The sequence below is a fragment of the Dendrobates tinctorius genome, unplaced genomic scaffold (genome assembly GCF_039654945.1).
Source record: "Dendrobates tinctorius isolate UK_male_01 unplaced genomic scaffold, ASM3965494v1 ptg000028l, whole genome shotgun sequence".
Classification (NCBI taxonomy): Eukaryota; Metazoa; Chordata; class Amphibia; order Anura; family Dendrobatidae; genus Dendrobates; species Dendrobates tinctorius.
The window spans coordinates 58,985,286-59,122,482 of record NW_027361696.1 but is presented as its reverse complement, the minus strand read 5'-3'; the positions used below and the strand labels follow the sequence as shown (position 1 = coordinate 59,122,482).

At 44.3% G+C, this 137,197-nt stretch overlaps 1 protein-coding gene across 1 annotated transcript; it reads right to left on the bottom strand.

Annotated features, from left to right (window-relative positions):
- Positions 1-21,706: 21,706 nt before the first annotated feature.
- Positions 21,707-91,571, bottom strand: BCL3 (BCL3 transcription coactivator). The gene is made up of 8 exons (XM_073570802.1): positions 90,260-91,571; positions 59,914-60,088; positions 52,185-52,293; positions 34,516-34,711; positions 32,911-32,999; positions 32,402-32,479; positions 30,371-30,538; positions 21,707-23,315 (listed from the first exon to the last, which is right to left on the bottom strand). The coding sequence occupies exons 1-8, from the start codon at positions 90,651-90,653 to the stop codon at positions 23,175-23,177; spliced, it is 1,350 nt and encodes a 449-aa protein (XP_073426903.1). The 5' UTR covers positions 90,654-91,571; the 3' UTR covers positions 21,707-23,174.
- Between the last annotated feature and the right edge of the window lie 45,626 nt (positions 91,572-137,197).

Genomic DNA, 137,197 nt, shown 5'->3' with positions numbered 1-137,197 from the left:
TGTGAAAAGAGCTCCATGGAGTAATCTGTAGTGTGGCCTGCCGCATCCTTCACTTTTGGTAGGGGTGAAGGACACCAGGAAAGGTGTTGTTCCTGACCAGGAGCCTCCACTGACGACTCAGTGCTTTTATTTTTTGAAACTTCAGAAGAGGAGGCGATAGAGCTGGAGGCTGTGTCATCAATGTAAGCCAAAACTTGTTCCTGAAGCTCCGGCTTTAAAAGCGGTTTATCTACTCCCAGAAAAGGGAGGCCTTGTGGAGCCAGATGATGACGCAGGCTCAACACCTCCTGCCTTAGGTGCTATTGTGCTTTTGCCACCACCAGCAGATGCACCACCACCCCCACCACCATCAGTACCAGCTGGCAACCCCCGCCCACTTCCACGGCCTCTTCCACCATACTTCCTCATTTTTGGAAAAATGTACCCAAAATACCACCAGCTATATGGTACTGTAAAACAAGGTACACGGTGTATATAGTATTGGGAAGAATTTGAATCTCCCTAGAGATTTTAGGAGGCTGAACTATTATCTCAGGCCCACTATAGATTACACCTCAATGTAACAGGCTGAAATAGGCAGGTGTATGACCAGGCACAAGGTGTGTATATAGTATTGGGGAGAATTGGAAGCTTCCTAGAGATTTTAGGAGGCTGAACTATTATCTCAGGCCCACTATAGATTACACCTCAATGTAACAGGCTGAAATTGGCTGGTGTATGACAAAGTACAAGGTGTGTATATAGTATTGGGGAGAATTGGAAGGTCCCTAGAGATTTTAGGAGGCTGAACTATTATCTCAGGCCCACTATAGATTACACCTCAATGTAACAGGCTGAAATTGGCTGGTGTATGACAAAGTACAAGGTGTGTATATAGTATTGGGGAGAATTGGAAGCTCCCTAAAGATTTTAGGAGGCAGAACTATTATCTCAGGCCCACTATAGATTACACCTCAATGTAACAGGCTGAAATTGGCTGGTGTATGACAAAGTACAAGGTGTGCATATAGTATTGGGGTGAATTGGAAGGTCCCTAGAGATTTTAGGAGGCTGAACTATTATCTCAGGCCCACTATAGATTACACCTCAATCTAACAGACTGAAATAGGCAGGTGTATGACCAGGCACAAGGTGTGTATATAGTATTGGGGAGAATTGGAAGCTTCCTAGAGATTTTAGGAGGCTGAACTATTATCTCAGGCCCACTATAGATTACACCTCAATGTAACAGGCTGAAATTGGCTGGTGTATGACAAAGTACAAGGTGTGTATATAGTATTGGGGAGAATTGGAAGGTCCCTAGAGATTTTAGGAGGCTGAACTATTATCTCAGGCCCACTATAGATTACACCTCAATGTAACAGGCTGAAATTGGCTGGTGTATGACAAAGTACAAGGTGTGTATATAGTATTGGGGAGAATTGGAAGCTCCCTAAAGATTTTAGGAGGCAGAACTATTATCTCAGGCCCACTATAGATTACACCTCAATGTAACAGGCTGAAATTGGCTGGTGTATGACAAAGTACAAGGTGTGCATATAGTATTGGGGTGAATTGGAAGGTCCCTAGAGATTTTAGGAGGCTGAACTATTATCTCAGGCCCACTATAGATTACACCTCAATCTAACAGACTGAAATTAGCTGGTGTATGACAAAGTACAAGGTGTGTATATAGTATTGGGGAGAATTGAAACGTCCCTAGAGATTTTAGGAGGCTGAACTATTATCTCAGGCCCACTATAGATTACACCTCAATGTAACAGGCTGAAATTGGCTGGTGTATGACAAAGTACAAGGTGTGTATATAGTATTGGGGAGAATTGGAAGCTCCCTAGAGATTTTAGGAGGATGAACTATTATCTCAGGCCCACTATAGATTACACCTCTGTTACAGAACCACTCAGGACCCAGAATATGTTGTGCAGTTATATGTATATATAATAGGTTCCATGTGAGATGCATGTCCCTAATGTATCAGCCTACAGACTGCACCACTGGGCAGAGGGGACATGATATTCTCCTTTTGTCTGCCCTCCCCCCACCTTTGCAATTCCTGCAGTAAACATCCACAGGCTCCGGCCACCTGCGGCTTTTCTAATGCATGTCTGACCTGACGCTTGTCTATCGGCCGCCCCTCTGTATCTGTGTGATATATTCTGTGTCCTGTGAGTAAAGTGTTGTCAGACTGGAAATACATGGAGAAGCAGTGATCTTTTATATGCGCCCATGAAAACAAGGAATTCCAGCCAGCGTCCTTCATTCAGTCTCCAGCCAACGCAGAGTGGACCTCCAAAAACACGGGGTGGTACTGAAAGAGGTACCCCAGCTTGGATGACCCCGTTACACTGGTGGCAGCGGTGGGATGATACATTAGGGACATGCATCTCACATGGAACCTATTACATGGAACCTATTATAAGTGAAGAGTCTCCGCGAGCTCAACGATCACTGGGTTTTGGCCGTTGCAGCTGAAAAGAGGAAATCGGAAAACCAGGGGAAGAGTCTTGAGGAGATCATTTGCATATTCCCAGTGCCTTCTGGGATAAGTGAAGAGTCTCCGCGAGCTCAACGATCACTGGGTTTTGGCCGTTGCAGCTGAAAAGAGGAAATCGGAAAACCAGGGGAAGAGTCTTGAGGAGATCATTTGCATATTCCCAGTGCCTTCTGGGATAAGTGAAGAGTCTCCGCGAGCTCAACGATCACTGGGTTTTGGCCGTTGCAGCTGAAAAGAGGAAATCGGAAAACCAGGGGAAGAGTCTTGAGGAGATCATTTGCATATTCCCAGTGCCTTCTGGGATAAGTGAAGAGTCTCCGCGAGCTCAGCGATCACTGGGTTTTGGCCGTTGCAGCTGAAAAGAGGAAATCGGAAAACCAGGGGAAGAGTCTTGAGGAGATCATTTGCATATTCCCAGTGCCTTCTGGGATAAGTGAAGAGTCTCCGCGAGCTCAACGATCACTGGGTTTTGGCCGTTGCAGCTGAAAAGAGGAAATCGGGAAAACCGCGCGCCTATCGGCGTGCGAATTTTGGCTCATCTTTCAACGTTTTTAAGAAATCTCAAGATGGAAGAGGCCAGGAGCCATTTGGTGAGCTGCATTTCTTGCTACATGTTCACAGATTTACCAGTTGGAAAGCCAAACTTCACATGCCACAAATGCAAGCTTGTGTCCCTGCTGGAGGAAAAGTTGCAAAATCTCGAAGAGAGGTTAACTACGTTGAAGATCATTAAGGAAGGTGAAGAGTTCTTGGACAGAGCAGAATTATCTCTTCATGTTACAGAAAGAGGAGAAATTCGAAGTGCACCTGAAGAAACAGAGGAATGGAGACATGTGACACAGAGAAGCAGGAGGATCAGGAGGCAGTCAGCACCCATACTGCTCAGAAACCAGTACCAGGCTCTCACGCAGGAAAACGATGAAGAAATACATCAGGATAAGACTTTGCCAACAAACAGCAACCTTGTACGCCTTCAGAGTCCTCCTGGATGGAGAAAGAAAAATGTTGTGAAGAAGAAACGGAGAGTGGTGGTCATGGGGGATTCCCTGTTGAGAGGAACAGAGGCCGCTATCTGCAGACCGGATATAACTTCAAGAGAAATGTGCTGTCTTCCAGGTGCAAAAATTAATGATGTGTCTGACAGGATATCAGGACTCTTCAGACCTACAGATGACTACCCATTCCTGCTACTACATGTGGTGGGGACAAATGACACCGCAAGAAACGACCTGGAAACCATCTGCAGAGACTTTGAAGACTTAGGCAAGAAAGTGAAAGAACTGGGAGCGCAGGTGGTCTTCTCTTCCATCCTCCCAGTGGATGGCCATGGAACAAGGAGGTGGAATAAGATTCTGCAGGTGAACAACTGGCTACGTCGATGGTGCCGTCAGCAACGATTTGGATTTCTGGATCACGGAGTGAACTACTTATACGATGGACTACTTGCTAGAGATGGGGTGCACCTTACGAAGACTGGAAAGCAGGTATTTGGAAGTCGCCTTGCTACACTTGTAAGGAGAGCTTTAAACTAGAACAACATGTGAAGGGAAGCAAAAGACCAGAAAAAGCCATACACCTGACAAATGCTATTGAGAACTCTGCTATTAGAAGTGGAAAGGAAGAACAAAGACGAAAGAATCTAATTAATAAAAATACTGGAGAAAGAGAAACCAATCACAAACTAAAATGTTTCTATACTAATGCACAAAGCATGGGCAACAAGCAAGGAGAATTGGAACTACTAACACAGGAAAAGAAATATGTCATTGGAATCACTGAAACTTGGTGGGACAATACACATGATTGGAATACAAGACTAGAAGGATACAACTTATTTGCAAGAAACAGACTTGATAAAAGAGGAGGGGGTGTCGTATTGTATGTTAGAAATGCGTATATCTGCACAGAGATTGAAGCTTTAGAGACTGGGAGTTCTGTGGAAACTGTTTGGGTAAAAATACAAGGACAGAACAATGGAAAGGACACCATTGTAGGCATTTACTACAGGCCGCCTGTGCAAGCTGAAGATATGGATGAACTCTTTATGCATCAAATGGCCAAGTTCTCCAAAAAATATGACATAGTTGTCATGGGAGATTTCAACTATCCAGACATTTGTTGGGAATCTCTCTCAGGCAAAACTAACAGGTCAAGGAAATTCTTATCCTCTCTTGCTGACAACTTTATCTTCCAAAAGGTAAAGGAGAAAACAAGGGGAACTGCTACCTTGGATCTAATCCTTATAAACAGGGAGGAAATGGTTGAGGAGGTAAAAGTGGCTGGGACCCTAGGAGGTAGCGACCATGCTATTTTAGAATTTTGGATAATTAGAGGCGGAAGACCTGTGAATACTCAGACGTCAAGGTTAGATTTCAGAAAGGCAGATTTTAAGGGATTCAGAAAGAGAATTGGAGGGATCCAATGGCTGGATATCCTTAAAGACAAAAATGTCCAGGAAGGATGGGAAATCTTGAAAAATGAAATTCTCAAAGCACAGTTGTTAACAATTCCGAAAAGAGGGAAGAATAGGAAGCATTTAAGGAAACCAGGATGGATGAACACAGAACTTAAGCACATGCTAAAAAGGAAGAACAAAATGTTTATAAAATGGAAAGAGGGAGGCATATCTAAAGAAGAATATAATGCTGTCTGCAGAACCTGCAGGGCACAAATCAGATTAGCTAAAGCTGAAAATGAATTGAGGCTTGCAAGAGATGTCAAAAGCAATAATAAAGGATTTTGGGGATATGTCAAAAGTAAAAGAAAAGTCAAAGATGCTATAGGATTTTTACAGGATGAAAATGATGAAATGGTAAGACAGGATGTTGAGAAGGCTGAACTTTTAAATTCCTATTTTGCATCTGTTTTCTCTCAGAAAGGAAATGTAACATCAACTGTTATTCACTGTCCTATTAAGGGAATAGAAGAATCCAGGATATCTATAAACAGAAAGATAGTGAGGAAACACTTAGCTAACCTAAATGAATTCAAGTCTCCAGGTCCAGATGAATTACACCCCAGAGTACTGAAGGAGATAGCAGAAGAAATTTTTGAACCCCTCTCCATAATCTTTGAAAATTCTTGGAGAACAGGAGAAGTGCCAGAAGACTGGAGAAGAGCAAATGTTGTTCCTATCTTCAAAAAGGGGAAGAAGGTGGACCCAGGCAACTATAGGCCGGTGAGTCTGACTTCTATACCAGGAAAGATCTTTGAACAAATTATTAAACAACATGTATGTCAATACCTGGATAAGAATGAAGTGATTAAACAGAGTCAGCATGGGTTTGTAACTAATAAGTCATGTCAGACTAATTTAATTTCCTTCTATGACGGTATTACTGATTGGGTGGATCAAGGAAATGCTGTAGATATAGTATATCTTGACTTCAGCAAAGCATTTGACAAAGTCTCTCATACAATCCTTATTGAAAAAATGACTAAGTATGGAATGGACAAGGCAACTGTTAGGTGGATTCATAACTGGCTTAGTGATCGGACCCAAAGAGTGGTCGTAAATGGCTGCACATCCAGTTGGAAGAATGTCTCAAGTGGGGTACCACAGGGCTCTGTCCTGGGCCCTGTATTGTTCAACATCTTTATCAACGATTTAGATGAAGGAATTGAGGGTAAACTGATTAAATTTGCTGATGACACAAAGCTAGGAGGGATAGCTAATACTAGAGAAGAGAGAGAGAGGATTCAAAAAGATTTAAATAAACTGGAGAAGTGGGCAGCAACTAACAGAATGGTTTTTAACAGGGAGAAATGCAAAGTACTACATCTGGGCAATAAAAATGAAAAAAGCATATATAGAATGGGAGGAATAGGGCTAAGTGACAGCACATGTGAAAAAGACTTGGGTATACTAATAGATCACAGACTGAATATGAGTCAACAGTGTGATGCAGCAGCAAAAAAGGCAAATACAATTCTAGGATGTATTAACAGAAGCATACAGTCTAGATCACGTGAAGTAATTATTTCCCTCTACTCCTCTTTGGTCAGACCTCATCTGGAATATTGTGTCCAATTTTGGGCACCACATTTTAATAAAGACATCAACAAACTGGAGCAAGTTCAGAAAAGAGCGACCAGAATGGTGACCGGTCTGCAAACCCTGTCTTATGAGGAAAGGTTGCAGGATTTGGGAATGTTTAGTTTGCAAAAGAGAAGACTGAGAGGAGACTTAATAGCTGTCTACAAATATCTAAAGGGCTGTCACATTGTAGAAGGATCAACTTTATTCTCATTTGCACAAGGAAAGACTAGAAGCAATGGGATGAAGCTGAATGGGAGGAGACACAGATTAGATATTAGAAAAAACTTTTTGACAGTTAGAGTGATCAATGAGTGGCACAGGCTGCCACGAGAAGTGGTGAGTTCTCCTTCAATGGAAGTCTTCAAACAGAGGCTGGACAGACATCTAACTGGGATGATTTAGCGAATCCTGCTTTGAGCAGGGGGTTGGACCAGATGGCCCAGGAGGTCCCTTCCAACTCTACGATTCTATGATTCTATGATTCTATATATACATATAACCGCACAACATATTCTGGGTGCTGAGTGGTTCTGTAACAACCTCAATTTGACAGGCTATTTAACAGGCTGAAATTGGCTGGTGTATGACAAAGTACAAGGTGTGTATATAGTATTGGAGAATTGGAAGCTCCCTAGAGATTTTAGGAGGCTGAACTATTATCTCAGGCCCACTATAGATTACACCTCAATGTAACAGGCTGAAATTGGCTGGTGTATGACAAAGTACAAGGTGTGTATATAGTATTGGGGAGAATTGGAAGCTCCCTAGAGATTTTAGGAGGCTGAACTATCATCTCAGGCCCACTATAGATTACACCTCAATGTAACAGGCTGAAATTGGCTGGTGTATGACAAAGTACAAGGTGTGTATATAGTATTGGGGAGAATTGGAAGCTCCCTAAAGATTTTAGGAGGCTGAACTATTATCTCAGGCCCACTGTAGATTACACCTCAATTTAACAGGCTGAAATAGGCAGGTGTATGACCAGGTACAAGGTGTGTATATAGTATTGGGGAGAATTGGAAGCTCCCTAGAGATTTTAGGAGGCTGAACTATTATCTCAGGCCCACTATAGATTACACCTCAATGTAACAGGCTGAAATTGGCTGGTGTATGACCAGGTACAAGGTGTGTATATAGTATTGGGGAGAATTGGAAGCTCCCTAGAGATTTTAGGAGGCTGACAATGATGCTCTCAGTCCAAGTATGGCAGCAGGCAGCCTAATAAGCAGGACTGCTGCACACAAAAGTGTGGAAAAATGAACGTTTGGTAACTGTGCAGAAAAGGGGAAGAAAAGGGTTTTTGCTTTTAAAAAAGCAGTTAGCACAGCAGTGTACAAACAGCAATGCAGCTATCAGGGAGTCTTATAAGGCAGCCTAATAACCAACAGAGCTGATGCACAAAAATATAGCCTCCCCTGTCACTGCACACAAACTGTTGTGTTGTACTGTGGAAATCGCTAACAGCAGATGCAGTTTTTGGTGTCTTCTTCCCTGCCTAACGCTCTCCCTACAGAATCAGCAGCAGCAGCAGCTCTCCCTAATGCTAATATCGGCAGAAGTATGATGGCGGTCGGCGTGCACGCTCTTTTATAGCCCCTGTGACGCCACACAAAGCAAGCCAGTCACTTGCATGCCCTTCTCAAAGATGGTGGTGACCGCTGCCTATGTCATCGCGTTGCCCACAGTGTGCGTCCTCCATCATTGGCTGAAAAAGGGCGCTGGAAGCATCATTTGAAACGCGACTTTGGCTCTCTGGTCACCGACCTCGTGGCTGACCTCACGCTATGGTCGGGTTTCGTTTCATGAAACCCGACTTCAGCGAAAGTCAGCAACTTATGAATTTGACCAACCCGTTTCAATCAACTCTAATTGTAATTTGTTTTTTTGCAATGTTTCCTATGTGTGTTAATGCAACGTGTGATGTCTCTTTTAGTCTGTAATGTATCACTGTTGAACTGTATTGTGTTGCCCTGTACATGTTAGAGGCAGGGACAGGAAAGGTTAACATGTGCTGGACTAGCAGCCAGAAAAAGCAGCAGGAAGCTCCTGCTTCCAGCCAGTAGCCCCGGAACATTTGCGCTGGGCAGGTGCTCTGGGCTGTGAGGAGGAAAAGGCTCCCCTGGAGGGGAGAGGAGTGCTGCCCTAGACCCATCTGCAGTGAAGAAGGCAACAGGACTGTGAGTGCTCCGTCGAAGGGACTATAAGCGTCCAGATACCGGCCACTGAAGCAACTCCACTTCTGCAGTTGTTGCTGACACTGCAATGACTAACAATAGGGACAGAGCAGGAAATTGTATAGGATTACTGCAACTACTTTTTCTACCCATTTCTACCTTGTTTGTTCACAAATAATTAATTTTCCTGTTGGATCATAGCTGTGCATCTGGATCCTGATTGCCTGGGTTACAGTGACCGAGGAGAAGAGTTAAATCCCCTGGGGTTGTATTATTCATGTGCAAGGTGCCAGGGTGTGTGCTGATTGTGCCTTAGTGACCTCACCTGTGACTACCACCCCGTGCCACCTTGCTAAACTTGGCGTAGTCGGCTGATGGACGGAATGTTTAAGATGTGTGGAATGTTGACCGCTGAAGAAATAGAGATGGCGGCTTACAGTGACTTTGAACCTGAGGATTGTGAATTGTTGCCTGCCGTAAAAGAAATGGAGATGACAGCCTACAGTGATTGCAAGATGGCGCCGGCCATTATCGAGGAGATGGTGGCCATTGGCGCGAAAACTGGAGATGGTGCCGCCTTTGGTGGGCATTATGCAGGAAATTTGGCGCCAGAGGAGAGAGGGTCGCACCCCGTTGTGATAGATGGCCGCCCGACATGGGTGCAGGCGAAGACAGTGCTCCCGCCACAGCAGCCGAACCTAGAGAAGTGGGTGGAGCCACAGGAAGTGACCCCACCCACAAATGGGTGAAACCCTGCCAAGATAGACTACCTGTTGATGAATGAGACGCCATTGCTGGACACGATGGAAAGGTGCAGCACATCGTACCACTGTGGCATCGGCTGCCAGGATTGGAGAAGGTCTGTGGCCCGGGCGGAGATGGGCCCGCACTTCAAAGCCTGGTGGTATGAAGAATTCATGGAGGGGCATCCGTTCCGGTGGTTGGACAATTGACCGATGGAGGATAAAAAGTCGGAACCGGGAGGAACGCCGAAGACCTTTGAGGCGGCCATGAGGGGGATCGTTGTGGCCGTGGTGACTGGTTTTCATGGACTGTAGGAGAACTGTCACCAGATGCCGCGGTGAGTAAGGAGTCTCCGCCAGACCTTCCTCTGCCCCCTGGCTCCGTGTGGGCCCGCCGTCATCAACGGAGGCGTCCCATCTTCTCACTCCACCATTGTCCCCGGCAGCGAGGGCACTTGTGTTCCCACAAGCCGCATCATCAAGGAATTGCAACGCCCCGGTGGGGGAGCTGCCACTAGCCGGATGACCATCGGTGTGGTCTGGTATCTCGACCGAACCAGAGGATACGGGTTCATATGGGAGATGGAGACTGGAATGAAAGTCTATGTGAATGCTGGGTCCCTGACTTTCAATGGTCCTTTGCAGATTGGGGACCGAGTTGCATTTGTTAAGGAACAGGGGCCCCGAGGGCCCTACGCGGTGGCTGTAAGAATGGCCTCTGATTGGGAGAAAAGCTCACTGCAGGGAGCTCAGTGTGTGAAACGGCTGGTTGCAGCGGCCACAGTTGCTGTGAATGTACAGGACAGAGTGGCGCCTCAGAGCAGTGAGGCGGCCACAAATGTGTTAGCAGAGTCAGAAGCTCTGGGGACTGTGGGACCAGCGCTGGAGGGGGTGTGGAGCCGGAGGAACAGCGGGGACTCCTCCTCGAGTTGGCCCTCGTCCCACACCTATATAGTAGTGCAGGGCCCTCATGCGGCCCATTACACAATCAGCGGCCATGCGTGGACTGAGGCGGCCCCTTTAAATTGTGTCGGCGCCGGTTGCACCAGTGGAAAAAAATGCCGGGAACTGTTCTGAAGGGGGCAAGAAGCCCTGTTATGGCGCCGAAGGACTGTGGCATCTAACGTGTCCACAAGATGAGGGCCATGTTTACTTGTTTTCCCCTCCTCCCAGTTTGTTTGCACCGTTTGTGCTCCCCTTGCTGGATCACAGGACCAAAACCCCACAGGGGTCAACTTTGGTGAGCTTTGGGTGCGGCTGCTACGGAACTGAACTGTATGTCCCTGGACTGTGCCCCATTTTACCCTTGGACAGGCCCCCAGTTAAGATGCAGCTCATCACCATTTAGAGGTTGCTGAAAGGAGGGAGGGGGAAATTTGGGGCCTGAATGGGACCCACCCATGCTAAAGGGCCATCGGGCCATTGCAAAAGACTTGTGTTCTATGGACTGAAAGTTTTAAGGACTGTATTTCTTTTAGGTCCTGACGGCCGAGGACGACCGTGTTTTAGGAAGGAGGGGTGTAAGAAGGTGGTGGAGAACCCCATTGCTTCCCCTCTCTCCTATGTGCTGAACCCGTGCACTTCATGATGGATGTGCTGTGTTTGCAATGTATAATGTCTGTTAGGGTGTGTGCAGACGCTGCAGAATCCGCTGCGGATTAATCTGCACGGATTTTGCAAAAACCGCAGATAAAACCGCAGGTCAAAAGATCTGCGGATAGGGATGGGCGAATCCTGAAATACTCGGAATCGCTAGACTCTAACGAGTCCGACTCGGAAACTCGCTACTCGTTGCGAGTCTAGCGAGTCCAATGTTAATGAATGGGGATGCGAGTATTGCAGCGATTCCTGTGCTGCCATTTTTTTTGTTCCACTTACTTCCCGCATGTGGCTGTGCACACCATGCAGAAAGTAAGCAGAACAATTGCGGATGGTACCCACGGTCCGGAGGAGAGGAGACTGTCCTCTGGGCTTTGGGTACCATATCCCTGTAAAAAATAGAATTTAAAAATAAAAAATATTGTTATTCTCACCCTCCAACGTCCCGCGCAGCCTTCCCGCCTCTCCACGCATCCGTTCCCAGTAGTCCTTTGCGAAAATGCCCGCGATGGCGTCCGTTCTCGTGGGATCGCGAAGTCTTGCGGTCATTCGCGCAACGTCATCGCGAATTACCGAGAGAACGGACGTCATCGCGGGCATTTTCGCAAAGGACTACTGGGAACGGATGCGTGGAGAGGCGGGAAGGCTGCGCGGGACGTCGGAGGGTAAGAATAACAATATTTTTTATTTTTTTTACATTCTATCTTTTACTACTGATGCCGCATAGGCGGCCTCAGTAGTAAAAAGTTGGTCACACTTGTCAAACACTATGTTGACCAACCTGTCAATCAGTTCTCCAAGCGATGCTACAGATCACTTGGAAAACGCTAGCATTTTGCAAGCTAAATACGCTTGCAAATCGCTAGTTTTCCGCGGGAAAATCACGGGAATTTAAAATGCGATTTTCCCGCGGAATGGAATTCCGGAATTCTCGCGGTAATTTCCGCGAGAGTTCCGGTACGTGTGCACTTAGCCTAAGGGCTCATTCACACAAGTTTAGAAATCAAATAAGTGCATAAGCCTTATTTGCATCGGACTCGTTACTGTGCGAGTAATCGCTTGGAAACTCGCAGAGTACCGACTCCTACGAGTCCCCTACTACTCGCAGAGTAACGAGTCCTAACGAGTAGATTCGCCCATCCCTACCTGCGGATTATCTGCGGTTTAGCCTGCGGTTTGGTCCTGCGGTTTCACCATCTCCACAATGGTGGAGATAGGAAACCGCTGCGGATTGCGCAGAAAGAATTGACATGTCAATTCTTTCTGCGGTTTCAAAACCACAGGAAAACCGCGTGGATTTATCCGCACCGTCTACACAGCGGTTTTTGTTTACCATTCATTTGAATGGTACTGTACACCGCAGCTAAAACTGCTGGGGGTCCGCATCGGCCAAAACTGCTGCGGAACCGCAGCGGAATCCGCAGCGTGTGCACATACCCTTATTGTATTAATGTGTTATTAATGCCATGATTGCTGTTTCTGTATCACATGTTTCTATCTACTATATAAAGCTCAAAGTGTGTATGTATGTATGTATGTGTGAATGTGTGTATGTCCGGGATAGGCATCCGCACCATCGCAGCTACAGCCGCAAAATTTGGCACAGTCACACGTCTGGACCCCGAGAGCGTCCTAAGCTATGTTGTGAGGCAAAATTTTAACCCCGCGCGTTCCAATTCACCAAACAATTTTGCCCCTATCTACATAATGGGGGAAAAAGTGTGTGTGCGTCAAGCCCCGCCCCTCATTATGATGTCATAATGCCCCTATCTACATAATGGGGAAAAAGTGTGTGCGTATCAAGCCCCGCCCCTCATTATGATGTCATAATGGTTGACTATGGAATGGAGGATGTGTGATGGGTATATGGGCACGGGACTATGGGATGGAGGATATGTATGACGCGTATATGGGCACGGGACTATGGGATGGCGGATATGTATGATGGGTATATGGGCATGGAACTATGGGATGGAGGATGTGTGATGGGTATATGGGCACTGGACTATGATATGTAGGATATGTATGATGGGTATATGGACACGGAACTATGGGATGGTGGATATGTATGATGGGTATATGGGCATGGAACTATGGGATGGAGGATGTGTGATGGGTATATGGGCACTCTACTATGGGATGGAGGATATGTATGATGGGTATATGGGCACGGGCCTATGGGATGGTGGATATGTATGATGGGTATATGGGCACGGGACTATGGGATGGAGGATATGTATTATGGGTTTATGGGCACGGGACTATGGGATGGAGGATAATTATAATTTGTTATAACTAACCACAGTTAGTTACTATGCCTGGGCAGCACTGGGCTCTTCAGCTAGTATGTTATACTGTATACTAGAGATAGGGATAGCAGGAGTTAACCGGGTGGGTGAGGTTAACAGCCCCAAGAAGGAGCAGGAAGTTCTTGCTCCTCAGTCAGTAGCCCTGGAACCTTTGCCCTGGGCAGGTGTGCAGCAACAGCTGGGGAATTGCCAGACCCCAGGAGGGGATATAATCTGTTGCCCCAGACTTAAGGACAGCAACACGGGCATTGCCAGTCCCCAGGAGGGGGATATAATCTGCTGCCCAGGACTAAGGACAGTAACACAGGCCCCAGGACTACTTAAGGGCCTCGCCGAATTGACTTCAAGCATCCGGATTCCGGCGTGGGGTACTGCTGCCTCTTTTGGCCGCCGTGGCTGTTGTGGGTGCGGCCGAGGACAAAGCTAGGGAAAGAGAGAGAAGCCAGTGTTTGTACTGCATTCAACTCTGTTATTAAAATTGTTCTCTATGTTGGACTTAAGCTGTGTCTGGGATGCGTTTGTCCTGCCGATTTGTGTACAAGGTACCAGGGTGTATACTGACTGTGGCTTAGTTGACTTGGCTGGGACTGCCACCCCGGGCCACCTTGTTACATGTGCGCTGTAGGGCCATCATGCTATGCGTAGGGAAAGCATCATACTTTGTGTTTTGGGGGTTTTGTGCAGGGCATCACACTATATATGGGTAATATGGGTAGCCATGGTGCATCATACTGTGTGGGGGACTGTGGGGTATCATTCAGTGTGTTGGAGACTGTGGGGCAAAATACTGTGTATGGGGAGCTGTGGGAGCATCATAATGTGTGATGACAGACTGTGCAGGCATCATACTGTGTAGGAGAGGACTCAGAGGCATCAAAGTTTGTGTGGTGGACTGGATAGGATTTCATGCTGTGTGAGGAGGGAATCTGGTGGACATGATACTACGTGTTGAGGACTGTGGGGGTATGATGATGATACTATGTACAATGATATGTGGGGCATTATACTTTGTAGGTTACAGTGGGGATGTGATGATGGGTGCAGATGACTGTGGGAGCTTCACATTATGTGTGAGGGGCTTTGGGGGCAACATACTACGTTGGGGACTTTAGGGGCATCTATACTGTGTGTGGGAGTCATACTGTGTGTGAGGAGTTGTGAGGCATCATAATGTGTTGGGGGACTGCGAAGGGGTCATAGTGTGTGCAGGAATCATACTATGTGTTGGGTTGGAAGGGTATCATAATGTGCCGGGGACTGTATTGGCATCATACTGTGTGTGGGAAACTGTAAGGGTGTGTGCACATGTTGCGGTTTTGGCTGCGGTTCCGCAGCGGTTTTGTTCCTGCAGATCCGCAGCAGTTTCCATGCAGTTTAGTTTTCCATGTAAACCTATGGAAAACCAAATCCGCTGTGCACATGCTGCGGAAAAATCCACGCAGATTTGCTGCGGCTTATTTTCCGCAGCATGTTATTTCTTTTTTGCGGTTCCGCTGATCCAGTTTGCCTTCCGGGACATAAACTCTCTCTCTCTCTCTATCTCGCTCTCTCCTTCAACAATCCACACAGCCCAAACCGCACAAAAATCTGCATCAATTCCACTGGACAAAGGATAGGAAACCGCAGGAAAACTGCATGCGTTTTACCCTGTGGTTTCTGCGAATGCGGATTTTGATGCAGAAAAAATCCGCAACATGTGCACACACCCTAAGGTTTCTTATTGTGTTGCAGAGACTGTGAGAGCATCATACTGTGTAGTGGCAAACTGTGAAGGTATCATACTGTGTGAGGGAAGACTGTGAGGTCATCAAACCGTGTGTGGGCATTCTAGGGGGCATAATACTGTGTTTGGTGGATTATGGAGGGCATCATACTGTTTGTGGGTGCATCATACAGTGATTGTGAAGGGACTGTGGTTAATTTCATTCTGTGTAATGTGGTTGTGGGGGACATCATAGTGTGTGAGGTTGTCACAAGGGTGTCACATCCCCCTGGAAAACCTGGAGTTAGAAGGTCATGTTGGGTAATGAATTGTAGGTTGTCTTTAGAGATGTTGTGATTTGCTTTCCATATTAAATGGATTTCGTTTCCTCTGGTGCTGAAGGTTTAATGACACTTTCTATGCTGGTCAGAAACATGCAGCTGCATTTCAGGTGCTTCTCATCTGGACATTACGTTCCTTAAAAACTGGTCAGACCTTCTTGTCCCCGCCAGTGAAATATTTATCTTCCTGTGCTGTGAGCTAAAGCTAAGTAGTTGGAGTAGAGTTGTTATAGTAGTGTTCTGTGATTTTCTGTAGTACGTATGTGTTTTAGTACGTGTACTCCTGGACCCTGTTCCCATTGTTTATTCCTCCCTTTCCCTACCATTCTCCCTGTTGTTGGTTAGTGCTTTTGTATGCTAGACATTTTTTGTTATACCGTTTTGTCTTTGTGCCTTGTTTACCTTAAATTCCTGTCCCATGCATCATGGGGGAGGGGACAGACCAGGGTTTAACAAAAGCACAGTAAGGCTGTGTGCCCACGTTCCGCTTTTTGTATGCGTTTCCGCCGAAGCGGAAACGCTTAAAAAACGCTAATAAAACGCATCCCCATGCAATCCTATAGCATTCCGCAGTTGCTGTGCCCATGCTGCATGGAATCGCATAGCGGCAAAATCCGCAGTATGTCCATATTTCTGCGGAATCGCGGCGATTCCGCCGCCGTAGGATTGCATTGAAATACTCACTTTACGCATGTGGATATGACCACCATGCGTAAAGTGAGTGCTTCATGTGCGGATGGTACCCAGGGTCTGGAGGAGCGGAGACTCTCCTCCATGCCCTGGGTACCATATTCCTGTAAAAAATAGAATTAAAATAAAAAATAGGGATATACTTACCCTCTGTCGGCCCTGGACTTCTCCTGCCTCTCAGCCACACTGCCAGCATCTTCCGTTCGCAGGGATGCATTGCGCGAATGACCTTTGATGACGTAGCGGTCTCACGTGATATGGGATTCCGCAGTTGCTGTGCCCATGCTGCGAATTTTACCACTGCAGAATCTCATAGCGGTAAAATCCGCAACATGCCCATTATTTCTGCGGAATCGTGGCTATTCCGCCGCCATAGGATTGCATTGAAACGCTCACTTTACGCATGTGGCTATGCCCACCATGCGTAAAGTGAGCGCTTCATGTGTGGATGGTACCCAGGGTCTGGAGGAGAGGAGACTATTCTCTATGCCCTTGGTACCATATTCCTGTAAAAAATAGAATTAAAATAAAAAATAGGGATATACTTACCCTCTGTCGGCCCCCGGAGTCCTCCTGCCTCTCAGCCACGCTGCCAGTATCTTCCATTCCAAGAGATGCATTGCGCAAATGACCTCTGATCATGACGTAGCGGTCTCGCGTGATGCTATGTCATCAGAAGTCATTGTCGCAAGGAATCCCTGGAAACGGAAGTTGCCAGCAGCGCCAATGAGGGCGGGACGTCTCCGGGGGCCGACGGAGGGTAAGTATATATCTATTTTTTTAAAATTATTTTTAACATTCTATCTTTTACTATTGATGCTGTGTTTTGCAGGAAACCGCATGCGAATTCCGCATGCGTTTTACCAGCAGCAGTGATTTGCGGAAATGCTGCGGACATTTCTGCAGCATTTCTGCAATGTGGGCACATAGCCTAAAAGCTGTCTACTTTAGAAGATGGTAGATTAGATGGACAGACAAGTGCGCAAGCACCGCAGCGCCTGTACCTGCGCCATAGGTGTGACATACTATCAAGTATAATGTAATAGTACAACACAAAACAGGAAAATGTTAAAAGTTTTAGTAATGTTACAGAAAATAAAATGTATTTGCAAAATGAAAAGTCGGTAGAGCTCCTGTTACATGCTCAATATATCATGCTATTGGAGCTGTGTCTCGTTCCAAGCAGGAGAGATTTTTCTATACAGAGAGAAATGAAGGATAGAAGGTTCTTATCAAATAAAGGCTCTTGCTAATTAGAGAAATTGATACAGACAGTATATTGGAAATATAGCTATTTTATATAATACAATGAAGGAGGCTGGAATACCCCTATAAGACTATTACTTCCTGTAGATAACAAGACTTTGAAGGCTTCTTGGGTGATGTTTGCATTGTGAGCCGTGACTTCTTGTGATGAGAGAGAACATGAAACACCAGTACTGTAAATGACTCGATAGGGTGATATGATTGTGAAACTCTCTGGAACATTTGTGTAGTAGGGATTCCCCTGATGAACTATACTGGAACACATAGTAATCGAGAGATAGAGCGGCACCTCCTGACTATATTCGGTGTAGGTGGATCCTTCTGCCTTTGTAGTAGTGTTTTCTGAAATGTTTCTAAATTGTAAAAACCCACACAGCAAAGTTTACAGCAAGAAACCACAAGACGCCACTTTATTCTAAATGTTCTACTATATGAAAGTCCTGAATTTATGGTCCAAGAGGAGCAGGAGCTGACAAAGAAAAGGGGCCAATGGCAAAGATTGAATTTGGCCTCCATTATGGTTATGGTTTTTGCCATCCAGAACCCTTCCCAAGACCCATGGTCCTGTTTGGTAACAATACAGTTATAGACAGGACCAGACTGGCCATCTGGAATTCTGGGCCGATTTGTCAGTAGGCCTAACAACTGTAGTGGAGCAGAGAGCCATCGGCTTCCCTGATCCGCCACTCTCTTAGGTAAGCCACAGTGTGCTTCCTGCCTGCAAGAGCCCAAGACCATGCTGGTGACATCAGGCATTGTAGGAACACTATTATAACTATAGAGAGGCACAATGTGGAGTATTAATAAATAAAAATAAATTAAAGGGGACACAACGAGGGGATTATTATTAGGAAGTACAATGACGGGAAGTGAGTGGCTTTATTAAAAGGAGACCCTTTTACAGAAGTGTGGAAAATACGAGGAGGGTGCTTTAACAGCGATAAACCAACGATGTCTGTTTGTTATAGTCTGCAGAGACGAGACAAGGATGGAAGAAGTGGTCATGGTGGTCGGGGCCGAACAAAAACAAAAAGGGAAAATGAATGATTATAATTAACTAGAGCATCACTGGTGAGTCACTATTACCATTATATTGTCCCTGTATGGTGGTAATATCAGTCTCAGTATAGTAGATTTGGTAGTGATCAGTAAGGCCTTATTACCACTACTATATTAACTTGTAATATGTGGTTATGGTTTGGTTATATTGGTGATTATGCCTAGTAATGATTAGTGATGATGAGCGATCATGCTCGGATAAGGTGTTGTCCACCATGCTAGTGTAGGGAAGGTGACCTGATGGACAGACGGACCTGTCAGTATAGAGAAGGAAAGGTTTGCACAGTTCAGATAGTTGTCAGTTACTACAGTGGGGAAACAGCTAGGAAAGTGTAGTGGAAGTGCAGTACCTGGGTTGACCATTAGAGGGCAGGAAGGAGTGTGAGCAAAGGAAGGACTTGACATCAGCTTAGGGCTTAGGAAACAGTTGGTCATGGGGGGCGGAGTTACAGGGAACCAGGAAAGGTATATATACTGAGGGAGGGTTCCAGAAAGTTCCAGTCCCCAGGGGGAGCTCAGGTGACAGGAGGACTATGACAGTTTGTGCACTCTGAGGAGGACTGAACCAGGGGGACTGAGGAGAGAGAAAGTCAGGGAGGTGGTCCTGACAGGAAAGTACCGCAGAAGAGACGAGACACCTGATGTGGGACACCGTATTTGACACGATGCCTGACCAGTAAAATTTCTGTTGGTTTACGGGCCTAAGGCGGCCACAGTGACAGACCTGTCAGGAGCGTCAAACAGTGAAGAAGGGACGGTACGTCCCTGTACGTCCCTAGTGTGAAGGTACGGTGTGTAAACGGGCCCTAGAAACTGAGGGCCGTGAGGTGAAGAGAAGTGGAATAAACTTGGACCTGTTGCACGCAGAACCTGCCTCCATCTTGTCTCTGTTACATCTCTGCGCGGTAAGAGAGGGACCACCCCCCAGTCCGGCAACCGACCCTACACTAGGGTGCTAACCGAGTGTGTTCGGATTGCTCGAAAAATATGTTCCAGTCCCCGCGCCTGCATTTCTCGTGGCTGTTCGACAGCTGCAACACAAACAGGGATTGCAGATGTGGCATTTTGCTTGTCTAGTTTTTAGAATTTTATACCTTTTTTTGGTATTTGCACCTAATTGTTTTTTTTTTACATTTGCCTCTTTTATTTTATTTCACGTCCACACGTTCCGTATTTGGCCAGTATTTTAAATCAGAATTTGTAAGAAAGAAAACAGGAGTGGGTGATAAATACAGAAGTGGTGACGTGTTTCTATTAATAATAATAATAATAATAATCTTTATTTATATAGCGCCAACATATTCCGCAGCGCTTTACAGTTTAACAGTTTCAAAACACAAGTCATAAGTAACAACGTTAACAATACAATAATTGAAGCAAAATAAGACGAAATGAGATGACCCTGCTCGTGAGAGCTTTGTATTATACTTTTCCTCTGATTGTTCCTCTCCTGGTTTTGGCTTATAAATACTTATGTAAAATACTGACCAAATACTGAACGTGTGAACGTGGTCTTAATGTCACACTTTTATGTGTTCTCCTTTGTAGTTTACCTTTGTGTGTTGGGTTCAGGCTTCCCTGATGTTTTTGCTTGGTTCTGAAATGTTTCTAATTTTTGGCTCGAATGTACTCCAGTCCTTTTCCTGTGGAGTAAGTTTATGTTCATCAGAGGTTTTTGCCAAATTCTTGCAAAAAGTGCAATTTTTGCGCTAAAAAGTCACAAATAATGTAAATGATAAAGAAAATTTTTGACTTTGCAAAATTCATACACCGAAATTCACGATTTTGAAGAATTAGATGCAAAACTCGGCAATGATTACTATAAGACAAAAAAACCCACAAATGATGAATCTCGGCTGAAGCCATAGGCAAGGTTCACATTGCGTTAGGGGCATCCATTTAATGGATTCGTTAAACGGATGCGCTAACGCTGATGTCAATTTTGACATCTTTTGTGCCCTATCGCTAATGTATGCATTAACGCATGGTAGCAGTTCGTTACCATGCGTTAGCCCATACATATCTATGCACAGCGAGCGCGTCCGTTTGCTGTGCGCTAGTCCCGACGCACCCAAAAACGCTGCAGACCGCGTTCGAGGGTGCGTCATGAAGTAACGCATCATCGATTTTGGCATGCGTTAGGATGTGCTACTGTCATTGTGGGCAATGGGTGCGATAACGCATCCGTTACATAGCGCTAGTGCCGCTATGTAACGGATCCCGTCAGCGCATTGCCCTTAAATGCAATGTGAACCCAGCCTTAGGGTGCATTACCTGTTATGGAGCAACCAATGTAATAAATCAGTTCACGGCATATTTTTCCCTACTAAATCTTCCAAATCACCTGTGAATAATACTGTAGAGAAGTGGAAGAAACTGCAGCAAATCAGCAACAAAATGGAGACCCCCATAATGTTACAGAGCGGGGGAGCAAGTGCTAAGGAGCAGAGGGCAGAAAAGTCACCACTGCTCTGCTAACACCATAACTACAGAGTCCAGACCTCCTCCATCAACACAGACACTGCGCCCCCACTGGGAGCTTCATGGCCGAGCAGCTGCATGCAGACTTACATCACCAAGCACAATGCCGAGCGTCGGATGTAGTGGTGTAAAGCCGCCACCACTGGACTCTGGAGGAGACCTGTTTTGTGCAGTGATGGATCACACTTCTCTATCTGACATCCGATGGAGGAGTCTGGGTTTGGTTATTGCCAGGAGAACGTTACTTGCCTGACTGCATTGCACTCGCTGTACAGTTTGGTGGAGGATGATAATAATATGGGCTTGTTATTCGGGCCCATGGCCGAGACTCCTTAGTTCCAGTGATGGGAAACCCTAATGCTTTAACAGAAGACAATTTGAGGAAGACTCTTTTCTGTTCCCCATAACTGTGGCCAGTGTGCAAGCTCCATACAGACACGGTTGGGGGAGTTTGGTGGAAGAACATGACCGGCCACAAAGAGCCAGGACTTCAACGCCATCCAACAATTTTGGGATGTCGTAGACCAGAGATTGTGAACCAGACCTTTCCCCAACATCAGACAACACAAATGCTCTCCTGGATGATGGGGCAAACATTCCTAAAGATGCTTCCAAAATCTTGTAGAAATCTTTCCAGAAGAGCGGGAGCCGTAATATCTGAAGAGGGACCAACTCCATATTAAGATTTATGGATGTAGAACGGGATGTCAGATCCTATATAGTATATGCAATTTATGTGCAATTTTCTAACGAATCATTAATTCTTCAAATTTTCCCACAGCAATATAATCGTTGCATGGATCTAAGAAATGCTGCTTTGGTTTAATAAAAAAATATTTATTGTAAAAAAAATTAAATAACTTACAGGAATGCAAAGCCGACACCGTATCACATTTCATCTGCCCTACAGCAAAACACACAAGTCAAACATAAAGGGAGTGCAAGGCGGGAGATATATCACAAACATTTCCTTTTCTACGTTCACGGTAGGTGCTGTGAAAACGGAGCAAGAATATGAACTGTACAAGAACGGCTTAAAAGTGGTTGTCTCATATCACTAAGATAGAAAAACACTGGACTGCACCGTTGGTTCCACTTGACTTTTTCAAAGGTGGTGAATAGACCGCCACTTATAGTCATTTTCTTTTACTTGAAGTCTCACATTTGAAGTTGTAGTCCCAGTTGCTGGACTGAGCCATGGAACTGTATAATGCTCTGGTTATATAATGTCTATGATCATAATAAGTGTTTAATCCCTCACGAGTCCTCGCATTCATCAGGTTCCCCAATGATCTTTTTCACTTTTCTCGATCCAATTGCTCCTCTTGAAAGATGACCTTGATGATATCACTTCATGGTCTTTAGTAGGCTAACAACCAAAGGGTACAGCATTGCTTTGAGATTGGGCATGCAGGCAGTGATGGGCATCCTGGATCTCCTGCATTGCTGCTGGATCTCTGTGCTTTTATTGGTGCCAATGTAATTCACAGTAAGAAAATTCCAGAGCCTTTCAAAAAGTGACGTTTCAGGCACAATTGTCCTTGTCAAGCCCAAAATAAAAATTTATTTAATATATTTTGGCTTGACAGATATGTTTTTGGAAGAATCTTCGTTTTTTTTTTATATATGCATGATTGATGTATATAATACAATTTTAGGAGCAGCTTTGATGCCTTTGAATTCCTTTACTATGGATGACATGACTCTTCGGTAAGAAGTCAAGCAAGATCACCTGAATCCTTTGGACTATGCAAATATCACTCAACGTCATATAAGATTTTGGTGGGAATGATAATGTTCTTCAAGAAAAATATAAGTTATGAAACCATGGTGTTGTTTGACCATCTTCTAGTGGCATGCTTACCAAAGAGGCAGAGTAGACCACTGACATAGGGGGCAGGCAGGAATGGCCAAAATACACCCATGGCGATAATCAATATTCAGAAGTGAGATTTGGGTTTCAGATTTCTCACCACCTACTACTTTCAAGAGTAGGCACTAAACTGCCCACTACTGTGCTCCTGGTCAATGGAGATGGAAGAGGTTCCAGATTATCCATTTGGTCTACCAAGTTGTTTCAAATCCAAGAGTAAACGTGGTGAAAATTTAACTGTTCAAAAGATTGGCTCTTTTGGTTGATTTGCTTTCTTTATAATGAGTTGAGGAACCATGAAGGTCGTAGTGGGCAGTGGTGTAGATTTCACTAAAAGTTACACATTTTTAGGGGCCATGGTAGACCTTTTGATGTAAGGAGAATAATGGATCCAACTTCCACTAAGGAGGAGGACTTACAGATAAGTTACTGGACATTACTTCTTGTGATGTTGGACTACATGACCGTCCTTTAATTGCTCCTCTAAGTCTTTCATATTGACTACGTGGAGAAGACGACTTGCCCCGTAGGATATCTGCAATCTGAAACAATGAAATGCAAGGATGAGTCGAAAAATCTGTATAGCTTTTAAAAACATCACGTTTCATCCCACTTGTGACTGAAACAAACCCGGTTTACCTTTCTTCAGGGCTGTAAACCATTTGATGTACTTGCCCAAAGAGATACCTGTATCATGGCGACTTGATAATGACCCTGATGATTGGGACACAACAGGGCACAGAGAAAGACCGTAATGGAACGCATTGAAGGTCTCACATAAAGGGGTTGTTTGAGATGAGAAAAAAAGTCTGCAATTTTCTGGAAATTGTGCCAATTGGTTTAACCCAAATCAAGTAAATCATTTTTTTCTAATCTGGAACAATCCCATTACGGGACCTTTCCCACAGTGACACATCTCTCATAGCCTGCAATCATGCTCAACTAGTCTCCGTCCAGGCAGTGAAAGATTTAACCATGAGAACAAGCAAATACAAATTTCATTCTTAGAATTATATTGATCTATTGCCATTGAGTTTCTGCCATATTAAATTGTATTATGGAGTTATTCTTGAATGTTCAGCTAAATGGAAGCTATCATTAGAAAATAATCTATTGTTTAAAACAGGTTTTTGTGTTTGAAATGTATTTTTTAAGCATTTTTAGCATTTTTGTTAACAATCTGTATTAAGAAATAAAAAATAGAAATCTTGTCATTTTCACATTGTACACTGAGGCTATTTTGGACTTTAACTTCCTGTTGTTTCCGGAAACAACATATGCACATAGCCGCAATGGTCAGATTGAAACCCTATCTTTTGTATTAAAGCATGTAATGAGCCTGTGCAAAAGTCACTGCGAAGGGAGGGGTAACTGTGACATCCAGTATTGGGATTGGTGGATCCTGTGTTATCAGCTGTGTATAGAAATGTTACCTGTCAGTGTAACCCTGCCTCTGATGATAATGAACCTGCTGAAAACTCTTTTTGAAACTACAGGAAGTATAAGTATAAAAAAGACCCAGTGGCCAGTGTGAAAATTGCAAGATTACTATTTTTATTCTTTTTAATTAAAAAAACTGCCAAATTTTATTATTTTTTTTAAATGTAACACAAAAAATCTAATTTAAAAAAACAGGTAATTTTTTTTAATGATAATTTTCTTTTTAAAATGGAACAAACCATGCACAAAATTAATTTAGAACATGTCTCCTATTTATCTTAATAGGGGATTTCCAGTCCCAGCTTGGTTGCATAATTTTTTGTTTCTGGATTCCTTTGATATTAAGATTAGCATAAAATACTACTCATACCCTGTGATTTATTCTGCACAGGCGCCAAGCAAAAGCTGAATATTCCAAGAATTCACAGTGGAACATGATCAATAGAATACGTCAGGTCTGAAGTGGCATGGCTGGTTTTGGCTTTTTAACTTATTTTTGACCTTTTTAATATATATGTGTTCATTTCATCCTGCCTTTTTCATGTTATAGTAGGTCACTACTAATTATTCTCATTCCGGAGGTTATTTTAGGATGAAAATCCCTATGTAATTTCACCCTAAAGGGAACCTGTCACTAGGTTTGTCCCATATGAGATAAGGCAGGTAGCTTTTAGCCCTGATATACAGACCCCAAACCGACCTGCAAGACGAGAAAAAAAAACTTTTATAATACTAACCTATGGGGCAGTTGGGTCCAATAGGCGTCACTGGTTTAGATCTGGTGCCTTCTCTCATCTTGAGATGCCATCTTCCTTCATACTTCATGTGGATGATGCGTCCTACATCATCCACGCAGTGTCCCCGGCATCGTGCCCTTGCGCAGGTGTACTTCTCTGTCCTGACCAAGGACACTGGGACTCTTTGACCTTGACCAGCGCATGCGCACGACAGTACTTTGCTGTGCCCTCAAGAGGACAGAGAAGTACGCCTGCATAGGAGTGCAATGCCGGGGACCTTGAGTGGATGATGTAGGAGGACAGCATCACAAGAAGAAGGGAGGCACCTGACAAACACAGTGACACCCATCGGACCCGACCACCCCGTAGGTGAGTATAAAAAGAAGATCTATAGGTCTTTTTGTTGTCCTGCAGACCGTATTAGGGGCAGATACACAGCATATTAGAATAATGTATGTCAAGGATTAAAGGTACTCATCTTATTTCATATGGGACCAAATTGGTGACAGATTCCCTTTAAGTAATAGAATAGAAAACATGGCGGCACTCGTGGGCACTAATAACTTTAGGCTGCATTCTATGATTAGCACGAGCAGTAAATGAAGTCCACACGTTGCCATATGTTTACATTTTGCATAAATATGAATAATTTCCTGTTTTTCACGTGACATTTTGGTAAAATCTAAAATAAAAAGCACCTGAAATATTCAACGTGTCTACAAAGAAATCAGGAAACGTCACCTTCTATCTGTGGCTTTGGTAAAACAGTAAAAAAAAACAATCTACTCATCATTATTACAAAATATAAATGACAATTTCTCTATAGACACCACATTATGCTGAGTATATCGATGTGGGACAATCACATGCCTCCATACTTTTAGTTTCCTCTTCCCCTCTCACAGCAAGGAGCTACATAGAAAAAGATGGAAACTGCAGCTACATCCCCCTCCTCCATGTCCGCCACCATTACTGTGCTACATACAATAAACAGTTTTTGGTAATGGAAGAGCAGAAACCTGTACTGATGAGACAAAATGTCCTACACAGGGGTAACAAGGACCCAAGAGGTAAGGAGGAAACTTCTACCTCCAGATAGGTGGAATTGTGCATTATGATGATAAACTATTGACCCATATATTGTTCTCGCACAGGGGCCCTCTTCTGTCTGTGTCTGCTCCTGCGGGTGAATAAATCATGTTTTTACCCTTGGTCATACACCCAATCATTCGGTTACCTATGTATAGTAACTATTATAGATTCACAAATTTATTCGAGTGGAATTGAATTCTTCTCAAATTTTACAAAAATGTGCATTCTCAAAAAAACTGATTTTTTTTTTGTAATCTGCTCAGCGCAAATTTAGCAAATTTGCTACCAGCTGCTGCCACCAGTTATAGAATTGTAGAGGACCAGGCAAATGGTTAAGATAAAAAGTACTCTCCTCATCGCTCACCTATCTTGCCACTCTGTAAACCACAGTCTGATCCTCCAAGCTTCCTATTTTCTCCTTCCCCCATCGCACACATCCTCATCGGCCTTTGCTCTCCAGGCCTTGGCTTCTGGTTCAACTGGGCCTCTGACATCATGGTGCATGGCAATGATGGCATGATGTCACGACACACGTCGTCTCAAGTGAGGTCTAGTTGAGCCGGAGGAGACTAACTAGAGTAAAGAAGCTGAAGAAGATCCACATGTATGGGAAAGGGGAAAAGAAAAGACATGGAAGAACAGATGATGGGCTGCAGGGATAGTGGTACAGTTGACTGGTCAGGTGAGTATCCATTTTTTTTCTTCATCCTACATTTTTTAAGCTCTAGGGTCTGAAGAAAACCCGGACCATAAAAAGGAACATTCAATTTGCATCGAACAGCAGATTTAGGAATATAAGAACACATAGGATGCCCGCCTTAGAATGCCCTCCTAATAGATAATGAACTAATGAAAAGAAGTCTACTGAGTATGATAAAACCCAGAGACAATTAAGCTCCCCACAATGTTCTCAAGGATTGTATAAACCCAACATTCCAGCTAAAAAGATGACTTTTGACACACTGATGAATTAAGCATCTAATAACCTTTGGGGCCACCCTCTTGTCAAGGAAGGGTTTCCTCTACTGACAGTAATAAATTCCATTCCAAGACACTTTCACAATGACTACCACAGTGGTGTCAGTAGGTGGGGACTGTTTATAAGTTCTTCTGAAAGTCAGACATAGGGTGAACGAAAAAGGTTTGCCTTGCTTTCTGGCCAAACTTAACTAAGAATGAAACCAGGTTTGTTGTGTATTGCGCTGCCTGTACACTATGGAGTGATGCCATAATTTACAATGCAAGTCATGATCAAATGAATTACGTGGAAGACAAAGTACAAGATCAATCATAAGGCTACCAAATAGTAAACGTTGAGGAAATGAAAGCTCCACCTAAACTTATCTTTCATTCTGACCTATGTGATAGGATAAAATTGGAAACCCCCAAGACAACTCCCAAGATTGAATGTCATTGATTTCATTGTTGTTTTAGGAAATGGTCAGGTGGTCTACTGGTCATTGACGTGTCCTTGTTTTGTAAACTTTTGGGTTCTCCAGTTCATTTATTATTACCAATGCCATCTTTTGGCAACTTGGCATGTCTTCTGCAGATAGTTTCTATTTGCCAGCTTTCTAACGATGTTTTGGCAGCATTGATGTCAGATTCTCCAGAACAAGAACCACTGTATGTAGAATCTCTTTGGTTTGGCTTATAGAGGTTAGCAGGGTCAAATTTTTCTACCGGAGTAATAGATGTTCCTCAGCAGTGAAACAATAATGGTCCTCAAAGGTCCAGCAGAAGACAACTTCATTTGGTCTTGAGTTTGGAGGCCATCACTTGCCACTAGGTCCAATTTATTATGGGTTTATTCACAAGCAACCTATAAGTGTCATGGGTGTGTCAGATGCTACAGACAGTCGCCCTGGATCTGGCTGCAGAAGGTCTCTGCGTTTGGCATTGCAAACGCTTTCTTAATTCTTCTGACTTTTGGACCCAGTGGCAACCTTCCCCATGCTCTAATTGACACATCTGGACCTGGGTGTTTATAGACCCCATTCTGCTTCAGAATTTCACATTTTCCTTTGTAAAGGCTTGGAGCGATAGCAGTCGGCTATCTTCCTCTTTGGTACTGTTGGAGGACATTTGGTGTTACCTCTCTGAGTCTGCTCAAGACAAGTTGCTTCCCCCTTGTTTGACTCCATTCTGGTCTTTAGTGTACAGTGAGGACTGACCAGTGCTCATCCCCCTTTCCTATTCAGGGCCTAGCTCTAGGCTCCTGCTCGGCTATTGGTGTGGAACCAATATAGGGACGGTAGGGGAGGCAGGGTGTTATTATATCTGCCTAAGGATCTCCACTCCGCCCTTCCCTAACGTTTGGGCTTCCTTCCCCTCTTCCCCTAGAATTGCACTTAGTCTTCCCACACTGTGCGTGACAATAAGTCCTTACTTGTGATATGTTCTATATGTTAAATGGACTTCTACACATTCTCTATGGTATTAGCTTATCTGATGAGGCCAAGACAGGTAAGATCCTCCTCTACTACCTGCATACAGTGGATCCTAATAGGACCTACAGATAGAAGTTCTGCAAAGATTAATACACTTTTTTAATTGAGAACATAATTTTGCAATATTGTAGCTACTGAAATGATTCTTGCCCCTGTGGAATTTGCATTGCCCAGGAAATTAATGTGCAATTGCCATTTACTTACTACAATAGAAAACGTAATGACTACCTGTTGAGTAGAATGGAAGCATGGCACCAGGTTGTCTCATGAGGAAAAACCTTGCCCAATTTCCATATTGGAAGGTCATAAGTGAGAACTTCCTCCAGCTCTGCTGCTACGATGCTGCAAAGACAGGAAGTCACTCTGGAGGACTCTCTGATGATTATTTACAGGAGCACCATGTACTACCACATTTCTCCTGTAGTGTCCACTGCCAGAATAATGAGCTGCTCCTTGTCCACCACTGACCTTCCATGCTTTCTTAAGAACAATTGGTGGAGGATAAGAGTAGTAGTCTGTGCTGCTGTGCTAGATTCAAGAAATCTGGAGGACCTGATGAGGGATAAGGTCATGCCAATTATCCTGAACTCGTTTCGCACCAACTGCTTCATCAGGATTGTCACAATGTTAAAATACTGTAGAACATACCATGAACCAGTGGGATTTTTCTGCATTTTTGCTTGTATTTTTGATGCATTTTAATAACTTGAACTCGATCCCCAATAACTTGAATGTTGCAAAAATGCTGAAAAAACTCACACTCTGCATATTTGATGGTTCAAATATGCAAGGAAAAAAAATAAGAAGCGTCTGCAGGAAATTCCAGAAGTCTCATTCACGTTGCTGGTACTGTAAAATGCTGGTTTTTTTCACAGCAAAAACGCAACGTGTGAACATAGCTCTAAGGGTCATATGCAGCTTTTTTTTTTCTGTAAATTACATTTGGTATAACACTTGGGTTTTTTGTACATTATATCGTCAAGCTTCTTGTATTTAAATGAGTTCTCATGTTTCATCTTCAGGATTGCACCGTTCCACCGAGTCCTGGCTTCCTGATTGGCAGCGGGGAAGGAAGTAGGGTGTTGCACTCCTGAACATTGACAGTTCTGACCAACGGCAAGGTAGTGGCACTGACCTGAACTGTGCCCTCTTCCATGCTACAAGCAGAGGCAACGTCAGAGGAGTGCAGTGGCAGTGAAGCAGGCCGGATCTAGAAATCCGGCCAACTTTACATCAGCGCTTACAAGCTCTATTAGAAAGAGCTTGGAAGCACTCTGAATGCTTGGCCACTACTGATAGATAGCTGGGGTGACTGGTAAACTAGACAATGAGGATTAAACAATAAAATTAAAAATCCCTCCGTCCTTCAAAACAGAGAAGGTTTTTACAAGCACTTTGCAATTTTAACCACTAGATCCTTAACGCAGGAGTGACCGATGTCCTACAGGGATTTTTTTTTTTAAGTATTATAATGATGTTTTCATACAAAATGAGAAAAAAATTGTTCCCGTTTAAGTTTTTTTATAACCAGTAAATAAATTATATCCATTCTCAGGGCACACAAGGGTCCATTTATTGCATTCATGACTCACGTAATGCTCCAAGAGGAACTTCAATTGTGTTCTTTATTGCGATGCCAATGGCAAACTGGCACGTAACCCCATTGTTGAATTCCCATAAAGTGTCACCGTCTCTGCACATACTCATACACACAATGGGTTTGTACAACCTCCGAGTTATAGGGTGATATAATAGGGCACATGGTCTCAGTTAATTGTAAAGAGCTATGGAATATGTTGGCGTTGTACAAATAGAATTATTATTATTTATTATCCGTGGGTTGGAGCCCACTTCAAACATTCCTTATTTCCAGCTCACCTTTTTATCTTTTGCTACTGTCATGGCAGTGTCATTGTGACAGTTCTTTATGCTACCATCTGCCCCACTTCTCAGTAGTAAACGTGTTATCTCATGAAGCCCCCGTCCACTCGCCACGTGCAGTGCTGTGCTCCCTGCATAGGTTGATCCATTGACTTCTGCTCCTTTCTATAACGATCAAGAAAATGTGTGTGAATAGTAAATACGGCGATAAAAATTAGATGTAAAAATGGCAAGTGCCATTATTCAGAAATGTGTCCCTTATGTGGACAGATCCAGTACCTACAGTCGATATTACAGTGTGAAACAGCATATTTAATCTACTGCACAGGATACTCCACGCTGATATATTGTAACGTATTCACAGCTGTCTAAAACTGAGTAAACCCGATAAAGTCCACCAATGCTACAATGGCACTTCCTTACCAATATACATAAACCAAGGAGGCAGTATTTAAACTAACTCCAAAAGAAGAGAACCATAGATAAATGACAAAATAAGTTTATTTGATCAATTAAAATACATAAAAATGCTACCTATATTCATATCAAACAAACATACCCTGAGGAACAGCACAGTGGGGATACAAAAAACCTTAGAGTATTTACTTTGGCACGCCATGTAAAGGAGAATGAATAAATACGTCAGTATCTTAATGGAAAGAGGCTCCAGAAAGTACAATTAGCCAAAGGCATTATTAGTTATAGTGCCCTCCTTCCATATAGTCGGACAGCACTGCAGGCCTTTTACACCTTTCTTTCTGATTAGTAAGTACACCTTCTTATATTATTGGCACTGTTGTTATCTTTAATATGTATTGGCGGTATAGTTGCATTCATAGTAGACTATATGGAAGGAGGGCACTATAACTAGTATGCCTTTGGCTAATTGTACTTTCTGGAGCCTCTTTCCATTAAGATACTGACGTATTTATTCATTCTCCTTTACATGGCGTGCCAAAGTAAATACTCTAAGGTTTTTTTGTATCCCCACTGTGCTGTTCCTCAGGGGTATGTTTGTTTGATATGAATATAGGTAGCATTTTTATGTATTTTAATTGATCAAATAAACTTATTTTGTCATTTATCTATGGTTCTCTTCTTTTGGAGTTAGTTTAAATACTGCCTCCTTGGTTTATGTAAAACTGAGTAAGTCATAGGTTTACTGGTCTAATTTGAGGACTAATTTCAAGAGCTCACTTGGAATTGATCCATACTTATTTTGATACTTTGGCTGGCAAATCTGCTATATGAGTTTCTATCATTCATGTTACACACCTGTCCCGGGTCTGGGCTCTGCTTCTTATATCTCCCAGCTGCCCTCTGGTTTCCAGTCCTTAAGTTGCCTGTCTGCGACTTTCAGTACCACTGCTACCTGTTTGCTGTTTCCAGGACATCTTCAGTACGCTTCCATGGTACATACTTTCTAGTTACTTCGAAGTTTTGTCTGCTATTTTTTCCGGTCTTCCAAAATCTCTTCTACATGTTCACCTGCGGCTTCCTAGATGTCTCCCATCTACCTGCAGTTTCCATGGTATTAAGAACTTTTAGTTGCTCCAGAGTTTTGACTGCACCCTGTCTGTGGGCTTTAGGACATCTAATTGCTTCCTGCAGCTTCCACTACCTCAGGTATCTGTGGCCTTCAGAACCTGTGCAACCTGTCTACCCTCTCCAGGACATCTCCTGTATGCCTGTAGCTTTCAGTACCTCAGCCATGTGTCCACCTGCTGCTTCTAGTACCTCTGCTACTTCTCTGCAGTGTCACAAAAGTCTCTGGGCTGCCTGTGGTATTTAGTATCTCTGCAACCGGTCTGCAGTCTCCAAGACATCTCCTGGTTGCCTGCAACTTCCAGTCCCTCAATTACCTATCTGCCTATAGCTTTAAGTACCTCTGCTAATGGCCTCCTGCCTGCTATCTGTATCCTTCCTGTCTCACCCGTCTGCTGCACTGACACCCATGGCCCATGTTTCCACTCGGACCTTGGGATTAGAGAATCCACCTCATCTAGTGAGCACCATGTGACAATTTACCTGAAGCAGAAGTGACACCAGCTCCTCAGATCCACTTTCCACTGCCTGGATTAAGGGTGTCTGCCCGCTTTTTAAATCCTGTAGTAGAGACTGAAATTACCAAAAAGGAATAGCACGAATTTCAAAATTACAAAGATATAGATCTTTCCTGTACCATTACAACTCAAAATGCTTTGATATTTTGTGCTCAAAAGCATCATGTTCCTCATGTAACACACTAAAATGTCAAGGATAGAATGTATACAATTTTATTGAAGTTATTTGTACAATGATGAATTTTCTGTAAACATGAATGTAACACATCGATCAAATAAAGTCAACAACATCCATGTGTACTAAGGGAGTTTAGTCAGCATTAAACAAACAGAAATGGAAAAAAGATGCAAGGTTGTCATTGATCTCCCTTCTAACTAACTCTTGACTATGATGTGAACTTAAATCTGTTTTATCAATGTCGACAATAAAAGAAAAGCAAATCCGAAAGAGTAAGACATGAAAGGGTATAGTACCACTGCATTCACGTCAGCTCCATGCTCCAGTAAACATATAGTGATATCCCTACGTTCTGACCTGATGGCCACATGCAATGCGGTCATACCTGAAGGAACAAAGAAAAAGGAATGATGAGTGACACGGAGCCGGCTATGATAGAATACAAAACAAACATTGCTTATATAGTAAACGTACTGTCCAGCCAAGTGAAACGGCACAACCAAATGCAAATACCTTATATAGGGATATTTTTACATATGGACAATGCATATTTAAAAAGAAAATACAATGATTTACTGTAGAAAGTCATTGTCAATTGGTTTAACAGTCTGTAGGACCTTGATGATTGATGATTGCATGAGTGGGCGAGGATGCTTGGCTACTTAAACTTCATGCAACCTGTTGTCATCTACTGTATATAGAAGGGGACTTCCTTTGTGACATCAGTTAAGTGAAAACTAAATTACTGTTAGAAATAATAGGTGAAAATTGCAGTTACTGAACACAACCAGTGGGGGGATTTAGCGTAAGTGCTTTGCTCAAACAACCACTATCTACATTGATGTTAGAAGTCATATTATAGAAGTGGCTTTGTTATGACGCTATTTGCTTGAGGGCTTATGTACATTTATTTAGTATTACAAATCCATATAATGTCCAAGATATACAGAGCTGTGATATGGCACTTATAGATGTCAATAGATACATAACTGTATATATCTCTAATTTTATCCAAATAGAGAAAACAAAAAAAAAGAGAAAAAAAACCTCATGGTATAGTTGGATATCATATCATAGAGATATAGTACCCCAGGATGGCACTACATGGTGACACAGTGCATAAAACCATTGGCTACGGGAATGTTTATTTTATTTAGTATCTATTATGCTTCCTTAAAGGCTTTACAGACATCATCATCACTGTCCCCCTGTAGGTTTCATGATCTATGTTCCCTATTACTATGTCTTTGGAGTGTGCGTGCAAACCATAGAACACACAACCATGAGGAGAACATGCAAGCTCTTCGCAGATGTCGTCCTTGGTGGAATTTGAACCCAGAACTACAAGCCAAAAGAAAGTCACCATGCTGTACGTGTTTGGAGACCATATCATAAAGATAATCTATATGGTGTTGTAGTTTGGAACTAGAAATGGTGCAAATCGATTAGCAAGACCTCGTCTTGAAACCAGGTCAGTCATCTGAGGTCATTGGAAGGGAGACACGTGAAACTGGCTCTTACTCAACGGCATCCCTGGCTCCTCTTCAAAAGAAGAGCCACAGATGATGGGAAGTAGGAGTCGGTTCTCAGCGCTTCCATCCCACAGTCAGAGATTACTGACCTGCCTTCTTTACTGGGTCTTGTACACTAATGTGCACCAGCACTAGTTGGCACTAGTCCCAGTTGATATTGTGGAACTGGAAGCAACTAAATCCTTGAATTGAAAAATTCAATGATGTACATCGAATTGTAATCACTTCATAATAATTTGACCTCCAGGTGGCAGTGTTCCAGTAGAAATAATCATGACAAGAACATCAATGTATAAATGACATGCATAATTGTATATTGCCACAGGCAAGAATATTGACATGACATAATTATATATTATAGTCTCACACCATGGTAGTTTGTGGTTTCCAAGTCCCGGATTCCAGCCCTCATCAGGACCTCCAGACTCCTGATACTTCCATATTCGCAGGCCAAGTGAACGCAAGTCTGTCCATTGCGGTCAGGGATTAGAGGGTTGGCTTTGTGTTGTAAGAGAAGAGCCACAAATTCTGGTTGATCGGTGATTACCGCAAGATGAAGTGGCGTCTGAAAGACAATGAAGGGTTATGAAGAGTCAATAAAAAAAGAAGGAGTGAAGACCCTCCCATGTTCCCATGGACTTTTATAGTGTTTTGACATTGAAAACATCAAGAAATTCAGAAGGTCTGGTAATTATGCACCCATCCTGGACTATCAGACGATTTTTTGCACATTGATGGATGATGCATGTGGGATAGTAAAATGTTTTTCTGGTTTAATCCCAGGACAGCAGAAGACATACCAATCTGGAAGTTACTTTGGAGCAAATCACTTGTTACTAAGGTCAAAATTTTAAGGGTTAATTCACAAGTAACCTACTGGATGTTTAAGGTGTTTCAAGTGGACTCCGAAAGCATTAAAACGCCCAAAATAACAAAAAACAGAAAGTTTCTCACTCTTCCCAGGTCCAACACAGCTGCTTGGGTCTCGGTGTTTTGGCTATGGTGGTGGACCCAGAAGGGTGAGCACCTACTATGTTTGTTATTTTAGGTATTTTATAGTGTTTGGGATCCACTTTCCTTTGCTTATTTTATTCCCGTTCCTTCCCTGAATAATCCATTTTTTATTTTATTCAAATCTGCTATATGGTTTGAAAGATATGGGTCTTTTTATTTAGTGCTAATTTTTATGGTCTTTACCAAGGTAATTATGCAGAGCAGCCTAAAGACACACCCACGAGGATCAAGTGAGCCACGCCCCTTTGAAAGAGCATAAAAATTTGCACTCAATTAAAATGCCCATATCTCTGGGACCGTGTGTTGGATTCTTAACAAACAAAAACCAGATTACTCAAGGGAATTATTGGAAAAAAAACTGGGAATTTTTGATTTGGTGACAGATACTCTTTGAGGATGATTTGTCTTGTGTGTGCCATACAAATAAAACAGCCCTTTGTACAGCAGTAGGATGGGATATCAGAATCAACTTCCCTGGTGAGTCCAAGGAGCCCCAGTCTAACACTAGAGCAACTATTTATCAGGTACCTCTGTATGGTAAAGAGGGGATCAGCTACGTGGTCCCAGTTTACTTGCTTACTTTAAAATAATATACATGTAATTGCTGGACATATGGACAATGTAGTAATGACGGTCTGAAGAGACTTCAGTTTTACCTGAGTCCAGACCCCTAATGGACTCCCTAAGTAATGGAAGGGGACAACAGAGACATAACAAGAGATATATTATGATATCATTAGACAATACTTGTCTAGTGGTCATACCGGAGATTCTACAATGCCGCCCATTTTTACAGGTCATATCTAGGGATGAGCGAGTACTGTAGTATTCAGACTTACTGTACTCATTACGAGTACCTCCTAATACTCGGATACTCGAGTACCGAGTCCAATGTAAGACTATGGGAAATGTGATTAATGGGCGGGAACTGTGATGGACTGGGCGGGGACTGTGCGAAGACTGTGCCAGGCTATGTGGGACTGTGCTGGCCTCTGCGGGGACTGTGCCAGGCTATGCGGGACAGTGCTGGGCTGTGCGGGGACTGTGCTGATCTGTGCGGGGACAGTGCCGGGCTGTGCGGGCTGAGTAGGGCTTTGCAGGTACTGTGCGGGACTGTGCTGGGCTGTGTGGGTGTTAGGAACGGCGGAACACACTGAATAAAAATAATAATAAAGTGCGTTCGCTGCTCGGGGTCCACCGTGCAGTAGATGATATGACTGCTGCTAAGTGGTGGCAGGCAAGCAATATGGCGGAAATGCGCACGTGGGTTAACCCCTTTCTGTTATGTGACGTACTATCCCGTCCATGTGGCCTGGGACTTAATTCCCAAGGACGGGATAGTATGTCACAGCGATCAGCGGCGCCCACGTGGTGAGCGCCGCTGATCGCGGCCGGGTGTCAGCTGATTATCACAGCTGACACACGGCACAATGTGTCAGGGGTGGTCACGGACCGCCCCCGACATGTTAACCCCTTGCACACCGCGATCAAACACGATGGCGGTGTACCAGGGGTTAAAGGGAAGCATCGGCAGGGAGGGGGCTCCCTCCGTGCTTCCCTGAGCCACCCACAGCAGCGCAATGTGCAGCGCTGCTGCGGGGGGCTCCATCCCTGCAGGTCCCCGAATCCAAAATGGCGATGGGGACCTTCGGGGGCCTGCAGGGAGCTGGCTTCCTCAGTGCCTGCAAAGTGCAGGCATGAGGAAAGCCTGTGCAGTGCCTGTGACAGATCGCTGAATAATTTTTAAAAAAATCACTAAAGTAAAAAAAAAAAATATTCCCTAATAAATTCATTTTTTGGAAATAAAAAAAATAAATAAAAGTACACATATTTGGTATCGCCGCGTCCGTAATGACCTGCCCTATAAAACTGTCCCACTAGTTAAGCCCTTTAGAGAACCCCTTAAAAAATAAAAATAAAAAACTAAGCAAAAATAATGATTTATTATCATACCGCCAAACAAAAAGTGCAATAACGCGCGATCAAAAAGACGCATATAAATATCCATGGTACCGCTGAAAATGTCATCTTGTCCAGCAAAAAACGAGCTGTGACACAGCATCATCAGAGAAAAAATAAAAAAGTTATAACTCGCAGAATAAAGCGGTGCAAAAATAATTATTTTTTATATAAAATTGTTTTCATTGCATAAAGCGCCAAAACATAAAAAAAATGACCTAAATGAGGTATCGCTGTAACCGTACTGACCCGAAGAATAAAAGGGCTTTATCAATTTTACCGCAGGCAGAACGGTGTAAACGCACAAAAGAAATTGATGAAACGCTGGTTTTTGTTCATTCTGCGTCCCAAAAATCGGAATAAAAAGCGACCAAAAGATGTCACATGCCCGAAAATGATACCAATAAAAACGTCAACTCGTCCCGCAAAAAATAAGACCTCACATGACTCGGTGGGTCAAAATATGGAAAAATTATAGCTCTCAATATGTGGTGATATAAAAACTATTTTTACAATAAAAAACGTCTTTTAGCGGGTGACAGCTGCCAAAAATATAAACCCGCCAAAAATAGTAAATCAAACCCCCCGTTATCACCCCCTTAGTTAGGAAAAATAATAAAATTAAAAGAAAATGTATTTATTTCCATTTTCCCGTTAGGGCTAGGGTTAGGGCTAGGGTTAGGGCTAGGGTTAGAGTTAGGGCTGAGATTAGGGTTAGGGGTGTGTTGGGGTTAGGGTTGGAGTTATAATTGGGGGGTTTCCACTGTTTGGGCACATCAGGGGCTCTCCAAATGCCACATGGCGTCTGATCTCAATTCCAGCCAATTCTGCGTTGAAAAACTCAAATGGTGCTCCTTCCCTTCCAAGCTCTGCCATGCGCCAAAACAGTGATTTACCCCCACATATGGGGCATCAGCCTACTCAGGACAAATTGCAAAACAACTTTTGGGGTCTAATTTCTCCTGTTACCCTTAGGAAAATAAAAAATTGGGGGCAAAAATATCATTTTTGTGGAAAAAAAAGATTTTTTTATTTTCACGCCCGGGCATTATAAACTTCTGTGAAGTACTTGGGGGTTCAAAGTGCTCACCACACATCTAGATAAGTTCCGTGGGGGGTCTAGTTTCCAAAATGGGGTCACTTCTGGGGAGTTTCAATAGTTTAGGTACATCAGGGGCTCTCCAAATGCACATGACACCCGCAGACCATTCCATCAAAGTCTGCATTCCAAAACGTCACTACTTCCCTTCCGAGCCCAGACGTGTGCCCATACAGTAGTTTTCTCCCACATTTGACATATCAGTGTACTCAGGACAAATTCGGCAACAACTTTTGGGGTCCAATTTCTCCTGTTACCCTTGGGAAAATAAAAAAAATGGGGACTAAAAGATTATGTTTGTTGAAAAAATATGATTTTTTTATTTTCACGCCCGGTCGTTATAAACTTCTGTGAAGCACTGGGGGGTTCAAAGTGCTCACCACACATCTAGATAAGTTCCTTAGGGGGTCTAGTTTCCAAAATGGGGTCACTTGTGGGGGGTTTCCACTGTTTAGGTACATCAGGGGCTCTCCAAAAGCAACATGACACCCGCAGACCATTCCATCAAAGTCTGCATTCCAAAACGTCACTACTTCCCTTCAGAGCCCTGACGTGTGCCCATACAGTAATTTTCTCCCACATATGGGGTATCAGCGTACTCAGGACAAATTGGACAACAACTTTTGGGGGTCCAATTTCTCCTGGTACCCTTTGGAAAATAAAAAAATTGGTGACTAAAAGATCATGTTTGTGGAAAAAATACGATTTTTACGATTTTTATATTTTCACGCCCGGGTGTTATAAACTTCTGTGAAGCACGGGGGGGTTCAAAGTGCTCACCACACATCTAGATAAGTTCCTTGGGGGGTCTAGTTTCCAAAATGTTGTAATTTGTTGGGGGGTTTCACTGTTTTGGTACATCAGGGGTTTTCCAAACGTAACATGGTGTCCGATCTCAATTCCAGCCAAAAACGTCAAATGGCGCTGCTTCCCTTCTGAGCTCTGCCATGCGCCCTAATAGTGGTTTACCCCCACATGTGGGTATCAGCATACTCAGGACAAATTGCACAATAACTTTTAGGGTCCTGTTACCCTTGGAAAAATAAGAATTAAGGGTGAAAAGATCTTTTTTGTCGAAAAAATATGATTTTTTAATTGTACGGCTGTACGTTATAAACTTCTGTGAAGCCCTTTGGGGTTCAAAGTTCTCACCATACATCTAGATAAGTTCCTTGGGGGGGGTCTAGTTTCCAAAATGGTGTCATTTGTGGGGGGTTTCCACTGTTTTGGTACATCAGGGGTTTTCCAATTGCGACATGGTGTCCGATCTCAATTCCAGCCAAAAAAGTCAAATGGCGCTGCTTCCCTTCTGAGCTCTGCCATGCGCCCAAATAGTCGTTTACACCCACATATGGGGTATCAGCGTACTCAGGACAAATTGCACAATAACTTTTAGGGTCCTGTTACCCTTGGAAAAACAAAAATTGTGGGTGAAAAGGTCATTTTTGTGGAAAAAATATGATTTTTTAATTGTACCGCTGTACGTTATAAACTTCTGTGAAGCCCTTGTGGGTTCAAAGTTCTCACCACATATCTAGATAAGTTCATTGAGGGGTCTAGTTTCCAAAATGGGGTCACTTGTGGGGGGTTTCCACTGTTTAGGTACATCAGGGACTCTCCAAACGTGACATGGCGTCCGATCTGAATTCCAGCCAAGATTACATTGAAAAAGACAAACAGCGCTCCTCCCTTCTGAGCTCTGCCATGCGCCGAAACAGTGGTTCCCCCCCACATATCAGGTATCAGCGTACTCAGGACAAACTGCACAATAACATTTGCAGTCCAATTTCTCCTGTTACCCTTGGTAAAATAAAAAAAATTGAACCTGAAGTATTTTTTTTGTGAAAAAAAGTTAAATGTTCATTTTTTTTTAAATATTCAAAAAATTCCTGTGACGCACCTGAAGGGTTAATTAACTTCTTGAATGTGGTTTTGAGCACCTTAAGGGGTGCAGTTTTTAGAATGGTGCCACTTTTGGGTATTTTCTATCATATAGACCCCTCAAAGTGGCTTCAAATGTGATGTGGTCCTAAAAATAAAATGGTGTTGCAAAAATGAGAAATCGCTGGTCAACTTTTAACCCTTATAACTTCCTAACAAAAAAAAAATTTTAGTTCCAAAATTGTGCTGATGTAAATTAAACATGTGGGAAATGTTACTTATTAAGTTTTTTGTGTGCCGGATCTCTGTGATTTAAGCTCATAAAAGTTCAAAGTTGGAAAATTGCGAAATTTTAAAAAATGTTGCCAAATTTCTGTTTTTTTTCACAAATAAATGCAAGGTATTTGAATGAAATTTTACCACTGTCATGAAGTACAATATGTCGCGAGAAAACAATGTCAGAATCACCGGGATCCATGGAAGCGTTTCAGAGTTATTACCTCATAAAGGGACAGTGGTCAGAATTGTAAAAATTGGCCCGGTCATGAACGTGCAAACCACCCTTGGGGGTTAACGGGGTAAACGTCACCCAGGTGCGCAGCGCAATCTCTGTTAAGTCACAGAGGTGCCAACAAAGACAAATACAATAAGGCTGAGCCTGTTGGAGTCACAGTACTCAGAGTAAATGCAACTGCGGACGCCAAGGAGGGCTGCAACTGCAGCGCAGCATAGGACACTGCCACTAGAAGACAAAGCTAGTACGCAAGCACAATGTCGGACGCTAGCAACTGTGGATGATGTAGTAGTGGCGCGCTGGTGCTGACTCTAAGCTTAGTCCCTGTCCACATACGTAATATCAGAGGGAAGGTGTTTCAAATGAGTCATTCACCAGAATCATACATCCATCATCATTCACACAGTAGCAACTAGAGACTATATTAGCGCATGGTGGAACGGCCATGCACGCTTTTTATAGCAGCCGGGACCTTCCGGAGCTTCCAGATCTCCGAGATGGACCAATGAGATCTGGAGCAGGACCTGAGCACATGACTCCCGATCTCCAATGGGAAATCGTCTCATGAGCATGCTCGGTAGGAGGACAGAGGGACTTAGCCCCTGGAGAGATTTGCTGCAAGGCAATCTCCTCTGCGGTAGATAAACAGCAAGAGACCGCAGAATGTAATGGTCTGGATTCCTGCAGAGCAAACGCAGAAACCTGACGCCTAACATTACCCCCCCTCCTAGGGCCCCCTCCTCCCTGAGCCTTCTGATCCACCACCTTGTGCCCATCAGGGGCATAGGCCTCAGACCCGTCCGAAGGCAAGTCTGATGTCCCGGTAGGTGACAAGGAAAACCGGGACACGTGGAAGGCATCAGAGGCGGCAAGGTCGCCAGGTTTGAGAAGGGACGCGTGGAAGACAACGGGGGCGGCAAAATCGCCAGGAGCAGAAGCTAAAGTGGAACGCCGCAGTGTGTCGGCTGGCGCCTCCACTCTCTGTTTAAGGAAGCTATTCCGAGCACAAAAGGCGCAGGCCCAAATACACTTTTTAACATCCCGAGCCCTGTGCGGCCACCAATACGACCCCGCCAGGAGTTTTGTGGTCTGCATGTAGCCACAGTGACCACCCTCCTGGAGGCGTGGGCCCACGCAAGAACCCTCGGCCAAAGGCGGGGAGGGACAAAGGTCTAGCCCGGCGACACAGAGATAGGCCATTGCGGGACACTGTTGTCCTGAGAAACAGCGTGTTGACAATGGTAACCGCAAATGGAGTTTTGTGCCGGACGCGCCTCGAGAACGGCGCAAGACACCTCCATGGGCTCTGGGAGTGGAGTCTCTGGCTCGGGTGGTTCGAGAGGCTCAAAAAAGTTGGGAGCCGCGGTAACCTTCCGTTTGGATTGAGCACGCTCCAGGCCGCGCTCCGAAAAACGGAGATCAATGCGGGTGGAAATGGCAATCAGCTCTTCCAAACTTGCAGGAACCTCTCTGGTAGAGCGAGCATCCTTAATATGCTCCGCCAAACCTCTCCAAAACACAGGGATGAGGGCTTTGTCAGACCACTCCAGCTCGGAAGCCAGTGTCCGAAAACGAACGGCATACTGAATAACCGAGAGGGATCCCTGAGTCAAAGCAAGTAGCTGAAGAGAGGTGTCGTGCGTGACCCGTGGTCCCTTGAAGACCTGCTTAATAGCTGTTAAAAACTGAGCAGCGGTCCGAACCTCTGGATCACCACGCTCCCATAGTGGCGTAGCCCATTCCAACGCCTTGCCCACAGAAGGGAAACAATAAACCCCACCTTGGCCCATTCAGTAGGGAATCGCGCAGCCAGTAACTCCAGCTGGATAGAGCACTGGCTGACGAAACCCCTACAGGAGGCGCCATCACCAGAAAATTTATCGGGCAATGGGAGGCGGGTAACTGTCGGCGCGTGGGAAGACGTGGACATACGTGAAACCGCATCTGCGATTGTCTGTACAGCAGCTTCAGTGGATTTCGCAGCTGAGATAGCACTCTCAAGAGTAGCCTACCAGCCCTCCAGCTGCCAAATATACTGTAAGAGTTGCTGCTGTTCTGCCATCACTAGCCAGACCCTGGCGCTAGGATAATGTTAGGAATGGCGGAACGCACTAAATAAAAATAATAATAAAGTGCGTTCGCGGCTCGGGGTCCACCATGCGGTAGATGATATGACTGCTGCTAAGTGTTGGTAGGCAAGCAATATGGCGGAAATGCGCACGTGGGTTAAACGTCACCCAGGTGCGCAGAGCAATCTCTGTTAAGTCACAGAGGTGCCAACAAAGACAAATACAATAAGGCTGAGCCTGTTGGAGTCACAGTACTCATAGTAAATGCACACACAGTATCTGGTCACAGGAGCAGAGCCAAAGACCTACCGTGCGTGCGATGTCGCAACTGCGGACACCAAGGAGGGCTGCAACTGCAGCGCGGCGTAGGACACTGCCGCTAGACGACAAAGCTAGTACGCAAGCGCAATGTCGGACGCTAGCAACTGTGGATGATGTAGTAGTGGCGCGTTGGCGCTGACTCTAAGCTTAGTCCCTGTCCACATACGTAATATCAGAGGGAAGGGGTTTCAAATGAGTCATTCACCAGAATCATACATCCATCATCATTCACACAGTAGCAACTAGAGACTATACTAGCACATGGCGGAACGGCCATGCGCGCTTTTTATAGCAGCCGGGACCTTCCGGAAGTTTCCAGATCTCCGAGATGGACCAATGAGATCTGGAGCAGGACCTGCGCACATGACTCCCGATCTCCAATGGGAAATCGTCTCATGAGCATGCTCAGTAGGAGGACAGAGAGACTTAGCCCCTGGAGAGATTTGCTGCAAGGCAATCTCCTCTGCAGTAGATAAACAGCAAGAGACCGCAGAATGTAAGGGTCTGGATTCCTGTAGAGCAGATGCAGAAACCTGACGCCTATTAGTGGGACTGTGGTGGGCCGTGCGGGGACTGTGCCGTGCTGTGCGGGACTGTGTACTGCTTTGCAGGTACTGTGCTGGGCTGTGTGGGACTGTGGTGGGCCGTGCTTGGTTGTGAGGGGACTGTGCGAGGACTGGGCCGTGCTGTGCGGGACTGTGCAGGGCTGTGCGGGGACTGTGCGGGGACTGAACGGGCTGTTGCAAATATTGCGAGGCGAGTAGTGATATACTTGTGAGGATTCGAGTACCGGGAGTACCGAATCCTCACGAGTATGCTCGCTCATCCCTAGTCATATCTCTTCAGTGCCCTCTTTTTACAGGTTATATCTCTTCCGTGCCCCATTTTTACTGTTCATATCTCTTCTATGCCCCATTTTTACAGGTCATATCTCTTCCATGCCCTATTTTTACAGGTCATATCTCTTCCATGCCCCATTTTTTAGAGGTAATATCTCTCCCATGCCCCATTTTTTACAGGTAATATCTCTTCCATGCCCCATTTTTTACAGGTCATATTTCTTCCATGCCCCATTTTTACAGGCCATATCTCTTCAGTGCCCCATTTTTAAAGGTCATATCTCTTCCATGCCCCATTTTTTACAGGTCATATCTCTTCCATGCCCCATTTTTTACAGGTCATATCTCATCCATGCCCCATTTTTTACAGTTCATATCTTTTCCATGCCCCATTTTTACAGGTCATATCTCTTCAGGCCCCATTTTTACAGGTCATATCTCTTCCATGCCCCATTTCTCTCACCATGTACTGAATGTCTGTCTGGATGTCGAAGCTCCACCTGAAGACAAAGCTTCCTGACTACATGTAAAGAATTTTTTTAAAAAAAGGGCTATTTTCTGGGAGGTTTTTGAAGGACTTTGAGATTTGGAAATTCCTTATTCCAGAAGTCCAGGAGGTCTCCCGTTTTCCCAAGAGCCTTTCAGATTTTCTACGAGAATTGACGAGTATGCACTCGACAAACTAACTTCTGATGTACAACTACATACTTTCATTACTGCACATATACACATGTACAGCTGAAAGTTCTCCCTCTGGCACAAGCCATTTTCACAAAGGCAATTCATGTCGTCTCGGAACACCAGAGTTCAAAAATTCAGTAGGACTGAATATTTTCTATGATTTAAAGTGATAGAAAGTTAAACTAAAAAAAGAAAAAAATAACATTTTTCTGAGTGCTTATGTGACTCCTGCCTGACAGCTACAATTTCAGAGAATTTTGTAATTAAATTGAATGTGTCAGCAGGTTTTTACCATGTAATTTGAGAGCAGTGTGATGTAGAGGTAGAGACCAGAAATTCTAGCAATGTGTCACTTACTAGGTTGTGTTTTGCTCTTTCGATACATTCAGTATTTTGTCAGCAGGAGATTATTACTACAGGACTAGGTGTCTCGTGCCTCCTGGTCCAACCAAGCCCCCAGCATGGATTAGCAGCTTTCTATCAATATACATTGTACACAGAAAGCATTCAATCAGTGGTGTGGGCAGTGTTACATAGCTCAGCATTCAGAGCTCTGCTAGATCTGCATCAGAGATAACTGTGATTCTATCATAACTGCTGCACCCAATACACTAAGTGATACATTACCGGAATCAGGGTCTCTGCCACTACATCGTGCAGCTGTCAGGTTATAGAGCAAAAACCTTCTGGCAGGTTTCCTTTAACTACAGCCTTTTCAAAGCTTATGGATATCATAAAGGAGCATGGGAACACACCTTATTACCCAAAGTAACGCAAGTCATCCATGTATTACATGGTGGCTATGTGCGAATCGATTTGCAGGACCTGAGTCCTTCGGCTACGTTTGTTATCCATGGCCTTGGGACAGGGGTCCTTTCCTCTTCGGGAGACCCTAGTGCCTCTTTTGATTTATAGGTCCAGTGTGAGGTCACTGATTTTGCGTGATGCACGATGACGTCACACCAGGCCAGCTAATCAAAAGAGGAGCCTATAATTAACAAGACTCCTGTCCGGACAACTGATGTTTTCGCTGGACCCGGATCCTGAAAATCGAGGCTCTCATCGGAATGGGAGAAGCCCCTGGTGGACCTACCTAGGGTTGGACAAGACCGATCTTCCTACAGATCATTCATCCATCAAGTTGCCATGGCTCGAGATCAAGCTGAGGACATTTAGGAGCCCATCCCAAAATCTGTTTGCCAGGGTGGCTTAGAAGCCAGTCCTGTGGCAAAAAGTGAAGGCGTGAAGCAGTTCTAGGCTGGAAGTCTGTGATGACTGTCTATGCAAATCCTCAGTCTTTAATGTAGTTTAGAAATACCAGTAAGTTTACCTGCAGTCCCATGTAAAACCACAGATATGCTGCCATGACAAACTTAGACCTGTTCCTGCCAACCGGATCTGCGCTTTAAGTCACGCTGTGCAAGCTCTACCACTATTACTGTTTTTGTTGTGTTCTTCATCCTGCAGCCGTGTCTGTTATGTGGTATCGCTGGTTCTCACTCATACGTACGCTACAGAAGAAGGAAATGGAGATAAACAGCGAAGGGGGAACCCCAGGGTCATGTGACTTCCAGAAAAGCGCTGAACTAATTATATAGAGTGCACGTTTGCCAAATGTGATGCAACGTGCAATGATAGGTTTTATTCTGCAGAACTAGATGTGGAAAGGGATGATAATGTTGTATATTAGTCATTCATTAGGACGTGACATGTTAACCCCTTAACAGAGTATTTTGCTCCGAAAAAGCAAACACTTTATATCAAAATTTGTCCCAAAATTTTTTATCGCTTTTGTGACAAATAGGGTTGTTTTCCATTTTTCTTTTTTCATTTTTTTTTTTTGTTTTATTACATTTAATTATAGAGATCTTTCTTTACTTTACGGCTCGGTTTGCATCTTGAATACCTGTTACTGATTTTATTTGCATTTTTTTTCTAAACTGAAATCCACAGCATATTTTCTCCACACTTATTCATTCATTTTTCTTTTTCTGCAGAAAATCACCCAACAATTTGCAATAAAACAATACCAGGAGAGTAATTTAGCCTGCAGATCTAGGGTCTATATTGAAATGAATAGGTTTTCCCAAAAAGAAATTGACACGCCGCAGTTTTTTTTAAAAAAGCAAATTTCAGGGCGGATTTTGCTGAAAAAAAAAACTAAAAAAATGCTGCATGTGGGTGACGCTAACTTAAGCATACGGAAAGTCTGTACATAAAATCCATTCCAAATATGCAATGTGTGAACGGAACTAAAAAGCTATAGATTAAAAGCTTAGGGAAATTAAAAAAATTCGAACTTCAGCTCCTGAACTGGCGCTGCTCATCCGCACTCAATGCTGTAACCCCAACTGGTCTACTGGTATCATCATCTGGCGGTGGGCATCACGTGAAGCATCACAATTTACCTGAACCAGAAGAAACACCTCTCTATTTGGGCAAAATGCAAGGGTTGCAGACAATCACTACTAGTGATTGGTTGCTGTAGTCACAGTAACTGACCCAGCATAGAGGAGTGACGCCGATCCCGGAGGTGAGTTGTTTTTTTATGAGTTACATGTAAGCGCGGGGACTTGAACATATTTTTCAAGCACACCGAAGACACTCGGTTAGCACCCGAGCATGCTCGAATAACGCCTTATCTAAGCACGTTCACTCAGCACTAGAAATTAGCCTAAAATCAGTACAAATATATATATTTTTTAATTAATACCATAGTTCTTTTTTATTTTTCACATTTAATGAATGGGTGTCCTGTTTTGCAGTCTATGGAATCAATGGCATTTTGGTATAGGAAGTCTGTTTTTCTTTTCCTTTAACTTATTTCTATGTATACAAGTCCCAATTCATCATTGTCTCTGCACCTTTTTTGTCTAGTTTTGTGAGTTTTGTGCCTTTGTTGTTATTTGCACCTTTTTTAAAGTCTATTTTATATGTGTTATTTTTATTTTATTTTATATTTTGTTGGCAGAGTTTAGTAATTCCAAATGTTTTTGGCCGTTTCACCATTTGAGACTTTTTAAAAGTCGCCCATGTAGACCATTTTTCTTCAAGTGCCTCCTTATTGTGCATCTTGAAACAACCACACCGTTAGTTTTCAGAGAGTCCGGTATTTCAGCTGATGTTATTTGTGGATTTTTCTTTGCATCCCGAACAATTTTCCTGGTATTTGTTACAGGTGAGGATGTTACCTTTAGTAGCCAGTCAACATTTGTGTCAACTTCTGTGCATGTTATCAGGCCAAATTCACCAGGGTATGTAAACTTTTGATCAGGGTCATTTGGATGTTTTGGGTTGTCATTTTGCTTTAAAAAGAGAAAACACAGTAGTTTGACAATAAATGGCTTCACCCAACCACTAACTATGAGTGGAGAAAAAGTTTTGGTGTTGAGCACAACTGTAAACCCCATAATATTTCATATAAGATGAGCAGCACTCTAAGTGGAAGCACAATGGCTTCTATAGATCTTTTACAGTGCCACCAAATAGAGCAGAACATGGAGTGGTTGGCCTTCAGTTGGTTCTGAGTCACGGTACAACCTTTATATTTAGGCCCCAAAACATCTAGGAGCTCTCAAGCAAAAATTAAAAGAATTATTTAAAATATTCTATTAATGAATTGTTAGTTGATGAGAGTAAATCCCAAACAAGACCTTCATCTATTAACAAGAGCAAACAGCGATTACCTAGAGGAGCTCTGGAGGACCCGACACGCTCATGCAATGTTTTGTTTGCGCTGTGGAGGTATGAAGTCCAAAGAAGACAACTTCTTTAAGTGTTGAACTCAACAATTCTCTAGAAGGTTTGGATGTCTTGCTTGCTTTTGGCCAGTTGACTCATGATGATTGACATTTTGAACCATAAAGATTACAATCAAAGGATTAATCTATGAGTTTTTATAACTTGCTAAAGAACAATCCTATAATTCACAATATCGGATGATACACAGTTGCTAATTCTTCTGTAACTGGGGGTTTACGGTCCTTGCTTTAACCTTTGACCACTGAGATTAATCTCTTTCCATAAATGATACTGTTTTTTAGAGCTATAAAATAATTTAAAAAATGTCCCCAAAATTTTTCAATAACTTTTAAAAATGAATAGACTTTCAAAATATTCTGTCCGATTTAGGATACTCATTTTCACATATCTTATCAAGTAATCATTTAGGTCTCTCATCTCTCAGGCACAGAATTTTGGTAACTGGCATCATAAGAGCGATCTACCGAATACAATATGAAACATGTAATGTTTCCTTTTCTCTGTAGCAACGAGGCAGAATTCTCCTTAGATTACAGCTGATTGCTGGAGGTTCCAGGAGCTGAACACCTTGTAATCTGTTTAATTATGAGGGACTTTTTGAACAAAAATTAGTTGTGAAAATCCAACAGTCCTTTTTTCATACATTTTTGGTGATGTTGTATGGGATTGGACCAAAGAATGATTCTAAAGTTCACCTTCCATCTATATAGAACATGTACAGTGGGTACAGAAATTATTCTGACCCCTTCAAATTTTTCACTCTTTGTTTCATTGCAGCCATTTGGTAAATTTAAAAAAGGTAATTTTTTTCTCATTAATGTACACTCTGCACCCCATCTTGATTGAAAAAAAACCCAGAAATGTAGAAAATGTTGCAAATTTATTAAAAAAGAAAAACTGAAATATCAAATGGTCATAAGTATTAAGCCCCTTTGCTCAGACACTCATACTTAAGTCACATGCTGTCCATTTCCTTGTGATCTTCCTTGAGATGGTTCTACTCCTTGGAGTCCAGCTGTGTTTAAATTAAACTGATAGGACTTGATTTGTAAAGACACACACCTGACTATATTAGGCTACTTTCACACATCAGTTTTTTGCCGTCAGGCAGGATCCGGCTTTTTTTAGAAAAAACGGATCCGGCATAAATTTTGGAGAACTGTAGAAACGGATCCGTTTTTTTGCTGGATCCGTCTCTGTTCCTGGCGGCTGGCCAATTGGATCTGAGCATGCGCAGACTTAAAAAAACCGGATCCGGTGGCTGGATCCGTCTTTTTCTTGATCCGGCGCATTCCGGCGCCCATAGACTTTCATTGTAGCAAAAAGCTGGAATGCGCCGGATCCGGCGCTTCCGGCTTTTTCGCCGGAGACAAAAAACGTTACAGTAGCCGTTTTTTCCAGACGCCGGAATGAGACAAGTTGCCGGATCCGGCAAAAAACGGATGAAACGCAATGCCATCCGGCACGATCCGGCGCTAATGCAAGTCAATGGGGAAAAACCGGATCCGGCATTGCATTTTGCCGGATCCGGTTTTACAAAAAAAAGCCGGATCGCGCCTGAAGGCAAAAAACTGATGTGTGAAAGAGGCCTAAGACCTCACAGCTCACAGTGCATGTCAAACCAAATGAGAATCATGAGGTCAAAGGAACTGGCCAAGGATCTCAGAGACAGAATTATGGCAAAGCACAGATCTGGCCAAGTTACAAAAGAATTTCTGCAGTACACAAGGTTCCTAAGAGCAGAGTGGCCTCCATAATCCTTAAATGGAAGAAGTTTGGGACCACCTGAAGTCTTCCTAGACCTGACCATCCAGCCAAACTGAGCAATCATGGGAGAAGAGCCTTGGTGGGAGAGGTAAAGAAGACCCCAACATCACTGTGGCTGAGCTCCACAGATGCAGTAGGGAGATGGGAGAAAGTTGCACAAAGTCAACTATCACTGCAGCCCTCCACCAGTCGGACCTTTTTGACAGAGTGGCCCAATGGAAGCCTCTTCTCAGTGCAAGACATATGAAAGCCGGCATAGAGTTTGCTGAAAAACACATGAAGGACTCCCAGACTATGATAAATAAGATTATCTGGAGAACCAGGCACTGCTCATCACCTGCCCAATACAATCCCAACAGTGAAACATGGTGGTGGCAGCATCATGCTATGGGGGTGTTTTTGAGCTTATCATTGCAAACAAGAGACATATCATCAATAAGATCTAATAGGTTACTTGTGAAGAATCCTACAAAAAATAGACTTTGCTGGTAAGTATTTGACTCCAAAGACGCCTCCAAACAAGTGACTGCTCTCTAGATGACCATCTGTTTGACTAGTCGAACCTCAATCAAAGGGTTCACCAAATTTAGCATTTGTCTCAGCCTAATTTGTGATGACTAGGTGTTGAAACAGTCAATTTTAGCCTTTGGGAACAAAGACATGTTACATTTTATGGGATGGATGGCTCTTCCCCAACCCCCACGCAAGGTTATGTGGCGCCCCTGAGGATTCAGTTGCCACAGAGGAACTGCACCTCCTCCTGAGGTGTGGTACCCCACCATCCAGGTGAGTTGGAAGCTCCTAACCATGCTCCAACACTCGCATCCCACACAACATGGTAGTTCAGCAAAGCCACATTGAAGCTCCCTGCTTGGAATGTAGCAGAGCACCTTTGGTGGCTCCCTGCTTGGAACACGAAACGTGCTGGGAGGTGGGTGGAGTTTAGAATACATAAAGAGCGGGAAGGTTTAGGTTGTCAGTCAGTCAGTCAGTCAGCAGAAGAGAGAGTCACTCGGAGAGGAGTGAGGATCCCTGGAAGAGGGATGGAGGAAGGAGTGCTGCAGCTGCCTCAGTGATCTGAGCCAGCTGGCACAAGAAAGGAAAGAAGGAGAAAGACATTTGACTGAAACCTGATCTTCTATGAGAGAGAGGGATTAGTACGGAACGAAGGAGTAAAAGGGAACAGAGAGGACATGGGTTAGAGGAGAACCCTGCCTAGAAGTTCTAAGCGCAAGGCTGGGGCCCGGTCCCCGAGGTTGTATGGATAGTGAAGGTCCTGCAGCAGACACCGGTGGAGTAGTGGGCTGTAAATGCACTAGTCCCATCTAAGATTTGGGGGCACAACAGCAACGTGAATAGTGAGCCGGGACTCAGGCTCAGGAGAGAGGAGTCCCCGAAGCAGGCTACAGCTGTCTACCGTACAAGTAGAGTTCTTGGGAACATCTGTCAGGAGGCACTCCAGTGTAACTCAGTACTAGGTGTACTTCACACTTAAAGGCGCTATAAGAGGAGACGTTCAGAAAGGCTCATGTTGGCGGAGTGTTGGAAGGGAGCATTCCATCTGATCTGGTGGTTGACTGAGTCCCTGACCCGGAGGACACAGCACGGAGTCAGGCATCTGTGTGTGCTACAGACTGTGAGTAAAGCTTTGGAACTGCACGCCCTGGTGTCCTCCAATTATTCCTGCGCCAACACACCCTGTACCACTACATCTGGGTATCAACTTGTACACCGCCTGCACCTCTCCTCTGCCCCTACATCTACACTGCCCTGGGGCTACAGCTCCACCTGTGGGAAGCTTCACCATCTTGGCTGCAACACACCACCAGCCCCAGAGGATCTGCATGTAGCATCGGCCCAACATCCCACTTGCCGAACACCACAGGTGGCGTCACGAACTATTCCATTAACTACAAACCACCATTCAACACCCCTGATTACTTGGGCGCCCAGGGCCACGGACCAGGTCACCGCTGCTGTGACACATCCCCCCTGACACCGGCCCGGTACCGAGTACCCCACAGCCCTGGGAGGGCGACCCAACTACGCCTTTATTATCAAAGTACAACTTTACTTTTAAATGGAAACTTCAATGGAGAACAAGTCAAATACAACCGTTCTTTCTTGCTTACCTGTCGAAGATTGTTGAGTACATCAACTTCTCTTCTGGCATGGTTTAGTAAAGAGATGACCCGTTGGGCTATTGATAAATTTCCATGAGCAACAGCAATGTGCAATGCTCTGAGAAAAAAAAATATAAGGAAAAAATATTAATAAGAGTGGATCAGGCAAAAATAACAATGTCAAACCAGTAGGGAACAAATAGGAAAAACCAATGTGCCACACCAATTTTCCGAGGAAGCATACCACGTGAGACCTATGTGATTATCAATGAAGAAGACACATATCGAATATGTAAGGAAACGTTTCTTAGAGAACATTTCAGTAAAACATTAACATAACCATGACCAAAGAGCCACTATTTGGGGAAAAAGTGCCTGGAGCTAGTAATATAACCTGACTCAGATTAGTCAGATTGGTGACATGACCTGTTAGAAGAAGGTTGGCTGGTTAAACATCTTCAAGCATTGGTCCACCATTGTTCCTCAAATGGGATCGAGATGGGAACTCCAGAACCCCTCAGATATTTGGTGCCTGGATACTGTCTAATTAGCCAATCACTCTGTCTGGTCTTTGACTGTGATCAGACACCTACAGTGAGCATATCCTAAAGCTGAAGATTCCCCTACTAATAGAGTTGAGCAAAAAGATTTGCAGGAACATGGCCGCTGGTTCCAAACACTGTAAGCATTCTGTATTACTCCATTGTCCAGATTTACTTCTCCTATTAGGCTGGGTTCACATAGCGTTTGGCAGGTCTGTTTAGCGGATTGCGTTACACCGTGGCATAACACGATGTAACGCAATCCGTTAATGCTGCCATTGACTCCCATTAGGAGCACATAGCTAGCGCATGCCATAAATCAGCATGCGCTAGCGATGTGCCGTCATTCTGTGACGGGCCCTTGGACGCGGCTGCAGCGTCCGGGGGTTCGTCACTGCTAGCGCAAATGAAGCATCTGCGCTAGCGGGCTCACATAACGCGATTGCGTTATGTGAGTAGCGTTAATGCAGTCAGTCAACGCTATGCGTTGAATGGACTGCATTAACGCTATGTGAACCTGGCCTTACTGACATCATCCTTGGTTTCTCTGGTAAGTCAACAACAATCATAAATCATCACCAAAGGCAGTTTAAGACTGGCTCAGGCATCTGTGTGTTTTATGGAAACATTGATTCTAGCTACCATGATTTTTGCAGAAGTTAGCTTTATCATTCACTTCTCACAGTTCCAGACAGGTACAGTATCTAAACTTCCAACAAACTCCTGTCTGATATCCAGCAATCTGCAACAACTTACTAGCTCAGTCATGTTACTAGCTCAGTCATGTGACTCCTAGTCATATTGCACTCTAAATTCTGCAGCAACAAGCTTCCTGATAGCAAACTCATCTCTGCTAATACTAGCACTGTTCAAACCTTAGTCTCTACAACTAAAGTACCTAACTATTATTATTATTATCTGCTATTGCTACGCTGCCCATAGTTCTTTTTCCTGTGTATAATATCTGCAAGCAAGTTACCAGATTGTTTACACATCTATTACTACTGAGTGAAATTGCATCTCTGCAAGAAAGTTATCAGACAAAACCTGCAAGAGACAAAATGAGCAAAAACCCTTTTGCTCATTTTGTCTCTTGTAGGTTTTGTATGTTTTATGGCCAATGTGGACATGCATTTATGTACTGCATGTATACCAACTCAAACCAAGCTCAATTTTTTTTTTTTAAGCAAGTTATCAGGTTGCCTACCTAGTTATTACTGAGTTAAATTGCATCTCTGCAAACAAGTTAACAGATTGCCTACCCATCTAATACTCAATGAAATTGCATCTCTGCAAGCAAATTACCAGATTGCCTACACATCTATTATTATTGAGTAAAATTGCATCCTGCAAGAAAGTTACACCGACACATCTATTACTACTGAGAGAATTTGCATCTCCACAAGCAAGTTACCAGATTGCCTTCACATCTATTAATACTGTGTGAAATTGTATCTCTGCAATCAAGTTACCAGATTGCCTATCCTATCACTGTTGTGTGATATCTCTGCATGTTAGTGAGTATCCACACATGTGATCCTTCTTCATCTCTTGCTTCCTGCTCTACTTGTCTGTCTGACACCATGGATACCATGCTGTCTTGGTCCTGATTCACATGTCATCTGACAAGACCCACTCCACTGCACCATTACCTCCGGTTTCTGCTGCTCACACAGACCTACATCTTAGAGAATCCACGTCACTAGGTGAGCTCTAAACACCTACTATGTGCAGCATCCAAACTACCAATAGAGCCACTGAACAGTGGTCATTCAAATTTTTTTGCTCAAATTTACCTAATGATATAAGTTTTTACAGATCTCAGGTACGTGACGTTTCAGGGGACATCACTGTAAACGTTTGGTTGGAATTTCCCTTAATATTCATGTAAATACCCCTGGTACTATAAGTGCACCTAGAAAACAATTCATAACTTTCCTAGTAAGAATCTATTATACTCGCAAAGTCTATGAATATCTCTGCAGCCACCACTTGTGAAAGTTTATGTCCATGTCATAGTAAATTATAAAGAGACTGGAGCCCCGGGGAGGGGGCATGTACAAGTTTGGGGTTGAGTTAGGGGGAAGGGAACAAAGTTGCATGTGTCAGTTTTAGGAAGTGAAGGGATTTCACAGAAAAGGTTCTTCTTACAATAAAGTGAAACTTAAGTCTTGAGGGGGAGAAGTTACATCAACTGAAGATACAAACAGATAAAGAGAGGTACAAGGAGTAAGGGAAGTATAAGGCTGTGTGCACACGCTGCGGATTTTGCTGCGGTTCTGCAGCGGTTTTGGCCGCTGCGGACCCGCAGCAGTTTCTGCTGCGGTGTACAGTACAATGATTCCCTATGGGAATCAAAAACCGCAGTGCAGACGGTGCGGAATTTTCCGCGCGGATTATCTGCGGTTTTCAATCCGCAGAAAGAATTGACATGTCAATTCTTTCTGCAGATTCTCCTGCGGTTTGCCATCTCCTCCATTGAGGAGATGAAAAACCGCAGGGCAAAACCGCAGAGCAATCCGCAGGTAAAACCGCAGGTCTTTTGACCTGCGGTTTCACCTGCGGATTGTACAAAATCCGCGCGGATGAATCCGCACCTTTTCCGCAGCGTGTGCACACAGCCTAAGGGGGTTTTATTGCAAATTTTGAGTGCAAAGAAATTTAAGAAACCATGGTGTGATATAGATAGATTTTAGGGTGTTAAAAAAAATGATACAGTCATATCTGGGTCTACTTCTGGGAACAAAGATCTCTCATACAGCAGCGGAAGTGCAGGTGGCAGCATGTATAGTAATGTAGATAACTCAGGGTGCATATTACTACAGGAGAGTCGGTATCAACACTCCCTGCAACACAAACTGATAGGCCATACTTGCCAACTTTCCCAGATTTTCCTATAAAGTGCTGGAAAAATCGGGAAATTTACCAGACTCCTGGTGGCGCTGGCAAACCTCCCAGGTGACCCACATATTCACCTTTCCCAGTTTATATGACCTCCAGACATCTTCTGTTGAGTGGGTCTGGGGTCTGTATTTTAAAAAGGTTTTTCTAGTTTTTGGAAAAACCCCCCTCCGCTTTCAGCAGTTTGTTTAAAAACCAAAAACCTGTTCTTTACTTACCGTTACAGTTGAACAAATAAGTTCAGAAACGATCGCTGAATCCAAATTTGCCATATTCTTGCCATTTTTGTTCCCTATCCGTGCCACATTTATGTTTGACAATCAATTCCGAACATATTCGCTCAACTCCAGTCCCATATACTCCAATGATATTTGGCTGTGTTTGGTGAATATTGCAAATACAATGTTCACCGGCGATCGTAATCCGATCAGAATTTTGCAAAATTCTCTCTTTACTCACTATCCCCAGGTCCAGCACTGAGTCTCCGACGCTGCTTCACTTGATTGTTATTGTCTGCAGCGCTGACTTCATGTTGACAGCGCTGCAGCCAATAAGTGTGCTCAGTTAATGCCTGAGTTTATGGCACAAGCCGCTGACTTCACTGATGGGTTGCAGCGTTGTCGCATTGAAGTCAGCACTGCAGACAATATTAACACCAAGATAAGCAGCAGAGGAAAGGGAGTAGAGTTTATGGGGGTCTTTTATATAAACTACAGCCATTTTAAATGGTTTATACGATATTTTTTGGGGTAGTCTTTTTAGGAGATCCAATATGGTATTCGTATTTTGGTGGTCTTGTTTGGGGTCTATATTTATTTAGAAGGTCTATTTTACGGGGTGATCTAGCTTCTCCTTTAGTCTAAGGGAATATTTATTTATGCGTCTACATTTATTTATGGAGTAATTTTTTATGGTCCGATGTCTACGCAGGAACGATCGGCTTGGTTGAGTGTTCATGTTTTTTTTTATGGGAATAGAACAAATAGAACAAAAGTATCTTTTGGTCGAATTCACCGAAGGTTAAGTTGGCCATCTCCTATGTTTATGTAGGGATCTATGATTTAAGCTCAATCTCTGGGTACAAGGCTAATAAAATAATGTAGTGGCACATCTGGCAGGTCTTCTGTAAGTAGTGCATTAAATTACACAGCTTTCGTAATGAAGAGTAATCACTATATTTAGAGGTTATATGTTATCGATCGACTACAGATCACATCTACAATGCTGGTTATGAACTGATTGAGGAAGGGGATTGCCGAAGCCGCAAATGGACAACATTAAAACAAGCTGGGGGAGGTGAGACGGGTAAGTACTGGAAGGTTAAGGAAGTCTGTGGTTTTAAAGGGTGGGGAATGAGGGGTTTTGCGGTTTTTGAAACAGCCAGATTAGGTGGTTTCTAAGCTTTTTACCATTTGTGATCTTCCAGTAAAAAGGTGAATCTCTGGTTATTACAGGTCATTGGTCAAAACAATCTCTCTATGAATAGAAAAGTTGATATAGTATCTGCCTTTCGTATTTATGATGTTATTTATCTAATCCCAACAAGGAAGACATAATGGAGCAGGCAAATTTGCATGTTCCATTACTTGGCCACCAGGAAAAAGGTCCTTTAAATTCAGAGCAATAATGATTTACTGAAAACTTCCTGATTCTAGACTCTGGCAGCAGAAACACATGTTGTTTCTCAGCGTTGATCTTGGCTCAACATTTTTTTAAAATGTGGCGCAAAATTTCTGAAAACTTTTGATATGAAAAAACTACTTCATGATGCTCAGTCTGGAGATATATATGCTATGGGAGACTATGTGGAACCATGAGATGTAGCCTGTCGAGGGTTTTGCTATCATGTCATCATATTGTATTAGCTTCATGTGAACTGCAACTTGGGGGATTATTTAGTGAATTATTATTCTATCATAATTATTATGATATTATGATTACTGCATACTTAAAGCAGTTCTATGCCTGAGACGAAAGTCTATTTTACAATGTATGTCTCTGGAACCTCATTTTGACACTCCATAGTCTTATTTTGTAAAAGCCAGGGGTCAATCAGATCATGATAATTGAGTATATTAACACACTTACACTACGTTAGTATTTACACGGGTAAAGGAACTATTTCTGTAATAACAGCCTTTTTTCAATTCTACACACACTGCAAACAAGGAGGGCAGTTTTGAAACCCCTCTGTTCTGATTTTGCTACTAAAGAAAAATTCAGAAACCAAGGCTTGTGTGTCACAGAAATTGTGCTACCTGTCTTGTGAGATAAACAAAAACAAGCCAACATTTCTATTCTTATTTTTTTTTAAAGACAAAATAAAAATCTCCACGTTCCTGAAAGTAAATGAAACTGTGTTCATCACAAAGTGTGCATGTTGTAAAAAAATATTTTTTTTTCTACAATTCCTTTGTTTGATATTGGTCCCGCACACGCCACCTGAATACAGCTGTTGGTTAGCACTAGTTACTATCCATTTTTTTCATATCCCGATAGGTTGAGGTCACTTGGATATTAATAAGTGTGTTTGCAATTAATGAGATCAAAAGGGGTTCAATACAGTCCTAGGAGACCTCAGAATGTTATATATGTATTTTCTGGGCAATTAGAGGTTTTGCAGTATTGTGATTTGCAGCAAATTTATTTATGGCAAATCAAATTTTTGGTTAAAAAACATAGCAAATGCAGGTGAATTTGAATTTCCCCCATTTACTCTTAAATAAAATCTGTGAGTCCTATTTACCCCATTCACTCCTAAATAAAGCCTGTAAGTCCTGTTTCCCCCATTCACTGCTAGATAAAGTCTGTGAGTCCTGTTTCCTCTGTTTACTCCTAGATGAAGCCTGTGAGTCCTGTTTCCTGTGTTCATTTCTATATAAAGCCAGTGAATTCTGTTTCCTCCATTCACTCCCTGATAAAGCCTGTGAGTCGTGTTTCTTCAATTCACTCCTAGATAAAATCTGTGAGCCTTGTTTCCTCCATTCACTCCTTGATAAAGCCTGTAGGCCCCGTTTCCTCTCTTGACTCCTAGATAAAGCCTGTGAGTTGAGATTCCTCTGTTGTCTGTGAACCTTGATGCTCCATTGTCTCCTAGATAAAGCCTATTAGTGCTGCTTTCATTACAAACTCATACAGAAAGCCTGTGAGTCATCCTTTATCCCTCGCCCATAGACTCAGCCTAGAAGTACTGCTTCTCAGTCCACTTATTAAAGAAAGCCTTTGAGTCCTGTTGCTTTCACCTTATCATAGACAAAAGCCTGTGAGTCCTTGTTTTCTCACACAGTAATAAAGAAATCCTGTGAGTGCTGGTTCTCTCATCCAGTAATAGAGAAAGCCTGTGAGTCCTTGTTCTCTCACCCAGTAATAGAGAAAGCCTATGAGTGATGGTTCTCTCGCCCAGTAATAGAGAAAGCCTATGAGTGCTGGTTCTCTCACCCAGTAATAGAGAAAGCCTGTGAGTGCTGGTTCTCTCACCCAGTAATAGAGAATGCCTGTGAGTGCTGGTTCTCTTACCCAGTAATAGAGGAAGCCTGTGAGTGCTGGTTCTCTCACCCAGTAATACAGAAAGCCTATGACTGCTGGTTCTCTCACCCATTAATAGAGGAAGCCTGTGAGTGCTGGTTCTCTCACCCAGTAATAGAGAATGCCTGTGAGTGCTGGTTCTCTTACCCAGTAATAGAGAAAGCCTATGAGTGCTGGTTCTCTCACTCAGTAATACAGAAAGCCTATGACTGCTGGTTCTCTCACCCATTAATAGAGGAAGCCGGTGAGTGCTGGTTCTCTCACCCAGTAATAGAGAAAGCCTGTGAGTGCTGGTTCTCTCACCCAGTAATAGAGAAAGCCTGTGAGTGCTGGTTCTCTCACCCAGTAATAGAGAAAGCCTGTGAGTGCTGGTTCTCTCACCCATTAATAGAGGAAGCCTATGAGTGCTGGTTCCCTCACCCAGTAATAGATAAAAGCCTGTGAGTGCTGGTTCTCTCATCCAGTAATAGAGAAATCCTGTGAGATTTCCATCCTGTAAATGTTGCCTCAGCTTTTGTGTGCATATGTATGGTGATCACATAACAAGAAGGCCATGAATAGAAGGCTGTTGATGATACCATGGTAGCCACAAGAGCAAGCAGAATTTTTTAAAAACTTTAACAGTATTTTATTATTTAATATTTTTCATCTATATTTAAATAAATTAAAACATTAATGTGTTTGTCCACATGCTAATGTATGAAAGAGACTATGTATGGTTCAGATTAGATGCAGCAAAGATGGCAGGTTGGGAATTTAGAAGCCCTTACATGTCTCCATCTTCATCTGGTTGGGTAGCAGCAATGAGGTCAGCCTGGAAGTCTGTGTCTGTAGGAACCACGGTTGTGTGATATGGTGTCACAAGTCTCAGGAGGGGCGATTCCAAAATGGCAGAGCCAGATGTTGGGTATAGGGAAAACGTGGGGGCGATACAAGGAGTGCTCCCTGTAAAAAAAAACAACACAAAAATATATGTCAGCTAAAAAAAATAATGGATGATTGATCTATGTGCTGTTCTTATTTTTACAAATGTATTTAAGTCTATCCAAGGGTGGAACCCAACTGACTTCAATTAACGCAAATACAAAATTTCCCCAACACCTCAGAGAAGGAAATATTCACAATAAAGATAATTAGGTTTACGTGCCACAAAGAGTAATCCAAGAAAAATAACCTAGGTTTACTCAGTCTTCCTTTTGATTAACTTCAAGGGAATGTCCAATTTTTTTTAAATTAAAAATGATGAAGTAATTTAAACTTTTCTGGTAACTCCCTCTTCTTCTACAGCATTAATGCTCCTGGGGTCTCACTGATCATGGGAACTCTTGTCCAGTGATGATGTGCAGCCAATCACTAGCCTTAGCATTGATAGCAGCATGGTCAGAACATGACAACTGAGGCCACTAATTGGCTACAATAATCGCATGCCCGTATGCGGTCAACGAATCATCACTGCAAGAAGGTTCATGAGGATGAGCGAGACCAGAACCTGCTAAAGGGAACCAGTCAGAAACTTCTATATCCCCAAACCATTTATATGACTATGTAGCCCTTTAAACTATAAACATTTTTCCCCTTTATGATCCCAATATGATGTTCCAGAAGTGAGATATAATTTTTTGAAGTTGTCTATATATGTGCCTGGAAGTGTACTGGGGCATGATGGTTCACTTACAGCTCTTCAGCCTCACATTGTATTCTCTGCCTAGCACCACTCTTCTCTGGTTGAATGAGAGGTCGTTGGCTCCAATATACGCCAGGAAATGCAGCGCAAGGCTAAGGGGCTGTAAGTGGACCGTCACACCTCAATGCATTTCTAGACACACATATACAAAACTTCAAAAGGCAATTTTTCACTCCTGAAGCATCACTTTGGGGTCATAAACGGATCAACTTGCTTATCTTTCATAGAGCTACACAGTCATATAAATGGTTGGGTGAAGTTTCTGAGAGATTCTCATTAATGCATTCCCACTGTTGTAGACATTTTAAAAAAAAATCTTGGACAACCACTTTAAATTGGTCTTTAACTGTTTTTAAGATTCAGTCAGATGTTCATATTTATAAGAAGAAGTTCCTTCCAGTGGAATTGAAACACTTCAATCCAGAGAATCTGTCACCAGGTTTATGCTTCCGAATCTGAGGACATCATAAAATAGGGACCGAAAGTTCTGTGTAATTTACTGTGCTAATTTTTTAGTTTTGTCAAAATTGCTGTTTTATCTGCTGGAGCTCTGCTTGTCCTCTCAATGATGAGCTTAGTCTTAGGGAGAAGTCAGGTGGCCGTGAAAACCAGACTGAGATCAGACCACAGTGCATGGACTGGCTGGCGGCTCTCCCGTGACAGCAGCATAGGAATACACGAAGCTGTCAACCTCAGTTCAGGAGAGCTACCAGCCAGTTCGTGCACTGCGGTCTGAGCTCGGTCCAATTTATACAGCCGTCTGACTGCACCCCAACCCTTCTCATGACATTAATATACAGATTTCTGTATATAAAAAAAAAACTGTCAATCAAATTTAAGGAGCAAGGATAGCCAGCTCTCATTAATATCGAGGACTACAAACCAAGGGCTCATCATTGAAAAGACTAGCAGAGCTGCAGCAGATAAAACTGTGATTTATCAAAACTACAGCGAGAAGTCCAGTAAGCAAGAATCAGGGTTACTGTTGTATTTTACACTGCTCTTACATGGGGAAGCAAATACCTGGAGATAGATTCTCTTTAAGTATCTCCAACAGGTCAAGATTTTGCTTGAGCAAGAACTGCAATAACTCTTTAAGATTGGATATGAGATTTAGTGTCTTAAATGGGCAGTAATTCATAAATGTGAGTGACACATTTGACCTATTACCATAACTTTCAAATTATGAAGCGGCATCTGTTGACTGTCACTACATGCTAAAGCTTTTGCTTCTGACATTTAGGGGATTTTCAAACATATCCCCGTTGGACTCATGTTAATCACGTCATAGTCTTAAATGTTTACTGGCTTTAATTTCAGCAGGAGCTGGTTTTCCCCGTTGTTCCTGCGTGCTTGTCTTTGACAAATAGTTTATACTGATGTGACACAAATAGTCGAGCCTTTGTAGGGATGCACTTACTCATCTTATGTTCCATACGTTTCTAAATAACGATATTCTAGTCACATCCACAGTGACAAATAGCCCTAACCCATATGATCAGTTTGGGGTCCGCAAACTATGGCAGTTTGGAAGCCTTTTCTGGCAAAAAGTTATCGAAAAGCCAGGAAGGTCTCGGAAGCACGCCACTATAAAAGGTTCGCATGGCCGCTCGGCCATGCACTAGTAGAGACTGCATTATCAGACTATGAGGAGTGAGTGTTGTATGCATGTATGAATGTCTCTGGTGAATGACTCATTAAGAAACCCGCATGTGTTGTGCAGCCTAACCTGGTAAGCGCCCAGGCTTAGGTGAAGGTAGGACAGAGTCTGTGACAGGCATCAGTCTCCATCAGTGATTCGGCACGCCTCAGTGCACATGCTCTACACTCCATAGTCAGCGTCTATAGCGGCGTCCGCAGTTGCGACACCGCGCACTCAGAAGGTCTAGAGGGATCTGATCCCGTGTCCTTGGGGTAGAGTTCTGTGACCGCTTTCTGTGTGCTCATTGGCCGGGCTCTGTGAGCTAAACAGGCTCCGGCATTTATGTTCAGCGGTAGTGCGGCTCTGTGAGTTAACAGAGTTCGCTCCTGTTCACACTGGGTGACGTTAACCCACGTGTGACCTTTCCACACCGCCTTATACTCCCGCCATTACCTAGCAGCAGTGTACCACCTCTGCACGGTGGACCCCGGGCTGCGAACACACCTACTATTATTTTATAATTTGGTGCGTTCCGCCAGCCCTAACACTTTGTTCTTCAGGAACACACTGCTCACCTGCCTCCTGGCTTACTGCTTGCCAGGGAATGGTGTGCTCCTGATGATGGACCAGCAGCATGGTTGCACCACTGACATGAATCGTATGCTTTTCCATGGTGCAAGCAGAGACAGCATTGGAGTAGCAAAGTGACACTGAAGATGGTCGGATCCAAGGATGTTGCAAGCACGCTCCTTGCCTAGAAAACCAGCCATCTATTATAGGCTGAAGAGGTGGCTATCATCTAAGGCTATGAGCATTACACAATGGAATTAAAAATCCCTCCATTCTTAGGAATGAATGTGGAATTCTTGTTTTTACAAGTAGTTTGAAACTGTACCCATTTAAGACAATGAGAAATCTCATTTAATGGGAAGTTGAGTAGAAACTGACATCAACAGATCTCCAACAGTCAAACACTGACATTACGTTAAGTGTAACAGAGCTTTTATAAACTATTGATAAATCAGACTGACACGATAAAACTTTTGATTGGTGGGGATCCAGCTGCTAAGCCCCACTGATGGCTAAAACGAAGAAGTAGATGTGACGAGTTAAGCTCTGCCTTCTCCAAACTTTGAGGGAGACTACTAGACTTTTTATGGAGCCTGTCTTCAATATTGGTATAAAGTAAAGCTTGGCTTTTGCTTGTTGGTTATAGCAATCAATTAGGTCTCAGCTCTTGGACCATCACGGATTAAAATATGTCCCTAAAATATTTAAAAAGTTTTGGGAAAGTGCAGTCATACTCCTTTTAGACTTATATACAGGAAAAAAAATCAGGCACTGAGGATTCTCAACTTTAAGGCTTTTATGCACACTTCTGAATAATGTCCGTGGATAAAATCAATTTTGGTAGGATTCTATGAGTACAGGCCTCTTGAATAGCCTTAACGCTAGATCTGTAGGGTAAACAAAGATCAAACATATTGGATATCAACATACCCAATCATTTTTTGTCCCGTGAAACACTTTGACCATCAGTATATTTACTCTGTTGGGTAAACACATTTATGGTGAGGTCAAGGGCAAGAACTATGAGCCAAACCTTTGGCCAACAGCTATTGTATGTATAAGCATGCCTTTACTTACTTGAAGATGGACAGTACGATCAGTATGGATCTAATATTAAGCATAACAAACACAGTAACCTTGCCCAACATGTGACATCCTTTGTGAAACCTAACGTGAAGCTCCTGGACCCAAAGCAGGGGTCCATACCTAACATGGACCACTTATAGAATTAGAGTTCTCCGATGTACTTTGAGGGGTTTTTGGCTTCTCTCAAGCACCAGTACCAGGTAGCAGCTTCTACCGCCCTTATAGCTACACCCATGCTTTCTTATAATATAAATATATTATGAGCCACAACAATTTACAATACAAAAAGCAGAAACCTGACAATATGAACCACATCATACTCTAGCAATGTGCATCCCCAATGCTTTATGGGAAGCTCACAAGAATAACGGCAGCTCTGGAAACCACCTGAAATTTGTAGGCGTCCCATATCTTCCCGGATTTTAATGAATGTCAATTAGAATTTAACACCATTACTTGTTGACACAAGCAAAAATCTGGACCGCTACGATACACATGGTTGGGTTATTACAAAGGTCGAGGATTCTTCGGGAATGAATGCAATAAGTTGGATGGAGCAGTTGGACCGATCTTCTTGTTCTTTGACCTTTAGAGCCAATGCCTTAAAAATTATTTTTCCATATGCAATCTTCATTCAGACTGGATTTATGTATGAAAACACCACTGGATTAAACTGGAAATTGTCCATTGGGCCAAATTAGATGCCATCTGGAATTTCTTGCAAAAAAATCACTCTGAAGATGACATAGACCTACAATGAGTAAAGACAAAGCAGATATGACAACTTTTTACCAGTTTGGTATGATGTGTCCAATATCTCCTAATGGGGGTATCATGGTGGTCAAGTGGTCAATCCAACAAGACAAAAACATTGCACCTTCTCTATGATTATGTTTCCGCTGGATTCCCTTTTTTTTCCATCCACACTTCAAAAACATTTTGATAGGTCAACTATTTTCGAGAGAAAGATAGGACATGAACTACATTGTGACAAGGACTCATATTACTGATAAGGTGACTATTTTGGGAACTCTTTTTTGACCATCAATGTCTGTACGAGAATGACAGATCCCGACCTACGCAATAAATGAGGAATACGGTGGTTCTGAGGCTGCACTGCCCAAGGTTCAAAGGTACAATCACACGCAAAGGTGAAGCAAGAATTTAAGTCTATGTCAACGCGTTTCAAGGTTTTCAAACCTTTTCATCAAGACCAAACCACAATGATCATTACCGACCTATGGCAGAAATCTATTGGAAAGTTAATCATAGTGTTTTTTTGGTTATAGCCAAAAAGTCAATCTTGATCTACAAAATCCCAACAATGGAAGCCCAGACCAGTCAACAGACCATGGTGGAGATTGATGGGTTGTTTGTCTCAAGTGTCACTTTAAGTTATGGCATTATCATCCAGGCCAGAAATATTCAATGACCAACCACAAAAAAAAACAAATGTCAAAAAACCATAGTCTGAAATCTCTCAAGTATGGTTTACAGCTGTAGAACTATAGAAATAATGGAAAATAAGTTATTCATAAGGGAAACGAAGAATAAATCCTGGCTGGGAGAACATCAATTCAGCAGAAAAGACTGTTTGTAGACTATACAGATACAGTCTATATAAAAAAATTGTGACTAAATTACATTACTTTTCTTACACTGATGTTGAGTCACAGTCTGGATTATACTCCAGAGCAGCAATCATAAATCTGATAATTGTCATTAGAAACAGACAACACACAGTCACATTTTCAGAGATAAGATTAGTTACAATGCCTTGGGAAGGAATAGGGCAGGATCAGTAATGTAATGTATGTATGTACACAGTGACTGGACCAGCAGAATAGTGAGCACAGCTCTGGAGAATACAGGAAGTAACTCAGGATCAGTACACGGGCAGTAATGTATGTACACAGTGACTGCACCTGCAGAATAGTGAGTGCAGCTCTGGAGTATAATACAGGATGTAACTCAGAATCAGTACAGGATCAGTAATGTAATGTATGTACAGAGTGACTACACCTGCAGAATAGTGAGTGCAGCTCTGGAGTATAATACAGGAAATAACTCAGGATCAGTACAGGGGCAGTAATGTAATGTACAGTATGTACACAGTGACTGCACCAGCAGAATAGTGAGTGCAGCTCTGGAGTATAATACAGGATGTAACTCAGGATCAGTAATGCGATGTATGTACGTAATGACTGCACCAGCAGAATAGTGAATGCAGCTCTGGAGTATAATACTGGATGTAACTCAGGATCAGTAATGTGATGTATGCACGTAATGGCTGCACCAGCAGAATAGTGAATGCAGCTGGAGTATAATACAGGATTTAACTCATGATCAGTAATGTAATGTTTGTACAGAGTGACTCCACCAGCAGAATAGTGAGAGCAGCTCTGGAGTACTCAAATTTGAATACAGCTTATTCTATATGTGTACTATATTAGTTCAATAAAGAACATGCCTACAAATGTGAACATTTGATTTTATTTTTATTGTGAAGCAAACAGCAAATAGGGCAAAACACTGTAACTGAAAACTTCAGTGTGAATAACTGTTCACCCCCTAAAGTCAGTACTTTGTAGAACCTCATTTTTCAGCTATTACAGCTGCAAGTTGCTTTGGATAAGTCTCTGTGAGCTTACTTGACAACAGATTCTCAATTGCATTAAGGACTGGGATTTGACTAGGCCTCTCCAAATCATTTACATGTTTCCCTTTAAACCACTCAAGTGTTGCTTTAGCAGTATACTTTGGGCCATTGTCTTGTTGGAAGGTGAACCTCTGTCCCATTCTCCAATCACTGAAAGGCTGAAACAGGTTTTCCTCAAGAATATCCCTGTATACTGCACCATCCATATTCCCTTTGAATCATACAATTATTCCTGTCTCTGCTGCCAAAAAACATTCCCACAGCATGATGCTGCTTCCACCATGTTTCACTGTGGGGATGGTGTTCATGGGGTGATGAGCTGTGTTGGTTTGGCACAAGACACAGCATTTACCTTAGTGTACCAAAAGTTTTGATTTTATCTGACCACAGCACCTTCTTCCATACATTTGGGGAGTCTCCCACGTGTCTTTTGGCAAACTCAAAATGAGCCTTACCATTTTTATGTTTAAGTAAAGGCTTTTTTTGTCCACTCTTTTATAAATACAAACTCTATGGAGTGTATGGCTTATTGTAGTTGTATGGACAGATACTCCAGTCTCTGCTTAGTAACTCTGCAGCTCCTTCAGGGTTACCGTTGCTCTCTGTGCTCTCTCTCTAAATAATGCCCTCCTTCCCTGGGCTGAGAGCTTTGGTGGCAGCCCTGTCCTCGCAGATTTGTTATGGTACTATGTTCTTTCCATTTGATGATAATGGATTTGCTGGTGCTCCGGGGGGTCATCACACATTGGGATATTTTTTATAATCCAACCCTGACTTGTACTTCTCAACAACTTTGTCCCTGGCTTGATTGGAGATCTCCTTGGTCTTCATAGTGTTTGTAAATCTCCTTGGTCTTCATGGTGTTTGTAGATCTCCTTGGTTTTCATGGTGTTTGGTTAGTGGTGCCTCTTGTTAATGGTGTTGCAGCCTCCGTGGCCTTTCAGAAAAGGTAAAGTGTATATACTGACAGACATGTGACACTTCAGACGTCCCCCTGTGTGCAATCTGTCACTAAGCATATGACAGGCTAGGTTCACATTTGCATTCAGGAGGGCTGCAGATGGCTGCCTACTTCCTCCGCGGAGCGTAGGCGGAGCTTCAGGGAGGAAGAAAGGAGGAAGTAGGCAACCATCTGCAGCCATCCTGAACGCAAATGTGAAACTAGCCTTATGAAGGTAATTGTCTGCACCAGAAATTTTTAGGGACTTCATCGCAAAAGAGGTTCAATACATATACACATGCCAATTTTTAGTTATTTGATCCAAAAAATGTAATTCATGCCTATATTTTTCTCACTTCACCATTTTAGACTATTTAGTGCTGATACATCAGACACAAATCAGATTACAAAAATATTTAAACAGGTTGTAATGTTTCAAAATAGGTAAACAGACAAGGGTGTGAATACTTTTGCAAGTCACTGTAGAATAAACAAACAAAAAACACATTACAAATACAGAACTAAGTCCTCTTATTTTGGTTGTGTCCCTTTCCTCATTGACTAGTTTGTCACTGGACAGTCATATCTGGAAAATCTTGAATAGATGTTCCATGACAGATTTGGCAAAAGAAGCAGAAAGACTTGTTCTAAAAGAATAGGGTATAGTGCAGCTATAGTGTATGTTGATTATCGACTGCTTCTGTCGGTATGCATTTAATATTCTTGGACAGTTTTAATCATCGACTCTCCTTTTGTCTCCCAGGAATGCAGTGAGGAGTGCAGACTGGTCAGTAGAGTGCCACATCATGATAATGCTTAGATACAATGCAAACAGCATAACACTTGATTCCAAAATGATATGATGCAACAGCCTGAGGACAAGAATGATATCTAGGTCTTAGGCACAGTGCATATTTCCCTGTAGACACTCCTAGTAATATTTGATAGCTCTCAGATCACTATTTACACACTTGGCCAGAGAGATAATGGGCCTATTTGTCTTAGAATAATTGAACCCTAATTGACAGCTCCTCAGTGTCCCTCCTCCCTGCTGCTGAATCTCTGGTCATCTAGCCTGTCTGGCAGCTTCTCAATGTCCCTCCTCCCTGTTGCTGAATCTGTGTCCATTTAACCTAACTGACAGCTCCTCAGTGTCCCTCCTCCCTGCTGCTGGATCTCTGCACATCTAGCCTGACAGACAGCTCCTCAGTGTCCCTCCTCCGTGCTGCAGAATCTTTGCCCTCATAACCTGATTGACAGTGCCTATCACGCACTGTGTAGGAAGACTAAGTGCAACACTAGGGGAAGAGAGGAAGAAAGCCTAAATGCTTGGGAAATGTGAAGTGGAGACCCCCTAGGCAGATCTAATAGCACCCTGCCACTCCTACCATACTACTATGTTGGTTCCACACCAAACGCCGAGCAGGAACCTAAGTACTGTATATCCCTAGAGCTAGGCTCTGAATAGGGAATTGGGGATCAGCACTGGTCACTCCCCACTGTACACTAAGGACAAGAAGGGAGACAAAAAAGGGGGAAGAAACTTACCCTGAGCAGACTTACAGAGGTAATACCAAATGTCCTCCAACATCACCAGAGAAGAAGTAAGTCGACTGCTATGGTTACAAGCCTTCACAAGGGAAAATGTGGATATCACCGGTGACTCCCTGAAGCAGACAGAGTCTATAAACACTCAGGTCCAGGTGTGTCAATTAGAGCCGGAGGGAGGTTGCCACTGGGTCCAAAATGCAGAAGGATTAAGAAGGCATCTGCAATGCCAAACGCAGAAACTTTCTGCAGCCAGAAACAGAGCGACTATCTGTAGCCTGGCCTGATTAAGAGATGCTCAGAGTGCCTACTACATGCTACTGAATCCCCACCCATCTAGCTTCACTAACTGCTCCATTGTCCTTCCTGCTGCTCAATCTACAACCCACCTAGCCTGAGCCACAGATCATCAATGTCTTCCTACCTGCTGCTGAATCTTCAGCCATTTAGCCTGATTAATAGCTGTTCAGCGTCTCTCCTCCCTGCTGCTTCAGATTCTCTACCCACCTACTCTGATTAACAGCCCCTCAGTGGTCCTCTCCCCTGCTGCGCTGCTGCTGCTGAGATTTCACACTGCTCAGTAAAAGCTGCACCTATCAGTCAGCCTGAATGCATGTAGACTCATAAGCTCTCTCACTCTTTTGTTAGACTCACAGAATATTAAATTTTAATAACAGGATTATACAGCCATTTTGACATAGCGTTTCAAAGTCAGTACACAAGCCTCATCAGGTCTAAGAGATCTGTTTAATTATGTGTGCAGTTTGTAATGTGAAATTTGGGCACAGGTCTGATAGACTGCGGACTTGGATACCTGGTGAAATCCCTAGGAACTTGAAAGCGATTATCCTATGTGGCAATCGAGAGTTGACAATTCCTCACATGAATTCATATCCTGTTGAGAAATGTATTTCTAATGCATTCCAGGAACACGGACCTTGTTGAAGGATTCTATAAACTTTTCCGCATGAGACGTTATCCATCCAATCATTGTTTATGTCAGGAAGTGACGACTTAGGAACAATTCATGTAAATCGGATGAATTTGAGTCCCGCATTCACAGGTCATCGTCCTGTTACTGGGATATAGTTAAGGAAAATAATTGCATCACACGAGTTACAATATTGTTGGTTTACTAAGAAAAACTATAATTATATGACCATACGAAGACGATCTCATTTATTTAGGAATCTTCACCCTGGAGACACTTAACAGAATTAACTAGGAAATTTCATTATCAACAGGAAACTTCTTTCTTCTTCTCCTGACATCACACCTGCCTTTCTAGAAAACACCAGCGATTGTCTAAACGCTGTGTCTAACATCATATCCTCACTATATCTGAAATTGAACCTGTCAAAGACTGAACTCCCTGTGTTTCCTCCCGCTACTAATGTACCTATACCCGACATTGCTATTTCTGTGTGTGGTTCCACTATTACTCCCAAGCAACATGCCCGCTGTCTTGGGGTCATACTTGACTCCGAGCTTTCCTTTGCCCCCCACATCCGATCACTGGCTCGCTCTTGTTACCTGCACCTCAAAACATTTTTAGAATTCGACCTTTTCTTACTTTTGACTCCGCAAAACTCTTACTGTTTCTCTTATTCATTCTCGTCTGGACTATTGTAACTCTCTTCTAATCGGTCTCCCTCTTACCAAACTCTCCCCCCTGCAATTTGTCTTGAATGCTGCAGCCAGGATCATATTCCTTGCCAATCTTTACACTGATGCCTCTACCTTGTGCCAGTCATTACACTGGCTACCTATCCACTCCAGAATCCAGTACAAACTTATTACCCTCACCCACAAATCTCTCCATGGCTCAGCACCACCCTACATCTCCTCCCTTGTTTCAGTATACCATCCTACCCGCGCCCTCTGTTCTACAGATGACCTGAGGTTAGCATCCTCAATAATCAGAACCTCCTACTCCGGTCTCCAAGACTTTACACGTGCTGCGCCAATTCTTTGGAATGCACTTCCCAGGTCAATACGATTAGTCCCCAATCCCCACAATTTTAAGGGTGCTCTGAAAACGCATTTATTCAGTCTGGCCTACTGCCTCAGCACATTAACTTAATCTATCCCTGTGTGGCACAGTAAAAAGTTTTACCATAACCAGGTTCCCCTCATCATGTTCCCACATGCTTTATGCATCTATTAGCCCTCTGTGTCTGTACTGTTACACACTTAACATTATGGCTGGTCCATACAATCAGGGCAATTGTTACCACCCACCTTTCGTGTCTACGTTTTTCCTCATAGATTGTAAACTTGCGAGCAGGGCCCTCATTCCTCTTGGTATCTGTTATGATCTATCTGATATTGTTATGCTGTAATGTCCCCTCTGAAATGTAAAGTGCTGCGGAATTTGTTGGTGCTATAAAAATAAAATGTATTATTATTATTATAACTCATAGGCCCCAAGAAACAGTGGGTCCTCTCCATGCACCCAAAACAGCTCTGACACATAGAGGCATGGACTCAACAAGACCTCTGAAGGTGTCCTGTTATATCTGGTATCGAGATGTTACCAGCAGATCCTTTCCATTCCTGTAAATTGTTACGATTGGATCGATATGTGGGAACCTTGGAGACAAGTTGTCTTACAACTCTTTGTCTTGTTTAACAGTTTTTGCAGTGCGGCAGGGGCACTGGCATTAAGGAATACTTCTGACAAGAATGGGTCAATAAGTGGTGTGGTGGAACATGTCACATTCACATAATATCAGGACCCAAAGTTATCCAGCAGAACATCGCTGCATTATACGGCCTCTGCCGCTTGTCTCCTTCCAATAGTGCATCCTAATACCATCTCTTCCCCAGGTAATTGGTGCCCACTGTCCACCCACCCATCTGTCCACATCTTGTAGAAGAAAAAGAGACTAATCTGACCTAAATACCTTCTTCTATTGCTGTTTGGTCCTCATGTGTCCATTCAGGGTAAACATGGGTACTCTGATGGGTCTACACCTACACAGGCCCATAAACAGCAATCTGCGATGCGCGTTGTGTTCTGATACCTTTCTGTCATAGCCAGCAGGAACTATTTCAGCAATTTCTGTTACAGTAGCTCATTTATGGGATCAGAGTAGACAGGTTAGTCTTTGACACCCATTTGCATTATTGTCCTTCCTTGGACCACTTTTGGTAACCCCTGCATATTGAGAATACACTACAAGACTTGTCATATACCTAGAAAACTCAACAAGACCTGCTGTATTCTAGGAAAACCCCACAAGATCTGCTGTATAGTGGGAATACCCCACAAGACCAGATGTATACTGGGAACAGCACACAAGAACTGCTGTATATCAAAAACACCCCAAGATCTGACATATACCGGGAACACCCTACAAAATCTGCTGTATACCGGTAACAATGCACACAAGACCTGATATACTAGGAACACTCTTTTTTGAGAGTCTGAGTGGTCTTCAGATTTTCCAGGAGTCTCCTGGACTTGTGAGAATATTAGGCAATATGCCGGGTATAACAAAGCTATAAATATCAGGCTGGTAGAAATGTCTTACTAATGAAACCCCAAATAATCCCAAAAAGAGAGTGACAAATTAAATGATTCTCCCACAGAAAATAGAGCAGGCACCTTTGTTTTCACGATGAGAGAATTTTAGTGATTGGATTCTCACCCATTGGTATAGCTAATCATATCCCAAAAAGCCCTTCCTGGGAGTTGACGCTGCCTCAACTTGGTCACAATACTTCGTTCTTTAAATATATTGCTTGGTCTATAAAGAAGAGGAGCCACAATGGTGTTAGGCGTCGGGTTCCTGCCACTGCACAGCAGGAATCCAGAGCCTTGCACCCAGCAGTCTCCCATTCTTCTTTGGCCGCAGTGGAGCCTGCTCAGGTCCAGGCGCTCTGCCCAGACCAGCAATGTAGGATGGTTGCTGCTGCCACCTCTGGTTTAGGTTTGACAATGCAGCCTGGCCAGCAGCAAAAGACTCCAGAGCTTAAGTCCCTCCGTCGCTCCACTGAGCATGCTCATGGGACGATTCCCCATTGGGAATCAGGAGTCACATGCTCAGGTCCTTCTCCAGTTCTGATTGGTCCATCAAGGGCATCTGGAAGGTTCCGGAGGGTCTCGGCTATAAAAGACTCGCATGGCCGCTCGGCCATGCGCTAGTATAGGCTTTTGTTATTATGTGTGTGAGTGAAGATGGATGCATGAGACTGGTGACTGACATTATGATTCCCCTCCCTTGGATATTACAAATGTGGTTAGGGAATTAGTAGTCAGAGTCTGCGCCAGCAGTGGCTTAGTCAATGTGCCACTGAGCACCCCGCTCTCCACACAAGCGTTAGTGTCACAGTGCCATTCAGCACAAGGCACCTGTGCACCGCACTAGCAGCCGCATTCCTTATAGCGGCGCCGTGCGCAAGTTAAGCGCTTTCCCCCGCTCTGGAGGTTAGTGGCGTCCGCTGAGGCAGTGCAGTGCACACCTGGTGCAATTCACGTTCAGCATTGCTATTCCTGACTCCGCAGTTGCGGTGTCGAGCACTCGTGGGTCTAGAAGGACTCTTACCAGTGTCTCAGGGGCCGAGTCCTGTGACCATACACTAGTGCTCCTATAGCCGAGCTCTGTGAGCACAAACAGGCTCCGGTGTTTATGTTCAGCGGTAGTGCGGCTCTGTGAAGCAACAGAGTCCGCCCCTGTACACATTGGGTGACGATAACCCGCGTGTTTCTCTAGTATACCGCCATATAGCATCCGTCATTACTGAGCAGCAGTTTACCACCCCTGCACGGTGGTCCCCGGGCTGCAAAAGCACCTTATTACCATCTTTATTATTTGGTGCGTTTCGCCAGCCCTAACAATGGGGAAGGGTTTGAGGCCAATCCATGCAATCTCTAAATATATCATTTCCATTTCCCATGAATGCTTGTATATTTATTTTTATAGGACAGGATAAAAGAGAAAATTAATAAAATTGTCTATTTCTATTAGCAAATTGAGAGTTAATATTCTTCTAGAACAGACCTGGGCAAAGTGCGGCCCGCGTGAAACATCTGGCCCTCTGGCTGTCTCAGTCTGGACCGAGACAGCCGTGAGGCTGGAAATCAGAGGTCCACGGGACGCACGATGCCCACAGAATTCCCGCCCGGCCACTCGCTGTTTCCATGTGCGCCACGGCTCTGTGCAGCGCTGCTGACTCCTTTGGTGGAGGAGCATCTGGCCACTTCCTCCACCAATCAGCGTGTGAAACAGCTGACACAGTGAAATGACGTAATCGCGTCAGCTGTTTACTTCTAAGAGTCCGCTCACCGGAGGCAGGGAGAGAAGCACAGCACCAGGGAACGGAACGAGGTATGTGGTGTTTTTTTTCCTTATGTGTATGGGCTATATGGGTGGGCATGGGGAGGCTATGGGGGTGATAACATGGTGCTGCACACATGGGGTGACAACAAGGTGCTGCACACATGGGGTGACAACGTGGTTCTGCACATGGGGGTGACATGGTGCTGCACATGGTGCTGCACATGGGGGGGTAACATGGTGCAGGACATGGGGGGTGACATTGTGCTGTACATGGGGGGTGATATGGTGATGCACATGGGGGATGACATGGTGCTGCACATGAGGGGGTGACATGGTGCTGCATATGGGGGGTGACATGGTGCAGGACATGGGGGGTGACATGGTGCTGCATATGGGTGGTGACATGGTGCTGCACTGGGGGGTGACATGGTGCTGTACATGGGGGGTGACATGGTGCTGCACATGGCGGTGACATGATGCTTCATATGGTGGTGATATGCTGCACATGGTGTTGCATATGGGGGCGACATACTGCACATGGGGAGGCTATGGTGCAACATGCAATGTGTTATGAATGAGTCACCGTAGGAGGCAAAAACAGAAATACTAGCTAAGTCCAGAAAACCAGAGAAGCAGGCAGCTATCGGATTGCAGACCCCTGAACCTAACAAACACAACTAGCAGTAGCCGTGGGGGGTTCCTACGGTGCCCTAGACCCCTCGATCACAGCCGGAGAACTACATAGCCTAAAGACAGAAAGGGAAATCTAAACTGCCCCAGAGCAGACCCCAAAGCAATAGGCAGCCCCCAACATATAATGACGGTGAAGCAAGATGAAAAAACACTCACACAGATAGAAAGATAGGCTGAGCAAATGATGGGGCCCAAGCTAACTAAATAGGACAGAATAGAAAAGCTGCTGTCTGCAATTCGCCAAAACCCTCTCAAAAACAAGAGCCAACAGACTGATAGGGAAAAAAGCCCTGAAGACGCTAGGCTTCAAAAAGACTATATCAGTACTCATGTATTATCTGAAGACAGAGCAAAAAGGAATTCAGCTCACCCAGCAGGGAAAGGCAGAAATCCAGAAAAACAAGGCAAAATAAAACCAAAACACAAATGCAAAAAGTAGAGCAGAAAACTTAGCTTTTGAGGAGCAGGAATCAGACTGGTCTCCAAGAATCCCTCAGAGTAATCACCCGCAAGGCAGAAGGGCGTCGGCTGCCTTATATCCAGTCAGCAATCCCAGTCACCCAGTCATCATCATTCTGCTCAGGTGCTTTGTAATCAACCTCACTACCTTCCTTCACCGGAAGAGGGAGTTCATCAGACCTCAATGGTGAAGGGGAAAATGAACTCACAACAGCAGTGTATATAGGGAGGCTGTGTGGGGCTCATGCAGTGGATATAGAGAGGCTGTGTGCGGCTCATGCAGTATATAGGGAGGTTGTGTGGGGCTCATGCAGTATATATAGAGAGGCTGTGTGGGGCTTACAGCATATAAGGGGCTGTTGGGGGGCTCATACGATATACAGAAGAGGCTGTGCTTGAGTTCAAACTATATATAGGGGGATGTCAGCATACTTAATTCTGCTCAATATACAATTCTGATACAATCTGTTCTATTATTTCTAAACACTGTTTTTTAGTGATTACTTTATATCTCCGTTAATACTGCACACACACACACACACACACACACACAAATGATACACCATTTGAAAGGTAAACTTGTCCCCTTCAGCAGGAAACTAGCCAAACAAACCACACATCCACAACTTGATCACAAAATACAGTTAAAACATTAATTTTCATAAACCTGCAGTAAGAAAAAATGACCTGCAGGTGGCACCACAGTAGCCCAAAGCACACTACCACAAAGCTGCTTACAGACATCACAAACAAATCCAAACATTTGCCTTGGGGGCTTTCCAGCATGCTGAACTGCTTGCCCAGCCTATTTTAGCTAAATTGGAGGATTGCACACTTCAGTGCAGGTGAGGCACATATGCAAACACATTTGTAAACATGCACTGCCTATTGAATTGCACACTTGCTCCGTTCATACTTCACCCACACAAACAAATGATACACCATTTGAAAGGTCAAATTACCTGCAGGTGGCAGCACACTACCCCAAAGCATACTTCCACAAAGCTGCTTACACCACACCACAAACAAATCCAAACATTTGCCTTGGGGTCATTCCAGCTTGCTCAAGTGCTTGCCCAGCCTATTTCAGGCACATTGGAGGATTGCACACTTCACTGCAGGTGAGTCACATATGCAAACACATGCACTGCTTTTTCGGTGATTACTTCGCCCCACCCACACAAATGGTGAGTCACACATGCAACACATTTGTAAACATGCACTGCTTTTTTGCTGATTACTTCACCCCACACACACAAATGATACACCATTTGAAAGGTAAACTTGCTCCCTTCAGCAAGAAAAGAGCCAAACAAGCCACACATTCATGATTTTATCACTAAATACAGTTTAAGCATTCATTTTCATAAACCTGCAGAAAGACACGATGACCTGCAGGTGGCACCTCAACCGGAAGACATTTTTTGGCCTCTACTTATCCAAACAATTTATTGTATTACCAATCTACATATATAGATACCTGTCTGTGTTCATCATCTCATGAAATACTGTACATTTACATTTGAGCTCTACCACTAAGATGCATCTTATTGAGGAGTGATTTAGGGCTGATAATTTGCATAATATTTCATCAATGTGGACCTACAGCCATCGAGCGAAGTACAAAGATTCCGGACAATATAACTTTATTACATTTACATGTAGCAACAGCTCAATATGAGCAGATCATATAATCAATATGGATTCCGATACTGCATTCCAAGAATACAGGAAATGAGTGAAACAGCTCGAGGCATGTCATTGTTGGAAAAGTTCCAAATCACTACAGGTATAGATGTAGGAAAGCCAAGTATGACATTTTACTGTGATTTTACATTGTTCCTCAACTGAGATTGCTCTCTGATTATATCAGAAGGAGCTCTGCTATATCTCAATCTTAACATGTACCTTCATGAATATTATTATAGCCAAAAAGGAAACAAAAATCAAGCTTTATGTACTGACTTAAAAGACCGTAAAGATAATACCACGACTCTAACCTACTTTTCACATCTAGCTTTCACCCATTTCCATTGACCATTTACCATCCAGACCCGCTTCCTGCGCTCTTCGGGGGAGAGTCCTGCATCCAGTAGCAAATCAAATGGGACCTTGAGTTTTTCCTAATAGGCAGTTATAATATAAGGATCATATTTTGTACTGTGTATTATAGGCTGCATTCACAATTCATCAATCTTCAGAGCTGAAATCTTTGAGCATCCTGTGTCGGCTCAATGTCAGCACTGAGTTCTGAGAAGGGTTATCTTTTCAACAGCCTCTGAACATTAATGTTGCACTCTCCCACCGAATTAAAGCAGATCAGCTAAACTACTATAGGCGTGTCTGACCACAAACTCATTGACGATTTCCAATAACAACCAGCAGAAGTGTGAATGCAGCAGTTTACTAAAATCTAAATATTTAAAGTAGGCCAGTAAGACAGGGGTCCATGAGATGAGCGCTTCCAAATTCTGGAGACTGAAGCCCTACTTGAAAATTAATGTCTTTAGGGTCTGAACAGTTGTATTGTTAAAGGTACACAAACTAAAACAAAAAAAAGGAAACCCAAACTGAGATCTGTCAACAGCAGACCATTTGAATTTTGACAACCTCCGGGGGAAACAGATACGTTTTTGCACCATGTGTAGCAAACTTTAAACTAACATTCAACACCGCGTGTTTCACTCTGCTCCACCCAGTACCAGGCCATTGCTCTGAGCTGCCTTGTGCTATCTTGTGAGTCATAGGGGGTTCTGTATGAATTTATATCCATTCTGTTCTGAAGAGATCAATTTCCCCGGCCTATCTCCTGCCAGCAGTTGACATATCAGGCCACCCTCCATTCCTCGCCTGAACTTAAAGTTAATCTGTAACCCCACCTCCCATGGGACATATATATCCTAATAATATGAGCATACAGGTGATAGAAATGTTACACTAGTCCTACATGTATGCCTCATATTAATGGTCTTGTGATGAGAAATGTTATATTCTGTCTTTATGCTAATGATTTCCTCCAGGTTCCGGGGCGTGCGGTGCCTGGAAGAAATCCTTGCCACCTGTCTTCACTGTAATACTTACCTCCTCCCATCAGCATCAGTTACAGCCTCGGAATACTGCACCTGCACCGTTCACTCCTTCAAAAATTTATACCTCTGCCTCCCTTCTGTGGGCGCTGCATTCAGGGATCTTCCACGCAGGCGAGTCATTGTGATCTTCGGTGTGCACGCCGATAAGCTGCTCTCCCCACTTCCTCCATACATAGTCATTGGTATGAACCATGTGGACATAGCGATGACTATGCAGAGAGGAAGTGAAGAGATCATCTAATCGGCGCGCATGCCACAAGTGACTAGAGCGAAAATTGCCGGCACCTGTGCAGAAGATCCTAGGATGCAGTGTCCACAGAAGGGAGGATGAGGTATGTATTTGTAGGTAACAGCAGGTTCGCAGGATGCAGTGACACGAGACTGAGTGTTGGTTTGGAAAATAACGTTTATGAACTGGAGCCGCTAGGGCTATACTGAGCAACCAAAAAGGGGTAACACTAATTGTCCTCGCAGGGACTCAACAACAATAACAGCTCTTTTCTTTAACGAGAATGTGACTGACCCAGCAAGGCCAGCTATTATGGGGCCACGAAACGGCCAACTACGGGTCCTTATTTCCTAAAGTCAACTTATCCTTCCTGACGTCCCTCGGTGTCGCTGGTGTGGCTGCTTTGATGTCGCTGATGTGGCTGCTTTGACGTCACAGCTGCTGTGCCCAGCTGTTGAGGAACTGTCGTAGTCTTCAGGTGTCCAGCACGCAGGAGAAGTTGGGGCACAACAGGCCCTAAGGGAGTCTTTCGTTGCTGTAACCCCCTGTAGCCACAGCAGGGTCCCGGTCGATAGCGAGTCCACGGGGACTCCAGTCCCCCCAAGCAGGGTAGTGACGTAGTCTGGAAGAGTGGCGGTTGGCAGGCCACGCGCACGGACTGGGCCTGTGCAAAGAGTCTCTCCGTAGGCAAGGAGCAGGCCCCAACTGCCAACTGTAGTGGGGTAATGGCAGCCCTGGGCGGTGATGCACAGGCCGCAACTGCTGACTGTAGTGGGGCGGCAGCGGGCAGGCCGCCACTGTGGGCAGGATTGAAGCAGCGGCGGCCGCGGGAGACAGCAGACAGGCCGCAACGGGCTGGAGCACAGCGATACCGGCTGCAGACGACCGTGGGCAGGTCGTGTCCAAGACTTGGCTGGGGGGTGACAGTCTCTGGTCGGTAAGTTCAGTACCTCCTCTGTGACATGCAATGATAATCTCCTCTCTGCTGCCGTTCTCCCTCTGCTCACCGTCGGCCGCTCTAGCTCTCTCACAGTCCCACAGCCTCTTGTTCAGTGTCTGGCGTGCCACCACCTGTCTCCCCTGCGCGCCCTCTGCTCCTTTTATACTCGTCCCTCCCCTTGCTGCCCAGTCACGCTAAGTCATCTGCTCTCCTCCTTTGTTCCCCGGGTACTGTATCCCTAGGAACCCAGATGGCGGTTCCCTTGGTTCCGGCCCAGACAACCTATGGGTGTCCTCCTCCCTACATATTGTAGAGGGTGTCCGGGGCCATAATTGATGTTGATGGAAGGGGTAGGTATTACAATGAGGACAGGGGGCAGAGATTTATTACAGCACCGCACTCCCTGAAGCCTGGAAGAAATCATTAGCATAAGGAAAGAATATAACATTTATGCTGATGACACTCAGATCTACCTCCCTGGTACAGATGTCACCTCTCTGCTGTCGAGAATCCCGGAGTGTCTATCAGTCATATCCTCCTTCTGCTCCTCTCGCTTCCTCAAGCTCAATGTGGACAAATCTGAACTCATCATCTTTCCTCCATCTCACAGATCTTCCTTACCTGACCTACCTATCACAATTAAAGACATCACGCTTTCCCCAGTACCGGAAGTCCGCTGCCTCGGAGTAACCCTTGATTCTGCCCTGTCCTTCAAACCGCACATCCAAGCTCTTTCTACCTCCTGTCGCCATCAGCTCAAAAATATTTCCAGAATTCGTCCTTTCCTCAACCCTCAATCTATTAAAATGCTTGTGCACGCCCTCATCATCTCCCGCCTCGACTACTGCAACATCCTTTTCTGTGGTCTCCCTGCTAACACCTTCCCACCTCTCTAGTCCATCCTTAACTCTGCTGCCCGACTAATTCATCTCTCTCCTCGCTACTCCTCCGCTTCTCCCCTCTGCAAATCTCTTCACTGGCTTCCATTCCCTCAGCGTATCCAGTTCAAATTACGAATACTGACCTACAAGGCCATCTATAACCTGTCTCCTCCATATGTCTCTGAACTAATCTCCCGATACCTTCCCTCACATAATCTACGGTCATCCCAAGGCCTCCTCTCCTCCACACTTATTCGCTCCTCACCCAACCGCCTCCAAGACTTCTCCCGAATAGCCCCCATCCTCTGGAATTCTTTGCCCCAACATGTCCAACTATCCACCACATTCGGATCCTTCAGACGGAACCTGAAAACCCACCTCTTCAAGAAAGCCTACAGCCTGCAATGACCCCATTACCTCCTCACCACTAGAGATATCACTTCAACCAACACCGGAACTGCTGCAACGCATCAACCTACTGTCTCCTTCCCCACCATCCTGTAGCATGTAAGCCCGAAAGGGCAGGGTCCTCTCCCCTCTGTATCAGTCTGTCATTGTAAGTTTGTTTACTGTAAGTGATATCTGTAATTTGTATGTAATCCCTTCTTATGTATGTTTATTATTATTATTATTATTATTATTATTAACATTTCTCAACAATAAGACCATTAATGTGAGGCATACAAGTAGGACTAGTGTAACATTTCTATCACCTGTATGCCCATATTAGGTCATACACGTCCCGGGAGGGTGACAGATTTAGAATCATAGAATCATAGAATCATAGAATCGTAGAGTTGGAAGGGACCTCCTGGGCCATCTGGTCCAACCCCCTGCTCAAAGCAGGATTCGCTAAATCATCCCAGTCAGATGTCTGTCCAGCCTCTGTTTGAAGACTTCCATTGAAGGAGAACTCACCACTTCTCGTGGCAGCCTGTTCCACTCATTGATCACTCTAACTGTCAAAAAGTTTTTTCTAATATCTAATCTGTGTCTCCTCCCATTCAGTTTCATCCCATTGCTTCTAGTCTTTCCTTGTGCAAATGAGAATAAAGTTGATCCTTCTACAATGTGACAGCCCTTTAGATATTTGTAGACAGCTATTAAGTCTCCTCTCAGTCTTCTCTTTTGCAAACTAAACATTCCCAAATCCTGCAACCTTTCCTCATAAGACAGGGTTTGCAGACCGGTCACCATTCTGGTCGCTCTTTTCTGAACTTGCTCCAGTTTGTTGATGTCTTTTTTAAAATGTGGTGCCCAAAACTGGACACAATATTCCAGATGAGGTCTGACCAAAGAGGAGTAGAGGGAAATAATGACTTCACGTGATCTAGACTGCATGCTTCTGTTAATACATTTCCTTCTAGGTTCTTAGTAGCTCTGTCTCTGATTCCTGTATTGGCTTAGTCCTGTTTTTACTCACCCACTATCGACCTGGCTTGCCTTCTCATTTATTCTGATCTCTCCACTCCTGACCTTGGCTACTTATTCTTAATCTGTGCTGCCTGTACTGACCTTGGACCATCTGACCTCACTTTTATCTCACCCACTTGTACCTTGTACCAGAGTTTCTAACACTCCAGTCAGCTGCAGCAGTCCCGAGGAGTGCCAAGGAAGGGTACCTGGTGTCTACCAGCGGCCCAGCCTAACCTCACCATCAGAGGCTCTAGTGAATACCCTGCAGACACTTAGTCACAATCCTTCAGGATAAACAGGCCCATAGTGCAGTGGGTACACACCCACCAGCGTTCCAAAGGAGATGCATCACAATCAAGCAAGGTGCTACGTTTTGTGATTATACAACTTCTTAGTAATATACCAATGGCATGACCTTTAATCAACATGAAGTAACCAGTTGGCACACCCAAATTATTCGGCAATATTCAGCCAGAACCTGCTCAGCCATGCTCTTTATTACTCAGTAAATGACAAATCGATGGAACTGCCTCTCAGTTGTGTTGTAATCATTTCTTGGCAACACTAAGTTGGAGTTCTCAAATATTACAACTTTATTTTTCTTTCTTTTGCAAATTCTCAAGTGAAACCATAGAACCATTTATTCAATACTATGCTGATTTTTTTCACGGTACCCATACTCTACAACAAGGTAATACAGCCTGTTGCAAATTTCAGCTTTGAGCAGAATCATCATTCATGAACTATTTTACTTTAAACCAGGAACAACTGTTACCTGCATCATATTATGGAGGATGGGTAGAGAACTGATACAAGCAACATAATTCTAAACATTTTTTTTACAGTTGTAATGTTCTAAAACAAGTAAAATGGGCTGTTGCAAATTTTAACTTTCAGCAGAATCATCATTCATAAACTATTTTACTTTGAACCAGGAACAACTGTTATCTGCATTTGCATCACATTATGGAGGATAGGTAGAGAACTGATACAAGCCACATATTCTATACAATTTTTCACAGTTGTAATGTTCTAAAACAGGTAAAATGGCCTGTTGCAAATTTTAGCTTTCAGCATAATCATCATGAACTGTTTTATTTTCAACTAAGAGAAACCATTATCTGCATCACAATATTGAGGATTACATGTAGGGAACTGCTTTACTTGGAACCCAAATTCTAATAATACAGCGTCATCTGCTCTTGGCTCTGTCTTCTGAGTCTACAGCATAAGCCTGCAGCTATTGTATTCTCCAACATAGCTGAGAGCTATCCTTCTAGATTGCTCTACAAACATGCTCATTCAGCTCTGATAACAGTACGTTATTAATAACATATGAGATAAGCTGCTGGCATGCATCCCTGACCCCACATGTCTCCCAGGGAAATACAATGTAGATAACCATTGTTTCAACTCTTTTGTAGCATTATGACAGGCTTCTAAGTTGTAGCTATAAGGGGTAGCAAATTGGCTTCATTATATTTAGAACTTCCAAAAAATTTTATGGAGATACCCATTTTTAAGATAGGTGACCAGAAGAAGGGGCGGACATGCCATTCATGCAACCAAGAGGTAAGGGGGCCCACTGCCATCTCCAAAGCAGTAATCAGCTTTTGTCACAGGCAAAAATAGGGGCCCATATACTCTTTTTGCACAGGAGCCATCCTCTGTCTGTGTCTGCCAGAGTTAAGGAGGCAACATCCACCTCCAAGTCGCCCAAGAGGTAAGGAGGCAACATCCACCTCCAAAACAGTAACCAACTTTTTTCACAGGCAAAAAGAGGGGCCCATATACTGTTATTGCACAGGGGTCCTCTTCTGTCTGTGTCTCCTACTGCCCTGAAGCATCATTATGGTGCCCAGAAGCAGGAGCAGACACGTCTTTGGTGCAACCTATGTAGTCGCACAGGAACCCAAGAGGTAAGTGGCGACTTCCACCTCCAAAAGCAGCAGACAGCTTTTGTCACAGGTGAAAAGAGGGGCCCATATACTGTTCTAGTACAGGGGCCCTCTTCTGTCTGTGTCCGCCACTACATAGGCCCCAACACTTTCCATCCTATAGGCAGCAAACTGCGATAAACCTAGGGCCTATGTCAGCGTCTCAGTGCAGGTGGAGCAATGTCATCACCACTTTGTGTCACCTATGTCGACAACATCTGTGTGCAGGGCAAAACAGGACTCAGTCGCTTCAATTAGGTTCGTAGATACTTAATTTTTTGTGGGTGGTGACACAAATGTTTCACTATAGCTTTTTAAATGGGGTGCATTATTTTTTTCAAGGATGCATTCAGGTGCATTAATACTTGGTTAGGGGGTGCATTATGTTCCTTTGCTTTGGGAGTTGGAAACCCATGCTATATATAGCAATGCTATGTGCAAGGGTTATATATAGAGGCACATGGAGCCCTTATAGACAATGAATGGAGCAGTACCCAGCATGTGTAACCAACACTCCTATAGACTGTGATTGGAGTAGTACCAAGCATGTGCGTCCACTGCCCACCGCTCCTATAGACAGTGAATGGAGCAGTACTGAGCATGTGTGACCACCACTACTATAGACAGAGAAGGAAGCAGTAATGAGCAAGTGCGACCACCTCTCCGATAGACAGTGAATGGAGAAGCACTAAGCATGTGCGACCACCTCTCCTATAGACAGTGAATGAAGCAGTACTGAGCATGTGCGACCACCTCTCCTATAGACAGTGAATGGAGAAGTACTAAGCATGTGCTTCCACCTCTCCTATAGACAGTGAATGAAGCAGTACTGAGCATGTTCGACCACCTCTCCTATAGACAGTGAATGAAGCAGTACTGAGCATGTGCGACCACCTCTGCTATAGACAGTGAATGGAGAAGTACTAAACATGTGCAACCAACACTCCTATAGACTGTGATTGGAGCAGTACCAAGCATGTGCGCCCACTGCCCACCGCTCCTATAGACAGTGAATGGAGCAGTACTCAGCATGTGCTACCACCTCTCCTATGGACAGTGTATGCAGAAGTACTGAGCATGTGCGACCACCTCTCATATAGACAGTGAATGTAACAGTACAGAGCATGTGTGACCACCTCTCCTATAGACAGTGAATGGAGCAGTGCTGAGCATGTGTGACCACCTCTCCTATAGACAGTGAATGAAGCAGTACTGAGCATGTGTGACCACCTCTCCTATAGACAGTGAATGGAGCAGTGCTGAGCATGTGTGACCACCTCTCCTATAGACAGTGAATGTAACAGTACTGAGCACGTGTGATTACCACTCAAATAGACAGTGAATGGAGCAGTATTGAACATGTGCAACTGTGGCGCCCCTGAGGGTTCAGTTGCCACAGAGGTACTGCACTTCCTCCTGAGGTGTGGTGCCCCACCATCCAGGTGAGTTGGAGGCTCCTAACCACGCTCCAACACTCGCATCCCACACAACACGGTAGTTCAGCAAAGCCACATTACGGCTCCCTGCTTAGAGTGTAGCAGAGCACCTTTGGTGGCTCCCTGCTTGGAACACTAAACGTGCTGGGAGGTGGGTGGAGTTTAGAATACATAAAAGAGCGGGTAGGTTTAGTGTTTCAGTGAGTTCGGGGTCAGTCAGTCGGAGAGTCACTCAGAGAGGAGTGAGGAAAGGAGATCCCTGGAAGAGGGATGGAGGAAGGAGGTGCTGCAGCAGATCTTAGTGACCTGGATCTGCTGGCACGGGAAAGGAAAGAAAGAGAAAGACATTGAACAGAAACCTGATCTTCCATAAAAAGGAAAGACTAGTATGGAATGTAGGAGTAAAAGGGAACAGAGGACATAGGTTAGAGGAAGAACCCTGCCTAGAAGTTCTAAGCGCAAGGCCAGGGCCCGGTCCCTGAGGTTGTATGGACACGAATGGTTCTGCAGCAGACACCGGTGGAGTAGTGGGCTGTAAATGCACTACTCCCATCTCAGACTTGGGGCACAACAGCAACTTGGATAGTGAGCCGGGACTTAGGAGTAAGGAGTCCCCGAAGCAGGCTACAGCTGTCTGCCATACAAGTATAGTTCTTGGGAACATCTGTCAGGAGGAACTCCAGTGTAACTCAGTACTAGGAGATATTCACACTTAAAGGCGCTATAGAGGAGATGTTCAGAAAGGCACATGTTGGCGGAGTGTTGGAAGGGAGCATCCTATCCTGACCCGGAGGACACAGCACGGAGGCAGGCACCTGTGTGTACTACAGACTGTAAGTAAAGCTTTGGAACTACAAGCCCTGGTGTCCTCCAGTCATTCCTGCACCAACACACCTGGTACCGCTACATCTGGGTACTAGCTTCTACACTGCCTGCACCTCTCAGCTACCCCTACATCTACACTGCCCTGGGACTACGGCTCCACCTGTGGGGAGCTTCACCATCTTGGCTGCAATACACCACCAGTCCCAGAGGATCTGCATGCAGCGTCGGCTTAACATCTCCCTTGCTGAACACCACAGGTGGCGTCACGAACTATTCATCAATTCTATTTCATTGTTCTTTCACCCCCTTTTGCCATGGAGTACCAGGGCCATGGACTGGGTCACAGCTTCCGTGACAACTCCCATTGAGATCAACGGGCCCGGTGCCGAGTACCCCGATAGCCCTGGCGGGCGCTCCACGACCACCTCTCCAATAGAAAGTGAATGTAACAGTACTGAGCATGTGCGACCACATTTCCTAAAGACTCTTAATAAAGCAGTACTGAGCATGTGCGACCACCTCTACTACAGATAGTGAATGTAACAATACTGAGCATGTGTGACCACCACTCCTATAGAAAATGAAAGGAGTGGTAGTGCGAGTGTGCAACCACCAGCCCTATAGACAGTGAATGGAGTAGTATTGCGCATGTGTGGCCTTCAGTCCTACAAACAGTGAGTGCAGCAGTGTCATACATGCTCACTACCGTTCCATGCACACAGGGAACCTCGTGCGAATAGGTATTATATTTTCTTTACAGATCGTACTTAACAACACAACCTTGGAAAGTTTCCTGACAAGTTCAGCTCTTATGCCAGAGGTGAGCGCACAGAGTCTCAGTCACCCCCTCAGGCTTTGTAGAAGAATACCGCACCACACCTGTCAATCACCAACTCTTCTATATATAGACAAGTGTGGAATTCATCCGACACAGAAAAAAAGAACATAACACAGTGATGTAGACACAAAGGCCACTGGGAGGTGGTGCGGAATACCCCTTAGTTTAGGGAAACCCAATATTTTTTATGACCTGAGACTGATTGCTGCAACCAGACCTAGCACAATCGCAACAGTTTAACCTCTTAAATGCTGCAGTGTTAAAAGGCGTCCATAGGGTCTAAAGACCATCGGGACCCCCTTCCGTGGAATGGGTCGAAATCACACGGAGCAAAGTTACTACGTTGCGTTTTAACCCAAAGTTAAGCGATTTATCAATATTGACAAATAAGCAGGATGAAAATGTAGCAAATTATTAACCCCGAAAGACAAACAATTCTTTCATTTACTATTAACTAGCGGCATTTCTGTAACCTGCGTGCGTCACAATAAAGACTGTTGTGCTACTTTTGCATCGGATGGATCAGACACAGTGCAGTGAGTTCTTTCACTTGGTATCTGAAGGGCAAAACCTCATTCAATCCAATTTACAGTGCACTCTATTTTTTTTTTTTTTTAAATAAAGCATAAAAAACAAAAGCCTAAAAGAGGAATTACGCGTTTTTTTTCCTTCCATTTCAAGAACAATCCCTCATACGATAATGTCGATGGAAAAATTTAAAAAAGCAAGTTATGAAGGAAAAATCAAAATTGCAAAAATGAAAGCTTTCCTGTTCCTTAAGGATATGTGCACACGTTGCGGATTCGTGTGCGGATTTTTCTGCGCAGAATCTGCAGAATCTTCAGGTCAAAATGCCTGCGTTTTACCTGCGGATATACTGCGGATTTAGTGCGGATTTCGCCTGCATTTTTCACCTGCGGATTCCTAGAATGGAATAGGTGTAAAAACGCTGCGGAATCCGCACAAAGAGTTGACAAGCTGCGGAAAATAAACCGCTCCGTTTCCGTGCTGAATTTTCCGCAGCATGTGCACAACGGTTTTTGTTTTCCATAGGATAACATGGTACTGTACATCCCTTGGAAAACTGCTGCGGATCCGCAGGGCCAAATCAGCCGTGGATCTGCAGACGAATCCGCAATGTGTGAACATACCCTAATGGGTTTGGGAAGAAAGGCAAAACCAGAACAGCACAAAATTTTCAGATAATGATAAAGAAAATATACGCTTGTCCGATTGGCAAGGACTAGTGATGAATGAACGTGCTCGGATAAGGTGTTATCTGCACATGCTCGGGTGCTAACCGAGTGTCTTCGGCGTGTCGGAAAAATATGTTCGAGTCCCCGTGGTTGCATGTCTGGTGGCTGTTCAACAGCTGTAAAACATGCAGGGATTGCCTAACAAACAGGAACCGGGATGTGTTGCAGCTGTTGAACTGGAACCTACTTTTTGATCACGCTGAATACACTCGGTTAGCACCCCAGCATGCTCAGATAACACCTTATCCCAGCATGTTCCCTCATCACTAGTGAGTATACTGCAGATTTACTGCAGAGCAACTGTCTAATTCTTCAGAATAGGGTTCACAGATATGCATGCGGAAACAACCCCCGTTCATATTTATGGAACTTACAATGCTAGAAATTTCTGCAAAAAAAATCTGCCAGATAAAAAGATAATAAGGGGATATGCACACATTAAGTGTATATGGTGCAGAAATTTCAGCATCATTTCTGAATGTCATGGCAGGAAAAATGCTGTGTAAAACATACACATGTTTCACATATTTTTGGTGCAGATTTTGGGTGAAATCTGCAGCAAAATCGCTGAAGGAATTGACATGCGGCAAATTTAAATCTGCACTAAATCTGCCGGTCAAAAATAAGAAACGTGTTCTTGAGATTTCAGGATTCTCATTCACTTTGCTGGTAACCAAGAGATCGATCAGATTTTGTGACAAATCTGCACAGAAAAACAGTGACAAAAACATGAAAAATGTGTGCAGAAAAAGGAGTAATATGAATATGTCAAATGTGCGCAGAAATAGAGCAATAAAAACGTGAGAAGTCTGCACACAAAAAAGCGACAAAAATGTAACAACTCTGCACAGAAAGACAAAAATGTGACAAATCTGTTCTGAAAATAAAAACAAAAAGGGAAAAGTCTGCAGAAAAAAGAGACAAAAATGTGACAAATCTGCTCAGAAAAAAGGCGACAAAATGTAACAACTCTACGCAGAAAGAGAAAAAAATGTGACAATTCTGTGTAGAAAAAGAGCAACAAACACGTGACAAATCTGTGCAGAAAAAGAGACAAAAATGTGTCAAACCCGCAGAGAAAGAGTGATAAAAATGTAATAGATCTGGGCAGAGAAAAAGCGCCAAAAATGTGACATCAGCACAGAAAAAAGAAACAAAAATGTGACAAATCTGCGCAGAAAAAAGCAACAAAAATGTGACAAATCAGAACAGAAAAAAGCAACAAAAAAGTGACAAATCGGCACAGAAAAAAGCAACAAAAATGTGACAAATCAGAACAGAAAAAAGCAACAAAAGTGTGACAAATCTGCGCAGAAAAAAACGTAAAAATATGACAAATCTACAACGTGTGCACAGGTGCATTTACTGTATCTGTGTAATGTGAATATACAGTACCAATATTTATTCATTACTAAATTTTGCATCCGAGCCATTATTTAGAGGCAAACAATGTATGTGATCAGTGGAGCAAAATGACCGACCTTCTGTAACAGGCATGGCAGAATGGATAATGCATTTTCTATCGGGACAGATTGTCCTACTGTGTCAAGTGTAGCAGAGCCGAGTCTGTCATGCACAGTTTGTGTGCACAATGTTGACAAGCAGTCCTATGCAAATGTATACTAAGTGTTGAAAATGCAGTTCAGCTCTGCCACATCTCTACATTTACAAAGTGTGATGCCCTCTCATCTGGAGACACCCACCTGAGTAGTACGGTGACAATGGGGACACCATCATAGTCATATACTGGGGGCTGTAGAATTTTCTGCTCCACTCAGAATAGTCATAGGCGGGTTTCACGACGGTCATCTCCTCTTTGGGTGACGGTAGAAATTTTCTCTTTCTAAGGGGTAAACAGGTTTGGTCTTTATATAGTTCAGGTTCTTGACATGAGCCAAGTTTGAAGCCATTCAGTTGCTTTGTATTCTCCAGTTTCACCTCCTTCAGTGGCTCCGATGCCCTCAGTGGTCCACCTCTTGTCCAAAAACCTGGTGGACTCTTAGGGACCGCATCCAACATGGTTGTCCTAATGCTGAGGTCCAGAGGTGAAGGTGAGGTGTCCATGCCTCCTGCAGAATGGTTGGGATGGTTGTCCATGGGATGTCACTCCATGAAGAGTTGCCACTTTAGAAGTCTCCACTAGGTATGATGATAATTAGTCTTCTCCTCCCCTGCTCTCCACCTTCTTTTATCTCTTCTCCCTCCCCTTTTAATGCTTTTAATGCTTATTTGGGGTAATCACCACCTTGTCCTTTCTATCCTTTCCATTTTGCCTGCTGCACTCATTGTCCCATCCTGCGTCTACTTGGGTGGTCCTCCATTCTTCCTCAATGCACTGGCAGCAGCAGGAACATCTCAGACCTTCTAACTTCTCCTCTCCTCCTCTAGTCTTCTTCAAACAGTAGCTTCACTTTCCTGTGTATATTCTCTTACTGCACTGAACTATGGCCTCCTTCTTTGTTTTGGTTGATCTCCTTTTAATCTTCTAGGTATCTGAGCCCCCTCTTCTTTCCCTCGTGTTCCCTAGTGTTTCCTTAACCTCACACTCCCCTGGTGTCCTCTCTAAAGTCTCCACATTGTCAGTCTGTAGGAAATGCACTGAGTCAGGGACTTCCCCACACTCATATACACACCCAGGTGCTTTCACACCCAATTCCCTGAAGTGCTCCTCCTCTACTCTACACGAACAAAAGGAAACCAGGAAGACGAAGGGGGGCATCCTTATATAATATAAGCAAAAAAACCCTATCGCTTAGCTTGGCTTGCCTGGCTTCTTAAAAATCCTCCTTCCAGCACATCACGTCCTCATTAACTCTTACTCTGCAGATTATCTTGCTCCTCCTCTTCTATCCTCTTCCTCCTCCTCTTCTATCATGTAATTATCTTAATTTCTTCATTTAGAGGTTGATACTTCCCCATACCTCTTGTTCTGCTTCTCAATCAACTATTCAAAGAATTGTAACAATTGCCTCTTATACCCATCCAGGCAAAACTTTTGCACACACTTAACTTTATACAGTCACAAACAGGCACGTAGCAAATTCAGCTCTGATACATCCACGCATTGCAAAACATAACATGTGACTTAAGGGGGGATTCCTAAAATCGCAAGCTCTCTCCAATTCAAGGATAATACTTTCTGATCGTTGGGGTTCCCATCAGTGGCGTAATTTGAATCTTGTGAGCTCCAAAGTAAAAGCTCCAACAAAGCCCTTAATTATTGCAAGAATTTAAAAGGGTTGTCCACTACTAGGACAACCACTTCTCAAGCTGATGGTTTGCCCCCGTTAAATTAACACCTATATTCAACTCCCGTGCCGACGCCATTCAAGGGGTGTCGGCACTCGCATTCCCGGGGCTCATGCAAGTTTGTTACGTCGCCTAATCAGCGATGACGTCACGGTTTCAGCATTCGGACAAATCGAACATCGAGAGGAAGTCAGCGCGCAGCCTTAACTCTGACTTCATGTTGATTTTCAATACATCCAAAGGTGGGGACAGCAAACTCGGCGCTGATCGGATGCAGGGCTCAAATGACGTAACAAACTAACGTGAACCCTGGAAACGCGAGTGCCAATATCGCTGGAATGGCGCCGGAACAGGAGGGGATTATAAGCGGTTTTATTTCAATGGTGCCAAACATGAGGAATGAGAAGAGATTGTGCTAGTTCTGGACAACCCCTTTAACAGTAATGGTCTTTTCATATGTGCCAAAGGGACCTTTTGGGCCCCTAGGCTCTAGGTCCATTGCAACTCTTGCACCTATTATGGTTGCGTTCAGTCCCGATTCCAACTGATGGGCCCCCAGAAATCACGAGTACGTGGATCAAGAACCATAGGAACCAGGATCTGTAGAGTCTTGTCTTGACTGTTGCCAAGTTGAGTATTTTCGATCTCCACTTCATTCATTGTCACTGGGAATGCCGAATACAGCACTTATTTCCAGCACCCCCACAGACAAAGAATGGAGCAGAGGTTGAGCATCAGCACCTCCACTCCAGTCAACATGTGGCTCTTCCGGATTCCCAACTCCTAAGGTTCTGCAGTTGCATTTTTGGTGATCCCAGGAGTCAGATCCTCAGAGATAGTTTTATCAGGATCCTGTCAGCGCTGGCGGACTGCCACGGCTGAACAGGGTGACTCACCTAAACTACGGGAGGGCCCGGGGTCCGATACTGCAGGGAAAGTTCAGACAGGACCTGCGACGCTGAAGGTAGTAAAAAGTACAAGGACCTATGATCATGTGACCACAGTGGGCAGGGCTTAGCGTCCCACTGCTGGAGATGACTGTACTACTCCCTCGCCACTACTACAGGGATTCTGTAGTAGTGGCGAGGGAAACTCAGGTCAGACAAACGGGGGGTCATACATGGAGAGGGCGGCACGGTACCAGGGGGACAAGCAGAGAGTAGTAAGAACGTAAGCAATAAGTCATACACAGAGATAGCTGCACAGTACGAGAGGGGTAATCAGAGAATAGTCAGGTCAAAGGCAATGAGTCATACACAGAGATCACAGAGCAGTACAAGAGGGACAGGCAAAACTCGTAACAGGGACAGAAACCGGATCAAAACCAAACAAGCATAAACTATCACAGTCACAAAGCACACCAGGGTCACACACACTCGGCCAAGGGTCTGAGTATAAGCGACGAGGAATGAGCCCACAATGAGGCTATAAAAGTCTCCCAGACTCTCAGAGTGAGGCTGTCCAGATTAACCTCTGAACTACCTAATTTCACAAACTAAGCAGATCATGACAAGTTTGCGATTTTGGGAAAACAACTTTAAAAATCATCCTGGAATCACAATCTACAGCAAATCTAGGAGCCTTAAGGTATGTTCACACATTGGATCAAAATCTGCCGAATACAGCGCTCTGTTATTTCCGGGAGACCCATACACAAAGAATAGCGCAGAGGTCGAACATGGGCACCTTCGTTCCTTTCAAGATGTGGTTCTTCTAGACACCTCATTCTTAGGGTTCTGGAGTTGCATTTTTTGGGGATCTCAGGATTTGATCCCCCAGAGATCAGCAAGTTATCCCCTGTTATATGGATAGGGGAGAACTTGGGATTTTGGGAAAATCCCTTCAATATATTACAGCATGTCTAGGAGCCTTAGGGTATGTTCACACACCGAATCAAAATCGGCTATGTATTTCTGAGGCTGACCCAACTTCCATTTAGAACTGTCATTGATCTACATGAAGAATTTGCCCCTTTATCACTCAATGGGGCTCATCCTCGTCTTCCCTATGTGAAATCTGTAGATTGAGCTATGATTTTCTTTTTCCGGGGTGTTGCTAAATATTAACGTGGAATCCGGATCTGGATACTATTTATGGCTCTACAAGAATCTGTGGTCGTTAGGAGCGATTACTAAGTATCACTAACACAAAACAACAAATAATATTTAGAGAAAATGTATCAACCTCTAAATAAGCATCAACATCAACTTGATTCACATCAAGAAGCAAGGAAGCAGCGGAGCTTACAATCTAAATAACCTGTAACCACTGAAGGAAGTGGTGGCCGGCTGTAAATGTCTACGTAGTGATATGTTATGGCCATGGGATGACTAACAGCTTATTAGTTGGAGAGGGCTAGGTCCGCCTTAGTCATGTTTCCTTCACTATGCCGTTTAGTGGGGTGTCCTAATCAAATATGTGAAACACCTTTATTGACATGTATATATCCTTTTGTTGTGGCACTGCAGCTAGATATGCACTGTAAATAAAGAGATTTTCTGAAAATTCCAAGTTATCCCAAGTTATGATATGAATAGCAGATAAAACACTGATTGCAGGGGGTCCAACTACTGGGATCCGCAGCATTCCTGGGATCTGGAACCCAAAGAAGAGGGCTCTGAGGAGCTTCATCTTGAATGGAGTGGAGGTGTTCCAATGTGATGACAAGAAAAAGTCATGCGCTGTACTATGTTTTCTCCAATTGTTTCATAGACAATGAACACAGCTTTGGTCGAGCATGCATATCTCTTCTCCACTCAAAATGGAGCTTTGTGGAGTCCTGTTTTGGGGGTTTCTGGACAACTGTTTTCTGGATGACTGGGGGGTTTCGGTAGTCGAATGATCAATGATCCCCAAGTGATTTCCAAGTTATCCCTTATTCTGGTAGTCGGACACTAGGTGATCCCCAGGTTATCCAAAGCTATCCCCTTTTCTAGTAGTCAGATGCCCAGTGATCTCCAAGCTATCCCAACTTATTCCTTGTTCCAGTAGTCAGACACCCAGTGATCCCCAATTTATCCCAAGTTATCCCTTGTTCTAGTAGTTGGATGCCAGGTGATCCCAAAGTGATCGCCATGTTATCCCTTGTTCTGGTAGTGGGAAACCAGGTGAGCCCCAAGTTATCCCTTGTTACGGTAGTCAGACACCATGTGATCCCCAAGTTATCCCTTGTTCCGGCAATCAGAAGCCCAGTGATCCCCAAGTTATCCCTTGTTCGGGAAATCAGAAGCCCAGTGATCCCCAAGTTATCCCTTGTTCAAGTAGTTTGACGCCAGGTGAGCCCCAAGTTATCCCTTGTTCCGGTAGTCAGAGCACCAGTGATCCCCAAGTGGTCTCCAATTTATCCCTTGTTCTGATAGTCAGATGCCCAAGCATCCCTAATTTATCCCTTGTTCCGGTAGTCGGACACCAGGTGATCCCCAAGTTATCACAAGTTCTTCCTTGCTCCAGTTGTTGGATGCCAGGTGATCACCAATTTATCCCTTGTTCTGGTAATCAGATGCCCAGTGATCCCCAAGTGATCTCCAAGCTATCCCTTGAACCAGTAGTTGGACGTCAGGTGACGCCCAAGTTATCCCTTGTTTCGGTTGTCAGATGCTAGATGATCCCCAAGTTATCCAAAGTTATCCCTTGTTCCGCTAGTCGGACGTCCAGTGATCTCCAATTAATGCCCAAGTTATCCCAGTAGTTAGTTGCCCAGTGATGCCCAAGTTATCCTTTGTTCTGGTAGTCAGCCGCCCAATGATCCCGAAGTTATCCCTTGTTCCGATAATCAGACGCCCAGTGATCCCCTTATTCTATGGATAGGGGATAATTTGCAATTTTAGAAAAAAAATCCTTTAATAAAGTCATGCTCTGGGTATGGCATTTTCTTCATGTGTGTTTCCAGATGCTTTTTTTTAACCAAAAAATGCAAGAAATCAATACACAAACTAGTGCATGAAAATATTTTTTTATTGTTTTTAGGAAGCCAGAAAACAAAATATACTGTCAAAAATTCTGAGACGGAAACTTTAACCCCTTCATGACATGCTTACTTTCCGAGCCCTGCCATACGCCCAAACAGTAGTTTTCCACCGCATATGGGGTATTAATGTACTCAGAAGAATTTGCACAGCAGTTTTTTGGGGTCCATTTTCTCCTCTTACCCTTCTAAAAATAAAAAAATGGGCCTAAAAGAACATTTTTGTGGAAAAAATTAGATTTTTTATTTTCACGGCTCAACGTTATAAATTTCTGTGAAGCACCTAGGGATTAGAGGTGCTCACCAAACATCTAGATAGCTTCCAACATAGGTTCACTTGTGAGGGGTTTCCACTGTTTAGGCACATCAGGGGCTCTCTAAATGCGACATAGTATCCGCTAGAGTTGAGCGAAACGGGTCGAAAAATTTCAAAAGTCACCGACTTTTGGCAAAGTCGGGTTTCATGAAACGAAACCCGACCCTAGGATGAGGTCGGCCACGAGGTCGGCGACTTAAGCACCAAAGTCGCGTTTCAAAAGTTTGTTTTGCGCTCTTTTTCAGCCAATCGGGATCCACGGACACTGTGGGCAACGTGATGACATAGGCAGGGGTCACCACCATCTTTCAGAAGGGCATGCAAGTGATTGGCTTGCTTTGGTGGGCGTCACAGGGGGTATAAAAGGGCGTGCACGCCGACCGCCATGTTACTCATGCTGATCTCAGAATAGGGAGAGCTGATGCTGCTGCTGATTTTGTAGGGAGAGCGTTAGGCAGGGAAGAAGACACCAAAAACTACTTCTGCTGCTAGCGATTTTGCCTGTACAACACACCAGTCACTGTGTGTGCAGTGCAAGTGGAGGCTATATTTTGCTGGATCAGCGGTGTTGGTTGTTAGGCTGCCTTCTAAGGCTTCCTGACGGCTGCATTGCTGTTTACCCACTGCTCTGCAAACTGCTTTTTTAAAAGCAATCCCAATTTTTTTTTTGTCCTGGTGAGGTACTGAGCGTGCATTTTTTCACACCATACAGCAGTGCACACTCCTCACACAGTACCGTGTAACAGCTGTTATCACAGCCACAGTGAAGCTATCTGTGTGTCACTCTGTAAGGATAAGTCGAGGACATGTTCCGTTCTTACAGACCTGCACCTTCTAGTTTTGTCTAGCTTTCAAACAGTTAAATATATTTGCTGTTTGATCACATTCAAAACTATAGAGAGACAGCGTGTGTCAGTCCGTATACTTAAAAAACACGGAGCTTGACAATTTTACGTACACCAGACAGCCATGTACGTGCACGCTCCTCTCTCAGTACCGTGTAACGGCTGTTATCACAGCCACAGTGAAGCTATCTGTGTGTCGCTCTGTAAGGATAAGTCGAGGACATGTTCCGTTCTTACAGACCTGCACCTTCTAGTTTTGTCTAGTTTTCAAACAGTTAAATATATTTGCTGTTTGATCACATTCAAAACTATAGAGAGACAGCGTGTGTCAGTCCGTATACTTAAAAAACACGGAGCTTGACAATTTTACGTACACCGGACAGCCGTGTACGTGCACGCTCCTCTCTCAATACCATGTAACGGCTGTTATCACGGCCACAGTGAAGCTATCTGTGTGTCGCTCTGTAAGGATAAGTCGAGGACTTGTTCCGTTCTTACAGACCTACACTCTAGGGAGATTCCTATTCTGCCCAATTCTATATACACCTTGTAGTTTGTCATACACTAGCCAATTTCTGCCTGTGACATAGCACTGTGATATTCACTGGGCCTCACACAATCCAAAAGTGTCCAGTGTCCACAAGTGTGTGCAGAAATTCAAAATCTCCGTTATCCTCTAGTGACATTTTTCACACCTGCGACATCGAGCCTGTGACATAGCGCTGTGCTATTCAGTGGGCCTCACACAATCCAAAAGTGTCCAGTGTCCACAAGTGTGTGCAGAAATTCAAAATCTCCGATATCCTCTAGTGACATTTTTCACACCTGCGACATCGAGCCTGTGACATAGCACTGTGATATTCAGTGGGCCTCACACAATCCAAAAGTGTCCAGTGTCCACAAGTGTGTGCAGAAATTCAAAATCTCCGTTATCCTCTAGTGACATTTTTTACATCTGCGACATCGAGCCTGTGACATAGCGCTGTGATATTCAGTGGGCCTCACACAATCCAAAAGTGTCCAGTGTCCACAAGTGTGTGCAGAAATTCAAAATCTCCGTTATCCTCTAGTGACATTTTTCACACCTGCAACATCGAGCCTGTGACATAGCGCTGTGATATTCAGTGGGCCTCACACAATCCAAAAGTGTCCAGTGTCCACAAGTGTGTGCAGAAATTCAAAATCTCCGTTATCCTCTAGTGACATTTTTCACACCTGCGACATCGAGCCTGTGACATAGCGCTGTGATATTCAGTGGGCCTCACACAATCCAAAAGTGTCCAGTGTCCACAAGTGTGTGCAGAAATTCAAAATCTCCGTTATCCTCTAGTGACATTTTTCACACCTGCGACATAGAGCCTGTGACATAGCGCTGTGATATTCAGTGGGCCTCACACAATCCAAAAGTGTCCAGTGTCCACAAGTGTGTGCAGAAATTCAAAATCTCCGTTATCCTCTAGTGACATTTTTCACACCTGCGACATCGAGCCTGTGACATAGCGCTGTGATATACAGTGGGCCTCACACAATCCAAAAGTGTCCAGTGTCCACAAGTGTGTGCAGAAATTCAAAATCTCCCCTGTCCTATAGACACCTTGTACCTTGTTTTACATTACTATATAGTTTGTTGGATTTTGTCTACATTTCTACCAAAAATGAGGAAGGCTGGTGGAAGAGGCCATGGAGTTGGGCGGGGGTTGGCAGCTGGTAATGATGGTGTTGGTGGTGGATCTGATGGTAGTGGCAAAAGCAAAATAGGACCGAATGCAGGAGGTGTTGAGCCTGCATCATCGTCTGGCTCCACAAGGCCTCGAAGGCTTAGTTTTCTAGGAGTTGGCAAACCGCTTTTAAAGCCAGAGCTTCAGGAAAAAGTTTTGTCTTACATTGCTGACTCAGCCTCCAGCTCTATCGCCTCCTCTTCTGAAGTTGTAAAAAATAAAAGCACTGAGTCGTCATTGGAGGCTCATGTTCATGAACCACACCTTTCCTTGTGTCCTTCACCCCAACTAAGATTGAAGGATGACGCAGGCCATACTACTGATTACTCCATGGAGCTGTTTTCACATACCATGCCTGGATTATCAAGTGAAATGGTGAATTACCCAGGCCAAGATGAATCTGACATGGAGTGCACTGATGCACAGCCACTGATAGATGATTCTGCTGGTACATTCACTCAGAGCACTACATTGTCCTCGCAGTGTACAGAGCCAGATTTTGACCCTGATGAGACTCAGGTGCCCCTTCCCGCACACTATACCACCATACACGGTGACACAGAGGAAGGTGCACATGACATTGAAGAGGAGGTGATGGATGACCCAGTTGTTGACCCAGATTGGCATCCATTGGGGGAAGAGGGTGCTGCTTCCAATAGCTCAGATGAGGAGGAGGAGCATCCACAGCAGACATCGACATCGCAACAGGTGTTATCTGGCAGGCCCGGAGCACTCCAAAGACAGGTTCCAAAAATCAAAAGAGTTGCTGGACAGCTTGTCCAGAGGGTCAAAATATCACAGCGTGCTAGGCCGCAAAATGTCTGCCAAAGTAGGAAGAGTGCAGTGTGGCACTTTTTTGAACAAAATCCTCATGATCAGGCCAAGGTTATCTGTAAGAAGTGCGCAAAGACCTTTAGCCGAGGGAAAAATCTGAAAAATTTGAATACCAGTTGCATGCTTAGACATTTAACCAGCATGCACTTGCAAGCATGGACACAACACCAAACCTCAAGTACCACACGTGCAACTGATCACAAAGAAGGTAGTCAGCCACGCTACATTGTTTCTCCCACTGTAAGCCCACCGGTTGGCACAGCAGCAAATGTTGAGGTGTCGTTGCAAGGCCACAGCAGTCAGGGAATCCCACTGTTATATCAACGAAAGACTGAATCTAGGCCATCAGAAAGAACACCAACTCCATCACCATCATCAACGCTCTCTCAGTCCGCCCTGTCCACCGCTACTTCCACCATATGCAGCTCTCAAGTCCAGCTCACCCTCCCAGACACTATGAGTAGGTCAAGAAAGTACTCAGTCTCTCATCCGCGTACACTGGGTTTGAACGCCCACATTGCCAAACTAATCTCGTTAGAGATGATGCCCTATCGGTTGGTGGAAAGCGCAGCTTTCCGCGAACTCATGGCCTATGCAGTACCACGCTATGACCTACCCAGTCGCCACTTCTTGTCTCGCAAAGCCATCCCAGCCCTCCACCATCATGTGAAAGACCGCATTGTCCATGCACTCAAGCAGTCAGTGAGTGGAAAGGTGCACCTCACAACTGATGCATGGTCCAGTCGGCATGGCCAGGGCCGTTACGTGTCCATCACTGCGCACTGGGTTAATGTGGTGGATGCAGGGTCCACAGGGGACAGCGGTGGTGGGACAGTGCTGCCTAGCCCACGGTATAGGAAACAGTTGGCTGTAGGCATTCGACCCTCCTCCTCCTCCAGAAGCGAAAGCTCGTCCACAGAGCGCAGTTGTACGAGCACTCCATCTGCAGCTGCCACTGTTGCACACAAGGAGTCCCCCTATCGAGCAGCTAGTGGAAAGCGTCAGCAGGCTGTGTTGCAGATGATGTGTTTGGGTGACAGACACACCACCGAGGTGCTGGCCGAGTACTTTCAGCGACAAACTGAGTCATGGCTGGGCAGTGTACATCTTGAGGCAGGCAAGGTAGTTAGTGATAACGGCCGTAATTTTGTGGCAGCCATAGCCCTTTCAAAACTCAGCCACATACCTTGCTTGGCTCACACCTTGAAACTGGTGGTGCAGTGCTTCCTCAATAATTATCCGGAGTTAACAGCCCTGCTCCAGAAGGTGCGAAGACTGTGCGCGCACATCCGCCGGTCGCCTGTACACTCCATTCGTATGCAGAAGCTGCAGCGATTGCTCCACCTTCCTAACCACCGCCTCATTATCGACATTGCAACAAGGTGGAACTCCACACTGCACATGGTTGAGCGGCTGTGCGAGCAGAGGCAGGCCATAATGCATTTGTGGGAGGATACACGACCAGGCACTTTGAGAGCAGACATGGAGTTGACAGGTGTGTAGTGGTCGAAGCTGAAAGACCTCTGTAAAGTCCTTCAGTGGAATGCACACGGCTGGTAAGCGCAGACGACGCCATCCTAAGCATGAGCATCCCACTTATGCGTCTGCTCATGCAAACTTTGACGCACCTTAAGGAGCAGGCGTCTGCAGCCAATGTTGACGAGGAGGAAGAGGTGGAGGGAATCCTTTATGACATTCAGCCACTGTCTGCTCAGGGACCTCTCCTGGACGAGGTGGAGGAAGAAGAGGAGGAGGATGATGATGGGGATGATTACTTAGGGGAGGAGGATGCATCTCGTGGGGCAAGTGAAAATGTTGGCGTGGCAAGGTCTGGTACAAGGTTTGTGCGTGACTGGAGGGATGTGGATTTGCCAGAAAATGCTCCTAATATTGGCTACTAAACAAGCAACTCTGGTTAATCGGTTGGTTGAGGCATTCCCAGCACACAGCAGCGGTGATGGTTCTCACACGAGCCGTACGGGCCGGGGGCAGCATGGCAGAGGTGTTCGTGGTGCACACAGCAGAAGTGGCGCTGGAGACAGGGGTTTCATGACAATGTTGTGGACTGATTTTTCACGGACCGCTCACACAACTGGTAATACTGCATCGATGGAAAGTGACAGGAGACAGCAGTTGTCAACTATGGTTAACAACTACTTTTCCTCCCATATCGATGTTCTCCCACACAGGTCATTCACCTTTGACTATTGGGCTGCTAAACTGGACACCTGGCCTGAATTGGCACAATATGCCTTACAGGAGTTTGATTGCCCAGCTGCAAGTGTGCTATTGGAAAGAGTCTTCAGTGCAGCTGGATCAATCCTGACAGAAAAAAGGACCCGTCTGTCAACCCAAAATGCGGATGATCTAACCTTCATTAAAATGAACCATGCATGGGTTTCCAAGGATTTTTTCCCACCTTCCCTTGATGACACATAGGTTGCCAGAAAAATGGCTTGCTTTGGTCCTCCTCCTATTCCGCGAACTTGACCTATTTCGCCTTTTGCAGCAGCTGAATGACCCACATCTATATATGCCACTTTGTAAACCTCCCTAAGTGGGCGCCCCCCCCCCATGGCTGGGGTCAACACCTAGCGCACAAAACCGTGCGAGTGCCGTTGCCCTGGACAGGTGGGTAGGCCAACTCTTTGGCGCGGGCACTGGCATAGGGTCCCTCATAGTGCAATCAAGTGTCTCTGACAGTGGTGGTGCACACCCGTCGTCAGACACACCGCCGTACTATGAGGGGCCCAGTGCCAGTACCGACGCCCACGAGTGTGCCCCCCTTGCTTGGGCAGGGCCCCAGCATTTGCGATGTTTACCTCTCCCTGCTCCTCCGCTGTGTAGTCTGGGCTGTCAAATCCTTCACTGGGACTGCCACTGCAAATTGATTGAACTGAAAGATGATGGTTAAGATGTAGCTATGCCCTGTCCTGCTGGCCGGGCTCTAGGTCCAGATGATCAGTGGCTTCCATTTCTTATGGACGTCGACTCACAATTACATGCAGTGGTGGTTTATCATCAGCTTTCACAGTTTTCCTACTCACAAACGTGTGACATTCCGGCGCACATTTCAAAATGTGCCCTCTCATGCCAATCAAATAGTATCACCTACGGCCTGTGGCTTCTGTCTTTTGCACTCCAAAGTTACGTGACAGATCATGATAGCCAGTGAGCACCATGTTTACATCGCTCCCTGTGATAAAAATTGGATTGAGATGAGTAACAGTGATGGAATCAACGGAAGTGCGATACAGCAAGACTTTATTCACAAAAAAATGTTTTCACTGTCTCAACACACAAGTTAATTGAGGGTCAGCATCGCCTATGAGAATTGTGACGGAAGTTTTTCCCGTGAATAGTAATTCCTAGATTTCTGCAATCACTAGCCTTTATGTCAGTAATTCTATGCATCTCATTTCCTATTGCAGTGAGGCTGGACTGTATTACTGAGACAGAAATATATATGAAGATTTAAAAATAACACCAAAAGTATATAGTTGTGTACTCCTGAAATGCATTTCCTTTTTTTCCACTTTTTAGATTGCTGTGTAATCCATACTGAGAACACAGAGATTTTACATGTTTAAACTATGCTATATATACCTGCTATCCAGTGATAAAGTACCCTTTCTCAACTTTGTACAATCTGGTCAAATCCATACTGGGCCTGAGAACATCTGAGTCTGCCTCCTGATCTATAGACATATATTTTTAATGTGTAAACTAGGCTACATATATACGTGTTATCCGGTGAAACTGTACCCTTTATCAACTTTCTACAATGTTGTTGAATCCATACTGGGCCTGAGAACGGCTGCCGAGCTGTTAAGCAAGCTACAGCACCTGTGGTTTGGACACGTAATTTTTTCAAGAATGACGGTTAGGCCTAACTCCGGAATTGCGGTTGACCTGAACTTACTGGGAAATCATCGTTCTCGGGGAATAATCTGAATCCCAGATCCCCATCACTAACGGAGTTCAGCAGGTTATCTGCACCTGTAAGCGACAAAAGCTGGTCCTTTCAGTGTAGCGTGCATGCAGCCCCGGACATGTACTGGAATGCTAGACCTGTTATTGCTCGATCTCACGTGCCACAGCCTCGCGTATCCCTTTAGTAAGCTTGACGCGTACTGCGGGGCCATGCCGGAGTCTCTGTTGTTAACGGAATAAAGCTGAGAAATCGCTAGCACAACTACAAACGGACATACCACACCACACACAGAATCGACAAAGCTTGCAATCTGTCCATCTTTTCTGTAGCTTGTATGGTAGTGGTTTCCCGGGTGCAGTCCAATTAAGCCACAGGCTCCACTCCTGGTGGTGCCCTTTTGGATATTCCTTTAAGGTTCAGCTTTGCAATCATACTGCCCCCGGAAACCAAAAACTTTGCCTTCATGGACGCTGTTTGGAGGTTCGTGGGAATAACGCCGCCCGATCAGCAGTCGGCATATGGGTCGCCCTCCCAGGGCTGTGGGGTACTCGGTACCGGGCCGGTGTCAGTGGGATGTGTCACAGCAGCGGTGACCCGGACGGTGGCCCTGGGCGCCCATGTAAATGGCGTGGTATAATGGTAAAGAGTTTATATAGATAGTTTGACACCACCTGTGGTGTTCAGCTGCATAGATGTTAGGCCGACGCTGCATGCAGATCCTCTGGGACTGATGGTGTTGTGCAGCAAAGATGGTGAAGCTCCCCACAGGTGGAGCTGGAGTCCCAGGGAAGTGTAGATGTAGTGATGGGGGAAAGGCACAGGCGGTGTAGGTGCTGGTACCCAGATGTAGCGGTGCTGGAATAACTGTAGGACACCAGAGCGTGCAGTTCCAAAGCTTTACTCACAGTCTGCAGTGTTGTGAGTTCATTTTCCCCTCTGTCACTGAGGCCTGGTGAACTCCCTATTCTAGTGAAGGAAGGTAGTGAGCCTGATTATCAGGCACCTGGGACTAATGAAGACGATTGGCTGAGTGGAGTCACTGACTGGATTTAAGGCAGCCTACGCCCTTTCTGCCCTGCGGGTGATTTCTCTGTGGACTCTGGGACACCAGTCTGATTCCTGCTCTCCTAAAGCTAAGTTTTCTGTTTTGCCTTTTTGCATCTAAGATTTGTTTTTGTTTTGCTTGCTTTTTGGATTCTGCCACTCCCTGCTGAAGTGTGCAGTGTTCCTTGAGCTATGTCTTCTGAAAGTACCTGTGTGCTGATTTAGTTTTGAAGCTTAGTTGCTTCAGGGCCATTTTTATATCAGCTTGTTGGCTTTTGTCTCTGATAGGGTTTTGGCAGATTGCATACAGCAGGCTTCCTATCCGTTCCTATCTAGGTAGTTTTTGGGCCCCGTCTTTGCTCAGCCTGTCTTTCTGTCTGTGTAAGTGTTTTCATCTTGCTTCACCGTCATTATACAGTATGTGGGGGGCTGCCTATTGCTTTGGGGTCTGCTCTGGGGCAGTTAGATTTCCCCTTTCCTTCTTTAGGCCTATGTATCTCTCCGGCTGTGATCGAGGGGTCTAGGTCATCGTAGGAACCCCCCACGGCTACTGCTAGTTGTGTTGATAGGTTCAGGGGTCTGCAATCTGATAGTTGCCAACTTCTCTGGTTTTCAGGACTTAGCTAGCATTTCTGTTTTTGCCTCCTACGGTGACTCAATCATAACACTGCAGGTTACACAGATGCCTGCCTCCGAGCTGTGTCCTCCGGGTCAGGACCTCTGCCAACCTCCGGGACCAGAATGGAAAGCTCCCTTCCAACACTCCGCCAACATGTACCTTCCTGAACGTCTCCTTTCTAGCGCTTGTGGGGGAAGCACAGGACCGTGGTTCACTGAAACGCCTCCTGTCTAACAGATGTTCCTCAGACTTTACTTGTATGGCAGACAGCTGTAGCCTTTTCCTTCTGCCTCGCACACGTCGATGCTGGGGCCTCCGAGCCTTAGTTGGGTACAGAGCATTTATAGCTGCTACTTCCCCCGGTTTCTGCTGCAGGAACGTCAGTGTCCCAACAAACTCGGAGACCGGAATCGGGACCATGCGCTCCAGCTAGGAGTGAGCCTTAACTCTGCTCATCCTCCAGCTCCCCTTCTCACGTCCACACACTTCCCCTTCCCTGCACAGAGTGCCCTAACTTACCTCCTCCCGACCACAGAGAGCAGCTCCTCAGCAGTCAGGTTCAGAGGTCTCCCTGCTGGCCTGGAGTGGGAAATGTGTTGTGTGTTGGTTTCACTGCTAGAGAGATCCTTCGTTGCTCCCAAGCTTGACAACACACTCCCTAGGAGGAAGGCAATGCCACAGTGGCGACCGTACTCTTGGGGATGCCACAAGTGCACTGAGGCCCAGCCACTGCTGGATGATGCTGCTGGTACATTGAACCAGACCACTACATTCCCCTCGCACTCTACACAGCCAGAATCTGACCCAGAGGAAACTCAGGTTCCCCTTCCCGCATACTATACCACCTTACACGGTGACAAAGAGGAAGGTGCAGATGAAAGTGCGGGTTCCTTGAGCAGGTGGGGGGGCATACTCATGGGCGATGGCACTGGCACAGGGCACCGCATAGTACACAAAAGTGTCTCTGCCGGTGGGAGGGCCTAAACAACCAAGTGCAGTGAGATGGTAGATGGGGACGACAAGGAGTTCAGAGTAGTGCAGGGATTCCCTAGCAAGGAGACTTATGTAATTGTTTTCAATGTTGGGACAGCAATTTTTGGGGAGCACTATACTCTGGTGAATGATATATGGGGCCCACCATACACTGGAGCATTCCAAAGGTGGACATCAGACACTGGAGCAGCATTTACAGGGCCCATTATACACTAGAGCAGTAGAAATGGGGCCCATTATATATGGAGCATTATTTGGGCCCATAAGACAGTGGAGCTTCATCCATTGGGACCAACATATACTGTAGCATTATGTGGAGCTCATCATATACGGTTTGAAACATTATATGGGAATAATGATTCCGTATGGAGAAATATATGGGCCTCATTACTCTGTATAGCGATCCATGCAGTGCCCATAATACTGTATGGAGTAATATACTGTCCGTTTTTGGAGCTATTGGAGAATTTAAAATGGATATCAGTCATGAGATGTAAGAAGTGAGGTATTTTTCATTGTACTATACCGCTATTTCTCTGCCGTATCGGAGCATGATGAGTTGTGGTATGTGTTAAAGGGGCGCTCTTTGGCGCTGGGCCCACGAAAACCTGGAGCCAGCCCTCCCCCCCACAACTGTAGCCAAATAACCCCCATTTTTCAGTGCGTAACTAGTATTATGAAGTTAATTAAGGTTGACAAACTTCAGTAGCAAGAATTTATGCTTTTGGCATTCAAATGGGCACTGTAGGTGTGTTTCCTGTCCTCCTCTCACTGCCGACTTTAATTCTCCATTGACTTACATTGGGTTTCGTGTTTCGGGACGACCCCGACTTTTCCCTATAGTCGGCCGATTTTGCTCGACCTGACTTTTGGATAAGTCGGGTTTCATGAAACGAAACTCGACCCTAAAAAACCAAAAGTCGCTCAACACTAGTATCCGCTCTTAATTCCAGACAATTTTGTTTTCAAAAAGTCAAATGGTGCTCTTTTGCTTCTGAGCCCTGCTGTGCACCCACTTTGTGATTTTCCCCCACCTATGTGGTATTGGCATGCTCAGGAAAAATTGCACAACAAATTTGGTGTCCATGTTTTCCTGTTACTCTTGTGAAAATAAAAAAAAATGTGTCAAAAGTAACATTTTTGTGAAAAAAGTGAAATGTTTTGTTTCCTTCCACATTGCTTCAGTTGATGTGAAGCACCTGAAGGGTTATTAAACTTCTTGAATGTGGTTTTGAGCACCTTGAGGGGTGCAGTTTTTAGTATGGTGTCACTTTAAGGTATTTTCTGTCATATGGACCCCTCAAAGTTATTTCAAAAGTGATGTGCTCGCAAAAAAAAATATTTTTTTTTCCAATTTTGCTGGAAAAATGAGAATAGCCTGGTTAAATTTTAACCCTTCTAACTGCTTAAAATAATAAGTTTCAAATATTATATGATAACTATATTATGTGACATAACTCTCTGGTTTAAGGGCATAAAAAAAAGTTTGAAAATTGCGACATTTTCTAAATTTTTGGCAAATTTCATATTTTTTTACAAATAAATGCAAAAGAATATCAAACGAATATTACCACTAAAATGACGTGCAATATGTCTCAAAACAATAGTCTTAGAATCGGTGGGATCTGTTGAAGCGTTTCAGAGTTATTACCCCATAAAAGTGAAACTGGTCAGAATTGAAAAATTGAAAAATTTGTCTTGGTCGGGAAGGTGAAGACAGGCATCGGGGTGATGAATAATTGCTGCTCAGAAAAGTCTATATTGCCTTTTGCTATTGCTATTCATGCAGTTGTCTTGTTTCCGGAAGTCATATTTTATGCATGGCGTGGCACTTGATTGACACATGCCCATGGTGGAAAGGGCTTGGTGTGCAGCTATGCAAATATTGGTAGATTCTGCCCATATTAAGGAGGTGACAGGGTAAATGAGGGATGATGTTCCAGGAAACAAGTTTCCTTGGAATTTAGCAGAGTATGAGAAGGAAGGGGATGTCGCAATGTGGCAGGAGGTGACGGGCAGTAGAGGAGGGGACCTGAGCTCTGACGCAGTCCCGATGAGGGAAGTGCAGTAACAATCAAGTTTCGTTCCAAGTAATACTTTGTATCCAAGTTGCATAAATTGGCAAACGGCACCATAATCATCACACTGAGTCAATCGTGATCGTCAACTGCACAGGGACGGACTCTACAAGAAGGCGAGAAGTCAGGGGACTTTCTGTGACCACAGAGAGGAAAAAGGGAAGAAGCTGACCGCAGGGAGGAGGAGGAGGAGGAGGAGGACAAGGTATGAAAGAGCCCGGGAAGCAGTGATGTGATCAATAACAACAATATCCCCGACAAGAAGCAAGGAGAAGGATCTGTTCCCGGGAAAGCAGGAGGCAACTCATAGAAATAGATCACTAGTGCCACCGGAAGATGACCTATTGTTTGAAAATGTTTTTAGACATTTTTAAATTGTTGGTATCTTTTATTCCATTAATCCTGATCGCTAAATATATTAAAAAAAATCAAAAAAGACATAGCAATATTCTGTTTTCTACAGTAGATTTTTTAGCTGTTTTTTCTCATCGTAGACAGGACTACAGTGACAGATAGCATCCCTAGATGAAGTAGATATCACAGCATTCATGTCACAGCGCACCTCCTCCATCCCCTCTTGTACAATGATTGATAACACCTCCATATACAGTATATAACACAGGATCCACCATTGACAATAGGGAAGGTCACAGCTTACCTCCTCCTCCTGTACAATGACTGATAACACCTCTACATACAGTAGATAACAGGATCCACCATTCACCATAGGGGATGTCACAGCTCACCTCCTCCTCCTGTACAATGACTGATAACTCCTGTGTACACAGTAGATAACACAGGATCCACCATTCAGAATAGGTGATGTCACAGCTCACCTCCTCCTCCTCCTGTACAATGACTGATCATAACTCTATATACAGTATATAACACAGGATCCACCATTGACAATAGGGAATGTCACAGCTCACCTCCTCCTCCTGTACAATGACTGATCTTACCTCTATATACAGTAGATAACACAGGATCCACCATTCACAATAGGTGTTGTCATAGCTCACCTCCTCCTCCTGTAAAATTACTGATAACTCCTGTATACACAGTAGATAACAGGATCCACCATTCACAATAGGTGATGTCACAGCTCACCTCCTCCTCCTCCTGTACAATGACTGATAACACCTCTATATACAGCAGATAACACAGGATCCACCATTCACAATAGGTGATGTCACAGCTCACCTCCTCCTCCTCCTGTACAATGACTGATAACACCTCTATATACAGCAGATAACACAGGATCCACCATTCACAATAGGTGATGTCATAGCTCACCTCCTCCTCCTGTAAAATTACTGATAACTCCTGTATACACAGTAGATAACACAGGATCCACCATTCATGATAGATGTTGCCACAGTTCACCTCCTCCCCCCCTGTACAATGCCAGATATCACTTTCATACATAACAGATAACACAGGATCCACCATTCACAATAGGTGATGTCACAGCTCACCTCCTCCTCCTCCTGTGCAATGACTGATCATACCTCCATATACAGTAGATAACACATGAGCCACCATTCACAATAGGAGATGTCACAGCTCACCTCCTCCTCCTGTACAATTACTGATAACTCCTGTATATACAGTAGATAACACAGGATCCACCATTCACAATAGGTGATGTCACAGCTCACCTCCTCCTCCTCCTGTACAATGACATCATACTTCTATATACAGTAGGTAACACAGGATCCACCATTCACAATAGGTGATGTCACAGCTCACCTCCTCCTCCTCCTGTACAATGACTGATCATACCTCTATATACAGTAGATAACACATGAGCCACCATTCACAATAGGAGATGTCACAGCTCACCTCCTCCTCCTGTACAATGACTGATCATACCTCTATATACAGTAGGTAACACAGGATCCACCATTCACAATAGGTGATGTCACAGCTCACCTCCTCCTCCTCGTGTACAATGACTGATCATACCTCTATATACAGTAGGTAACACAGGATCTACCATTCACAATAGGTGATGTCACAGCTCACCTCCTGCTCCTGTACAATTACTGATAGCTCCTGTATACACAGTAGATAACACAGGATCCACCATTCATTATAGATGTTGTCACAGTTCACCTCCTCCCCCTCCTGTACAATGACAGATATCACTTCCATATATAATAGATAACACAGGACCCACCATTCGCAATAGGTGATGGCACAGCTCACCTCCTCCTGTACAATGACTGATAACACCTCTATATACAGTAGATAACACAGGATCCCCCATTCACAATAGGTGATGTCACAGCTCACCTCCTCCTCCTGTACAATGACTGATCTTACCTCTATATACAGTAGATAACACAGGATTCACCATTCACAATAGGTGATGTCACAGCTCACCTCCTCCTCCTGTACAATGACTGATCATACCTCTATATACAGTAGGTAACACAGGATCCACCATTCACAATAGGTGATGTCACAGCTCACCTCCTCCTCCTCCTGTACAATGACTGATCATACCTCTATATACAGTAGATAACACATGAGCCACCATTCACAATAGGAGATGTCACAGCTCACCTCCTCCTCCTGTACAATCACTGATAACTCCTGTATATACAGTAGATAACACAGGATCCACCATTCACAATAGGTGATGTCACAGCTCACCTCCTCCTCCTCCTGTACAATGACTGATCATACCTCTATATACAGTAGGTAACACAGGATCTACCATTCACAATAGGTGATGTCACAGCTCACCTCCTGCTCCTGTACAATTACTGATAGCTCCTGTATACACAGTAGATAACACAGGATCCACCATTCATTATAGATGTTGTCACAGTTCACCTCCTCCCCCTCCTGTACAATGACAGATATCACTTCCATATATAATAGATAACACAGGATCCACCATTCGCAATAGGTGATGTCACAGCTCACCTCCTCCTGTACAATGACTGATAACACCTCTATATACAGTAGATAACACAGGATCCCCCATTCACAATAGGTGATGTCACAGCTCACCTCCTCCTCCTGTACAATGACTGATCATACCTCTATATACAGTAGATAACACAGGATTCACCATTCACAATAGGAGATGTCACAGCTCACCTCCTCCTGTACAATGACTGATAACTCCTGTATATACAGTAGATAACACAGGATCCACCATTCACAATAGGTGATGTCACAGCTCACCTCCTCCTCCTCCTGTACAATGACTGATCATACCTCTATATACAGTAGGTAACACAGGATCCACCATTCACAATAGGTGATGTCACAGCTCACCTCCTCCTCCTCCTGTACAATGACTGATCATACCTCTATATACAGTAGATAACACATGAGCCACCATTCACAATAGGAGATGTCACAGCTCACCTCCTCCTCCTGTACAATTACTGATAACTCCTGTATATACAATAGATAACACAGGATCCACCATTCACAATAGATGATGTCACAGCTCACCTCCTCCTCCTCCTGTGCAATGACTGATCATACCTCTATATACAGTAGATAACACATGAGTCACCATTCACAATAGGAGATGTCACAGCTCACCTCCTCCTCCTGTACAATTACTGATAACTCCTGTATATACAGTAGATAACACAGGATCCACCATTCACAATAGGTGATGTCACAGCTCACCTCCTCCTCCTCCTGTACAATGACTGATCATACCTCTATATACAGTAGGTAACACAGGATCTACCATTCACAATAGGTGATGTCACAGCTCACCTCCTGCTCCTGTACAATTACTGATAGCTCCTGTATACACAGTAGATAACACAGGATCCACCATTCATTATAGATGTTGTCACAGTTCACCTCCTCCCCCTCCTGTACAATGACAGATATCACTTCCATATATAATAGATAACACAGGATCCACCATTCGCAATAGGTGATGTCACAGCTCACCTCCTCCTGTACAATGACTGATAACACCTCTATATACAGTAGATAACACAGGATCCCCCATTCACAATAGGTGATGTCACAGCTCACCTCCTCCTCCTGTACAATGACTGATCATACCTCTATATACAGTAGATAACACAGGATTCACCATTCACAATAGGAGATGTCACAGCTCACCTCCTCCTGTACAATGACTGATAACTCCTGTATATACAGTAGATAACACAGGATCCACCATTCACAATAGGTGATGTCACAGCTCACCTCCTCCTCCTCCTGTACAATGACTGATCATACCTCTATATACAGTAGGTAACACAGGATCCACCATTCACAATAGGTGATGTCACAGCTCACCTCCTCCTCCTCCTGTACAATGACTGATCATACCTCTATATACAGTAGATAACACATGAGCCACCATTCACAATAGGAGATGTCACAGCTCACCTCCTCCTCCTGTACAATTACTGATAACTCCTGTATATAAAATAGATAACACAGGATCCACCATTCACAATAGATGATGTCACAGCTCACCTCCTCCTCCTCCTGTACAATGACTGGTCATACCTCTATATACAGTAGATAACACATGAGCCACCATTCACAATAGGAGATGTCACATCTCACCTCCTCCTCCTGTACAATTACTGATAACTCCTGTATATACAGTAGATAACACAGGATCCACCATTCACAATAGGTGATGTCACAGCTCACCTCCTCCTCCTCCTGTACAATGACTGATCATACCTCTATATACAGTAGGTAACACAGGATCTACCATTCACAATAGGTGATGTCACAGCTCACCTCCTGCTCCTGTACAATTACTGATAGCTCCTGTATACACAGTAGATAACACAGGATCCACCATTAATTATAGATGTTGTCACAGTTCACCTCCTCCCCCTCCTGTACAATGACAGATATCACTTCCATATATAATAGATAACACAGGATCCACCATTCGCAATAGGTGATGTCACAGCTCACCTCCTCCTGTACAATGACTGATAACACCTCTATATACAGTAGATAACACAGGATCCCCCATTCACAATAGGTGATGTCACAGCTCACCTCCTCCTCCTGTACAATGACTGATCATACCTCTATATACAGTAGATAACACAGGATCCCCCATTCACAATAGGTGATGTCACAGCTCACCTCCTCCTCCTGTACAATGACTGATCATACCTCTATATACAGTAGATAACACAGGATTCACCATTCACAATAGGTGATGTCACAGTTCACCTCCTCCTTCTGTGAAATTACTGATAACATCTTTATATACAGTAGATAACAGGAGATCCATCATCTCCTCCTCCTGCACAATGACTGAAAACCACTGTATGCAGTATATAACACAGAATCCACCATTCACAATAGATGATGTCACAGCTCACCTTCTCTTCTTTCTCTATAATAACTGATAACCTCTATATACAATAGAGAACACAGGAGCTGCCATTCACAATAGGTGATATCACAGCTCACCTCCTCCTGTACAATGACTGATAACAGTCCTATATACAGTAGATAATACAGGAGCCACCATTTACAATAGGTGATGTCACAGCTCACCTCCTCAACAACATATACAATATAGTTATTTGAAGTATTAAGCCTAGAGACACAGCCGGGACAATAAGACCCAATGAAATATGTCTTACCCTAAAAAAGTAGGAAAAGGGGCACCACAGCACCTGCGTCAGGGGGTGAATGCAGGTGGTGCGGTGCCCCCTTTCCTACTTTTTTGGGCAAAACATACCGTATCTAATTGGGTCTTTTTGTCCTGGCTGTGTCTCTAGGCTTAATACTTCAAATAACTATGTTGTAGGTTTCCCTATCCAGTTCTATTGAACACTGTTTACATTATGGGCCATTGGTCTCTTGTTGCTAATATTTGTGTCTATGGTTGATTACCAATTTGATTCTATGAGACGGCCCGCATATATCCTGCATCTTAGCAATTTTATGATGCACTTATGCACTTTTTCGCCCATTCATTTGTTCTTTGATGCACATTTTCAATAAAATGATTAATATTTTATACCATATTGGACTGCTTTGATCGCATTTTTCTTTTGTTTTTTTGTTATGCTCTATACAGCAGTGCACATGCTCCATATGGGCAGTGGGTATGCTCCATTCAAGCAGTGTGCATGCTCCATACGAGCAATGTGCATACTCATACGAGTAGTGTGCATAATTCATACAAGCAGTGTGCATGCTCCAGATGAAAAGTATGCATGCTCCATACAAGCAGTGTGCATTCTCCATTCGATCAGTGCCCTTGGTCCATTCGAGAAGAGTGCATGCTCCAGACGAGTAGTGTGCATGCTCCATATGAGTAGTGTGCATTCACCATACGAACATTGTGCATGATCCATACAAGCAGTGTGCATGCTCCATGCAAGCAGTGTGCATGCTCCATTCGATCAGTGCCCTTGGTCCATTGGAGAAGAGTGCATTCACCATACGAACATTGTGCATGCTCCATGCAAGCAGTGTGCATGCTCCATGCAAGCAGTGTGCATGCTCCATTCGAGCAGTGCCCTTGGTCTATTCGAGAAGTGCACATGCGCCATACGAGCCATGTGCATGCTCCATATGAGTAGTCTGCATGTACCATACGAGCAGTGCCCTTGGACCATTTGAGAAGTGCGCATGTGTCATATGAGCCGTGTGCATGCTCTATACGAGTAGTGTGCATGTTCCATACGAGCAGTGCCCTTGGACCATTTGAGAAGTGCGCATGCGCCATATGAGCCGTGTGCATGCTCCGTACGAGCAGTGTGCATGCTCCATATGAGTGGTGTGCATGCACCATACAAGCAGTGTGCATGCTCCATTCGAGCAGTGCCCTTGGTCTATTGGAGAAGTGCACATGCGCCATACGAGCCGTGTGCATGCGCCATATGAGTAGTGTGCATGCTCCATACGAGTAGTGTGCATGCTCCATACGAGTAGTGTGCATGCTCCATACGAGCAGTCCCCTTGGACCATTTGAGAAGTGCGCATGCGCCATACGAGCTGTGTGCATGCTCCATACGAGTAGTGTGCATGCTCTATACGAGCAGTACCCTTGGACCATTTGAGAAGTGCGCATCTGCCGTATGAGCCATGTGTATGCTCCGTACAAGCAGTGTGCATGTTCCATACGAGTAGTGTGCATGCTCCATACCAGCAGTGCATGTGCTCCATTCGAGCAGTGCGCATGCGCCATACAAGCAGTGCCCATGCTCCATTCATTACCTGTTGGTCTACCAAGCTTTTTCTGGAGTCGAGATCTGAACTGCCATTCCACTGCATAATAAGGATGAAAATGCCCCATTGGGGATAAAAATGTGGAATATTTGTGGCAGCACTTTGGTGCCACCGGTGACAGGCTATGTCCCTGGGAAGGTCGGCACCTCTTGCATTTTCACATGTGAAAGGGTAACTTTCTACTAAGAAAAAAAAAAAAAGAAGCTATCAGTTGCTCCATTTTTGTTAAGGATTATCTCAGTGACACTTTACTGAAACGCTCCCAGCCGTCTTCTAGAAATCAGTTATGTTTTTATTAAATGGGGAAAAACCCTTGAAAGGGGAACTTGGCGAATTACTGTCTTCCAGGCAAATATATATTTTTTTCTATTCATAGTGTTGCACGTGCAACCAAGATGGCCCTACAGAGTATTATCAGTAAAATGCACATTAGCGCGTAAATGCAGATTCATCTGCAAAGAAGAGTAAAGTAATTTTCTTTGTTTGTTAGTTGTAATAAACTTCTCACTTTGGTCTGTACAGGCTGACCCATTTAACACTAGCTGTAGAGACCTGTCTTCACCTTGCTCCCCCTAGTGGCAGCTTCTTGCTGTAAAAATTTGTGTATCGGTGGTGTAGGCCAGCCAGGATTCTACAGATCAATAAAAGAGACTTCCTTTCAAACATGGGGCCTTTACTGAATGTTAACTTGGTAAGGGTAATGTACAAGGGATAGCGGGTACACAGTCTTATGCACTTTCCTTCACAAGAAAAAATGGTTGCCGATGGCAACAAAATATGTACTAGTTCAAAAAGTGGTTGTATCTAGGTATGGTGATGGATGTAGTATATATATATATATATACAGTATATATATATATATATATACATTGAGGGATACACCCCATAGTGTCCTCTAGTAAATGTATTTCCCAGTATGCCGTAAGCGCATTCAATATTAAGAGACTGCATAAAAAACGAGGTATATCTCTTTATTATTATTTTTTCCTTCATTTGGATCCAGCACTTTTATAGTAACACACTGCACTCGGGAGTCAACCTCCAGCCTGTACTCGCGCTCACTCTGTGCGGCCTGGGCTCCTCCCGGTTATCGGCACCAGCACAGGACTGACATTTCAGCTCTGTGATGCTGACGTCGGGTAGCGTACTGGTTGCTATGGTGGCGCACGCGTCACTTCTGGTAGGTGTGATCTTCTCCTCGATAAGCGTGGTTTCCGGTGCAGCGACTGGTAATGTGAGACGGCCATTATAAAAAGCTGAATGGGGAAGAGTGTGAGTGTGCCCCCTGACGAAGGCGAAGGCCGAAACGCGCGTTGGGGTGGGCGCGCACATCTCCCTGGACCACACATTGAAGCCTGAGCCTGCCACTACATCCAGGTAATGCATCCATGCTATTGAAGGGAAAAAAAAGCAATACACTAGTAGTTTACTCATGTGGCTAAGATATGTACTCTATTTGTTTATACCTGGTATACTGGCTCTATATTATTATTAATTCATTAATTTGATTTTTGTTGCATTATTTATATAGCTTCTTCTGCTTGGGTCTCAGGGAGTTTGTGCAGCCGCTTTTTTGTACAGCAGCATCTTTGCACAATTGTTCCATCATTCCCCCTTGTCATTCCTTGTGCCGATTTATGTATTTCTTCTGAATGAATTTTAATCAATAAAGTTTTGTTTAATACAACCACTTTTTGGACTAGTACATCTTTTGTTGCCATGGGAACCCGTTTTTTTTTTTAATATGTTTTGGTGTGTCCCGCACTATGATCCTTCACACTGATTTTTTATTGCAATTGAAATTTATCATGTGTGTGTGTTGGTGGAGTGTATTGTGACGTTTCCTTCACAGTAAGAAGTCTTTCCATTCACACTATATCCTTCCTAGTAGGTTACTCCAAGGCCCTGCAACATATTTGTTTTGTCCCACGTCGCCACAACCCAGCTTCTGTGCCACAGTTCTGATCAGCAAGTTTCTCTACACTCGCTCAGCGCTTCTGCATCTGTAGGGAAGGTGACCTGACGGACGGACGGACTTGTCAGAATAGAGAAAGGAAGGTTTGCACAGTTTAGACAGGTGTCAGTTATTACAGTGGGGAAACAGCTAGGAAAGTGTAGTGGACGTGCAGTACCTTGGGTTGACCATTAGACGGTAGGGAGGAGTGTAAGCGTAGGACTTGACATCAGCTTAGGGCTTTAGAAACCGTTGGTCATGGGGGGCTGAGTTAGAGGGAATCGGGAAAGATATAAATTTGACAGGAGGGTTCAAGAGAGTTCCAGTCCCCAGGGGGAGCTCAAGTGATGAGGACACTGTGACAGTTGTGGCACTGTGAGGAAAACCCAACCAGGGGGATTGAGGAGAGAGAAAGTCAGGGGGTGGTCCTGACACGAAGACCGCAATATAGACGAGGCATAGAGATAAAACATACTGTATTGAGGAAGACGTCTGACCAGTAACATTACTGTTGGTTTACAGGCCTAAGGCGGCCACAGTGACGGACCTGTCAGGAGCATCAATAAGCGAAAAGGAACGGCACATATATATACGTCCCTGGTGAAGAATACGGTGTGTTAAAGTGTATTGTAACCGGAGGGCCTTGAAGAGAATTGCGGTGTGCTGAGAGGCCGTCAGGTGGACGGCGAGAGATTAAAACTTGGACCTGTTGCACCAGAAACCTGCCTCCAAATTGTCTCTGTTACGTCTCTGCACGGTAAAAGAGGGACCACCCCCCAATCCGGCCCACCAACCCTACACTTGGCGTAGTCGGCAGGATCAACGCCGCTAATACGCTATCTTCTGCAGCAGGCCTGCCTCTGAGGAATGGAAACGGACTTGGACTGCACTGTGTGGATTATAAACACCTGTGGATTACAAATTACCCACTTGTGGATTACAAATTGGGAGCGCTGTGGCGCATCTGCGTTGCCAGCAGAGGATCCGGGGCAGTACCAGGTCCGGAGCAAGATGGCGGTGCTACTTTAGCGCAGAGGAGAGATCCAGGTGTTTGCCGTTGTCCCCAATGGACTGGGGCCCCATCATACGTATCCCTGAGGACAGCAATATGTACCAGGAGGCTGACGCCTCCACATACTGGACCCTGACAGGTGGGTGGAAAGGCCTGCTGACGCCCCACTCCGCAGAAGGAGTGGCATAGAGGAAAATTTTGGCTGCGGCTGTCTGGCGCCATTCGAGTGCTGCCCATCAGACGATATGCGGCGCTGTGGATGTTGGGGCATCGGGCGCCTGGAGTGGCGGTGGTGCCGGGAGGTCGAGTCACATCAGAAAACATCTTCCTCAGAGTCACGGGCAGGAAGCTGGATGCTGAGTGGAGCCTTTGCGGAGCCAGCGGGAGCCACTGAAGATACCAGCAGGGAACCTGCCCGCGGAGCTCCTGAGTCTGGAAGCTAGCCCCATCGGACGGCGGGGTGAAGAGCGGAGTCTGCGGGAGGGGCCGCGTTATAACGTGACGGAGGCCAAGGTGCCGGGGAAGGTGAGAGTTCCCCCGGTAACATCAGTGGCTCCGCAAGCGGCCCCCACCATTCAGCCGCAGCCTGCGGCATCCTGTGTCCTATAGAGCCTGATCAAGGAAGGCCCTACGGTCTATACGGAGCTGAGCGGGGCCTCCGCCCCTAATCCCGAGCCACCCCGCCCGGCGACGCCACGCTTGGTGTCGCCGGTGCGGAACCTGTCGCCAGAGGACGCTGTTGGGTCCCCCCTGCCAGAAGTGACATCTTCCCCGAAGCCGGCCATTGCTTCTGCTATACCGGCTCCGGCTGAAGCCCCGGATACGGCCCACCCTGCGGCCGCGGCTATGCCGGCGTTGGAGCCGGCTGCGGCCTATGTGTCGGTTTCTGTGGCACGTTCGGTGAGGAATACGGCTGCCCTTGCTCGCCACCCAGGCCCAGCGGCTGCTGGGCCGCAGACATCATCAGCTGCCTCTGCTCCGCCAGCACCCTCGGTTAAGTCCCGCCCATCGGACTTCGGGGCCTATGCCGGACCCTCCGTTTGGGTCGCGGAGGTTATAAAGAAAAAGAAAGCCCAGGAGCAGGAGGTGTGGAACTTGCTTCATTCCAAAGGAGAGGCCGGCATAGCAGCCACACGATCCCTGGGACGGCTCGTGTATACGAACATACCCAGAGGATACGGGTTCATACAAGATCTTGTGACCGGCCAGAAGGTTTATATCAACGTTGCTTCTGTCCGTCATGGCCGGGCCTTGCAGGAGGGGGACTTAGTATAAGGAGTATTGCCCCCCGCGGCTACTATGCAGTAGCCGTGCTCGCGGAGTCTGAAGAACACGAGCCCCCGTAGGAAGAACTGTAGGACACTCTCTGTATCCCAGGAGCTCCACGGCTGTGGGGATTCCTTGCTACCAGTCACCGGAAAGTGAATTGGACTGTCGGGAGTTCGTTGCACCGTTGTGCAGGTCATAAGGACAGTTCGCGTTCAGATTTAAAAAAAAAAAAAGTTGTTTATCCGTGGTTTCTATTTTTGTTTTTCTATGTTCCTCTTACAGGATTGTCTACGTTTACTTGTTAGCCTAACAGAGCGGGGAAATGAAGAAGAGCGGGAGTGTCCAGGTCAAAGAAAGGGGGAGAAAATCTGCTATGTTTATGTTTTATGATATGTTGTTTTTAAAGCATTAGTAAAAAGAGAAAAAAAAAATGTAAAAATGGGGTACTTGTGATATTGTAAAGTTGTTTTGATGTATAATAAGCACAAGAAAATTCAACAGGCCCGGGTAAGAGAGGGTCTGAGCAACCAAAGGGAATTGTGAGATCCAAAGGGGTCTATGTGTTGAGAAGGTCTGGGAGACCGAGACGCCAAATATGACATGTGACCAAAAGAAAGGCAAAGAGATGGAAGACTTGAGAAAGACAGTCGTCCTAGGTCAGGTCCCTGACACCATGGACACCCTTGAAGGAAGAAGGCGGGCGCCGACAACGATCTGGTAGGTGTAAGGCCTCGATCATGGCGTACTGGATAGTGGAAGGTGACAGAAGGGGAGAGTAGGGGAAGGTACATGCCGGAAAGAGAATCCAGGTGTACCTAGCCCAATTTGAAAGACGTTGTCATGTGGCGTGCGCATTGGCGAGTAGCAGTAGGCTGCTCGGAGCATGGTGCTCCCGGTTTCATTCGGCCCCCGCGGGTAGTGGGTTTGGTACAACAGCTGGTCCGACAACAGAAGGCAGGGTAAGCTTCAGAACGACGAAGGCAGGGATTACGATTGTTGAGGACGACAATAGACAAAGGAAGGAGGAGTGTAGGGAAGGTGACCTGACGGTCGGACGGACTTGTCAGAATAGAGAAAGGAAGGTTTGCACAGCTTAGACAGGTGTCAGTTATTACAGTGGGGAAACAGCTAGGAAAGTGTAGTGGACGTGCAGTACCTTGGGTTGACCATTAGAGGGCAGGGAGGAGTGTGAGCATAGGACTTGACATCAGCTTAGGGCTTAAGAAACTGTTGGTCATTGGGGGCAGAGTTAGAGGGAACCGGGAAAGATATAAATTTGACAGGAGGGTTCCAGAAAGTACCAGTCCCCAGGGGGAGCTCAAGTGACAGTGACACTGTGACAGTTGTGGCACTGTGAGGAAAACCCAACCAGGGGGACTGAGGAGAGAGAAAGTCAGGGGGGTGGTCCTGACACGAAGACCGCAATATAGACGAGGCATAGAGGTAAAGCATACCGTATTGAGGAAGACGTCTGACCAGTAAAATTACTGTTTGGTTTACGGGCCTAAGGCGGCCACAGTGACGGACCTGTCAGGAGCGTCAATAAGCGAAAAGGGACGGCACGTATATATACGTCCCTGGTGAAGAATACGGTTTGTTAAAGTGTATTGTAACCGGAGGGCCTTGAAGAGAATTGCGGTGTGCTGAGAGGCCGTCAGGTGGATGGCGAGAGAATAAAACTTGAACCTGTTGCACCCGAAACCTGCCTCCAAATTGTCTCTGTTACGTCTCTGCGCGGTAAAAGAGGGACCACCCCCCAGTCCGGCCCACCAACCCTACACATCCTATCCATATGGACACCCTAGATCTTTTGCTCGGGACCCCCCCACTGGTCTCTCGCTCTCAGTACAGTTTAGGTCCGTAACCTTAGGCATTAGCAAGCTGTCAATATCCAGTGACTCGGTGTTCTGTCGGGTGTTGCCTTCTGAAAGGTCACTCAGTGTTGTCAGTTGTTCTCTTTAGGATTTCGCTATTCCTCTCTTCATTCTCCTCTAACTATGGAACACCTATTAGCATCTCTGCTTACTATTCTCTCCAAGTCCTAACAAACTCTCTCCAGGAAGCAGTCACCTGCCCTAACACTAAGCTCCTCCCAATATGGGCTAGTCACAACACTTAACTACTTCTGACCCTGTTGTCTGTCACTAGGCAGAAATTCCTTACAAAACCCTATACATCTTATTTTATAGCATACCTCACTCTATCACATCCTACATTATACATTACTAACATCTCTTATCACGCTCTATACAATATGCAGACAAACATTACAACACAATACACATTATGCAGTATATACAAAAGGCGTATGATATTATTTACACAAAGCAATTGGTGTCTTCAAGGGTTGGAATGCTGCAGCACAATCCTTTAGCCTTACTTATCGTGCAAATTGCCTCTCCAGAGAGGAAGAGAACTACAACTCTAGTGCCATCTATTGGAAGAAGCAATCCGAAAAGTCAATATGGACCCTTTAAAGAGCCTTGCAATATGACTTAAGTTAAAAGCCAAACCAGAATCTTAATATGCAGGCATAGTGTTTTGGGGTATTATTACCCCTCGCCAGAGCAAAGCATGAGATCTGATTTGACTTGGTGAGTGGCTTTAGACTTATTGTAATGCACTTACCCTGAGGCTGCATTCACACAGGACGTATTTTCTGGCAGCGGAGGTCTATCAGTGATACATTTTATGGTATGTATTGTGAATATCATTGCAAAAATGTTGCACATTTCACCCTTTGCATTGTGTGGGGTGAACATCACACCTATATCCTAAAACCATCAGCTCCTGACAATTTACGCTGTAGATATTAGTTACAGCTTTTGCTTGAGATATCTGAACATTATGCTGGCATTGTTAAACGCAGTGGATTTTCCGCAAATGAACACACAGTAGGCAGAAATTCCCCTGTGTTTCTGAACCTTGGGTACAAAACTAAAAAATGTCCGTGCAGCAAGTAAGAGAGGAATGGCACTCACCGTCCTTAAAATTCACTTTATTTCAGCAATTTTAAAACATTCAGGCCAGGAGAGTGGTCAGTGGAACAACCAGATGGACGATGATCGCTTCGCGCACAAGCACTTCTATAGGAGGACCTGTAGAAGCGCTTGTGCACGAAACGATCGTCGTCCATCTCATTGTGCCATTGTAAATAAGTATACTTACCTCGTACATTAGTGCCATATGACTGCACTGAGCCATGTGTCTCTAGCTGGTCATAAACTAGTGACATAAACATTTTCGCATGACAGCAGCAACGATCAGCGTCCACTGTTGTAATGAATGGAAGAGACAAAGTAGCCGAATGGCACAGATGCAAGAGGAAAATATATATATTAAAGTAAATAAATAAGAAGAAATTACATATATATATATATATATATATATATATATATATATATATATATATACACTGCTCAAAAAAATAAAGGGAACACTTAAACAACAGAATATAATTCCAAGTAAATCAAACTTCTGTGAAATCAAACTGTCCACTTAGGAACTACCCAAGAAGAAAAAAGCAGTCAAAAATCCATAAAAACAAAATTTTTATTAAATAATGTAAAATATCATATAAGGACATACGGTGTATGGTAGGGAAAACAGGAATATGGAGCATAATGGTCAAAAAAGGAGACCAGCCACACTGCAAGCATCGCACCAGGAGTAAACATATAGGTGTAAACAGAATAGCAATAATCAGACAGGGGAAGGATGGCACATATTGTTATGGCAAGGAGTGTATTGAAACATCACCATATAGCCAAAGGATAGTATCCTATTACATGGCACACTACCCTGCCCGTGAAGAACATAAGACATCCATGACTGATGCCATATAAGGCATCAAGAACAAGAGCAAAAGTAAATATAGTTATACCTGGAAGCAGTGGTGGCAGTGGGGTCGGTCCAGTCCCCGACGCGCGTTTCGGAGCCAAAGGACTCCTTCCTCAGGGGGCGTTAGGGAAGGTACGGCCACCCAGGTTTAAATAGCGCGCGCCTGACCAGAGACCATCCGTGCGCACAGGAGGCCCGCCCCGCGCCGACCGGATCCATGCCGTGACGTCACCGGAAACACGCGGGCCCACGTGATCCAGCGCGTCAGGCAGAGAGCCAGGGCGGACGCGCGACGGACATCGCGCATGCGCACAGGCAGCATCAGGCAGGAGCCGCCATATGTAAAAAGGGCAAAACAGATGGGCAAATAGAAATGTGTAAAAGGAGAGTAAAAATAGATTGTGCATACAAAGATGCATCATACCACAGATACATTGCAAAATACTGGTGCACAGAGGGGTATATCTACAAGGACCATGGAATAAAATATAGGAATGAAGCAATGGGTCACATAATAATAGAAAACACGCACAAAATATATATGGGAAAAGAGACGTATCATAGAAAAAATGCCTGAATCTCTATGTATATAGATGCAACCCAGACAATGCGTAGGACACATGGTGCACCGTATATTGCAAATGCTCATAAACAGGAACCCCATAAATTTATAGACAAATACACACAGTGCATAGACAGTCACATGCGTGATATGTGCAAGATACACGCACATGAGTGACGCACAATGTGGAAATAAGAAGGATAACCATATGTATATAAATGGGATAATGCACAATAATACAAACAATGAATACAAAAATAACAATACAAAATGAAAAAAATACACACAAAAAATAAAAAAGAAGAAAAAAATGGAGATACAGAAAATATACAAAAAATATGCCGAAAATAATACATATACGGAATACATATGTCAAAGATGGGTAATACCCAGCCCATCAAGTTAACTATATAGTTAAACCCATATGATGTGGGCATAGACGCATGTGACATCACAAAGTCTTCATCATAAATGGATCCATAGGCCAACTTCCATAGTTCACGAAGACCTCAGAACCTTCCCAGAAGAATATATCATTCAAGCCACTGGAAAATGAATGAAAAATAAAACATAAGTAAAAATACAAGACCAAAAAGCTCAAAAATGGGATAAATTGAATGAGTTACAAGTAAGGAGCATACGAAATATTTTCGTTTAGACCACGTGGATGGATGGTGCCTAGTGTCCAGATCCATCTGGTTTCAGACCTAGCCAGCCTATTAGATAATTTACCACCCCTTATATTGATGTTAAGGGCATCAATGCCCCTTATTCTTAGGAGTGTGGCATTGCACCGATGAAATTCTTTGAAATGCCTGGGTAACGTCTTCAGGCTTGAATCGTCGGTGCAGTTGGCAGCCGCCGCGATCCCCAAGACATGTTCCCTTGTGCGTACCTTCAATTGTCGCGTGGTCATGCCCACATAAATGAGCCCACACGGACATGTAGCATAGTATATCACGTACCGAGTGGTACATGATATACGTTGCTTGATGGAAAACGTCCTGGTACCATCAAAATTAGTAAATGAGGTACTACGTTCAATGTTAGGGCAGGCTATACACCTGCCACAGGGGAAGCAGCCATGTCTAATTGGATGATCATCTAGAAAAGTGTGAGCTGGATGATCAACATAATGACTAGCCACCAATTGATCACGTAAATTCCTAGCCCTTCTATAGGAGATAGATGGATACTCTGGGAGAAGTTTGTTCAGGATAGGGTCCACCATGAGAATAGGCCAAGCCCTTCTCAATACATCCCGCATTAATCCATGTTGGGGATGGAAAGAGGTAACAAATCCAAAAAATTAATTTTTTGGATGTCTCTGTCAAAAAGGATTCACAAGGGATCATTCAAACTGATATTTATCGTAAGGAGACATCCACCAATTCTCTACTCCACGCCTCATCCTGTCACCCCCATCATCTCATCAAAGCTATCCCTGTGGGACAGTTTTTACGTCTCCGCCGTATCTGTTCCACTAATATCGATTTTGAAAATCGGGCTAATGAATTAAGAGCTCGATTCTTAGCACGTGGTTACAGTAAACGGAGTATAAAAAAGGCCTATCAACGTGCCAGACGTTCAACTCGCAATGAGCTACTCTACAGGGACCGCAATAAATCTAAGGGTAGTGAGGTTGTGAGATTTGTTACCTCTTTCCATCCCCAACATGGATTAATGCGGGATGTATTGAGAAGGGCTTGGCCTATTCTCATGGTGGACCCTATCCTGAACAAACTTCTCCCAGAGTATCCATCTATCTCCTATAGAAGGGCTAGGAATTTACGTGATCAATTGGTGGCTAGTCACTATGTTGATCATCCAGCTCACACTTTTCTAGATGATCATCCAACTAGACATGGCTGCTTCCCCTGTGGCAGGTGTATAGCCTGCCCTAACATTGAACGTAGTACCTCATTTACTAATTTTGATGGTACCAGGACGTTTTCCATCAAGCAACGTATATCATGTACCACTCGGTACGTGATATACTACGCTACATGTCCGTGTGGGCTCATTTATGTGGGCATGACCACGCGACAATTGAAGGTACGCACAAGGGAACATGTCTTGGGGATCGCGGCGGCTGCCAACTGCACCGACGATTCAAGCCTGAAGACGTTACCCAGGCATTTCAAAGAATTTCATCGGTGCAATGCCACACTCCTAAGAATAAGGGGCATTGATGCCCTTAACATCAATATAAGGGGTGGTAAATTATCTAATAGGCTGGCTAGGTCTGAAACCAGATGGATCTGGACACTAGGCACCATCCATCCACGTGGTCTAAACGAAAATATTTCGTATGCTCCTTACTTGTAACTCATTCAATTTATCCCATTTTTGAGCTTTTTGGTCTTGTATTTTTACTTATGTTTTATTTTTCATTCATTTTCCAGTGGCTTGAATGATATATTCTTCTGGGAAGGTTCTGAGGTCTTCGTGAACTATGGAAGTTGGCCTATGGATCCATTTATGATGAAGACTTTGTGATGTCACATGCGTCTATGCCCACATCATATGGGTTTAACTATATAGTTAACTTGATGGGCTGGGTATTACCCATCTTTGACATATGTATTCCGTATATGTATTATTTTCGGCATATTTTTTGTATATTTTCTGTATCTCCATTTTTTTCTTCTTTTTTATTTTTTGTGTGTATTTTTTTCATTTTGTATTGTTATTTTTGTATTCATTGTTTGTATTATTGTGCATTATCCCATTTATATACATATGGTTATCCTTCTTATTTCCACATTGTGCGTCACTCATGTGCGTGTATCTTGCACATATCACGCATGTGACTGTCTATGCACTGTGTGTATTTGTCTATAAATTTATGGGGTTCCTGTTTATGAGCATTTGCAATATACGGTGCACCATGTGTCCTACGCATTGTCTGGGTTGCATCTATATACATAGAGATTCAGGCATTTTTTCTATGATACGTCTCTTTTCCCATATATATTTTGTGCGTGTTTTCTATTATTATGTGACCCATTGCTTCATTCCTATATTTTATTCCATGGTCCTTGTAGATATACCCCTCTGTGCACCAGTATTTTGCAATGTATCTGTGGTATGATGCATCTTTGTATGCACAATCTATTTTTACTCTCCTTTTACACATTTCTATTTGCCCATCTGTTTTGCCCTTTTTACATATGGCGGCTCCTGCCTGATGCTGCCTGTGCGCATGCGCGATGTCCGTCGCGCGTCCGCCCTGGCTCTCTGCCTGACGCGCTGGATCACGTGGGCCCGCGTGTTTCCGGTGACGTCACGGCATGGATCCGGTCGGCGCGGGGCGGGCCTCCTGTGCGCACGGATGGTCTCTGGTCAGGCGCGCGCTATTTAAACCTGGGTGGCCGTACCTTCCCTAACGCCCCCTGAGGAAGGAGTCCTTTGGCACCGAAACGCGCGTCGGGGACTGGACCGACCCCACTGCCACCACTGCTTCCAGGTATAACTATATTTACTTTTGCTCTTGTTCTTGATGCCTTATATGGCATCAGTCATGGATGTCTTATGTTCTTCACGGGCAGGGTAGTGTGCCATGTAATAGGATACTATCCTTTGGCTATATGGTGATGTTTCAATACACTCCTTGCCATAACAATATGTGCCATCCTTCCCCTGTCTGATTATTGCTATTCTGTTTACACCTATATGTTTACTCCTGGTGCGATGCTTGCAGTGTGGCTGGTCTCCTTTTTTGACCATTATGCTCCATATTCCTGTTTTCCCTACCATACACCGTATGTCCTTATATGATATTTTACATTATTTAATAAAAATTTTGTTTTTATGGATTTTTGACTGCTTTTTTCTTCTTGGGTAGTTTCTATTGAATGTGCAGTGTCCTTTATATTGGATAGTCCTAATATGTGGATCATGATATACAATATATATTATTGATCACTATTTATGGCCGTTTAGTCATATACTTTCCGGCCTCCACAGTACTATGTCTTCTCCCTACTCATTTTGTCCACTTAGGAAGCAACACTGATTGACAATCAATTTCACATGCTGCTGTGCAAATGGAATAGATAGCAGATGGAAATTATTGGCAATTATCAAGACACCCTCAATAAAGGAGTGGTTCTGCACGTGGGGAACACAGACCACATCTCAGTACCAATGCTTTCTGGCTGATGTTTTGGTCACTTTTGAATGTTGATTGTGCTTTCACACTCGTGGTAGCATGAGACCCTCTCTACAACCCACACAAGTGGCTCAGGTAGTGTAGCTCATCCAGGATGGCACATCAATGCGAGCTGTGGTAAGAAGGCTATCTGTGTCTGTCAGCGTAGTGCCCCAGAGGCTCAAGGCGCTTCCAGGAGACAGGCCAGTACACCAGGAGATGTGGAGGCGCTGTAACAACCCAGCAGCAGGACCGCTACCTCTGCCTTTGTGCAAGGAGGAACAGGAGAAGCACTGCCAGAGTCCTGCAAAATGACCTCCAGCAGGCCACAAATGTGCATGTGTCTGCACAAACAGAATCCAACTCCATGAGGATGGTCTGAGTGCCCGACATTCACCATTTGCTGGTCAGGTTTTTTGAATAGCTATTTTGAGGGTGTGACTCCCTTTGCTCTGACACTTGCACTCCTCCCATTAACCTGCAGGTGTTCTCAACTAGTTCTACTTGCCCATTCAAATTGTAGGCTTACAGCCCAGGAGAGACATGTTTGTCCATTATTGTAGGTTTTTTAACCGGAAAGTGGCATGTATAGTAGGATATGTAGAGGAGAGTGTTTGGAAGTTGTTATTTCCATTGACATCATATGTCTTGGCATTTATAGGGTGCTGCTGTGCCTTTTTCATATATATATATATATATATATATATATATATAACCTATCCTAACGATAGGCCATCAATGTAAAAATTCTGGACAACCCATTTAAATGTTTCACCATGCCAGGGCTGCTCTAAGTGCCTGTACTTGGTTTGAACAGTCATTCTGTGCTGACCCACTTTGTGCCCTATTTTTAACCCTTTTTGCTCTGATCCATCCGTATGTGACAACAACGCCATTACACATTCGATATTCCGATATTCTTTTCTGTAATGCACAAAAAGGCCAAAATATTCCTGTCTTCCCCAGCACCGTCCCTTCCTAGGCTCCAAACCTTTAATTTTTCTCAATTTACTTCTCAAGTTAAGGAACTTAAGAGCCTTCCACTTCTCCTTTCTACTTCGGAGAAATAAGTCAGCCACGTTAGTGTCTAGGTACTACATGATTACTGAAAGCTTACTGTAAAGAGAACAATGAACAAAATGAGTACTTCCCCTTTAAATCATAATGCCCTATTTTTCTAAGTGATATGGGGAATTGGGACAATCACAGAAAATTCCCTTTCTCTCCAAATGGTGAGAAAAGAGAAGAGCAAATTAACTTGCGACTCAACAAAACTTTGGCAATTATAAAAAAAACCCCTCATGGTTAAGGAGTGAAGCTACATACTGGTGACATGGTATAGGGAAAACTGCAGAAAAAAAGTCACTAAAAACAGCATGTGAATACAGACCATGGCTATGTGCTCCCAACTGGTGAAGAGTGAGCATGCTCGAGTGCTGACTGCCTTCAGCGTGCTCGAATAATATGTTCGAGTGCCTGCGGCTGCATGTCACTAGGCTGTTTGACAGCAGGGATTGCCTAACAAATAGGCAATCCCTGCATGTGTTGCGCCTGTCGAACAGCCATGACACATGCAGCTGTGGGGACTCGAACATGGTATTCAAGCACGCCGATGATACTCTATTAGTGCCCGGGCATGCTCGAATATCACCTTATCCGAGCACGCACACTCATCACTACTCGCAACATCTTTTTCAGGCATTTTTTTTCCACCTGGAATCCACTTGAAAAAGCACAAAGCATCCATAAAAAATAAAGATACAGCACAGCAATGTAAAAACGACATTGCTGTGCACATATTCAGTCTCTTTCTGCTTTCTTTTAACCGCTTCAGGGTTCGGAAACTGTAAGGCCAGGGTCACACTGGCGAGGAATACGGCCGAGTGAGAGGCGCTAAAAGCACACATTAGACACGGACAAATGATTCCCTATGGGGTCACTCGCACCAGGCATATATTTCTCATCCGTATTCTATGCTCCGTGCCAATCGCAGCATGCTGCGATTGTCAGCGTACTACGGCCGTAGTACGCCAATGCAAGTCTATGGGTGAGCAAAAAATACGGATTACACACGGACCAGACGTGTGACCTACGAGCAATACGCAGGTCTTTTGGCTGGTGACAGGAAATGGGCCAATCCATCATCAGGAAGCGTAGACATGCAAATGAGCTCAAAAAGCGCTCCAGACATCCCGAAAGTACGCCTCCACGGAGTACAGCAGCAGCACGGCGTCCACTTACATAAATGTGGAGATGCTCATTGTCCTGTGCAGGATCGTCCCGAAATCTGGGACCAACGCGATGCCAATTATGCAAACCAGGCAAGAAAGGAGGCGTCATGGAGGCGCATCTGTCGCCAGATGTACCATGACTTTGGTGACCGACCACGTGAGGAGCAGCATAAAATTCGTAAGTACAAGCCAAAACATGAGTAACTTTAGCGCACAACAAAAAAGGAATATAGAATCAGCACCCCCCCTTCCTGTGCATGTACTTTTTGCCTCATGAGGCCGTTAGATTTGGATGTGACACGTGGATTCACACAGCCATAATTTGGGGTTAGGCCACAAGCTCCTCATCCTCCTAGACAAACCAATTATTAAGTGTAGCTAAAGAGACCCTGTGTGTCTGCCCAATTAGATATGCCACCATGGGTAGAAAGCACACCCCAGAAGGCCCCATGCCTAGACTACTAGTAGCAAATGTGACCTATCAAATATGTGAATTTGACTATTTCCTGTCACATTGCAGTGGAAGATGTGATGAAACGCTGGCGAAGCATCCGGGACCAATACCGCCGGGAACGCCAGCAGCGGTCCAGGAGTGGGGATGCGGGATACGTCAAAAGGAAATATATTTATTACGACCGGCTCTCCTTCCTCACCCCAATTCTGGATCTGAGACCGTAAGTAGATACCTCACACCACATTACACAAATACTTTACAGGGCCAAAAATATTGATGTATTTTTGCCTCTGTTCTATTTCATAACAGAACTCAATCCAACCTTACGGATCGAGGAACGGCCTCAGAGACAGAGCCCATAATTGATCCTGTAGGGGATGAGGTGGCTGGCCCATCTTCTCCCCCTACAAGAAGGATGGCAGAAGATGAGTCATCACAGGAGAACGCATTGGCTGCCCAACACAAAACACCACTAGGACGGTCTGCTGCTGCCCCATCACCCATCCTGGAAGAGCCGGGCATCTTGAGCAGCAGCCCAACTGGCCATATCAGGGGATCCCCACAGGCTGCTGTTACATCCCGGCGAACACGAAGAAGGCGCCAGGTCACTGTTCAAGAGAGCAGGACCAATGTGGACACAGGGGTGCTAAATTATTCATCAAGAGTAACTACAGATGATGGGGAGGAGGCCTACTCACGTAGCCTCACCCTTTATCTCCGTGCCCTTACCCGTGAGGTCAGGCTCTGTATTAGGGGATGTTTTCAGATCCTGCTTGATGCAAGCACCCCCCCAATACCCCATATGAGCTTTTCGAATATCTGGAGAGGTGGCAGCTTTCCCCCAGAAATCTAATGCGCATGAGACCATCCACACAGATGTTTGCTCAAGCAGGGTCCGAACATCCTCTAATATGTGGGCCTACACCTCACCCCCTTCCTCCCACTACCCAACCTTCCATTCAGCAGCCACAAATGTCAGCCTCTAGCCAACCCCACCAATAAGGCCACTTGTACCCACCCAGTGTTGGAGGCTGCTCCCAACCTGGTTGGGGACGATATGGCTATCTTGGTGGGTATGAGCCACATGCCAACCACAGCCAACAAGATGCCCCTCCCCATCATTACTCTGGCCAGTATCCCCAACAGTCCCAGGAGGCAGGACAATTCACACATCATGGGCAACAGTATGGCCCCACACAGGGCGATGTTGGCCACAGTGTCCAGCAGCACCCACAGGCTGCTCTTCCACGTTCCCCTTCCCCAACCTATGAGGATTTATAAGTCTGATGGCCGTAGATGTCCAGTGCGGTTTCACTGGTGCTCCAAATACAAAGGAAAAAACAGGTGTTCTCCATCACCAAACTTTGTTACAAAATTTAACATTCTAATTTTTTAACAATGTTTTCCAATCATATTAAGAATCCATCATGACAGGCAAGGCTACCTCACGCCTTTCAGACAGATATTACATGTGTGTACAAAAGAGAATATTTAAACGCGCTATACTGTAAAGTCAAAGGATTAAAATACACTACTCACTTGCTAATGCCTAGGAAAGGCGTGCTGGCCTTAGTGAAGTAGTCACTTTTTTGCTAGCAATCTATAGTAACAAATCAAGGCGACCAGCCTTCAGAATATCACGCTCTCTCTATGTCTTAACAAGTGAGTTTTGTTTTTTCATCCTTTCCAGTATAGCATGGTTAAATATTCTCTGTTCTACAGACAGGTAATATCTGTCTGAAAGCCGTGAGGTAGACTTGCCTGTCATGGTGGAATATTTCTATGATTGGAAAACATTCTGAAGAAATGTGAGTGTTATCTTTTAGCATTAATTTTGTTGATGGAGCTCACCTATTGTTTTCCTTTGTATTTAAATATTCTCATGCAGCAATGTTGTTATTGCCTAATGGTTTTTTTGGGTTATGTTATATAATGCTACTTTTCAAAAAAGTTTAAGAAGGCAAAAAGGGCAATTTTGCCCATTGCCAAAATGTTCATATGGCAATATTATGTTTGCCTTTAAGAAACCAAAAAAAAAGGCAAAACTAAAAATTTGTCTACTATAGTTAACGTCTCTGTGTGATTTCTCAAAAACCCTGTCAACATACTAACATACACTAACCAATGCAATGAAACAGTCATAGAATCATAAGGGGTTGAGTAATATATATTTAGACACACTTAAAGAAACAAATTATAACATAGACAAAGCATGCTCTTGCCAAGAAGTTGCCCCCTCAGGTGAGATAAAGTAATTAGTGAAAATATCACGCACTTTGAGGCCAGAGAGCGGTATATGTTGAGGGTTCATAGGTGGTCTCACCCTGCGCACATTGTCCGGCCTACGCACAACACCAGCAGAGGAGGAACAATCATGTATCCTGGTGAAGTTATGAAGAACCACACAGGCTTTCACAACTTCATTCACATTTTGTTCACTCAACTGAATGGCAGACTGGAGTACCCGCCATTTGGCACAAAGAATCCCAAAGGAACACTCCACCAGTCGCCTAGCACGTGATAGGCGCAAGTTAAAAATTCTGCGCCTGTGGTCAAGGTTGCGCCGGGGATATGGCCTCATTACATTGCGCGATAACTGAAACGCCTCATCTGCCACAAGGACATAAGGGACTGATTCTTCAGGGGAGCCTGGTAGCTGGCGTTGTGGTGGTAGATACAACTGGTTGGTGCGTAGCCGCCGACCCATTATGGAAGTATTGAAGACTCTAGAGTCTCCCGTCCTTCCATAGGCCCCAATGTCAACAATTATAAACTTGTATTGAGGGTCTACCAGAGCCAACAATACAACAGAAAAGTATTGTTTATAATTGAAGAATTGGGAGCCAGAGTTCGGCGGCTTACGCACCCGGATATGTTTGCCATCCAGGGCCCCAATACAATTTGGAAACTGGCAGTCCTCCTCAAAGTCCCTTGATATCTTCAACCAGTCTTCCATCCTGGGCTCGGGCATGACCACTTGATGGAGTCTTGTCCAGATTTCTGTGCATGTAGACCTCACTATGCCTGAATTGGTTGATCTTCCAATGAGAAACTCATGGTGGAGGGCGGCATAAGACAGGCCAGTGGACAGGAAGCTGTAGAACAACAGAAATTGATAATTTTAGAATGCATAAAGTCCAAAAACATCAGTTACATGCCGACCAAACTTGGTAGGAATTGAGATAGAATAACACACACATATTTGGTTGCACAATGACTAATTGATGTGCAGTACATATTAGACCTAACATTCTGTTGTGTAAGTTGAACCATATTTGGAGTAAGATGAGGGCATTAAACTTAGTCCAAGAAGGCAAAAAAACATACTTTAGCCCACACATTATGAACATAGAGAATGTGGTTGTGTAGTACATACCGTATTGTGAGTAGAAGTCGCTCCTGTGCAGATATAGCTTTGCGCATCCTTGTGTCCTGAAAGGTTATCCCAGGGCGCACTGTCTCCAAGAGTCGATCAAATGTGGAAATGCTCACGCGACAGTATTGGTAAAATTTTACTGGATGCTCCCGCAGAGAAGAATAGAGGCAGTGAAAATGACCTCTTGTGAGTCTTTGCCTCAAAAGTGGATGGACCCACATGCGTCTCCTCCTCCGCGGATCCACTATCACTGGGTATGGTTGCCCAAAGCGCCGTGACAAAAGCCAGTTGAATAGAACCTGCTCAGTTGTATTGAATCTCAGACCCTCTGCCATGTTGCACAAAGAACACCAACACACCTCGTGAAAGCAAGGTCACAAATGGACAGAATTGAAGCAGCCACCTGTTTCTGAGTGTATAAATAGGGTGCAGGCTAATGATTTAAATTGGTAGCAGGCCTCAAAACCGTTAAATGTCCATTTTGCAAGGCTGCGAGAAAATCTTGCCATACGGATTGCATACGGATGCCATACGGATTACATACGGATGCAGACATGCGCAAAATACGCGACCGCACCTTGCTTACGGATGACCTATGGAGCACTATTTAGGGGTCATTCATCCGTATTACGCCTGTAATCTACGGACCGTATTTTGCGCAGGTTAGTGTGACCCCGGCCTTAAGAAGTAACATGCTCAATCTTCAGGTGGCTCCCGCTAGAAGTCAGTATAATGTAAAAAAAAAAAAGCTATGACTTAGCAGTTTCAGGAAAAACACCGCCGCCGCCAGTTTTTCGAAGCTGCTCCACCTAGAAAAACTGCCGCACCAATGGAAAAAAAAGACATCATGGTGCAAAAATTAAGCAGAATCTGCAAAATCCTCCTAGAAAACTCAAATCTTCTCAAAAACTTGGGAAATTATGCTCCAAAAACTCAGTAAAAAAGTGTGGTGTCCCCGTAGAAATCAAACATCACAATGTAAAAAAGGCTACAAAAAACAGGAAAATAAAAATTCCACAAAAAAGAGGGTTTTTTTCTAAGTGCTTTTAACTTGAAATATTTGTGCTTTTTCTGGCGAGTGAGTAAAGTGTTTTTTTTTTTTTTTTAGGTTGTGTTCGCCCAATGTTTTTTTTAGGGCAGATTCACACGTCAGTGGCTCCGGTACGTGTAGTGACAATTTTCTCACGTACCAGAGACGCTGACACATGTAGTGTAGTCTTGCAACTGACAGCTATAATTTTTCCAAGAAAAGCCATCCTAGCTAGTGGACTATTAATCTAGGAAGGAGATATATTACCTTTAGGAGAGTGATATCCCATAAAGGAGTCCCAAAGTAATGCTACACAGCAATACCACTCGAGTAATTTTAATCTTTGTCTGTTAGACCATATTAATTACAACAAAAGTCAAGTTGTAATCACATTATTCTGTAATTTGGGTTTATTTACCTTCTGGGTTATCTGTTGGTATGAATGTTCCTGCGGTGTCGGCGCTCGCCCTCTCCAGGGCTCTCATGCTGTTGTTGTGACACTGGCGTCCAATCAGTGCTGGCATCACTGTCCCCTCCTCCTGTTGAATTGAACAAATAGGAAGTGAGAGATCAGCTGATCTCGGACTTCCTCTTCATGTTTAATTTGTCCAAAGGAGCGGACAGTGACACCTGCACTGATTGGTCACCAGGGTCATGTGTCACAGCAGCCCCGGGAAAGCGAGTGCAAACACTGTGGGGAACGGCTGCGGCACGGGAGGTGAGAATAGACTTTATTATTTTAGGGGAGGTGAAACATTTTGATCAAGAAGGGGTGGACAACCCCTTTAATTGAACAATTTTGTAGCATTTTTCCACCCATTCAAATGAATGGGATAAAAAAAAAAAGAAAAACATATCAAAAGGCACATGTATAGTACACAGTGTTTTTCCTGCCAATACTTTGGTTTTTGCTGCTTGAAAATCTGCTGCAAAAACACAATGTGTGCACATACCATTACTAGGTGAAACAGATTTGTTTGCTGCCATCCTGAAAAAAAAGACTGCTTTGTACCAACCTGACCGAAACCAAAAGCGCATTCTGTTTGACTCAGTTGTGTGATTATACACCTGGTGCATTTGCCAAAAGGAGAGTCTGAATATGGTGCGAACAGAGCCTTATCCAGCTTCCTTTATTACATTTTGTTCTAGGCCCATCTGTAGATCTTCCACTGTGTACAATAAGGAAGGTGTCCTCACTTTACCTCTGCCCGGCCCTCTACCTGCCTCCATGTGTGGAAAAGGTAGTAGATGGCAATCAGCAGATTGTGAAAACCGTGGGTGGATCCAAGGAGAAATGCTGCCATATACAGCCTCATACCTTGCAGCTGGCATGCATGCAAAAATCTCACTCCAAAAGCCGGAGTATGGGGGAAGGAACTTTAACCTTTCACTCTGCATTATACATATGGTCTAATCAAGCAAATGAAATAATCACAAAGCACCTGTTATTGTTAAAGGCCGAGAGCATAATTCATATATAGCTCTCCCAAAGATCTCAAATAAGAATCAGGTGAGACACTCCAAAAATAACATTTCAAACCACAAGAAAAAGGAGTACTTTAACCACCAAAGAAGTTAATAAGAAATAACAATTTTTTTACACTGATAGTTACAACAATCAATACCACATGCAATATAAATAGACACAAAGGAGGAGACCTAGGTAAACTCTCAGCAAGGGGAGAACAGGCCCATAGTAAGGTTTGGGTAAACAGGGAAAGTATAGAAATATTAAATTAAGGTGCACACAATCAACATCTCCACATATCTGACAAAAGTCTATCCCATCAAGCACCATAACATTAGTCAGCATATGCTTCTACCACTAAAACATGCTTACCCATAATTAGTCAGGACAACACAGTGATCCTCCCACACCCCTGACACGCGTTTCGCGTGGATAGCTTTCTCAAAGGGGAAGCCATCCACATGAAATGGGCGTCCGGGGTGC

What these genes read in the sequence shown, in the direction of transcription:
- BCL3 (XM_073570802.1), bottom strand. Translation starts at nt 90,653, where the DNA reads ATGGACAACCATCCCAACCATTCTGCAGGAGGCATGGACACCTCACCT. An exon ending in TACTCAACAATCTTCGACAG is followed by an intron (nt 34,712 to 52,184) that starts GTAAGCAAGAAA and finishes ATTGTCTTTCAG; the next exon opens with ACGCCACTTCATCTTGCGGT. An exon ending in CAGTAGCAAAAGATAAAAAG is followed by an intron (nt 23,316 to 30,370) that starts GTGAGCTGGAAA and finishes TCATTGTTTCAG; the next exon opens with ATTGCAGATATCCTACGGGG.